The sequence below is a fragment of the Aptenodytes patagonicus genome, chromosome W (genome assembly GCF_965638725.1).
Source record: "Aptenodytes patagonicus chromosome W, bAptPat1.pri.cur, whole genome shotgun sequence".
Taxonomy (NCBI): domain Eukaryota; kingdom Metazoa; phylum Chordata; class Aves; order Sphenisciformes; family Spheniscidae; genus Aptenodytes; species Aptenodytes patagonicus.
Window position 1 is genome coordinate 25,818,555 of NC_134981.1, and position 141,615 is coordinate 25,960,169.

Here is a 141,615-nt window from a genome sequence, read left to right on the forward strand (position 1 = left end):
TATGTGCGTCTTGTTTTTTTTCCTCAGGGAAACAGACACCAATAACAGTATCAGCAACCCCAGTCCATCTCAACTACTTTTTCCTCACAAAGGATAGTTAGTCCCATCTTTTAATACCATCTAAAAGGGTGTCAAATAGGAGGATTCTCCTCAAAAAGAAACTCCAAAATAACAAAAATACTGTAACTAGAAGAGAAAGATAATAAGGAGTTTTACCTTTAAATACTTTACTAATGCATTAAATTTTGTATGATTGAATTATTTTTATTTATGTATCTTTAATAAAACTTATAAGCAATATTTGCCATAAGACTTCATGGGCCAAGGTATACATACTCAAAATCTTTAACTATGTTTACTATTTAATGATGTCAATATTTTTTATTCTGATGGGCACTTATTAAAAAAGAAATACCACAGAACTTTTCTAGCTTTTTCCCACAAGCTGAATACCCATTCTCCTTCTCCTTGTATGCTAATCAAAACTCTCTAACTAGCCTTTTTCCTACTGCTTTCTGCCTCTTCTTAAGGTTTTATCACCACCACAACATCTTTCACTGTCCTGGAGATTTGAAGCCCTGAAGCAATTTCTGGGCATATTAAAACAGAGAAGCAGAAAGCAAAGTAGTAACAAAATGTAATTGTAAAAAAAAAAAAAGTCAATTTCACGACAGTACAGTCTGATTTACTTTGCTTATATTTTAGTGGACTTCTGTGGCAGAACTGACAGTCCGCTTGGGTGCTGTGAGGAAGAGAAAATGCTTTGATTAAAAGCAATAAGTCACCATCCCTGGAAGTATTTAAAAGACGTGTAGATGCGGCACTTAGGGACATGGTTTAGTGGGCATGGTGGTGTTGGGTTGACAGTTGGACTCGATGATCTTAGAGGTCTTTTCCAACCTTAATGATTCTATGATTCTATGATTCTATGATTCTATGATCTGTCTGCACCCAGGCCACAGGAAAAAATACACTAGCAGTTTGCTTTGGTTCATTTTTTTAAAACTCCTTATTCAATAGCTATGGTTTTGTCATAAAAAATAAAATAAAATGAAATGGTTTTCACTAAAGAATGGCACGATAGATGGGAGATCTTCTTGTGGTTTAACCCCGCAGGCAGCTAAACACCAAACAACCATTTGTTCACTCCCCCCAACCCAGTGGGATGGGGGAGAGAATTGGGAAAAAAAAAAGAGTAAAATTCGTGGGTTGAGATAAAGACAGTTTAATAGGACAGAAAAGGAAAGGAAAATAATAATAATGATAAAAGAATATACAAAATAAGTGATGCACAATGCAATTGATCACCACCCGCCGACCGATGCCCAGCCAGTCACCGAGCAGCAGTTGCCACCCACTGGCTAACTCCCCCCAGTTTATATACTGAGCATGACATCATATGGTATGGAATATCCCTTTGGCCAGTTGGGGTCAGCTGTCCTGGCTGTGCCCCGTCCCAGCGTCTCGCTGGCAGGGCCTGAGAAACGGAAAAGTCCTTGACTAGTGTAAGCACTACTTAGCAACAACTAAAACATCAGTGTGTTATCAACATTATTCTCATCCTAAATCCAAAACACAGCCCTATACCAGCTACTAGGAAGAAAATTAACTCTATCCCAACTGAAACCAGGACAGATATTCAGGCAGGTTCCCTCATTAGAAAGCAATTGGTTTCTAGTTATCTTGACAGTAACTTCCATAGATAATTATCTGGAAAGGACTGCTGGTGCTAGGATGTCCTGGTTTCGGCAGGGATAGAGTTAATTTCCTTCCTAGTAGCTGGTACAATGCTGTGTTTTGGATTTAGGAGGAGAACAAAGTTGATAACGCACCGATGTTTTAGTTGTTGCTAGGTAATGCTTACACCAGCCAAGGACTTTTCAGCTTCCCATGCTCTACCGACTGAGAAGGCTGGAGGTGCACAAGAAGCTGGGAGGGGGGCACAGCCAAACTGACCAAAGGGACATTCCATACCATGTGACGTCATGCTCAGTACATAAACTGGGGAAAGCTGGCCTGGGGGGGCCGCTGCTCGGGGACTGGCTGGGCATCGGTCGGCGGGTGGTGAGCAATTGTACTGTGCATCACTTGCTTTGTGTATTATTATTATTATTATTATATTATTATTATTATTTTATTTCAATTATTAAACTGTTTTTTATCTCAACCCACGAGTTTTTCTCACTTGTGCTCTTCCAATTTTCTCCCCCATCCCACCGGGTGGGGGGGGAGTGAGCGAGCGGCTGCGTGGTGCTTAGTTGCCGACTGAGATTAAACCACGACAGTCCTTTTTGGCGCCCAACGTGGGGCTCGAAGGGTTTGAGATAATAACAGATTAACCGGAGTGTATTAAGGAACTTATATCTGTTAATAGTTGTGGGTCACAATGTTGGTTTCTCTGTTCTCGATATTGATTTGTATAATCTGCATCGTGCTCTTTTTCCTCCTGTACATGTTAAGGATTGGTGTTGGTTTTTGCAGTTTGCTGTGGTCTGCAGTGAATAGTGATGTCTCGCTTGTGAGGTTTGTTTTTAGAACATTGACCTTGACGTTAGCGTGGTATGTAAGTTTCACAATGAAGCCGTTACTGTACCACGGAGACCATTTCGTGGAGACAACTAGCAATTGCAGTGACTTTTCTGAGAGTTTTTTTACGGAGGAAATACAGAATGGCAGTGTCACTACCTTCTTCTATGATGTTCCCTCCTTCATTACAGTAACTTTTCAGTATCTTGAACAGCCTTGGGCAGTTAAGATACTTCTATTAATACTTCTTGGGAATATTGTTTCGGTTTTGTCTAAAGTTGGTAAGTAATTTAAGAATATCATCCAGAGATCTGCCCCAAGGCTGGATAGTTATGAGTGGCAGGGTGTGTGGGACAAGATGGGCAAGTACCTAGGCCAATGGGCACCCCCAGTGTTTTGGAACTTCACCCCTGAGCAAGTGCAGAATCCTGAAAAGTTAGTAGAATATTTGGACAAGGTATGCTGTCACCCTGGCAACTCCAGAGAGATGCAGATCATTGCAACGTGCTGGGGCCTGGCCCATGCCTACCGAGCCCTGTTCAACACCATTCAGTACCCTCAAAGGGAAGAGAAGGTCTCTGGCTCTGACAGTAAAACGACACGCACTGCGGCCAATCAGACCCGGGCAACACGCCCTGCGGCCACTCAGAACCCGGTGACACGCCGTGCAGCCACTCAGACCCCGGCGACAGGCCCTGCAGCCACTCCGACCCCAGCAATATGCACTACAGCTACTCAGACCCCAGTGACAGGCCCTGCGGCCACTCAGACCCCGGCGACATGCACTGCGGCCACTCCAACCCCGGCGACAGGCCCTGCGGCCACTCAGACCCCGGTGACAGGCACTGCGGCCACTCCAACCGCGGCGACAGGCCCTGCGGCCACTCAGACCCCAGCGACACGCCCTGTGGCTGAACCAAAGAACCAGCCTGTGCCGGTATCAGTCGCCCCTGTACACAAGAAGAAATTTTGTAAGCGGAAGTCGGCTCGTTTAGTAAGGGAGGAAGAAGCTTCTTCTAAAAGGGGACTGGAGGAAGAAGTGTACGAGACAGATGACCCTAGAGAAGGGCCATCACGAGAACGGGAGGAGGAGAGCCAGCCGCTGATCGGGGAGGAAGAAGAGGAAGAACTCATAAACGAGGCAGTGACCACCCGATCTCTATCCCTGAGTGAGCTGCAAGATATACGAAAAGATTTCAGCCGCCGTCCAGGCGAGCATATTGTCACCTGGCTGCTCCGATGCTGGGATAATGGGGCCAGTAGCCTGGAATTAGAGGGTAGGGAAGCCAAGCAGCTGGGATCCCTTTCTAGGGAAGGGGGCATTGACAAAGCAATTGGAAAAGGGACACGAGTCCTCAGCCTTTGGAGGCGACTCTTGTCAAGTGTGAAGGAAAGGTATCCCTTTAAGGAAGATGTCATATGTCGCCCAAGCAAGTGGACCACCATGGAGAAGGGTATCCAGTTTCTGAGGGAATTAGCTGTGCTGGAGGTGATTTATGACGACCTGAACAATGAACAACTATCCAAAGTTCCAGATGAAGTCAAGTGCACACGACCCATGTGGCGGAAGTTTCTAAGGAGCTCACCATCGTCATACGCCAATTCATTGGCAGTGATGACCTGGAAAGATGGAGAGGAACAAACAGTGGATGAATTGGCTAGTCAGCTCCGGCAATATGAGGAAAGTCATTCTTCCTCCCTCGTCTCGGCTGTGGAGAAACTGTCCGAAAAACTGTCCCGGGAGTTCCAGAAATTCAAGGAGGATAGGTCCTACTCCTCACCTGTACGGACCAGTATCTCGGCTATTAGAAGTAAGCGTTCTTTTGCTCAAGAGAGAGAATATAAAGGGTACACACCACGGGGCACCCTATGGTTTTATCTGCGTGACCATGGAGAGGACATGAGGAAGTGGGGTGGAAAACCTACTGCAGCCCTAGGGGCACGGGTACGTGAATTGCAAGGGAAAACAATCACAGAAAGAGGTTCTTCCAGGAAAATTGCTGCTCCAGTTTCCAGCGGGCAGTTCCCCAGACAGAGTAGAAGGGCTGATCTTACTCCTGATCTTAATGAAGAAACTTCGGACTCGTACGTACAAGAAATGAGAAACGAGTACTGTGATGAGGACTAGAGGGGCCCTGCCTCCAGCCAGGGGGAGGAAAGGGACAACCGGGTTTACGGGACTGTGTGGATTTGGTGGCCTGGCACATCAGACCCACAGAAGTATAAAGCTCTAGTAGACACCGCTGCACAGTGTACCCTAATGCCATCAAGCTATATAGGGGCAGAACCCATCTGTATTTCTGGGGTGACGGGGGGATCCCAACAGCTAACTGTATTGGAAGCCGAAGTGAGTCTAACTGGGAATGGGTGGCAGAAGCACCCCCTTGTGACTGGCCCAGAGGCTCCGTGCATCCTTGGCATAGACTACCTCAGGAGAGGGTATTTCAAGGACCCAAAAGGGTACCGGTGGGCATTTGGGATAGCTGCCTTAGAGATGGAGGAAATTAAACAGCTGTCCACCCTGCCCGATCCCTCGGAAGACCCCTCTGTAGTGGGGTTGCTGAAGGTCGAAGAACAGCATGTGCTGATCACTACCACAACGGTGCACTGGCGGCAATATCATAGAATCATAGAAACATAGAATCATTAAGGTTGGAAAAGACCTCTAAGATCATCGAGTCCAACCATCGACCCAACACCACCATGCCCACTAAACCATGTCCCTAAGCGCCTCATCTATTCGTCTTTTAAATACGTCCAGGGATGGTGACTCAACCACTTCCCTGGGCAGCCTGTTCCAATATTTAACCACTCTTTCAGTAAAGAAATTTTTCCTCATGTCCAATCTAAACCTCCCCTGGTGCAACTTGAGTCCATTTCCTCTCGTCCTATCGCTAGTTACTTGGGAGAAGAGACCAACACCCACCTCGCTACAACCTCCTTTCAGGTAGTTGTAGAGAGCGATGAGGTCTCCCCTCAGCCTCCTCTTCTCCAGGCTAAACAACCCCAGTTCCCTCAGCCGCTCCTCATAAGACTTGTTCTCCAGACCCCTCACCAGCCTCGTTGCCCTTCTCTGGACATGTTCCAGCACCTCAATGTCCTTCTTGTAGTGAGGGGCCCAAAACTGAACACAGTATTCGAGGTGCGGCCTCACCAGGGCCGAGTACAGGGGCACGATCACTTCCCTACTCCTGCTGGCCACACTATTTCTGATACAGGCCAGGATGCCATTGGCCTTCTTGGCCGCCTGGGCACACTGCCGGCTCATGTTCAGCCGGCTGTCGACCAGCACCCCCAGGTCCTTTTCCGACAGGCAGCTTTCCAGCCACTCTTCCCCAAGCCTGTAGCGCTGCATGGGGTTGTTGCGGCCGAAGTGCAGGACCCGGCACTTGGCCTTGTTGAATCTCATACAGTTGGCCTCGGCCCATCGATCCAGCCTGTCCAGGTCCCTCTGCAGAGCCTTCCTACCCTCGAGCAGATCAACACTCCCGCCCAACTTGGTGTCGTCTGCAAACTTACGGAGGGTGCACTCGATCCCCTCGTCCAGATCATTGATAAAGATATTGAACAAGACCGGCCCCAAAACTGAGCCCTGGGGAACACCGCTCGTGACCGGCCGCCAACTGGATTTAACTCCATTCACCACAACTCTCTGGGCCCGGCCATCCAGCCAGTTTTTGACCCAGCGCAGAGTACACCTGTCTAAGCCGTGAGCCGCCAGCTTCTTGAGGAGAATGCTGTGGGAGACGGTGTCAAAGGCCTTACTGAAGTCCAGGTAGACCACATCCACAGCCTTTCCCTCATCCACTAGGCGGGTCACCTGGTCATAGAAGGAGATCAGGTTGGTCAAGCAGGACCTGCCTCTCATGAACCCATGCTGGCTGGGCCTGATCCCCTGGTTGTCCCGCACATGCTTTGTGAGCGCCCTCAAGATGAACCGCTCCATAATCTTCCCCGGCACCGAGGTCAGGCTGATAGGCCTGTAGTTCCCCGGATCCTCCTTCTGGCCCTTCTTGTAGATGGGCGTCAGATTGGCAAGCCTCCAGTCATGCGGGACCTCCCCCGTTAACCAGGACTGCTGATAAATGATGGAGAGTGGCTTGGCAAGCTCCTCCGCCAGCTCCCTCAGCACTCTCGGGTGGATCCCATCCGGCCCCATAGACTTGTGAGCATCCAGGTGGCGTAGCAGGTCGTTGACTGCTTCCTCTTGGATTATGGGGGGTTCATCCTGCTCGCCGTCCCTGTCTTCCAGCTCAGGGGGCTGAATACCCTGAGGATAACTGGTCTGCCTGTTAAAGACTGAGGCAAAGAAGGCATTAAGTAGCTCAGCCTTTTCCTCATCCTCGGTGACAATGTTCCCCCCCCGCATCCAATAAAGGATGGAGATTCTCCTTGGCTCTCTTCTTGTCATTAATATATTTGTAAAAACATTTTTTGTTGTCTCTAACGACAGCGGCCAGATTGCATTCTAGCTGGGCTTTTGCCTTTCTCATTTCCTCTCTGCATGACCTAACGAGATCCCTGTACTCTTCTTGAGTTGCCTGCCCCTTCTTCCACAAGTGGTTAACTCTCCTTTTTTTCCTGAGTCCCAGGAAAAGCTCCCCGTTCAGCCATGCTGGTCGTCTTCCCCGCCCGTTCTTGTCACGGTACATGGGGACAGCCTGCTCCTGCGCCTTTAAGACTTCCTTCTTGAAGAACATCCAGCCTTCCTGGACCCCTTTGCCCTTCAGGACTGTCTCCCAAGGGACTCTCTCAACCAGCGTCCTGAACAGGCCAAAGTCTGCCCTCCGGAAGTCCATGGTTGCGGGTTTTGATGCCCCCCCTCCTTACTTCACCAAGAATCGAGAATTCTACCATTTCATGGTCGCTAAGCCCAAGACGGCCTCCGACCACCACATCTCCCACCAGTCCTTCTCTGTTTGTAAACAGCAGGTCAAGCGAGGCACCTCCCCTGGTAGGCTCACTTACCAGCTGTGTCAGGAAGTTGTCTTCCACACACTCCAGGAACCTCCTAGACTGCTTCCTCTCTGCCGTGTTGTATTTCCAGCAGACGTCCGGGAAGTTGAAGTCCCCCACGAGAACAAGGGCTAGCGATTGAGAGACTTCTGCCAGCCGCTTGTAGAACGCTTCATCTGCCCCTTCATCCTGGTTGGGTGGTCTATAACAGACTCCCACCATGATATCTGCCTTGTTGGCCTTCCCCCTCATCCTTACCCATAAACACTCGACCGTATCATCATCACAATCATTGAGCTCTAGACAATCGAAACACTCCCTAACATACAGGGCCACCCCACCGCCTCTCCTTCCTCGCCTGTCCCTTCTGAAGAGTTTATAGCCATCCATTGCAGCACTCCAATCATGGGAGTCACCCCACCATGTTTCTGTGATGGCGACTAAGTCATATCTATCCCGCTGCACAATGGCTTCCAGCTCCTCCTGCTTGCTGCCCATGCTGCGTGCATTGGTGTAGATGCACTTGAGCTGGGCTATCAATTTTGCCCCCAGCATTGGCATGCCACCCCTAGGCTCATCTCTAGTGGTTTTATCCCCTTCCCCCTTCGAACCTAGTTTAAAGCCCTCTCAATGAGCCCCACCAGTTCATGAGCAATGATCCTTTTCCCCCTGTGAGATAGCTGAACTCCATCTGTCGTCAGCAGGCCCAGTGCTGTGTAAACCTCCCCGTGATCAAAAAAGCCAAAATTCCTCCGATGGCACCAGCCCCTGAGCCACGTGTTGATCAGGTGTGTTTTCCTGTTCCTTTCAGTATCCTTCCCTGCCACTGTAGGGATTGAGGAAAACACTACCTGTGCTCCTGATCCTTCAACCAATTGCCCCAGTGCCCTGAAGTCCCTTTTGATCGCTTCTGGACTTCTCTCTGCATCCTCATCACTGCCAGCCTGTATAACCAACAGCGGGTAGTAATCAGAAGGCCATACCAGACCAGGGAGCTTCCTAGTAATGTCTCTGACCCAGGCCTCAGGGAGGCCCTCTGTTCCCCTCAGAAGGGAATCGCCTATGACAATTACCCTCCTTTTTTTCTTAGCAGAGGCAGTCATAATGCATGGGGCTGACTGCCTCACCCTAGGCAACCTCCTGGATGGACCTTCATCTACATCCTCATTTGCCTGGCCCTCAAGTTCCAGGGCCCCATATCTGTTGTGTAAAGGCAACCGGGAAGGTGAGGGAGGCCGGGCAGGGGTTCGCCTGGCACCCCGAGCAGGGACCTGTTTCCATTCCCCCCCCATCACTTAGGTCCCCTCTTTCTACCTGGTGGCAGGAGGGCAGGGGATCCTCTGCTTCTTGTGGAGCCTCCATCTGCTGCCTTTGCCTCAGGGATGGTATGGTGTGGCTCCACCAATCTATCTCCCTCTCACACTCCCTGATACTCCTTAACCTTTCCACTTCCTCCTTCAGCTCTGCCACCAGGCTGAGCAGATCATCCACCTGGTCACACCGCATACAGGTGGTGTCTCTGCTGCCCTCCAGTACAAGTGACAGGGTCAGGCACTCCCTGCAGCCAGAGACCTGGACAGCTGTATGCTTGTGTGAGGGCTCCGTCTGAGTTGCCACATTCCTTCTGGCGATGGCTTTCGGCCAAGTGGAAACCATAGCTGGGTCCTCTTCTGGGAGGGCGATGACTACTAGTTGAGTTGGCCTCTAGAGCCAGGAGGAGGACTGCGCCCTGCCCGCTCGCCTTCCCTGCGCGAGCTGTCGCGGAAACTGCCGCGCTACGGCCTGTTCACCACGCTCCGGGTCGCTCGCGCTCCCTGGGGGCTGCTCGTGTATGTGAGGGGGGTTTGGCCGCTGTCCCTCCTGTCCCCGCCCACGCTGAGTCAGAGCTGCCGCTCGTCAGGAGCTCCCTCCTCCGGCTCAGGGAGTGGGGGGGGCTGGGGCACCCTCTCACTCCCTGCGCTTTTGCCTTCGCGGTTTTTGCCGCGGTTTTGCCGCTTCAGGAAGGGTCCCCCGGTGCGATCCTCCGCTCCGGAGCCCTTCGCCTCGGTGGCTTCTTGTGGCTGTTGCTGTTGAGATAGGGTGTGGATGGTGAGAACATTAGAAATGGCTAGTGCAGGGGAAATTCCTTCTCAAGTTAGATGCTTTTTAGTTCAAAATTATCTGAAAATGACCTGGGTCTTGAGATCAGTCCTATATGCCATATCCCGTGTTGGCTGTTTGTATGGATCCTTTGTGTTGGAATTAGGAATCCAATTCAATGAACGTTGTCTCAAATAGGTGTAGCTTGGAAGAATAACCCTGGAGTCATCACAAAGGGGCATAGGCTCTTGTTCTTCCTTCAGAAATTGCTTATGGTGCTATAGGGTCCTGTTCATTGCCACTCTGCACTTCAAACTTCATAACCACTGGAGTACTGCCATTGCAGCATCCAGGGTCTTCCATGGCTTTTCTCTTGACAGGACTTCAGAAAATTTCACCTTCCAGAAAATACTCTTTGGCAAAGCCTTGACTCTCATGTTACTATAATTAGTCAGCTGATTAACGCATTCAAGTGTTTGTGGGTAAGTTTGAAATTAATTCTAACAGTGTTCACATAAATCTGTTGGGAAAACACAGCAGATGAAGGAAAAAACAGAGATAAATACATATAGATATCTTTTATGTTAAACTTTCTCTTGCTGTCTGCAATAAATTGGCATGTTTCTGGCAGGCATTACTGTCAACACAACTTAGGGAAAGAATATGGTAATCTTAGAATAATTGCAATTCAGAAGCAGGAAGGTGGATTAAAGTTGTAGTTGGCACAGTTTTAGTCTTGTAGCGTACCTGGTAGGTAAAACGCCAGGAGACTGGCATATAGGAGGGCACTGTATTGAAAAGGGTCCCAGAATTTGAAAAGAAAAGTGAATGTGTGGTTCATTGAAGGTGGGAGAATGAGTGGGAAGGTTGGGAGGCTCATGAGAATGCTGAGGGGTTTTGGTGAGGAGGGTCCCCTTGACAGCAGTGGGGCCGTGCAGGTGTCCTAGAGGCCAAGGGGAGGTCATACTGTCAGGGATGAGCAAGCCCTGACATTTCAGCACCGAAGTGATCCTCCGGCTGGCTGGAGGAAGCTCTGTAGTTGAGTTATGCAATTGTACTTTATGAGTTTTTTTTCTCTGCAGAGTTTTTGCTACTCACAACTGTTGGAAAGTAGACAAGGTGGAGCCTTGGGATCAGCTTGTAGGACAGTGTCTCTGGGTTTAAGGAATCCTGAGCGACTTCGGCGTTATGGATGCAGAGAGAGGGGCTGCTGCAGGGAAATGGATCCCTTACCAAGTTCATCCTTTTTTAAAGCAATTTGTTATGTTGGACTCTTTTACTCTCTTGGTTTCCTTTTGAAAGCTTCCACGTTGGCAGGAGGTAGGTAAGGAGAGCAGCAGTTGCCTCTGGAATTAAGCAGGGTGCCCCAACCCTAGGTGCTCTGCTTTTCTGCTTTAGTCTTTTGCAGCTTGTTGTGCTGAGCATTTTATTTTTAAGGGAGCTAATATACTCTCCCTATCTACAGGAAACAGAATTTAAAAAAAAACCCGAAGAATTTGGCAAGGAGCCAAACCCAGTGACTGAAGTAAGAAGTAGGGAACTTGGAGTAAGTTTAGTTACCAGGACATTGCATGACAGAGTGGGTCTGCGGTGGATTTTAAGGGGCTTGGAGACAAGTACATGACGTCTATTTCACAGTGCAAAGAAGTTTTGCTTTCTTAGATGAACATCCTCTTGCTGCAATTATGAGCGAAGCTGTTGATCTTGGGAGGGGATAAAGCTGCATGTAAATGAGAAGAGAGGAGTGTACCAGAGTGCTATGGAGGGCAGCAACTTTGTTGCTGTGACTTTTACAAGCCTTCAAAGGTAAGATTTAATGCTTTCCTTCCATTTGTTTGTTTTCTCTGTCAGTTTTTGGTACAGAAAACTTGCATTTTTTTTTCAGACCCAAGAGCTTTGCAAAGCTTGATCAAAGTGCTTTGGGTTGAGGTTTTTATGTGAGCAAGCTGATAGACTTCTGGGTGGAGTGAGCTGAGCTGTGCATGATTTCAAGCAGCAGCAGCTGTCCGGGGAAGCTGCTATTGTTTGAATTGTTTTGGTGGGAGCAGACTGCAGCTTGCATTTCTGTCTGTGAACTCTCTCTTCCTCAGCTGTTGATCAGTAACTTGAGCATTGCAACTAACTTACCCAAAGGAGCTGAATGCAAATTTTTACTGCCATTCTGGTGTCAGTTTAAAGAGTGTTTTAATGAAGACAGATGGAGGATATTGGATCATTGCTTTAAAATGTGGCAGATAACAGACTGAGTCTGTTTCCCAGCAATTATAGCTAATTGCATTGGCACATTTGAGTGTAGGGAGTGTTATGGAAATTAAGCATGCCAGCCACCATAACAGGGTTTGACTCTAGGTTTCCGCTGAATCAATAAGCTGAAAAGAGATTCCTCTATAAAGTCCTTTTTATTAATAGCGCTACAGCTCGAGCTGGGTGCCTCCGAAGAGGGACCTTGAACAAAGAAATCCCTGGGCAATTATACCCTTACAATCTAAATTCCCCACCCCTCATGCGACAGTTCAGACCAGTAGTAATATTAGGGTCTGGGGTCTTCCTGTTCTTCATTGAGTCCTTTCATTGTCTCTAGGTGGGCTGTTTCTTTTCTTATCTCTAAGGTTGCAGCTTTTGTTAATGTAGCTTCCTTATCTTCCGGCTTGAACCAGCTCTAGGGCCTTCTTTTGCTTGACTAGGTAAAAGTTCAGCATATCTAGGTGAAAGTTCACAGCTTGCGACCTAAGGCTTCAGCAAATGTAGCTACTAATGCTAAGCAAGTTATGCTAAACAAGTTCTATATAAGTAGTATACCAAATCGCACAACAGGGGTAGGAGCACTTTGGTCTGCGCACAGTTTCATGGGTTTCTGTATGTATAGCTTGGAACAGCACCACAAAATAGCTGAAGGGCTCACTCACCTCATCCAAGATACCTCTTCAGGTATTAAAAAAGCTGAGGAGGTTTCAGGGATACTTTCAAACTCCTTGCAGTGAGCTAGTAGATTTAAACCTGTCAACACTTCTTTTGTGAATCCTGATGGCAAGAGTGACCATTTATAGTTTCTTAAACTTATTTCAGGTTGAATTCAGGCAAATCCGATTTCAGCCCCGAAACAGTGTTATTTTGGGATTAAAACCACACATTTCAGTTGCCCATTCTGCAGCTCGCTTTCTATGTTTCCCACTTGCAAAGCAGGGAGTGGTACAACACATGCTACTCCCTGTTTTGCTTTTGAGGTGTTCAAACACAAGAGGATGTAAGGAGGGGTGGAGAAATAGAAATGCAAATGTATTTCAATGTTAAAGATGATTAGTACTAATTATTTCTAATGGCTGAAATTTTTGTGTTTGCTTTCGATAGGGGAAAGCAAATGCATCATACTCTTTGGAACCAAAATTTGAACAATTTGACTGAAACAGTTAATACATCAGAAGTTTAAAGGGGGCCCTTTGCAAACATGACTTTGTGTGGCACATTACAAGGTCAGTCCATGCCAGCTGTGCCAGGCCTTTACATTGCTCTTGCCAGAGCATTAACAAACATTGCACCAAATGTGATGTCCTTCTCTGTGATACCTAGGAGTGAATGCAACTCTCCTGTTTTAGCGCCTGACATTGTGCGCCCCCCTTAGCACATGTGCAACTAAGGCATGGAGAAAACAGGGAGTTTGGGGACCTAATTTATTTTAAACCCTTAATATTTTCCCAGTTGTGCCTCCAAATCCAGTTTAAAGTGATATGTGTTCAAAATCTGGGGACTTAGATTTAGTTCATCTTGTGGTATTTAACAGCATTACTCCATCAAGAGCACTAGGCAGCACAGGCAATCTTGAACCTTGTCTGTCACGATGTCCTGTGCTCGGGATCTACTTTCTCATATTGGTCGGATATTTAGTACTTTAGCATGAAAAAAAAAAAAGTTCTAAGACTTGTAGATATTACATCAGCTGAATATATATAAAAAAAATTAACTTATAAATCTTGCTTATGTGAAAAAACTGGCCTGACATGGAAAGTTGGTGAGTGAAGGCATGGCATGCTTTCTGAATTTTTACCTGGACAGGACTATTAAAGCTTTTTAGGGTGCATACATACCACACTATGTTTGGTGGCAAAACTGACTGGAGAAATCTTGTTCTCCTGCCTAATTCCCCTGGACTCTGGGTGCTTGTTTCTAGTATTACAGCACAATTCGCTGCCCCCTCAGATCTGCTAAAACCACTGCTTGGGCAGGAATTTCAGTCTGTACTGGACTATACCCCATGATCTGGATTAAAATAACCCTTCCAAAGATGATTGTATTTAACACGGATCATTTCACAGAGTCTGGGAACAAGCTGATGGGAGCAGAAGCACCAAATATTTTCTAATTCGTATTTATCGTAGAATCTGATGTATTGTGTAGCTACGTCCAGAGAAACGGGGCCAAGAAACTAGCCGTATTTTCCTTCCAGAACATCTGCTCTCCATTCATCAGAGTTGTGCCATGTCTTTTCTAATTTTTCTACTCATAGCTGCGGTGGTAGGAAGTGCCTCCCTCCACCTCTAGTTTGCAGTACACCACCTTTGCTCCCAGTTCGTGAGTTCCCCCTGGCGAGCCATGGTTTTGGATTAGGCTGTGGCCTCTGCAAATTCCACATGCCGTAGCTCATTGGAACCTGCCCCTTACGCAGGAGGAGCTTTGCAGTTGCATTCTCAAGCCAAATCTGGATTCTGGCTCTTGTCTCTCAGCCTTTAAATAAGGCTGAGCTTGGTTTGCGAGAAAGCATCCCCTCCCTATTCAAGACCTGTCAAAGTAGCTTCTCTCGCTGTGGATATTAAAGTGCTCAGAGCCCATGATTAAACTGTCAGTAGCCATAAAGCAGGTGGATTGTCTTTGCAGAAGTGTAAGCCATAGCTAGACAGTTTGTAGAGCACTGTAGCTACAAAAGCCTTCTATAGTGAGAAGGGGTAATTTACTCATAACTTATACCCCCAAATCCCCATAAATGAGGAACTGGGAATTTAAGCTTTAAATAATTTTTGCTATAGGCTCTGGAAACATGGGGAAGTAACACGTGTCCTGTTAAGCAGAGGAGTTGGACCTGCGTGATTAATAAAGGTCTCTCTCAAATACTGTGAGCCCCGGTTGATTACTGAACAGTGCAGGGTACCTGGAGTAAACAAACAGAAGTGTAAAACAACAAAATAATCGAGTAGAAAATGGAACAGCAAAAAAAGTCCAGAAGGGCTTACACAGACTGTGGAACGCAACTTGAGGAAATTTAAGCAATGCTTCACTTTGCATCTGAAAATAGCTGGTGCCAGGGAAAATGAAGGCAAACAGAATTTGCCTTTTTTCTGACTATAGAAAGTTTTCATGTGCTTTATGGGTTTTCAATTAATTCAGGAATAGGAGGCCGTGAAAGTGTCTTACCAAAAATTTGAGAAGTACTTCATGCCACACAAAAATGAAACATGAGAGACATCATTTTTTTCCAGAAAGCACAAAGGGAAATTAAAACCATAGCAGTGTATGTGAGTGATATGCGGCTGAAGACCCATCATTGCAATTTTGGAAGGGAAACTGAATCTCAGATTTAAAAAGTAGAGAGTTATGTAAAGAAAACTGAACAGGGACATGAATTTTGGTTACAAAAATACCCTGAGGGAGACTGTTGATAGATACAGGTGCAAAGATCTTGGACCTTGCAGGTAGGATTGAGAGTCCAAAATGCCCCAAGAAAAAGACCTGGGATTGAAAGGCAAGCAGAGCTAAGGTCAGCCAAGAGACCACATCTGGCTGTAGAAGTTGTGATAACTAACGCAAATGGGAGCAGTACATGGAGCACCATCAAAAGGGACAACTCCATCATCATTTTCTTAGGTTTGTTTTCACACTTGCAGCCGAAGGTCAATGAACTCTCAGACTGAAAACAGACACCTGGAAGTATGAAGGTGTACTGGCACAAACTGGGCTGTGAGCAGACAGGCACACAAAGAAGCTATAGCCAGCGTGATTGGTAAAGTTGCTAGGTAAAAGAGTATGAGGATTAGATGTGTGAGTCAATAACAAACCAGCAAAGAAAGAGATTTGTAATATTATGAAAATAAAGGGTACACTTTAGTGCAACAGGGGTGTGTCAAGCCCTTAATGTCATGATGTGTATGCCCATTGAATACTGACACATTCTCAAATGACATTATGGTTTGGGCAAGCCAGGGACTGAGTTTTGCATAGAGGATCAGGTCAGCTTGGGAAGGATTCATAACTCCTGGGCTTTACCTAAGTAAGCAGCTATGATAAATCTGTGTGCTGGAAATGACGTACCGGAGAGGTAATTGGTACAAACGGATATGGCAAAGTTATCACCCATGTCTGCCCTAAAAGACAAGGTTTTATGGGAATGGTGAGCCTGTAAGGATATTTGTGCTTCATCAAGCTGGCCATGATGGTAATTTAAATTTACTGCTGAGTGAAGATGTTCAATGAATGCAATCCTAATCAAACGCACTGAGAAGCTGATGGAATTAAAGATGCCCTCCATGCCAAAATAGTCTATTGTTGCAGTCTTGTTGTCATACTGCGGTCACGCCAGAAACCAATGATTAAAGAATCATAGTAATTAACAAAATCCATGTGTCAGAGCTGAAGGAAGTTTCAGGTTTTTGTTTGCGAGACGTGGATCTTAACTCTATTGTTTGTTTGATGTTATTACTGCTGAAAGAAGGCTTATAACCACCTTCTCTTCTCTGCTCCCCCACAAATATAAACGTCCTTTTTTTCCCTCTACTGAAATTATATGCCTTGTCAATTGAGTACACAGCTGGGAGAGGCTTGGTAGCTGCGAATAGTCTTTCTAAAACATTTGGCAAATACAGAAAAATTCATAGTTCAGCAGTATAGCCATATCAGATTATTAAAACCAGCCAACCTTTTGCATCCTTGTGCTGCCAGTGGAGAACCTCCATCATTTATTGGATGCGGGGGGGAACATTGTCACCGAGGATGAGGAAAAGGCTGAGGTACTTAATGCCTTCTTTACCTCAGTCTTTAACAGGCAGACCAGTTATCCTCAGGGTACTCGGCCCCCCGAGCTGGAAGACAGGGACGGTGAGGAGGATGAACCCCCCATAATCCAAGAGGAAGCAGTCAATGACCTGCTATACCACCTGGATGCTCACAAGTCTATGGGGCCAGATGGGATCCACCCGAGAGTGCCGAGGGAGCTGGTGGAGGTGCTCGCCAAGCCACTCTCCATCATTTATCAGCAGTCCTGGTTAACGAGGGAGGTCCCGCATGACTGGAGGCTTGCCAATGTGACGCCCATCTACAAGAAGGGCCGGAAGGAGGATCCAGGGAACTACAGGCCTATCAGGCTGACCTCGGTGCCGGGGAAGATTATGGAGCGGTTCATCTTGAGGGCGCTCACAAGGCATGAGGGGGACAACCAGGGGATCAGGCCCAGCCAGCACGAATTCACGAAAGGCAGGTCCTGCCTGACCAACCTGATCTCCTTCTATGACCAGGTGACCCGCCTAGTGGATGAGGGAAAGGCTGTGGATGTGGTCTACCTGGACTTCAGCAAGGCCTTTGACACCGTCTCCCACAGCATTCTCCTAGAGAAGCTGGCGGCTCACGGCTTAGACAGGTGTACTCTGCGCTGGGTCAAAAACTGGCTGGACGGCCGGGCCCAGAGAGTTGTGGTGAATGGAGTTCAATCCAGTTGGCGGCCGGTCACGAGCGGTGTTCCCCAGGGCTCAGTTTTGGGGCCGGTCTTGTTCAATATCTTTATCAATGAGGGGATTGAGTGCACCCTCAGTAAGTTTGCAGACGACACCAAGTTGGGCGGGAGTGTTGATCTGCTCGAGGGTAGGAAGGCTCTGCAGAGGGACCTGGACAGGCTGGATCGATGGGCCGAGGCCAACTGTATGAGATTCAACAAGGCCAAGTGCCGGGTCCTGCACTTCGGCCACAACAACCCCATGTAGCGCTACAGGCTTGGGGAAGAGTGGCTGGAAAGCTGCCCAGCAGAGAAGGACCTGGGGGTGTTGGTCGACAGCCAGCTGAATATGAGCCGGCAGTGTGCCCAGGCGGCCAAGAAGGCCAATAGCATCCTGGCCTGTATCAGAAATAGTGTGGCCAGCAGGAGTAGGGAAGTGATCGTGCCCCTGTACTTGGCACTGGTGAGGCCGCACCTCGAATACTGTGTTCAGTTTTGGGCCCCTCACTACAAGAAGGACGTCGAGGTGCTGGAACATGTCCAGAGAAGGGCAACGAGGCTGGTGAGGGGTCTGGAGACCAAGTCTTATGAGGAGCAGCTGAGGGAACTGGGGTTGTTTAGCCTGGAGAAGAGGAGGCTGAGGGGAGACCTCATCGCTCTCTACAACTACCTGAAAGGAGGTTGTAGCGAGGTGGGTGTTGGTCTCTTCTCCCAAGTAACTAGCGATAGGACGAGAGGAAATGGCCTCAAGTTGTGCCAGGGGAGGTTTAGATTGGACATGAGGAAAAATTTCTTTACTGAAAGAGTGGTTAAACATTGGAACAGGCTGCCCAGGGAAGTGGTTGAGTCACCATCCCTGGAGGTATTTAAAAGACGAGTAGATGAGGTGCTTAGGGACATGGTTTAGTGGGCATGGTGGTGTTGGGTTGACGGTTGGACTCGATGATCTTAGAGGTCTTTTCCAACCTCAATGATTCTATGATTCTATGATTTTATGACTGTGATTATCAGATCTGCGGCTCCTTGTGCTCTAGGAAATCTGAGGTCTTTACCTCTAGGTGTGTGGGTAGTGTGTCTTGCTTCTCCCACCAGTTTATGGGGAGCTCTCAGTCCTAGTTAGGAGGGGTTTGTAAGACGTAACAGTAATTCTAAAACATGAAAGAAATATGTTGAAAATGATAGACTAAGGTCAGTTAGGGATGGAAAGTAAGGTTGGTCAGCAGGGTTGAGAAAGCTTTAGATTGTGACTTTGAGTATTGTAATTTTAAGTGGTTTAGCTCCATGGACAGAGGAAATTTTGGGGAGAGGTGTTGCCAAAGCATTTGTTCTGGTGAGCAGAAACAGTTGGATCTACATGAGTGAATAGAAAAAGGATCTCTTTCAAGCACAGTGGGCACAGAGGGGTTCCCAAACACCGTGGTGAGCAGCAGGGAGCACCGTGCCGGGGCTGCTCTGTGCTCAGGGTGTACAGCACTTAGCTGGCTGGCTGTAGCTTACCTGCTGCTGTTTGCCTTATCTCAGGCTCATTGAATTGCAGCTGCTAAAAATAGCTCTGCTTTAGCATCTGGAATAGAGATCTGCACAGAAATGTTCGATCTATGCAATAATTGTAGAGTTTTCCTTAAAGTTTACCTTCATTTTCTGAAAAGACGTGAAGCCTAAGATTGCACTGGGCATGGTCCGGTAATGTTGTATCAAGATTGCATTTGGGCAGTGGCATAGGCTGTATTCACATTTGTGTGTTTCCAAAATACAATATATTATCTGCTATAATGTCTCCTAAGACACCCTTGCTCTGGCACAGATAGCATAGGATTTTAAATAAGTGGTGCTTTAAAATTAAACAGGAGGAGTTGTTATGTTTTTGTATGAGAGACTGTATGCATGTCTGCAAGTCACCATGGACTTGTTTTTGGTGTTCTTTATCCAGAATTTTAAATTTTTCTTTGTGAAACAGGAGTAGTGTCAAAGTGCAAAAACTTCCTTCTGTCACCTAGAAAACTTGTTCTAGATAGATCATGATTCCCTCAAACATCTCAGCTTGGCTCCACTGGCCAGTTAAGCAACTGATACAGCATTCCTGTTGATTCAGGCTCCTGGTCAGCCAGGCATGCCAGACTGTGCTGGCTTTTCCCATGCTCACAGATCTTCACAGGCTGTCAGCACCAACATGACCATTAAGTCCTTTAAATAAACTGTCAGATGCTTGGAACACTGAAAGTTTCATCACCGACAGATTTTGATGTGATTTTTTTAATGCTCAGTTCCTCTGCATATCAGGGTATATTCAGTGCCTTAAATGCATTTCTGGTGCCTGGCTTCTGGGCCAGGAAGTTTGCAGCCAGCAGGGGAGAAGTTTTACTCAGAGCTGTACAGGCTAGTCCACCCCAAACACAGAAGGTGACCAGCAGATGGACAACAGTGTGAGCCAGCACATGTTGAGCACAGGCAGATGTACAGGAAACCAGTGTTTCCCGCTGCTTCCTCCTCTTCAGGGAGGCTGGTCTTGCTCTGGGTAGTCACATAGTTCCTCTGTACCTAAGTACAAGCCCTGTGAGTGTATTTCTCCTTTTCATATAGGGCCAAGGTAGTAGGAATATCCTTTTCAGTCTCTCCTCCACCAGCCCCTTCTCTGTGCCATGTCAAGAGACGAACAGATCAAAATGTCCAAGGTAAGGTGGCCCACACTGATGCAGTGCAACTTGAAAACCTGAGATGGTTTTTCATTTAAAATATGCTATGTGATAAACTAGCTGTTGGCCATGGTGCTTAGGAGCTAGGTTCTCCCATTTTAAGAGCACAGAATTACATGTATGTATGTGCTGCATCATGTCATGCTGCGGGACTAGAAATCCCCATTGTGAATTACCTTCTCTTTTGTCTTGCAGAAATTCCATGGAGTTGGACTAAAATAAATTTTTGGGATGTCTCCAAAATAGATCCAAATAGATTAAAATTTGGAAAGAAGAAATTGAAAGGTGAGTGCGGTCTGGTAATGCCATTGTCACAGGTGACAACCTAAAAGGAATGTAAATACAGCACACGTGCGAGCCCTTGAGAGCATGCTTGGGAGCATGTCTTACACCTGCAGAGCAGGCGGAGGAAGACACGCTTTGTTTATTTTTCCTGCATTTCGTACTACCTTGGGGGAGTGCTGCCGACTGTGTGCCAGTGAACAGGAGGACATCTGCAACAGAACAGGCTGCAAAGTTTGTGCTCTGTCATGGCACATGACTGGCTTGGGGAAGCTTGGGTTTTGGTGTCCTTTCTACATGGATCTCTTGGGGGAGGGGGCGGAGGAGCAATGCATAGTGCCCTCTCTCAAGCAGTTTATAAAATATGCTAGAAGCAAGTTAGTGTGAAGGTCTGATGCAGTCTTTTGATGATGAAATGTGTTAATGGCAATGGGCCAGATATTCCTTTTAATGAGAGGTAGGAAGAAGAGCAAAGTACAGAGGTGCACCCTGAGAGCACCCCAAAAGCCGCTGAGGGGAACCCTAACTAACTCTGGAGTAGAAACCAGAGCCTACATAATTCCCTCCCTGTGAGCTCCACGTGTCACCCAAATAAATGGGTGTGGAGATAGGGAGCAGCCATTCTCTGCAGCACGATCCTCAACAGACTTTGCAGCAGAAATCCCTGCAGAGATGAATGCTTGGAAGAAGTTCAGCAGGAGGGCTACTAGTGTATCCTTAAAGTGGGTCAGCTTCCTGCAGCCTCTTAGGGTGCATCTTCATCAGTACCAGGGCTTTGTCTTACCACAATAGACATTGAGTATGAAAAATATATTTAGTTTTACATAATTTCCCATGAGGGAAATAACTGTGAATTGAAAAGCTTCTCAAAGTTTGTTTCAGAGCTGTATTTATTTTTATTATTTTACATCACTTCCTATCATTGTGTATCAATGTTATTAACAATGTGTGCAATTGTGTCAAGCTGTGGCATTACCAGCGTGTCTAGGAGATACTGTTTTCTAGTAAAGGATATGATATGTGCCAGCCAGTCACTATCAGACTAGTTTTTAAAATAAAAATAAATTACTATTTCAGCTGCTTTATTTGGTATGCTGATATTGGTCAAAATATTGTGAACTACTATTACAAAAACCAGGATACAAAGTGATATAAAATTCTAAACCAAATTTGGAAAAATAAAATTTTCAAAATTAAAGTTTTCCAAAATGAAGAAGAGACAGAATTTCCACTGCTATATATATATATATATATATTTGAAAAATGCATATTTTCATTCTGAAGTGGACTGAAAACAAAGATGAAAAGATGTAGATGCTTCTTGAGAAATAATCTGTTGCAAGGCATTTCTGAGACATGGTGAGTCCCCACCCCTTGCCCAGAGCCAAGGCAGGTGGGTGAGACATCACCGGGAGGAGGAAGTGAAGGACAAACCAGAACTAGTATTATTGCTGGAGACGAGGAAGAGGGAGACGAGGAAGAGAGAGACAAGGCAGCCTCTGTCCCTTCCTAGAAAGACCTAAAAGGGAATATTTTCTGATTTCAGGTTATCTGTCCCAAGAGTGCTATTTGACCACAAATGTAGTACATGCTGGGCAAAGCAGAGGCATCCTTTTGGAGCCCTCATTTCTTGTTTTCTCTCTCCTTATGGTGATAATATCAAATGCTGCTTTTAGAAAAGGGCAGGATCTAATATTGAACTTTATCTTCAAGTTAAAAATTTACTGGACCTGAGGCAGAAATAATTTCAGTTCACCCTCAAGATTTTTGATTTCAGACCTTGCATCTGCTATATGAAAATGGAGATATGTCAGTACATCTCCTAAGTGGGCCCTATGTTAGTGATGCCAGAAAAAAGTATCATTTTGCATTAATCACCTGGTCCAGGGACATATGAAATGTTTTACATGTGTTAGCAAATTCCAGTTGCCATGTAGTGTTTGTTTAGTGCTAACAGGAGTCTGAGCTCAGTACCAGGCACAAAAGACACAATCCATGACCACAAAAGTGTATTTCTTGCATTTCATTTCTTCAGGAAGAAGGAGGATTCTAGTTCTTTCGAGGCAAAAAGACATGATAAAGAAGATCTTTATTTAATAATGGAGGAACAGGCAGGAGGGAATAGGGCTAAACCCATTTATGGTGGTGTATCTGAATGGTCTTGCCTCAGTTCTTTTTAAATTAAAGCCCTCACACTCAGTACAAACTAGTCCTTTTCAGAGATGAAAATGCATGTGATTGCCAGCATAAATCATCTCCAGCCACAGCAGCCAGAGAGGCTCCGTAGAAGAGGGGGCATTTACACACTGAAAATGTGCAGTTTTATAACATGGAGCTGTTGAGAGCCCCTCCTTTGAGTCAATAATAAAAACCACTTTTGTCTGCCAGGCAGCTGGGCACGTGCCTGCTCCGAGCAGGGCTTGGCTGTAATCTTCACCTTTCCCATTTCCGTCCCACTTGGTTCTCACCACTCCTGCTGCAGCCAAGCTCGCTGCACCCTGTCAGACTCTGGCTGCATTTCAAGGCAGGGATGGGCTTTGTTTTCGTGCTGCACAGCAGCTGGCACACCGGCACCAGGCAGGTTACAGCATTAGATTGACACTCAGGTAATTAGGGTTCAGCTTTTGTCTATGTCCCAGACTGGCTGTGAAACGTAGATATTTAACCACTGTGAGCCTCAGGCCTGTCGAATAGCTCTTCCCTTCACCCACATATTCTCTGATCCATATTAAAATGTTGAGCTTGTTGGGTAAAGATCCCTGGCTTTGGTTTTGTGTCGAGTTCACTCAGTGCAGCTCTGATCCCAGCAAGGCACTGTTGTATTATGAATTTGAAATCCTATGTTATTGCTGCTATAAAAAATAAGCATGTTCTCTTTAACCCAATGGTAGGGACTCTGCCCCGGTACAGTATCTGCAAATCGAGAAACTTGTTGCATGGTTCCTTCATGATTGCAAAAAGGAGCAATTATTGCTTTAAGATGAAAGGAGATTTTGGCTAACAGCTTGTATAATAACCTTCCTAAGAGCAGCGATTTTAGTTGCCTAACACAGTATACAATGACTTGCCCTCTCCCATGGAGTTCTCTTTTAATGGACACTGTAATTCTCTTTTTTGGGGGGAGGATAGAGGTACCAATGTACCATGACAGATTTCAGTTACTTGTGCACACAGAGTAACAGTCCAGCAAAGACCAGAAATAAGGGCTAGGATTTCTCTGCCTGTGAAGAGATGGGCGATCTCCTGGGTGCTGGATGCGAGGTGGCACTTGTGTCATTGCTGAGAGGTGATACCAAAAGCTGGAACACACAATGACAATGAGGTGCCCAAAAGTAGGTTCAACAAAAGTAGGGTGGAGATGGGACACAGCGGAAGGAGGCACATCATGAGATATTTGAAACAAAAAATGTGCTGTGACTGGTGGACATCTTCTGAGACTGCTTATAGCCTGTTGTGGGGGAGACCTGAATTACTGCCGCCTGAAGGATAGTCTCAGGAAGGTTCGGATATGTGCCCTTGGGAACAGAATAACCATGTTACAGCTTTCACAACTTGGTATTGGTAAGGTTAATAGCTTTGCTAAGAGCCACTCTGCAAGGGAAGCTGAGGAGATGAGCCCAGCTGCTGGATGCCACTCTTTGTAGCTGGTCCAGAGCAATGTTTGTGCTCTTGAGGTCGCTTGTTTAAAGGGTGGAGTAGAGATGATTATTTTTACAGAGTTTATGTTGTCTCTGTTCTGTTGTCAGGCTTGGCACTTCCCTAATTAGGCTGTGTTCGTTTCATGCATGAGATATCAGGCCCTAGTTTGTATATGACTTGGCAAAATCAGGCAGATCTTAACCTCCTGTTTCTTGGAGCCACAAGACCTAATATCTACAAAACTTTTCCAACAGCCTGTTGAAAGCATTGCTCTTGGCACATGCTCCTTAGCATAAACCAGAAGCAAATTTCCAGGCTGTCTGACCAGATCTTGAATCTAACCTTTTGCAGGACTTTTCTGTGCAACAGTCCTAAATGGAGAAGGCTAGTGGGCTGGCCAGTTACATTTATAGCTGATTTTTGGCATGGGTTTAATTTTATTAAATACAGATGTTATTCTGTGGTTTAGCTCCTAAATCTGTCTGCTTGAGAAAACAGCCATTTTCCCAGTGACTTGGTCTCAGTGGTTAGACCAAGAACTGGGCACTAAGCCATATTTATATACACTGAGTTTCCACTGATGAATAATTTAAAATAGTTTTCAGTGGCAGTGAAATGATAACTTGGAGAACAAATCCCATTCCTTCTTTACAGTGATTTGTGACTGCAGTTTGCAGAAGCAGAAAGTTCAAGTTGCTTAGAGATATAAAAAAGTTTCAAGAAATGAAAAACTTCTCATCTGATAGCCCTTTAGGTTTCCCCTCCCTTTTTCCTCAATGCTTCCAGAATTAACAGGACATGATAAGACATGTGTGCTTGGATATACAGCCAAAATACCCTGAGCTGTGGTTTCCAGGCATAGCTGGGGTAATGCTTGACTTTCCCTACCTTTTCGTTTATTGCAATCATCCAAAAGACTTCATTTCTGTCCAAACAGTTCCATAAACAAATAAGAGTTGTCTGGTCTATCATAGAATCATAGAATCATAGAATAGTTTGGGTTGGAAGGGACCTCTAAAGGTCATCTAGTCCAACCCCCCTGCCATGGGCAGGGACATCTTCCACTAGATCAGGTTGCTCAGAGCCCCGTCCAGCCTGACCTTGAATGTTTCCAGGGAGGGGGCATCTACCACCTGTCTGGGCAACCTGTTCCAGTGCTTCACCACCCTCAGCGTAAAAAATTTCTTCCTTATGTCCAATCTAAATCTACCCTCTTTCAGTTTAAAGCCCTTCCCCCTTGTCCTGTCGCAACAGGCCCTGCTAAAAAGTCTGTCCCCATCTTTCTTATAAGCCCCCTTTAAGTACTGATAGGCTGCAATAAGGTCTCCCCAAAGCCTTCTCTTCTCCAGGCTGAACAACCCCATCTCTCTCAGCCTTTCTTCATAGGAGAGGTGTCCCATCCCCCTGATCATTTCTGTGGCCCTCTTCTGGACCCGCTCCAACAGGTCCGTGTCTTTCTTATGCTGAGGGCTCCAGAGCCGGATGCAGTACTCCAGGTGGGGTCTCACCAGAGCAGAGTAGAGGGGCAGAATCACCTCCCTTGACCTGCTGGCCACGCTTCTTCTGATGCAGCCCAGGATACGATTGGCCTTCTGGGCTGCGAGCGCACATTGCTGACTCATGTCCAGCTTTTCATCCACCAGTACCCCCAAGTCCTTCTCGGCAGGGCTGCTCTCAAGCCCTTCATCCCCCAGCCTGTATTGATACTGGGGGTTGCCCCGACCCAGGTGCAGGACCTTGCACTTGGCCTTGTTGAACCTCATGAGGTTCACACAGGCCCACTTCTCGAGCTTGTCCAGGTCCCTCTGAATAGCATCCCGTCCCTATGGCGTGTCGACCACACCACTCAGCTTGGTGTCATCCGCAAACTTGCTGAGGGTGCACTTGATCCCACTGTCTATGTCATTGATGAAGATATTAAACAGTACCGGTCCCAGTACGGACTCCTGCGGGACGCCACTCATCACCAGTCTCCATCTGGACATTGAGCCGTTGACCACTACCCTCTGGATGCGACCATCTAACCAATTCCTCACCCACCGGACAGTCCACCCATCAAATCCATACCTCTCCAGTTTAGAGAGAAGGATGTTGTGGGGGACCATGTCAAAGGCCTTATAGAGGTCCAGATAGACGACATCTGTAGCCCTTCCCGTGTCCACTGATGTAGTCCCTCCTTCATAGAAGGCCACTAGGTTAGTCAGGCAGGACTTGCCCTTGGTGAAGCCATGCTGGCTGTCTCGAATCACCTCCCTGTCCTCCATGTGCCTTAGCATAGCTTCCAGGAGGATCTGCTCCATGATCTTCCCAGGCACAGAGGTGAGGCTGACTGGCCTGTAGTTCCCTGGGTCTTCCTTTTTTCCCTTTTTAAAAATGGGGGTTATGTTTCCCCTTTTCCAGTCAGCGGGAACTTCACCGGACTGCCACGACTTCTCAAGTACGATGGATAGTGGCTTAGCAACTTCATAGTTGAGAACTGCTGGTTTAGGAGACACAGCAGTAGGGCCTCACTGTCCTCTTGGTAAAAATAAAACCACTGAGGCAGCGTTGCCCTGTGCATGTGGTCAGTGGTGGTTCTCCTTTCGTGTAGCCAGAGGAGAGAAAGTTCTGCTTGCTGATATTGTTGGATGAGGCACCCTTTGCAATTTGTTGTGGTTGTTCTTGCTTTAGCCAAAGGCTGTTATCCAGTAAGGAAAATTAAAATCTTGCCACTAGAAATTAGCCTCATATTTTGACCTTTAGGGACACTGCCTCTGAGAGGGCTGATGACTATCAAGAGCTTGGGTCTCCAGAAAGGGAAGAGTCCTGGTATCAGGATGGATATGCTATGGCAGGCCAGAGACTTTCCAGTCAGTTTTGAACCAGGCTCACGGCTATCTGGGGCCTTCAGAAATGCATTGTCCTAGAAAACCTGCCCTTAGGTACCATACAATCAGGCACAGGAGAGCAATGCCTTGAGTGAATTTCATTTGCTGTTTTGTTTCATCCCAGCCATCCCTAAGCTGTTTTCAGCTATTTGTGTCTCTCGCATAAAAGCCATTCCTCTTGGAGAGTGCACCTCTCACTGTGGTGAGAAGCCAGGCTCCTTTCCTCACTGGAGCAGGTACACACGTGGTTTCTTTCTAGGAGCATTTGAAATCCTTGAATTCAAATGCATGTGTCAAGTGTCTCTTCCCTGGCTGTACAGACCCTGGGGGGCAGGCTGAGAACGGGGGACAGCTCCTCACTCCCCTGGCAAGCCCTAGGAAGAGCAAAGGAGCTCGTGGTATATCCAGCTGCTCCCAGCAGCACTTGGCTTTCTGTTTCTGCGTGCAGTCCCCTCGAGGGCTGCCCTGCCTATGAAAAACAGAAAGTCATCGAGGACTTCAGAGCCTCTCAGAAACTACCGCATGACCCCGAGGCCCTTCCGTGTGCCCTATGTCTCATGTCCTGGCAAGGGAATAGATACCCGAAGGGCTCCAGCCCAGATTAGCAGTTCTGGATGTCTTCGTGCCTCTCCATCCATCATGCATTTCTGTAGCTCCTTCTGGCAAGGCAGCTGGGCAGACCTAATGGCTGTGAGCAGCATGGACAAGGTTGTCCCCTGCGAGTGTTCAGCCTTTCATTTCTGGGTCAATGCAGGTGTTTGGCTTGTTTGCGCGGCTCCATGTAAGCGCGCGGCGCGTGCAAACAGCTCTGCCTCTGCTCCGCCAGATCCCATTCCCAGAACCAGCACAGGCTCTGTAGCCTGGTAGGGTTTCAAGTGTTTTCATCTATTCCTATTTATGTTAAAGCCATTTATCTTTTCTGTGGCATTTATTCCGGGACTAGACTTGGAGCCCTTAGGGAGAGGATCAGAGTAGCACTTACTGAATGGGAGGAAACGTGTGAGTGTTGGGAAGTTGTGGTGGGTTGACCCTGGCTGGACGCCAGGTGCCCACCAAAGCCGCTCTATCACTCCCCTCCTCAGCTGGACATGGGAGAGAAAATATAACAAAAGGCTCATGGGTCGAGATAAGGGCAGGGAGAGATCATTCACCAATTACCGTCACGGGCAAAACAGACTCGACTTGGGGAAATTAGTTTAATTTATTACCAATCAAATCAGAGTAGGATAATGAGAAATAAAACCAGTGCACATGGACTGTGCTGCTATTGTGGGGCTTGGTCTCAACCCTGCACGTGTCACCCCAACAACTGTTACTGCTTTTTTGTATTGTGATAGTCCTTTAGCTTAGTATGGATCAGGCCACATCATGGCAGAATCTGCTCCATCTTACCAACAGCCCAAGTCCTGATGGCGCTTACAGTCTGGCTTCAGCAGCAGAGCGGAGTATCCTACTTTCTTAAGTGGTATTTGCTTTATGTGCCTACTTACTAGGAGTTTTCTTGCAGGTTAAAGGATGAAAAATGGATGAATGTCCAAGTGGGGGATATAATAAAACTAGAAAACAACAACTTTGTGACGGTGAGTACAGTTTCTCTCCATCCTGCTCACAGTTAGTCTCTGTAATTACTCTTATCACTCACAAGCAAATTAGTCAGTAGTGATGATAACTGCCTCAGAGACCTGCAGTGTTCAGAAACCACAAGTAGCATTGAAGTGCCATTGCCCTCTGACTGTGTGAACTCATGCGAAGTCTGTCTGTTCGTGTTCAGGCTGATCTACTGTTACTGTCGAGCAGCGAGCTGCACAGCCTGACATATATCGAGACAGCTGAACTGGACGGGTAAGTGAGCCTGGCCCTTGGGCGCAATCGCTGCTGCCAGTGCAAGGCCAAATCTTGTGTGGTGACCTTGGATGCTGCAAGCTTACCTGCAATAGCTTTTGTAGCAAGAGTTTCCTAATATGTAGACTAAACTTTGGGTAGGTATCTTGAAAATTATGTCTTCTGGTGGAGACTTTTTCCTCTTTCAGTGCAAATGTCATGTGAGGAGGGGACTTTTCCTTTTATTTTTAGTGACAGTTCTTCTAACACTGAGAGTTAGTTTGAAATGTGTTCCTGCAATATCCCAGGTCACTAGCAGAAACTTTCTTATCTCCCTTAGTCTTTTCTGTTAGCCAGTTTATCTGGGTGAGTTAATCACAATGAATAGCTCCAGTAATCTCCTTTGGACTGCCATACCATAATATTAATGCATGCACACTGCAAAGGCTTCCAAACGTTGCTCATTCCAGGGCACAGCTGGCCACAAGTCAGAGGGTTACAACTAATTTGTATTAATTGGAATAAACTGGAGCTGACCATCTTTATGACCCAATTTGCATTACCTTTTCTGCATTGCCCGAAACTAGCATCAGCTTGAAGGACTAAGCAAGACTAGAGAGAGATCAAGAAATCGTGTCTCTCCCAAGACCCTACAGACAGCCCTCTGGACTTTCCCTGTCTGATTTCTGCTGAAAGTGAGCTTGTAGTTCTTGTACATGCAAGTGCCAGGGAACACTTTTAGGAGGCCTTGAACAAATGTAGTGTTTCTTTGACATTGCATTTCAAACTCATCTCCCCAGCTAGCTAGCCCCAGGACTTCAGTACTCTTCAGGACCAGAATACCATGGGAGAAGATCCAGAGCTCTCCTATATGCTCAGATACCTCAGGGTTGAGTGTCGTATGAGTGGCAGTATAGACAGTGAGCTGCTCAGGGAGCTTAGATGCCTGGTCTTGCACTTTGTGGTGAAAGTGAGAAAACAGAGCCACCTCACCCTCTTTGGTACCATGATACCATGTCCAGAATTTCTCTGACCTGCCTGTCTTTGCAACTGAAAGAGACAACTACACCCTTTGGCCAGGTAAGAAAGGCCCATGATGGCATGGTCCATCAGATGTCTAAGGAAGAAGACTGTCCTCAAGAACAGAAGTGACTTTCAGGGAGAGATGGACTCATTCCTTTTTGTCTCATATAATTTGTTACAGTGAAACAAACCTCAAGGTGAAGCAGGCACTGACAGTCACTGCAGAGCTTGGAGTTCTTCAGAAACTGAGAGTTCAATGGTGAGTCTACATAGAAAATTCACTTTCCAAAGGATTTGCCCAAACACCAGAGTCCAGAGAGTGCCTAGGAGTCTTGCTTCCAGGCTGTCCTCTACTCACTGCTAGGACTCCTCTGAATGCAGTGGCAGGAAAACAGAATGGGCACATTGCAGTCTGTACAACAGATATCAACAGCATATGTAGAGAAAGAGTTCCCCCTTTGCTTGCAGGTCTCTCGGTGCCATGTAAGGCTATTACCTGAAACTCCATTGGTGGGAATTCTCCTTCTGGCTGCACACTTTTCTTTATTATCTGTCTGTACATGTTGAGACTGCCAACCTCGAACTTCAATACAAGAGTTTGTGTAATTGCACAGTGGAAACAATTTTCCCCAAACTTCACGCTTAGTTCTGATCTCAAAATATTTTCACAATGCACTTCTACATTGATGCAGCAACGCTGATGCATTGATTACATTTGGCTTCTGAGCGGCTGCACTTTCCAGACACTGTGCTGACCTGAGGACTAACTCTGCTCTGTGCACACAGGACAGGTGAATAGCTCCCAGCCTGAAGCCTTGCCCTGCCAGCATTTCTCTCCTCTCTCAATGCCTCAATAAAGACTGCATTCTAAGATATTTAAAGACCAGCAGTGCAGATGTGGTTAACAGGCAAGGTGTCCTTTCTTAGCACTGTTTTGTATATCAAATGTATAGCAGCACTGTCGTGGTTTCGGCAGGGGTAGAGTTAATTTCCTTCCTAGTAGCTGGTACAGTGCTGTGTTTTGGATTTAGGAGGAGAACAATGTTGATAACACACCGATGTTTTAGTTGTTGCTAGGTAGTGCTTACACTAGTCAAGGACTTTTCAGCTTCCCATGCTCTACCGACTGAGAAGGCTGGAGGTGCACAAGAAGCTGGGAGGGGGGCACAGCCAGGACAGCTGACCCAAACTGGCCAAAGGGATATTCCATACCATGTGACGTCATGCTCAGTACATAAACTGGGGGAAAGCTGGCCGGGGGGGCCGCTGCTCGGGGACTGGCTGGGCATCGGTTGGCAGGTGGTGAGCAATTGCACTGTGCAACACTTGCTTTGTGTATTAGTATTATTACATTATTATTGTTGTAGTTATTATTTTATTTCAATTATTAAACTGTTTTTATCTCAACCCACGAGTTTTTCTCACTTGTGCTCTTCCAATTCTCTCCCCCATCCCACTGTGGGGGGGGGAGGGAGGGAGGAGTGAGTGAGCGGCTGCGTGGTGCTCAGTTGCTGACTGAGATTAAAACACAACAGTCCTTTTTGGCACCCAATGTGGGGCATGAAGGGTTCAAGATAATAACAGATTAACCGGAGTGTATTAAGGAATTTATATCTGTTAATAGTTGTGGGTCACAATGTTGGTTTCTCTGTTCTCGATATTGATTTGTCTAATCTGCATGGTGCTCATTTTTTTGCTGTACATGTTAAAAATTAGTGTTGGTTTTTGCAGTTTGCTGTGGTCTGCAGTCATTAGTGATGTTCCACTTGGGAGGTTTATTTTTAAAACATTGACCTTGGGCTTAATTTGGTATCTGAATTTCACAATGAAGCCGTTACTGTACCACGGATACCATTTCGTGGAGACAACTAGCAATTACAGTAACTTGTCTGAGAGTTTTTTTACGGAGGAAATGCAGAATGGCAGTGTCACTACCTTCTTCTATGATGTTCCCTCCTTCATTACAGTAACTTTTCAGTATCTTGAACAGCCTTGGGTAGTTAAGATACTTCTATTAATACTTCTTGGGAATATTGTTTTGGTTTTGTCTAAGGTTAATAAGCAATTTAAGAATATCATCCAGAGATCTGCCCCAAGGCTGGATACTTACGAGTGGCAGGGTGTGTGGGACAAGATAGGCAAGTACCAAGGCCAATGGGCACCCCCAGTGTTTTGGAACTTCAGCCCTGAGCAAGTGCAGAATCCTGAAAAGTTAGTAGAATATTTGGACAAAGTATGCTGTCACCCTGGCAACTCCAGAGAGATGCAGATCATTGCAACGTGCTGGGGCCTGGCCCATGCCTACCGAGCCCTGTTCAACACCATTCAGTACCCTCAAAGGGAAGAGAAGGTCTCTGGATCTGACGGTAAAACGACACGCCCTGTGGCCACTCAGACCCGGGCAACACGCCCTGCGGCCACTCCAACCCCAGCGACACGCCGTGCAGCCACTCAGACCCCAGCAATATGCACTGCAGTTACTCATACGCCGGCAACAGGCCCTGCGGCCACTCCAACCCCGGCGACATGCACTGCAGCCACTCCAACCCCGGCGACAGGTCCTGCGGCCACTCAGACCCCGGTGACATGCACTGCAGCTACTCAGACTCCAGCAACAGGCCCTGCGGCCACTCAGACCCCGGCGACATGCACTGCGGCCACTCCAACCCCGGCGACATGCACTGCAGCCACTCCAACCCCGGCGACAGGTCCTGCGGCCACTCAGACCCCGGTGACATGCACTGCAGCTACTCAGACTCCAGCAACAGGCCCTGCGGCCACTCAGACTCCGGTGACATGCACTGCGGCCACTCAGACCCCAGCGACACGCCCTGTGGCTGAACCAAAGAACCAGCCTGTGCCGGTATCAGTCGCCCCTGTACACAAGAAGAAATTTTGGAAGCGGAAGTCGGCTCGTTTAGTAAGGGAGGAAGAAGCTTCTTCTAAAAGGGGACTGGAGGAAGAAGTGTACGAGACAGATGACCCTAGAGAAGGGCCATCACGAGAACGGGAGGAGGAGAGCCGGCCGCTGATCGGGGAGGAAGAAGAGGAAGAACTCATAAACGAGGCAGTGACCACCCAATCTCTATCCCTGAGTGAGCTGCGAGATATACGAAAAGATTTCAGCCGTCGTCCAGGCGAGCATGTTGTCACCTGGCTGCTCCGATGCTGGGATAATGGGGCCAGTAGCCTGGAATTAGAGGGTAGGGAAGCCAAGCAGCTGGGATCCCTTTCTAGGGAAGGGGGCATTGACAAAGTAATTGGAAAAGGGACACGAGTCCTCAGCCTTTGGAGGCGACTCTTGTCAGGCGTGAAGGGAAGGTATCCCTTCAAGGAAGATGTCATATGTCGCCCAAGCAAGTGGACCACCATGGAGAAGGGTATCCAGTTTCTGAGGGAATTAGCTGTGCTGGAGGTGATTTATGGTGACCTGAGCAATGAACAGCTATCCAAAGATCCAGACGAAGTCAAGTGCACACGACCCATGTGGCGGAAGTTTGTATGGAGCACACCATCATCATATGCCACCTAATTTGCAGTGATGACCTGGAAAGATGGAGAGGAACAAACGGTGGATGAATTGGCTGGTCAACTCCGGCAATATGAGGAAAGTCTCTCTTCCTCCCTCGTCTCGGCTGTGGAGAAACTGTCCGAAAAACTGTCCCGGGAGTTCCAGAAATTCAAAGAGGATAGGTCCTACTCCTCACCTGTACGGACCAGTATCTCGGCTATTAGGAGTCAGCGTTCTTTTGCTCGAGAGAGAGGGTATAAAGGGTACACACCACAGGGCACCCTATGGTTTTACCTGCGTGACCACGGAGAGGACATGAGGAAGTGGGATGGAAAACCTACCTCAGCCCTAGGGGCACGGGGACGCGAGTTGCAAGGGAAAACAATCACAGAAGGGGGTTCTTCCAGGAAAATTGCTGCTCCAGTTTCCAGCGGGCAGTTCCCCAGACAGAGTAGAAGGGCTGATCTTACTCCTGATCTTAATGAAGAAACTTCGGACTCGTACGTACAAGAAATGAGAAACGAGTACTGTGATGAGGACTAGAGGGGCCCTGCCTCCAGCCAGGGGGAGGAAAGGGACAACCGGGTTTACTGGACTGTGTGGATTCGGTGGCCAGGCACATCGGACCCGTAGGAGTATAAGGCTCTAGTGGACACCGGTGCACGGTGTACCCTAATGCCATCAAGCTATATAGGGGCAGAACCCATCTGTATTTCTGGGGTGACGGGGGGATCCCAACAGCTAACTGTATTGGAAGCCGAAGTAAGTCTAACTGGGAATGGGTGGCAGAAGCACCCCCTTGTGACTGGCCCAGAGGCTCCGTGCATCCTTGGCATAGACTACCTCAGGAGAGGGTATTTCAAGGACCCAAAAGGGTACCGGTGGGCTTTTGGTAGAGCTGCCTTGGAGACGGAGGAAATTAAACAGCTGTCCACCTTGCCTGGTCTCTCGGAGGACCCCTCTGTTGTGGGGTTGCTGAAGGTCGAAGACGAACAGGTGCCGATCGCTACCACCACAGTGCACCGGCGGCAATATCGCACCGAGACTCCCTGATTCCCATCCATGAGCTGATTCGTCGACTGGAGAGCCAAGGAGTGATCAGCAAGACTCGCTCACCCTTTAACAGTCCCATATGGCCAGTGCAGAAGTCTAATGGAGAGTGGAGACTAACAGTAGACTATCGTGGCCTAAATGAAGTCACGCCACCGCTGAGTGCTGCTGTGCCGGACATGCTAGAACTTCAATATGAACTGGAGTCAAAGGCAGCCAAGTGGTATGCCACAATTGATATTGCTAACACGTTCTTCTCAATCCCTTTGGCAGCAGAGTGCAGGCCACAGTTTGCTTTCACTTGGAGGGGCGTCCAGTACACCTGGAACCAACTGCCCCAGGGGTGGAAACACAGCCCCACCAGTTGCCATGGACTGATCCAGACTGCACTGGAATAGGGTGAGGCTCCGGAACACCTGCAATCCATTGATGACATCATCGTGTGGGGCAACACAGCAGGAGAAGTTTTTGAAAAAGGGAAGGAAATAGTCCAAATCCTGCTGAAGGCCGGTTTTGCCATAAAACAAAGTAAGGTCAAGGGACCTGCACAGGAGATCCAGTTTTTAGGAATAAAATGGCAAGATGGACGTCATCAGATCCCAATGGATGTGATCAACAAAATAACAGCCATGTCTCCACCAACTAGCAAAAAGGAAACACAAGCTTTCTTAGGCGTCGTGGGTTTTTGGAGAATGCACATTCCAAATTACAGTCTGATTGTAAACCCTCTCTATCAAGTGACCCGGAAGAAGAACGATTTCAAATGGGGCCCTGAGCAATGACAAGCTTTTGAACAAATTAAACGGGAGATAGTTCATGCAGTAGCCCTGGGGCCAGTCCGGGCAGGGCAAGATGTAAAAAATGTGCTCTACACCGCAGCCGGGGAGAATGGCCCTACCTGGAGCCTCTGGCAGAAAGCACCAGGGGAGACTCGAGGTCGACCCCTAGGGTTTTGGAGTCGGGGATACAGAGGATCCGAGGCCCGCTATACTCCAACTTAAAAAGGAGATATTGGCAGCATATGAAGGGGTTCGAGCTGCTTCAGAAGTGATCGGCACTGAAGCACAGCTCCTCCTGGCACCCCGACTGCCGGTGCTAGGCTGGATGTTCAGAGGGAGGGTCCCCTGTACACATCATGCAACTGATGCTACATGGAGTAAGTGGGTCACACTGATCACACAACGGGCTCGAATAGGAAACCCCAGTTGCCCAGGAATCCTGGAAGTGATCATGGATTGGCCAGAAGGCAAAGACTTTGGAATATCGCCAGAGGAGGAGGTGACGCGTGCTGAGGAGGCCCCAATGTATAATGAACTCCCAGAAAATGAGAAGCAATATGCCCTGTTCACTGATGGGTCCTGTCGTCTTGTGGGAAAGCATCGGAGGTGGAAAGCTGCTGTATGGAGTCCTATGTGACAAGTTGTAGAAACGGCTGAAGGAGAAGGTGAATCGAGCCAATTTGCAGAAGTAAAGGCCATCCAGCTGGCTTTAGGCATTGCTGACCGAGAAAAGTGGCCAGTGCTCTATCTGACTCATGGATGGTGGCAAATGCCCTGTGGGGGTGGTTGCAGCAATGGAAGTGGAGCAACTGGCAGCGCAGAGGCAAACCCATCTGGGCTGCTGCATTGTGGCAAGATATTGCTGCCCGGGTGGAGAACCTGGTTGTAAAAGTCCATCACGTACATGCTCACATACCCAAGAGTCGGGCCACTGAAGAACATCAAAACAACCAGCAGGTGGATCAGGCTGCTAAGATTGAATTGGCTCAGGTGGATCTGGACTGGCAACATAAGGGTGAATTATTTCTAGCTCGGTGGGCCCATGACACCTCAGGTCACCAAGGAAGAGATGCAACATACAGATGGGCTCGTGATCGAGGGGTGGACTTGACCATGGACACTATTGCGCAGGTTATCCATGAATGCGAAACATGCGCTGCAATCAAGCAAGCCAAGCGGTTAAAGCCCCTCTGGCATGGAGGACGATGGCCGGAATATAAATATGGGGAGGCCTGGCAGACTGATTATATCACACTCCCACAAACCCGCCAAGGCAAGCGCCATGTGCTTACAATGGTGGAGGCAACCACCGGATGGCTGGAAACATATCCCGTGCCCCATGCCACTGCCCGGAACACTATCCTGGGCCTTGAAAAGCAAGTCCTATGGCGACATGGCACCCCAGAAAGAATTGAGTCAGACAACGGGACTCGTTTCCAAAACAACCTCATAGACACCTGGGCCAAAGAGCACGGCATTGAGTGGGTGTATCACATCCCCTATCATGCACCAGCCTCCAGGAAAATTGAATGATACAATGAACTGTTAAAGACTACACTGAGAGCAATGGGTGGCGGGACATTCAAACATTGGGCTACACATTTAGCAAAGGTCACCTGGTTAGTCAACACGAGGGGATCTGCCAATCGAGCAGGCCCTGCCCAGTCAGAACTTTTACGTACTGTAGATGGGAATAAAGTCCCTGTAGTGCACGTAAAAAATATGTTGGGGAAAACAGTTTGGGTTATTCCTGCCTCGGGCAAAGGCAAACCCATCCGTGGGATTGCTTTTGCTAAAGGACCTGGGTGCGCTTGGTGGATAATGCGGAAGGATGGGGAAGTCCGATGTGTACCTCAAGGGGATTTGATTTTGGGTGAGAATAGCCAATGATCTGAATTATGTGATGTTAAGTGCTACATAATATTATATGCCATACTAGTGATATTACAATAAGAATCACCCAGATTAATGAAGAATGAACTTTGATGAAACCAAGCAAAGCACAGCGATGATGGAACCAGAACTGACTTCAACATGAAACAATCCAACACCACATACCATCTCCATCTTTCCTGCCCTGGAAGATAATTACGACAGATGGAGCCCAAAGTCATGGACTAAATGAACTCACCGAACATTTTAGAGGGACGGCCCACAGACTAAGGGAATGATATCTGTGTGTGTGTATACATATTTGTTAAAAGAAACCCAGGAAAAGGGGTGGTGATTAATGGAAATGTACTGGAAAATATGAGACTTGAGCACGACGTAGATGGTATAGAATAAGGGGTGGATATTGTCCTGGTTTCGGCAGGGATAGAGTTAATTTCCTTCCTAGTAGCTGGTACAATGCTGTGTTTTGGATTTAGGAGGAGAACAAAGTTGATAACGCACCGATGTTTTAGTTGTTGCTAGGTAATGCTTACACTAGCCAAGGACTTTTTAGTTTTCCATGCTCTACCGACTGAGAAGGCTGGAGGTGCACAAGAAGCTGGGAGGGGGGCACAGCCAAACTGACCAAAGGGACATTCCATGCCATGTGACGTCATGCTCAGTACATAAACTGGGGAAAGCTGGCCGGGGGGGCCGCTGCTCGGGGACTGGCTGGGCATCGGTCGGCGGGTGGTGAGCAATTGCACTGTGCATCACTTGCTTTGTGTATTAGTATTAGTATTATTATTACATTATTATTGTTATTATTATTTTATTTCAATTATTAAACTGTTTTTATCTCAACCCACGAGTTTTTCTCACTTCTACTCTTCCAATTCTCTCCCCCATCCCACCGTGGGGGAGGGGTGGAGGAGTGAGCGAGTGGCTGTGTGGTGCTCAGTTGCCGACTGAGGTTAAACCACAAGAAGCACATATACAGAAAGGAGCCAGACCTGCTGAAAACAGAATACTCCATGCTCACACATCATCTGTCTGCAGAGAGAGGATGGGGGAACAGACCAAGTGGTGTTAGTCATGCTTTACAGTGCCCTGCTGTCTTAGATATTAGGGCAGGATTATGGGAAGAGTCAGTATGGAAAGGGGTGGAGTGAGTGCTGCTGTCTTTGGAACTTCTCAAGGACTGCAGGCTCTCAGGAAATATTTTTGGAGAAAGAGGAAAAATAATTTTAAAAATCCTCTGAAATAGCTAGATGATTCCAGGACAAATGGTGGGTATGTGGCAGAGAATTAGCATAGCTGGGACTGTCTCTGGTAGAACCATCCAAAGGCATGGGCTTTTCTTTTGCTTTCTACATCGAGGTTTTATACAATAATGTGTGTGGTCTCAGCTGAGTGTCAGCTCAGTACATCAGGATTTCTCTGAAGTGATGGCTGAGGTTCTGAGTGTTTTAGGTCTTGAGAAATATGTTTTTGCAGGTGCAGTTAGATGCTTTATGTTAATAGTCAGAGTGGCATGCCTTAATTATTTTCTGAAGAGGCTGCAGTATCAATTTGTAAGCAAAATATTCATCTTAAATAATTTTTCAAGCATTTTCTGTGTAATGCTTATCTAAGGATCCTGCATTCTTGAAAGTGCATAATTAAAAAATGTTTCAAAATCTTTTGGAAAATTAAAACTTTTCTTATCAAATATTTATTTTTCCTTGAAATCTCTATTTTAGTTATGTTATAAATAAAAGTGGCCTCTTCGCAATACTTAAAATGAATAAAATGTTTCCCAGGATGATTTATATTTGGCAGAGTACTGGGAAGAGTGCCTAGAATCAGACCCAGCCATGCATTTCCCTAGCAAACCTCTGTAATAGTATTTAAATATTTATGTAACTCTTTATCTAATTACTTCTTAAGACAGGAAGAGAGGAAAGGGTTGAGCAGCTAATACAGGTACTCAGTGGAATGCTTAATGTGAGTTATGTTTGTTGACATCGCAATGGTTCAGATAAGGAAGATGCTTGCAAAACACTCAACTTCTTTATTTGATTTGGAGAAATGGGAGATCAGAAAGGAAACAATATTTTTCAGTTACCCACTACTTATCACATGTAGACTTTGCAGTATTTACCTCTTTCAGGTGAAATGCATTCAGATATCTTCTTGCTGTTAATGGGAGAAGGAGACAGGAGGCACAGTGCCTTGCTGAGATATCTTCAGCTGCAGAGTTATGGGGTCAGTGCAGGTATATTGGGTGAATCTCTAGAGCTTCTCACTTTTTTGTGATCGGTCTAATTTGGATGAATCTCTTCTCATCTCAAAATCAGCATATCAGTAACCCAGACCCATCTGCTTACTAGAAAGCAGATTTGGATGTTAACACACAAGGTACTCACACGAGCGTTGTCCCATAGATAGCATGAGGAGAGGCACAGTCTTCCTAGTGAGGGATCATGCCCTGGTTTTAGTTCACCAAAGTTTCATTGTGTTGTGTTTCAGATTGCACTGCAAGGCCTCTGTTTTCTTTGGGCTTTTCAAGGGTTGCAAGGGCTGTAATGAGACAGGTCTGGTTACTGTAGACTTTTAGAAATTATGGAGTACATGTCTAATTGTTCTTGGATTAACTAGATGATAAAACATAAGATCAGCATAGTTGTTAGCATGAGCTCTGATGTCATGTGTCACAGAATTTCCGAATCACTTCATCTTTCAAGTCTGATGATTTGTCTGTCCTAGAGTAGAGCTACTTTTCTATGAAAAGAACATCCATTCTTGATTTTAAAATTTGCAGTGGTGGAGACTACCACAATACTTAAAGTTGTACTTTTTTTCTGGACTTCTCTGGATTTTGCTTCCAGTCTCTTGCACTTGGTGTGTTTTGTCTGAGAACAGCTGGAAGAGCTGTATTCTCTGCAAATGTTATTCCTTATGTAGATATTTGCAGCCTGTGATCAAAATAACTGTAATGTTCCTGCTGATTAACTGAACAGACTGAACTCTTGGAATCCCTTTCAATGAGGTGTATTTGTATTTTCCAGTTCTTTCCAATACATCCACAGGGCTCTGCTTTGAATCTTCAGATGTCAGGTGCAAATGTTGATTTAAATAATCATTTTTATACCAAAGTATCTGTGTTTACAGTTTTGTGTGAGCACATTTTATTATAAGAAATAAATATAAAGCATGGAAATAGAAACAGACTCTCCAATCACTTACAGTGTCAGCTGCATAGCTGAAGGTAGCAGTAACTTTTTTCATGTGCCACTGGGACTTACTTAAGGTATAAACAAGATGAAATTAAAAAACAGTGAACAAAGACACCTCACTTAATTACTCTCTTGCAGCCTTCATGCTATAATTTTCTCGCTTGGGGTCCTGTAGTTTTAAAGAAAATCAAATAGGAATTATGTGAGGTCAGCACTTTTATCTAAAGTTATCCAGTGACATCCTACCACTATGAACTCGCTGTGGAAGGGTTAAAAGTATGTTGCTGGTTCAACATTTCTTCTTACCCACATAAAAGGCATGGAAACTACCAGTACAAAATTGCCATGTTCAAAGAATAGGATAAATCCAAATTCATTATGGTCCATTGGATTATGACATGAATATGGGGAAGGAGAAATATCCCAAAACATCAGTAAATATAGGATGCAGGATGACAATGACAGGGTCAGGAGTGGACTGCAGCTACAGTGTGAAATATTCCCTGTCTGGGGAACAGTTGAGAATGCAGTATTGACTGACATCTTTCTGGGCCACAAAAATTTCCACCATCTTTTTGTTTTTACCTTCCTTTTACAGGTGAAGTCAAATGTGAGGCACCAAATAACAAACTGGATAAGTTCACAGGAACTCTTACTCTTCGAGGAGAGAAGTATGCCCTGGACAATGAGAAGATGTTGCTGAGGGGCTGTACTATTAGGAACACAGAGTGGTGCTTTGGTCTTGTTATTTATGCTGGTAGGTAGAAAATTTGACATGTGAATTGCAGAGCACAGCAGCATTAGCACAGAAGTACATCACACCCAGTAAGCACAAAGGAACCAAGAATTTTCCTCTTCGGAAAATATGTTTCTACCAGATACAAGAACAAAAGCAAAACAATACGTGAGATCCCTTGGCTTAACTCTAGGCTAGAAATTGTGTTTATTACAGGGGATTTTAGTCTGAGATTTTTTATAGTGGTCTATAAGAGAAAACTGGGTTGCAAATGCTACATTACAACATCCAATTCCATCTTGATTAAGTGCTTTAGTAAGCACAAGTAGCCTTTTATTTCAGAAATGCATGCAGCAAAGTACATGAGAGAAGTCTTGAACAATCAATAAGAAACAATATAAGAAATAAATCTGTTTAAGAATTAAATCTGAATTAAATCTGCCTTTACTGGTCCACACTGGGCCAACTGGAGTCTTTCTATCCCCAAGCTTGTTCAAAATTTTTCACTCTTAAGTGTATTTGGTTAAAAATTCCACATCATTTCTATGTGATTTTAATCCATATTGGAATATCAGGGTCATCAATAATATTATTGTAGACTATTAGATCTATGCTTTTTATGAGCATAAACCTTCTATTGTTTCTATACTGCTGTATATTACGTGTGAGACGATGTATAATATATCACTAATAACGGAGCAGTATCAGGTATTCTATGAAAAGTAATTAAACCTGAAAGGGAGGATTGACTGTTGAGAGAGCAGGATCAAAATCCAGAATTAATGGCTTTATGTGACTCTCTCCATATAATCTAAGGCAAGTGACTTAACCTTTTTCTGCCTAAGTTTCCCACCGGCACTGTAAACTATATGTACCTGCCTTCAAGAAAGCTTTGATGCGTATTTATGCTGTAAAGCACAGTGGGGCCTCCGAGGGAATCAGCTTTGGAACTGCTAAGCTTTATTACTAAAATTCATGAGTGTGTTTCATCTCCAGGGCCAGACACCAAACTAATGCAGAACAGTGGAAAAACAACTTTTAAACGGACAAGCATTGATCAGCTCATGAATGTCCTTGTGTTGGTGGTAAGTCTGATTAATGTATCTTCATTTCTTCAGATGTATTCATCATTTCCAGATGCTTCACCTCTTTGTCCACACAAATGAGGGAATATCAGAAGTGACTAATGATAAAAAGAAAAATTATGTAGTAATTTATTAGCAGCCTGACTTCTGCAGCACCTCTGACAGCCCATCTTGCAAAGCAAGGCGATTACATTGACAGTGTTAAGGACCTTTCTTCTGAGCTTTTCATTTGCTGTGCTCTCCCTCGCTATGCATTTTTTGGTGAGAATCACTTTGAATTGAAAAAAATTGAAAAAAAAGGCAAATGCCTTTTTTCCTTAGTAATTTTGTCATTTTTTATTTAAATAAACATTAGCAGTTCTCCCTCTTCTTCCTGATTTCTTGGCATCTTTGGTGATATCTGCATAGGACTTGGTAATTGAGTTTGTTAATTTACATAATGCCAGCTTCTGATTTAACACATTAGGGTAAAATGTTAGACATAGTCTCATTAATACTTGGAAACTGGTGTTTTTAGCAGCTGGGAAATTTGAGAACACTAATCTTATATAGTAGGCACTCTCCTCAAATTAGAAAATGGATCTCATTTGAGGTTTAAGCTTGTCAGTGGTTTTAACACATGGCAAACACTTCCAGGCAGAGGTAGTGATTCTTTTACAGAAACTCTCCCAAGATTTTACTGCTTGAGTTCAAAGCCACTCAGGGAAGGGACTACTTTGGTTGTTACTGCCAGTCTGCGGAGACATGCATTCTGATACTGCCTTATTCAATGCTGCTTGAAGAAAAGCTATTTAGTTTCAGGCTTTTGTTTTCCTTTGGGCGCAAGTTTGTCATGCTTTTTCATGCATACTGCACTGACTTCAGTTTATGACACTGGGAAGGTCTGGCCACTCCTGTGGTCACCTCTTCCCAGCAGTGCCTGCTGTTCCCTCTTCTTCCCTCCTGCCCTTGCTCTCCAGCCCAACCTGACAGCCAGGCTGGGGCATGGATCCATCCCCAGGTGCTGGAGCGAGCCCTGGGGAAGACAGAGCTCGAGGCATCCAACAGCAGCCTGCCCATCACAGCAAGGCTGTCCTGAGCTCTCCCTGCCCTCCGTGACTTTATGCCTCCTCAGCACTGGGGCTTATAGCACAAACATCTCCAAGACTGCCCCACTCTCCAACCTTGCCACTTCATCCCAGCCCCTGTCCTCCTGCTTTTTTCTCAGAATCCCAAAAGCTCTTTAGGTGGGCCCAGGGATGGGAGATGTTAGTGGACAGAGCCAGTTGTGCCTCTGTGAGACTGAAATTGTACCAAAGCAGCAGAGGTTAACCCAACTCCCAGAGCTGTGAAGTAGTGTCCTGAACATCTGCATGTGCGTATTTGCTGTAAAGCAGTGCCACAGCACAGAAAGCCACTTCAGGGTCATCTTCAAGCCCTCTTGAGTCCTTGCTCCATGTACAGTAAGGACATGCCCTTGACTTTAGTAACCTTACACCAATCTCTGCCAAGTGAAAATCTTGCTTACCATCATCAGCTTGTTTTCCTCAGTGTTTTCTTCTCTCACACTTAAGGGGACAGCAAAAACAAGCAAGGTTTCGACCTCTTACATTCAGAATTTTGCAGGTATTTGAAAAAAATACATATCTTCTTAGGTGTTCTGCTATGTTATAGCTGGAAAGGAGAAGTGACTGTGGGGTAGGGCTATGGGGGATCCACAGGGCACAGAAACGGTGCAGAAAAAAAATGAATAGGGAACTCAGAATTTAGCGTTCGATTAAGGTTTGCCAAATCTTCTTTCAAAGTCAAGGGTCCCACCCAGAGCTTTCAGCCTGTTTGGCCTCTCTTCATGAATGTGAACAAGATGAATTTTACCTCCTGACTCTGTTTTAAAAAAACTGAGCAAGTTGCAGTTGATTGCATCAGCCTCTGCCTGGGTTCTTGGGCGCTGATGGAGCCAAGTGTGTGTTTTTCTCCTTTACACATTTTTAAGGCACCTAACATTTTGGTATCTAAGTAAAGCTCTGTCCTACCCTAAAACACCAGGCTCTTTGCACACTGAAGGGGATGTGGCATCAGGTCCTCCCAGCTCACTGGGTGGTTGAAGGTTCCAAAGCACGGTCATAAAAAGAGGCAGTATATTGCGCTCTTGAGTTTGGAAATACAAAGTAGCCACAGCTTGCTATAAATAGCTCATTTTAAGTGTAATGAAACTTGTTCCATGTTAACATTGGCAAAGCTATTTTGTGTTTAATTGTCCATAAAACTTCCAGGAACAAAGCAGTGTTTAAGCACAGGAAATAAGGACAGCAGAGTTGCTACCCTGGACTTCAGGAGAGCAAACTTTAAGCTATTCAGGGAGCTATTTAGCAGAGTACCCTGGGAATCTGCTTTTGAGGGCTTAGGGGTCCACGAGTGCTGGTCACTCTTTAAGAACCACCTTGTAGAAGCACAGGAGCAGGCAATCCCATTATGTCCTAAGTAAGTCAAGCAAGCGGGGCAGAAGACCATCTTTGCTGAATAGGGAACTCCTCATGGAGCTCAAGAGGAAAAAGAAATGGTATGATCTCTGGAAGCGAGGTCAGGCTTCGCAGGAAGATTACAGAGCTGTGGTTCGTATATGCAGGGAGAAGACACAAAAGGTCAAAGCTCAATTAGATTTGAAACTGGCCAGTGTTGTGTCAGATAACAAGAAGGGCTTTTTTAAGTATGTTAATAGCAAGAGATGGTCTAAAGAAAACATAGGACCGATACTTGCTGAAGATGGTCACCTGACTAATAGGGATGAAGAAAAAGTGGAGGCATTCAATGCGTTTTTTGCCTCAGTCTTTAATAATACTGATAGACCGGTCCTGCCCGGACATGCTGCCTGATCTCCTGAGTTGGAGGACCATGAGTGCAGGAACAGTGCCTTTCCATTTGTGGACACTGAAATTGTAAGGGACCAGCTGTATCAGCTGAATGTTCACAAGTCCATGGGGCCTGATGGGATTCATCCCAGAGTACTGAAGGAGCTAGCGGATGTTACAGCAGGACCCCTCTCAATCATCTACCAAAGGTCTTGGGAGTCTGGGGACGTCCCTGCTGACTGGAAGCTAGCCAACGTTATTCCAATCTACAAGAAGGGTGTGAGGGAAGACCCAGGGAACTACAGACCTGTTAGTCTAACCTCAGTACCTGGAAAAATTATGGAGAAGATCATACTGGGTGCTATTGAAAGGCATTTAAAGAATAATGCAATCATCAGGCACAGTCAACATGAGTTCACAAAGGGAAAGTCCTGTTTAACTCATTTGATATCCTTCTATGATAAGGTCACCCACCTAGTGGATGAAGGGAAGGCAGTGGATGTAGTTTTTCTGGATTTTAGTAAGGCTTTTGATACTGTCCCTCACAGCATCCTTCTGGACAAGTTGTCCAACTGTGAGATGAGCAGGTACACGGTGCCCTGGGTGAAGAACTGGCTGAAGGGCAGGGCTCAAAGGGTTACAGTGAATGGGGCTACATCTGGCTGGTGTCCGGTCACCAGCAGTGTTCCTCAGGGTTCAATTCTAGGGCTGGTTCTGTTCAATATTTTTATGAATGATCTGGATGCAGGAGTTGAATGCACCATTAGCAAGTTTGCTGAGGATACCAAACTGGGAGGTGCTGTTGACTCTCTTGAGGGACAAGAGGCCTTGCAGAGGGATCTGGATAGATTGGAGCATTGGGCAACCATTATGTGGTGGGTTAACCTTGGCTGGATGCCAGGTGCCCACCAAAGCCACTCTATCACTCCCCTCCTCAGCTGGACATGGGAGAGAAAATATAACAAAAGGCTCATGGGTCGAGATAAGGGCAGGGAGAGATCATTCACCAATTACTGTCACGGGCAAAACAGACTCGACTTGGGGAAATTAGTTTAATTTATTACCAATCAAATCAGAGTAGGATAATGAGAAATAAAACCAGATCTTAAAAACACCTTCCCCCCAGCCCTCCCTTCTTCCCGGGCTCAACTTCACTCCTGATTTTCTCTACCTCCTCCCCCCTGAGCGGTGCAGGGGGATGGGGAATGGGGGTTGCGGTCAGTTCATCACACATTGTTTCTGCCACTCCTTCCTCCTCAGGGGGAGGACTCCTCACACTCTTCCCCTGCTCCAGCGTGGGGTCCCTCCCACGGGAGACAGTCCTCCACGAACTTCTCCAACGTGAGTTCTTCCCACAGGCTGCAGTTCTTCACGAACTGTTCCAGCGTGGGTCCCTTCCATGGGGTGCAGTCCTTCAGGAACAGACTGCTCCAGCGTGTGTCCCCCACGGGGTCACAAATCCTGCCAGAAGACCTGCTCCAGCGCGGGCTTTCCACGGGGTCACAGCCTCCTTTGGGCGCATCCACCTGCTCCAGTGTGGGGTCCTCCATGGGCTGCAGGTGGATATCTGCTCCACCGTGGATCTCCATGGGCTGCAGGGGGACAGCCTGCTTCACCATGGTCTTCACCATGGGCTGCAGGGGAATCTCTGTTCCGGCACCTGGAGCACCTCCTTCCTCTCCTTCTTCACTGACCTTGGTGTCTGCAGAGTTGTTTCTCTCACATAGTCTCACTCCTCTCTTCCGGCTGCTGTTGCGCAGCGTTTTTTTTTCCCCTTCTTAAATATGTTATCACAGAGGCGCTACCACCATCTCTGCTTGGCTGGGCCTTGGCCAGCGGCAGGTCCATCTTGGAGCTGGCTGGCATTGGCTCTGTTGGACATAGGGGGAGCTTCTAGCAGCTTCTCACAGAAGCCACCCCTGTAGCCCCCCGCTACCAAAACCTTGCCATGCAAACCCAATACAGAAGTTCTGTTTTTAACAAATAGCTTTATATTTCGTCTGCTTTGATAATACTGGTTGCTCTCAAGAAAATTCCTGAAGGGGCACATAACACAATAGTTGAAGCCATGCTAGCCTGGACCTCTTGAGCTCTGCTTCTGTTTTCCTCTGGGACGCCAGACAAGTTTCTCTGATCTCTCTGTACATCGTTCTCCCCATTGTGAAAGAAGAGAAAAATGTGTCTGAGGAAAGCAGTAAAGGAGTAAGCACTTTGAGGGCCTTGAATGAAGACTCTGTGTTGGTCTGCATCACCCAATTGGGGCAGATGGTAGCTGATTTGAAAATGCCTGACACAGCTAGATGTGCCTGAAGAAAGGGAAAAGCACATTTACCTGTTAACATAGTAAAGAGGGCTTTAAATTAGTAATTAGAGAGCTTGATGAAAACAGCCCACAGACAGAGACAAAAAAAAGGAGATCTGAAAAAGGGCTTAAAAATTAGGGATGCTGTGTTATTTATAGGGTTATTGGAGGGAAAGGAGGAAGGACAGCAGTTCAATCCACTGAATAGCTTAAATGCTAATGCAAAAGTGAATAAACAGGAAGAACTAGATGTCTTAACACATCATTTAATAGGTATAATAGATATGTGCTGGGATAATTCACAGTCCAACAGGAAATGTTTGTCAAAAGTCACCTCCTCTTTACAAAAAATCCTACTCAGTCCTGCAGAGGATCTCTTGCAGGCCCTGCATGGGCAGGACCCAGGGAGGGAGTATGTTCATGGTGGGAAGCCCCATGAGCATGTGCAGGCCTATGATCTTTTTTTTTTTTTACATCCTTCTCTTGCAGAGCTGTGGTTATGATTACAACAGCCTGTACACAGTTGTTTCTCTGCACAGAAATTAATCTCTGGGGCCACTGTTAACGGCTTGGTCTTTTACATTTGTCTCAAAGTAAACCGCATGTTAGTGAACTTTGTGTAATCATGCGTATTGCACACAAGTTGAGCTGTTAGGGACGAGAGCATTGACATGCAAAATGTACATAAAGCAAAATGTACATAAAACAAGTGCAGTAGTAGACAAGAACTCCTGTGATATGGGAAAGTTCACATGGGCTGTCTTGCCCCATGTGTATTTCTGTTGCTAAATCATACATTGAATTTCCTACATGGATTGTGATATTCTACAAACTGACAATTTTTAACCTGTGGGGCAGTGAGGAATCATTCAAGGTACAGTGATAAGATAAAAGAGCTAGCTGGCTCTTCTGATTAATTTCTTTTACAACAGGCAAAGTCTGCAGAGAGAAGTAATATTTTTTACTTGACCAACAGAAATATCTATAAAAATGGACAGGCTTGTCTATTTTCTCCATCTATGTCTATTGGTTTAATAAAGGACATTACCTGTCCCCAGGTCATGCCTCATATATCCTTAAGTCATGATGATTACAACAGCACAAACTGAAGTCTGTTTTTACTGCTGGTCACAGAGGTTTAAAAACACTGCACCACATTCCTTACTAGCAAGCAATATTGTCTCCATTTCACAAGTGGAGTAATTTATTGGGCTTCCCACAATTAAATAGAAAAGCTACTACTGATGTAGGAAATAAATGTGTCTCCTGAAACAGCCCAGCACCTTTACTTACTGCAGTCCCCTTTTAGCAGCTTCTTGGTATTAAAACTCAAGTTGGTTGGATGTGAACTTTTCACCAAGTGATTCAAATCACTCCATAAAAGTATCCTTCCTCCTCTCATAGATTACCTCAGCAATACAAATATCAGCTTTACCAGCAATGTTTCTATGTTTGTACTTCAATTATTGTTTTTTAAAAAGGTTGATTACTGTTGTAATGTGATTGTTACTGGGTGGCCTTATACATAATGGCCCAACTTACTGATATTTCCTCTCTTATGACCATACTTGCAAGAGATGATTTTTAATTGTTCTGTTGTGCAGCCTGTTGATTCCATATCTTCACATTTTTATTAGGATGTTGGGGTTTTTTTAAGTCAAATATTTGAAGAAATCCATATCAACAGAACTGTTTTTATTATCATTTGTCCACGCATGATGACAAGCTAACTTCAGTTTCTCTTTCCCATGATCACCATTTCTACCTTTCAAATACTGGAATTATGTTAGCAGATTTTTAGTACGGTGGAGCTTCCCAGTTTTCAAAGCACTGTTAAAAATTAACTTTACTGGTGTCCTGGTTTCGGCAGGGATAGAGTTAATTTCCTTCCTAGTAGCTGGTACAGTGCTGTGTTTTGGATTTAGGATGAGAACAATGTTGATAACACACCGATGTTTTAGTTGCTGCTAGGTAGTGCTTACACTAGTCAAGGACTTTTCGGCTTCCCATGCTGTACCGACTGAGAAGGCTGGAGGTGCACAAGAAGCTGGGAGGGGGGCACAGCCAGGACAGCTGACCCAAACTGGCCAAAGGGATATTCCATACCATGTGACATCATGCTCAGCATATAAAGCTGGGGGAAGAAGAAGGAAGGGGGGGGACGTTCGGAGTTATGGCATTTGTCTTCCCAAGTAACCGTTATGCGTGATGGAGCCCTGCTTTCCTGGAGATGGCTGAACACCTGCCTGCCGATGGGAAGTAGTGAAGGAATTCCTTGTTTTGCTTTGCTTGCGTGCGTGGCTTTTGCTTTACCTATTAAACTGTCTTTATCTCAACCCACGAGTTTTCTCACTTTTACCCTTCCGATTCTCTCCCCCATCCCACTGTGAGGGGAGTGAGCGAGCAGCTGTGTGGTGCTTAGTTGCCGGCTGAGGTTAAACCACGACAACTGGTTAAGAGAATTTCTCAGCTAGTCCCTCTAAGCTTTCATCTTTAAATTACCTGGACCCACTGGATTGAAAATGCTTATTATTAGCAGATAGAGCCACATAGTGTTCCTCGTCACAGAAGATAATCTCTCTTTTCCATCTGCTACATCATATGGGATAGATACTTCCTTCTGCTTCCTTCCTCCTTCATTCATGGAGGACTGTCTGTTGAACGTCTGCCTTTTCCACACCTCTGTTTGAGTTTACTGTTTTCTTTTCTTGATATTTTATATGACTATTAGATATTCATAGTTCTATAATTCCTTGCAGTTTATATTAATTTCTATTAAGTTCCCTTCTTTTTATATTCTTTTCCAAATACTTGTATTGCTATGTTCTTATCTCCTTTTAATCAAAAAATGCTTTATGACCTATGTAATGTTTTTGTGCCTATTAAATGGTGTTCCTGAGCAAGTCCCAGTTTTCACTAAGGTGTCCCACTTTGAAATTCTTTTCCCAGTTGCTGTTCCCCTGGTTGCTTTAGGCTTCAGGAAATAGGCTTCTCTAAAGTCCAAGGATACACATCACTGGTTAGTGTTGCTTTCTGTTTGCTCAAAGGAAATGTAATCAGATTGTGATGGCAGGTACCAAGGCAACCATTAGTTCTGAGTCAGTGATTAACTCTCCTTTAACCATCAGAATGATATCCAGTGCTGAATTCCAACCTGCACAATGCTGGATTTTCTGTATTACAAATTAGCTTTAGTAATTTTTTTAGAAATGGTGAGGAAAACTATGATACATCCAGCAAATGGCCAGAAAAAATCCTCCAGGGGGTTTCTATTCCCAAGCATGCAACCAGATGGTTGAGGAGCAGCAGCTCAACTCACCTCTAATGAGATTTGATGTTCTGCAGCCAGCTGCCCATGAGGACCCTGGTTTAGGTGTCTACTTGGGACTTAAATCCCCAGCTGTTTGAGGTCTTGTGATTCCAAATTGCCAGACTCTGCACTGTGTAATTTTGTCCTTGAGGTAAAAGTGTCATGACTTTGCTGTTTTTCCTCCTTCACCCCTAGGAACCTTTCCCTGAGATTCAGGCTGTCCAACCCAATCTGATTAGGGTCTTCTGATTAACCTGTTGTCCCGATTTCGGCAGGGATAGAGTTAATTTCCTTTCTAGTAGCTGGTACAGTGTTTTGGATTTAGGATGAGAACAAAGTTGATAACGCACCGATGTTTTAGTTGTTGCTAGGTAATGCTTACACTAGCCAAGGACTTTTTAGTTTTCCATGCTCTACCGACTGAGAAGGCTGGAGGTGCACAAGAAGCTGGGAGGGGGCACAGCCAAACTGGCCAAAGGGACATTCCATACCATGTGACATCATGCTCAGTACATAAACTGGGGAAAGCTGGCCGGGGGGGCCGCTGCTCGGGGACTGGCTGGGCATCGGTCGGCGGGTGGTGAGCAATTGTACTGTGCATCACTTGTTTTGTGTATTATTATTATTATCATATTATTATTATTATTTTATTTCAATTATTAAACTGTTTTTATCTCAACCCACGACTTTTTCTCACTTGTGCTCTTCCAATTCTCTCCCCCATCCCACTGGGGGTGGGGGGGAGTGAGCGAGTGGCTGCGTGGTGCTTAGTTGCCGACTGAAATTAAACCACGACACTGTACATAATAAATTCATTGTTTCTAAAATGCAATATCTTTGGGGTTTTTTTGCAGATCTTTGCATTTTTAGCACTGATGTGTCTTATCCTAGCCATTGGCAATGGCATCTGGGAGTATGATAAAGGCTACTACTTTCAGGTCTATCTGCCCTGGGCAGAAGGTGTCAACTCTGCCTCCTACTCTGGCTTCCTCATGTTCTGGTCATATGTGATCATTCTAAACACGGTGGTGCCAATTTTGCTCTACGTCAGGTACGTGCCAGAACCTCCTTTCATGTTTCATCTTAGGAGAGTTTTAGCTTTTGCCTTAGCTGGGAGCAGCATTTTCCCTGGACACAAATGCAACCCCATTGTGGGTGATCGCACACAGCCAAGGCCAGCTCTCTATGCTGTTGCCATCTTGTGAAGACATCTAATAGCCCCTGCTTTCTTTGTGGGTCTTGACTAGTCAGAATAAGCCCCACATGGTTTTAAAAGGACGGAGGGCTAAAAACACATTGTCTTCTTCCATCGGACCCTTTCCTCTTCTCCCCAAGTCTATACTTTATTTGACAGGGCCTAAAATCACTTTGTTGGGTAACTCTATACCACAGTGATGCTTTTCTTCTTTCTGCTGCCTTCGGAGGTCTTTGTCAGGGTTAGAGCTGGGACAGCAGTGAGTCCTGGAAGAGGAGAGGATGATTTTGCAGTTAAAGTGGAGATGTAGGTATAGGATGCCATAGGAGTAAGACTGCCCACCAACCAATGTGAATGGCATATTCTTCAAGGTGGCTGTAGGGCTCATGTGAGAAGTGGATTGCCAGGTAAGTAGATGTAATCAGGTTGAGGATCCATAGTGCTCAGTGCCGTATGAGCAGGGTGAATGCCGTCACTTCCCAGAGAACGTAGTGCTATGTTGGTTATTGGAGATAGGCAAGCAGGGGTAAAGGGTAGTCAACGTGCCCATGATGCTTTCAAAACCTTGAGGTTGGGGTGTAGACTGACTAGGCCTGTATAGTTTATCATTGGACCTAACTCTTCAGGCAGCTTTGCTACTGACTGCAGAGTGAATCCTTGCTGTGTAATTCACAGAGATCGTTTGTGATGTCAAACTGCGAAGGACAGCTCATTGCTGGTGCTACTGGGAGGAGTGAATAGCTACGCTCGGAGTTAGGGGTTGGGAAGTTGCGCTCTGAGACTCTTTTCTTTTGGTAAATATGAGGAATTCATCCCGTTCCTGTCCAGTATGTCACACCAGCAGCAAAGTGGAAATTCATGTCATCTGCGAGCTGATACAGCTCCTTGGTTGTATTGAGTTACACAATGACTAGCTTGTTGTGAAGCTCTGGGTTGTTTCAGTCATGGCTGTACTCATCCCCCGGCACCGCAGCTCAGCCCAGTCCAGAGCCCTGCTGGAAACATTCCCCATCTGAGCACCACTCTCTAAACTGCACCAAATGAGACCCACTGCTGCTGCTGCCTCGCTTTTCAGTCTGGTGATGTGGCCTGCCTGGCGTGTACTACTGCCGCTCGTTCACAGCGGGATTAATGAGGGTTTGGGGGAGTCTGGGTGAGAATGATTTCTTGCTGTTTGTCTTAACTCATTGCCCAGCATAAGGATTTCTGTCACAAAGGGATGGCCTCAACAGAAGTAAATACAGACTGAAAGAAAGCATCAGGTTTTTCAGTGTTTCTTACATACTTCTGAAACTTTTCAAATATATTTATAAGACGTTGTTTTATAAATAAAGGAAAGGAATTTACTATAAACCTAACAGATCATTTCAGTGGTATTTGTTTCAGCATTGCTTATTACAGGCCATTTAAGGACAACCTGATGAGTATACCCTGTCATTACCTTCAAAGTTGTCTTCTAATTGCAATTGCTAATGGTAGTGCTGAAGATAAAGATCTTGTCCCTTAAACTAATGAATATTCCATCACCTTCTCTTTCTCTTTCACCAGTGTAGAGATTATACGCTTGGGTAACAGTTTCTACATTGACTGGGACTGTAAAATGTATTATCCGCTGAATGACACGCCGGCTCAGGCCCGTACCATTACACTCAATGAAGAGCTGGGGCAGATCAAGTACATCTTCTCAGACAAAACAGGAACTCTCACTCAGAACATCATGTGTTTCAGCAAGTGCTCCATCAATGGCAAATCCTACGGTATGTTATCTATTTGTCTTATTCTCCATGTTTTATTCTATTATATGCCTCTTGGTCCACGGAGACTAAATATGATATCCAGAAGAGAGTGTCTTGTAAGAAGCTGCAGTGATCAAGTGTAAAGCTGCCTGTCAAGGATGCCTGGACAGCCCTGATTACATCATTCCCATATCTTAATATCATTTTCCTGTCCCTTGTTTCCCCTTTTTGACACCCTTTAACCTCCCTTTTTCTGCCCCAGTATCCTCCCAACTAAAGAACTTCCACCTTATTACTTTTTCCTCATTGGTCCCAGTTTTACTACATCTGTACTCAAATTTTTTTTTTCTTATATCACTACCTAGGTGATCTCAGCCTTTTATGGTATTATTGATATGGTTACCCAGGTATTGCTAACCCTGAAAAACATAATACATAACTCACATAACTAACTCCCTCTTAAACCACTTGTGAAATCAGCCATCCCTCATGAGTGTTATCTGTAAATTTTGTCAGCTTGTCACAATGTTATCTCTCACATTCAGCAATTTCTCATGTCACGAGCAGCGGTTTTCCACATCCTGTTCAGGTAGCTTAACCTTTGGTTGGTACCTAGTCAATGGCCTGGTCATTTGTCTGCAGCCCTGACATACTTCACCTACCAGAAGAGAAAAAAGTTTGTAGGGAGTTGGAAAAAATGGGAAACAAAAGTTGTTAGCTCTGTTAGATCCTAACAGTCATTGACTTAAAAGGCTCATTCATTGTATGGCCCTGGGCAGTTTTCTTCATACTGCTCAAGAGGTGCTAACAATTCACAAACTAATTGATTAACATCATTAGATTCCCCCAGAGAAATCAGTCACAGCTTATTCATAGATTGATGCTTGTTTTGCCTGTGTCAGACCTGCTGATGGACTAGTGTGCCAGAAAGCTTGTCTTTTTTTCTCAGTGCTATCAGCTGGCCTAATAAAAGAAGTTATTTCTTCCTATAAATCTTGTTTTGTGTATATTTGGAGACCATCATATCTCAAACAGCGCTACTATGCTAGCCAACGTTAGTGCTGCTAAACAGTCTGAAAAATATTCAGTCTGTTCATTCATGTGTCCTGTAGTTGACTTTTCCAAAGTGAATGTCACCACGGAATATAGACATAGGATGTGGGTTCAAGAAATGAATGGGAAATATGCGGAAAGAAGGCAGACAGTCTATTGCTTATAGTTTTCTAAATGCTTAGCTTCTTCCCTGGAATATACTTCTTTGGATTTGCTGCTCAGGGGCATTTGGGAAAGCCATGCCAGAAAGGATGAATTAGTTCTGCTGCCAGGGAGGGTACTCTGGAGGCTTAGGCTTCCCATTGGGAAGGAAGCGTCTAAAAGCCTCTTGGTTACAGTTCCCAGGGGATCAACTGATGTGCAGTTCTCAGGAGAGATGGCTTCTGAGTTTCTTCTACACCCTCAGGGTTTTTGTGAAGGAGTACTAGTACCTAGAATTTACTTTAGTCACAGTTGATGTTTCTGGTGCAAATATAGATCTATCATTCATGTAATTCACTGTATTTCAGTCTTATTTCAATGAAGTGTTGAATCTGGCTGGGCTGGGCACAGTCCAGACCTTCCAAGTGAAATTTTTCTTCAGGCAGAAGAAGTTTCAATAGTGTTTCCTGGAGATGAGATGTCTTCCATTTCTGTGACCAGATCATCAGTTCAGGGAAAATGAATGGAGCAGCCTTGCTACCTAGACGTGCGAAGAATGGGCTTTGACAACTCCTTCTCTGTGGTTGTCCAGGGACTGTTGCAAACTCAATATGATCCAGGAGCTGGATTTTGTCTCACATTCCAAAGGGAAGGTACAAGAGAAGTCATCCCCTGAAAGCACCTTCGTTTCCTACCTAGCACTACATCCTTTCTGGGTTCAGCTTGAGCCAAGTCATCTTTGCCCAAATGCCAGTCATTTTTATGGTAACTGCTTTGTGTTTCAAGCATCTGTCAGTCTCTGGATTTTGTCATGGATTAACATAGGAACTGATAGATATGAATCATCAGTCTCCAATACCCATGTCAAGATATTTGTGGTTACTGAAACTTTTTAATTTGATACTAGCTTCAAAACACTTTAACCAATTTTTGTGGTAGAGAAGCTCAGAGGCTGCACTTATCTGGAGTTTGTGGCTATAACCTCAGTCTTTCTTGCTTGCAGGTGATGTGTATGATATGTCTGGGCAAAGGATAGAAATAAATGAGGTAAGTGCTCAAGTGCTAGCAAGATCTGTGATTTCTGTTAACCTGCCTGCATAGGTGCTAGTGGACACAACCCACTCAGGCGTAGCTCACGCTCTTGACCCTGACAACAGGTATGTGTTTTCGTGGATGTCAGAGGATTGCCAGAGTTGCATTCCCTTCCAGTAAGCCTGGTTTAAACCTGCAGGTCTGGTAGCCTGAGTGCCCACTGTTCCCTCAGCTTCACATGACATCCTAGTGCATGCACAGCTCCTCTTGAATACTTGTCCATTGATATTTGTTGGAAACTTGGACATTGGTGAATTTTATTATCCTTGGCAGTTAATTAAAGTTTTGGCTGGGAATCAGTGAGTTCAGTTCATATTGATAACAAGGTCACTGTCAAATTCCCCTAACGTCTGGACATCGGAAAGTGTGAAAATGGGTGACTTCTCCATTTCTATCTAGCCTCTGCTTGCTGGCACAAACCCACATGTCTTGGATTTCACTGCCTAAAATATCTGAAAACTGCATGCAGTAATCCAAGTAACAAATGGCAAGATGATGATGAAAATCCCACTCCTCATTCCAATGATTCATTTCCAGGCCATTTAAAACTTAAATTACCCACTGAAATTGGCTATTTGTACTGAGTGCTGTGCCTCCAGACTGCCCTCGCTCAGGCAGCAAAATGCAAAGGGCTGACTTGCTTGGGGATACATGCTGGTCTCCTGCCAACTGGCTGCCCAGCAGCTCCTCCTGCCCTTGATACTCGCCGGAGCAGAGTCTTGCAGGTCAAAAGGCTGCTGCTCACACATCCACGGTGTTGCAGTGCCTGGACCTTGTTGCACAGATTACTGGGGGGCGGGGGGTGGGGTGGGCCTGTGCTCTTACGTTAAGTGCTAAATGTCAGCTCGCACAGGTCAAAAGGATGACTCCCATCCTGGAAACTCTGAGCTCGTCAGGGATGGGGCGGGAGTTGGCATCATCCTGGGCAGGCTCGGCAGTGCATTCCTCCATGATGCATCATGCTTTGAGCTTCTGGCCATTTCTCCACTATGTTCCCCTCTGCTTGGGGCTCCTTGTTTTTAGACAAAATGGATAATGCCTGTGGAGTTGAACCTTTACATCGCTTGTCTGTCATCTTTTTCCTTTCTCGCTTTGGGAGAATAGGGTGGAGAACACAGCCTTTTGAATTGTTTAAATTAGGCTTCCACATTCCCCTGTCGCAAGCAGCCATTGAAATCAGGAGCATGATGCCTCCAAGCAGGCATGTGTTGAAGGCAGGCATTTCTTCGCTATAGAAATCCTTTGGTGGGGATCCTGTAGGAGCATTTGCTGTAGTACAGAAAGGCATCTTTAGCTAATCAGGTTCTCAGCCTGAGTGCTGCTCTGAAAGGCACCTCAAGTGCCTGTCCTCTCCTGTGATTCAGTAGCTTTCACAATCTCCCACTTACTTAGACTCATCAGTCTCTGTCATGAACAGCCCTGCAGGAGAGGGCCCTTTGAAATGTAAGGAAGAGAGGTGGGCTATGATGGGCAGACATTGGTGTACAGGCATGTGAGAGCTCCACAAATAATACTGAGCCATATTTTTGCAGAACACAGAGAAGGTTGATTTCTCATACAACCAGTTAGCTGACCCAAAGTTTGCCTTCTATGACCATAGCCTGGTTGAAGCTGTGAAGCTGAGTGATGTCCCAACGCATAGGTTCTTCTGGCTGCTCTCACTTTGTCACACAGTGATGCCAGAAGAGAAGAAGGAAGGTGAGGACTGTTGAAGGCACCAGACTGAGTGGTTATGTTCACCCTGCACCACAGTATGTCTTCTCTCCACAGAAGCTGTTATTGGTCCTTTTGCCCCTCCCTAGTGATTTTCTGTAGTATATGGCTACACATAAATCAGTGTCTTTGGAGATGCCACATGGGAAGAGAATGGACCAGGGCCTCCACTCCCCGTGTGTTCCTGTGGTGGAGTTGACGCTGCTGCAATCACCACATCTCTGGAGTGTGGAAATTGCAGGTGCCACAGCTTCCCTGAGGTGGCAGATGGCTTGCCCCACTCTTTCTCTACTGTGCACCAAGTCCCATAAAGCATAGAGCATATAGCACCTATCCACTGGAGACTCATTAGCTCCGCTCACCCAGTGTTCCTGCAGGTACTGGGTCGGTCTCCTGAAATCCCAAACAAGGTGAAAACTGTGCTTTAAAGGCTAGAACCATTAATTGACACATATAAGGTGAAAATAGTGATGAGAAAAACACATGCAGATGTAACTAGAAGGGGTTAAACCCAAGGAAGTTGCTCTCTTGGTGAGATCTGTTGGACTCCAAAGAGAGTGATAAAGGCCCCCAAAAGAGTCTAGGCGGCCTCTTGCACTGGCCTGGAGAATGGGGTGAATGGGACTTGATGGAGATGTGTGGACACAAGGTGCTTTTTAGTGCTGCACCTCTGCAGATAGACAGAAAAGCAAAGGGTTAACTGCTATATAATGTCTTTGATTTTGTATTTGTTTAGCCTCAGAAACAAGGCAGAAGCCACATTACATTTTTTCTTGCATGTCAGGTAACTTGGTGTATCAGGTGCAATCTCCTGATGAGGGATCCCTCGTCACTGCTGCCAGAAACTTTGGATTTGTGTTCCGGGCTCGCACACTGGAGACCATCACCATTGTGGAAATGGGAGAAACAAAAATCTACAAACTCCTGACTATTCTTGATTTCAACAATGTTCGCAAGTGAATGTCTGTTATTGGTATGTTCCCTTTGCTCCCTTCTTTCCTTCCTGACTTTTTAGGCTCTAAAGTTGGCCCTCATTCTGCTGTGATGCCTTTCCCTTTGCAATGCTTTCTGAATAACATTTAATTCTGAGCGCTTGAGATGGGCCGCCTTGACTTTTCAATTACACAGCAATAGTGCTAAATAAAAACTTAGGCAGGTTGGAGAACATTTTAACGTCTGGACCACAATGATGGAGCAGCCTCCTGAAGACACTAAGCTTTTTACATATCTTACCTCTTTCATGACAATGCAGGAAAGGCCTTCCTTCTAATCAGCTTCAAAATTGTCAGTGAAATCTGAGGAAGTGGGAAAGGAGAAAGCAAAGACAAGTAGAGAAGCCCACTTTCCCAAAAAGAAAATGGTGAAATAATTCAAAAAATCTTATGTAGCCTTTATTAACCCTCCAATGTCCTCAGATACTTCAGGAATTGGAATATCATAACTGTAGCAAGAGAGTGGTAGTACCTTTACTGGTAGGAGCAATAGGAGCAGCAGGACCAGTTCCCTAAGAACAAATTGTTCTTGACTTTTGAATGCAGATGTCCTACCTGAAGTGCTGCTTGCAGGAGCCACGTAGTCTAACAGAACTTCTGCTCAGACCAATGCAATCTGGGTACAGTTGCCTGTGCTGCTACCACTAAGGTAGAGAGTAGTTGCATTATCTTCTGTTCTAAGCAAAGCTAATCTTGATTCCTGGGAGTTTGCCAACACTTGGCCAAGTATTGGATGCCTCTAAAAACCTTTCTTTCTTTTGATGCAAGTGCTGTGAATCCCAAGTGCCTCAGTCTGGGATTTGTAGCATTTATCTTCCTCTTCCTTGTAGTGCGGAGTCCAGAAGGTGACTTGACTTTGTACTGCAAGGGGGCTGACACCATTCTTTATGAACTGCTTCATTCATCCTATGATTCTCTCAAAGAGGAGACCACAGAACACCTGAATGTAAGTGTTTCCTTCTGCACAACATCTCTGCATTTGATGGTTTCCTTTTCTCCACGTATGGAAATGTACTTTGTATTGAGACAAAAAACAGATTTCAGAAGCAGTACCCAAGCATTAATTTTTTAATTTTTTTTTTCATGGGGAATGGAGAGGGAAATTAATTTATAAAGCCTTAGGTCTTAAATCAGTTGCCTAAGCATGGGCACCAAGTGCCTTTTGAACTGCTCTAGGATATCCAGGACACCTGGACACAGATGGCAAATACAATGCAGGACATTCAGAAGACCTGTATTCCTCTGGAGTAGGAGCTGGAAGCCAGGCAGAATAGGTGAAACACCTGAAATGGCACTCTGCATCTGTGTTTTGGCAACTAAATTCCATCTAAAAGTCTGTTGTTACTGTACAACGCATACACCCAATGCATTCAAGCATGCCTTGGATTGGAATAACTCAGGTGATCAGTAAAGGACCACAGAGCTGTTTACCTTCTTGAATACAATTCAGATCTGCAGTGATTGCAATCCGAGAAGTCTCAGTCAGAAGAGACTGAGCAGGTGCTGGGACACACTCTCACTCACCTCCCCTTCTTCCAGATCATATAGGGGCATATTGACTGGGCAGCAAGGAAAATGCGTCACTCAACCTTGTGGCCTTTTATATTGTTGATGGTGTGCACTGGGAGGTGGTTACTCACCCAAGTGGATGTTTTGGCCAATATTTACTCCCCCTTGTGATGCCAGATCCTGCTGGTACAGTGCAGAGCACAAGGTAACAGAAAGTTTTGCCAGAGGGGTTGTGTAATAGCACAAACATCTCTGCTCACTGCCTGGGGGAGCCAGAGAAAGTTGCTGGCAAAGGAGAGGGCAGAACAGAGGGATATGGGCTGTGGATGTGGCCTGTTCCTGATGCACCTTTACTTCAAGCCTGGGGGAACACCTCAGTTTTCACAAAGGGATCTCTGTTATTCCATCAAACACCGAGATCCATACTGTCAATTATACATCTGCAGAAAGCACACTTACAAGGACTTGCTGGGATGTCATGACTGATTGTGCTCAGGCTGTGCATTTCAGCCAGCATTTGTACCCTAAAAAATGTTGAGGCCAGGTCCAGAATTCAAGGCTATGTTCAGTGTTTATTAAGATCTTACTATTAAAAAAAAAATTAAAAATTTTATTAAAATTTTATTAAATTTTTTAAAAAAATTTATATCTCACTATTAAAAAATTTCTTTACTGAAAGAGTGGTTAAACATTGGAACAGGCTGCCCAGGGAAGTGGTTGAGTCCCCATCCCTGGAGGCATTTAAAAGACGTGTAGATGCGTCACATAGGGACATGGTTTAGTGGGCATGGTGGTGTTGGGTTGACGGTTGGACTCGATGATCTTAGAGGTCTTTTCCAACCTTAATGATTCTATGATTCTATGATTCTATGATTCTATTCTGAACCTTATGTTGAGAAATATGAACCTGGGAAACAACTGCCTGGTTAACATAAAGCTTTAGAGCCAGAAAGTAGGAAAGCCCTTTTGAATTTGTTCTTTGTAAGGACCATGGATGGCAATGATAAAGTGATCTGGAACTAGTTTTTAAAAAGTACCTCAGGGTTTGTGATCTAAGGTGTGAATTTTTCACCTTTCCTCTGCAGACTTTAGGCAAGAAGCTTGTACAAATAGCCATTTGCTTTCTGAGGGTCCTTTGTAAGCCCAAGTGAGCAGACCATTCTTCTTTGACCTATTCTGCCTCACCACTGTCTTGCAGGGGTTTGCTGATGAAGGTTTGAGGACACTCGTGGTGGCCTATAAAAACTTGGACGAAGACTGCTTTCAGGACTGGATCAGGCGTCACCATGAAGCAAGCACTGCCTTGGAAGGACGGGAAGATAAATTGTCGGAGTTATATGAAGACATTGAAAAAGATCTAATGGTTGGTATTTCACAGAATTTGGGCCAAGCTCTGGGGGAGGCAGCGAAGATAGTGGTTTGTCAATAAACAGCTCAGTATGACTTCAGTAAACATTTCTCTGCAAACAGCTCAGTGGGTTGTGTGACGGAAGCGGTTAGGAATATGGCAGTCCTGGGTTTTCACTGGTAACTGGGATGTCAACCATCAGTGCAGGGGAATGGTTTTATTTTAACTCACATGGGTGTCATGTGAGCTTTCTCATGATGAAGTGACATATCAGAGCCTAAGGGAGATGACGTGGACACAAATATTTCATAGCTATCCTTTGTATGTGCAAATGGCTGATCTATTTATTTTCCTGTCTTTGAAATGGCAGGCAGTGAATAATCCCCAGGTGCCCCTCCATTTCAGAGAGAGTGTCTTCTTTGTTCTTGCAGCCCTGGGCAGGACTGGGAGATGATGTCCATGAACATGTTTGTGTCAATTTGAAATAGGGCTAAACTGTGATCTTCAAGTCATTCTTTTCTCCATGAGTGTTGTTACAGTTTTTTGAATGCCCTGGGGGTCTGCCTGTGTTTTAGAGCCATGAATAATGAATGAAAAGGACGTGTGGGATCTGAGGGGAAGCAATTCAGCTTTTGCACTCACAGCAGTGCTTTCCTGAAGTCTCAGAAATCCTGGGAGCTGCACTGTTGCTCCTTCCATTAGCTGTACGCTCAGGATGCCAGCAGGGCCTGGGAAGAAGTAAGTGTGAGCCTAGGAGCTGCTGACCTCTGAAAGTTGCATAGTCCATGGGGCAGAGCCTACTGCTCTTCTGGGTCTCAACAGAGTAGTGGAAAATGCTAATCATCCAGTCCAGAGAATACATAGTGCAAATGCTGTGTGGGTCGTGTTCAAAGCAGGAAAGATATGGAGGTTTAGGAGGGTAAGGAGCCAGCTGCTTTGCAACTAAGGGTTATGAAGCTCATGGCCTAAGTAGAGAAGAGGTCACAGGCTCACAGCAGGAAGAAGTGTGGCTCAGAAGAAAACACTGTTTACACCAGACCCTTCTCTGTACTCCAACTTTACTTCCAGAAGGTGCTGCAGGGAGGAACAGAGGGTGGGTGTAGGAAAGTCTGGCTTGTGACAGAGAATGGGTATGAGAGCCAGAGTCAGCAAGGAAGTAGAAGGGTCTTGTGGAGACGTAGAGGACTGCCAAGTATCATAGTCAGGTTGATGGGCGAGAGCAGAAGTCCCTGTGTGTAGCAGACTCCTGCTAGGGGTCCTTAGGGGGAGTAAGGATATAAGGACAACAAGGGGGAATAGGGATGGAACATGGCTATATTCAGAGCATAGTAGTAAAAATACTCTTTGTCATTGATTGACCTAAAAACTAAGGAAGAGCCACAGTCAGTGTCCTGGTTTCGGCAGGGATAGAGTTAATTTCCTTCCTAGTAGCTGGTATAGTGCTGTGTTTTGGATTTAGGAGGAGAACAAAGTTGATAACACACCGATGTTTTAGTTGTTGCTAGGTAGTGCTTACACTAGCCAAGGACTTTTCAGCTTCCCATGCTGTACCGACTGAGAAGGCTGGAGGTGCACAAGAAGCTGGGAGGGGGGCACAGCCAGGACAGCTGACCCCAACTGGCCAAAGGGATATTCCATACCATGTGACATCATGCTCAGCATATAAAGCTGGGGGAAGAAGAAGGAAGGGGGGGGACGTTCGGAGTTATGGCATTTGTCTTCCCAAGTAACCATTACGCATGATGGAGCCCTGCTTTCCTGGAGATGGCTGAACACCTGCCTGCCGATGGGAAGTAGTGAAGGAATTCCTTGTTTTGCTTTGCTTGCGTGCGTGGCTTTTGCTTTACCTATTAAACTGTCTTTATCTCAACCCACGAGTTTTCTCACTTTTACCCTTCCGATTCTCTCCCCCATCCCACTGTGGGGGGAGTGAGTGAGCGGCTGTGTGGTGCTTAGTTGCCGGCTGAGGTTAAACCACAACAGTCAGGAAGGCATCATGACTGTCCCTCCAGCTGCTCTTACACCAGGTCATGGACAGACAGGAAAAGGCCTGTCAACAATACTGTTGTGCTTTTCTGCAGCTCCAGAAAGACAATGGCTGTAGGGAATGCAAGCCCTTGTTCTCGGTTCCTGGGCACATTTGACATCAGTGTCCATCTTTGGGCTTCCAACTCAGACTCAGGCTGCCAAGGATGAGCAGGTACTCCCAGGAGGTGGCTTCGTATGCTACAAGCATTTAAGCTCTTGCTAGCTGGACCAGGGACTACTGCTGTAAAACGTGGATTGTGCAGTTTTGAGGACCCTATAGAGAAGTTCCCTAAGAGCTGTTGTCTGCATTAATAACACTCATAGCTGATGAATGATGAACATCCCAGGAAGCCAAAAGGGATCTTGGGCTTAAAGCCAACCTCTGAATTTAGTCTCCCAACAGCAGGAGGTATGTGGTAGCACATGCTGTCTAAACCTGAGCTAGCATCAAAAATTTCATGTCCCTCTGATGATAGGTTAAAGCCATCAAGTATCTCCAAAATGCAGAAAAAGCAATAAATTTAAAATAATGAAGGTTTTTGTCCTGAGCAGTCTGTGGTTTAGCTGTTTGGTGGTGTGGAGCAGGGGTGGGAACAGGCCTGTTGGAAGATGCTTAGCAGCCATATGGCAGCTGCATTACAATATGGCTGGGAGCAAGCTCCACGCTAGAGGATGCATATGGAGGTCTGGGGACACAGATCCACAGCTGTCTTTGTCCCTCAGTTAAAGCTCTATCTGCTGTGAAGGGGAAATGGAAGAACATAGAGCTGTAGGTCTGCAAACATGTTGGCAAAAAATTTCATGCATATTCATAATCCAGCTGAGACTGGGGGATTAGAGACTAGAACATTTGCAGAATCAGGGCTCTACTCTGTACAGTATATTTCATAGAATCATAGAATAGTTTGGGTTGGAAGGGACCTTTAAAGGTCATCTAGTGCAACCCCCCTGCCGTGGGCAGGGACATCTTCAACTAAATCAGGTTGCTCAGAGCCCCGTCCAACCTGACCTTGAATGTTTCCAGGGATGGGGCATCCACCACCTCTCTGGGCAAACTGTTCCAGTGTTTCACCACCCTCAGCGTAAAAAATTTCTTCCTTATATCTAGTCTATATCTGCCCCCCCTTTAGTTTAAAGCCATTCCCCCTTGTCCTGTCGCAACAGGCCCTGCTAAAAAGTCTGCCGCCATCTTTTTTATAAGCCCCCTTTAAGTACTGATAGGCTGCAATAAGGTCTCCCCAAAGCCTTCTCTTCTCTAGGCTGAACAACCCCAGCTCTCTCAGCCTTTCTTCATAGGAGAGGTGTCCCATCCCCCTGATCATTTTCGTGGCCCTCTTCTGGACCCGCTCCAACAGGTCCGTGTCTTTCTTATGCTGAGGGCTCCAGAGCCGGACGCAGTACTCCAGGTGGGGTCTCACCAGAGCAGAGTAGAGGGGCAGAATCACCTCCCTCGACCTGCTGGCCACGCTTCTTTTGATGCAGCCCAGGATACGATTGGCCTTCTGGGCTGTGAGCGCACGTTGCTGGCTCATGTCCAGCTTTTCATCCACCAGTACCCCCAAGTCCTTCTCGGCAGGGCTGCTCTCAAGCCCTTCATCCCCCAGCCTGTATTGATACTGGGGGTTGCCCCGACCCAGGTGCAGGACCTTGCACTTGGCCTTGTTGAACCTCATGAGGTTCACACAGGCCCACTTCTCGAGCTTGTCCAGGTCCCTCTGGATGGCATCCCGTCCCTCTGGCGTGTCGACCGCACCACTCAGCTTGGTGTCATCCGCAAACTTGCTGAGGGTGCACTCGGTCCCACTGTCTATGTTATTGATGAAGATATTAAACAGTACCGGTCCCAATACGGACCCCTGCGGGATGCCACTTGTCACCAATCTCCATCTGGACATTGAGCCATTGACCACTACCCTCTGGATGTGACCATCTAACCAATTCCTCACCCACCAGACAGTCCACCCATCGAATCCATACCTCTCCAGTTTAGAGAGAAGGATGTTGTGGGGGACCGTGTCAAAGGCCTTACAGAGGTCCAGATAGACGACATCTGTAGCCCTTCCCGTGTCCACTGATGTAGTCACTCCATCATAGAAGGCCACTAGGTTAGTCAGGCAGGACTTGCCCTTGGTGAAGCCATGCTGGCTGTCTCGAATCACCTCCCTGTCCTCCATGTGCCTTAGCATAGCTTCCAGGAGGATCTGCTCCATGATCTTCCCAGGCACAGAGGTGAGGCTGACTGGCCTGTAGTTCCCCGGGTCTTCCTTTTTTCCCTTTTTAAAAATGGGGGTTATGTTTCCCCTTTTCCAGTCAGCGGGAACTTCACCGGACTGCCACGACTTCTCAAGTACGATGGATAGTGGCTTAGCAACTTCATCCGCCAGTTCCTTCAGGACCCGCGGATGGATCTCATTGGGTCCCATGGACTTGTGCACCTTCAGGTGCCTTAGATGGTCTCGAACCTGATCTTCTCCCACAGTGGGCGGTTCTTCATTCTCCCAGTCCCCGCCTTTGCCTTCTGCGGCTTGGGCGGTGAGGCTCGGGCACTTGCCGGTGAAGACCGAGGCAAAAAAGTCGTTGAGTACCTCCGCCTTCTCCGTGTCCCGGGTAACCAGGTCTCCTGTTTCGTTCCGGAGAGGGCCCACATTTTCCCTCGTCTTCCTTTTATCCCCGACGTACCTATAGAATCTTTTCTTGTTGCCCTTGATGTCCGTGGCCAGATTTAATTCTATCAGGGCTTTAGCTTTCCTAACGTGATCCCTGGCTGCTCAGATAATGTCTCTGTATTCCTCCCAGGCTGCCTGTCCTTTCTTCCACCCTCTGTAGGCTTCCTTTTTGTGTTTGAGTTTGTCCAGGAGGTCCTTGTTCATCCACGCAGGCCTCCTGGCGTTTTTGCCTGACTTCCTCTTTGTTGGGATGCATCGCTCCTGAGCTTGAAGGAGGTGATCCTTGAATATTACCCAGCTTTCTTGGGCCCCTCTTCCCTCCAGGGCTTTGTCCCATGGCACTCTACCAAGCAGATCCCTGAAGAGGCCAAAGTCTGCTCTCCTGAAGTCCAGGGTAGTGAGCTTGCTGTGCGCCCTCCTCGGTGCCCTAAGGATCTTGAACTCCACCATTTCGTGGTCGCTGCAGCCCAAGCTGCCCTTGAGCTTCACATTCCCCACCAGCCCCTCCTCAGTGGTGAGAACAAGGTCCAGCATAGCACCTCTCCTCGTTGGCTCCTCTACCACTTGGAGAAGGAAGTTATCATCGACACATTCCAGGAACCTCTCGGGTTGCTTATGCCCTGCCGTGTTGTCCCTCCAACAGATGTCGGGGTGGTTGAAGTCCCCCATGAGGACCCGGGCTTGTGAGCGTGAGGCTGCTCCTATCTGTCTATAGAGGGCATCATCCGCTCGGTCTTCCTGGTCAGGTGGCCTGTAGCAGACCCCCACCGTAATGTCACCTGTCCCTGCCTTCCCTTTAATCCTGACCCATAAGCTCTTGGTTGGCTTCTCATCCATCCCCAGGCAGAGCTCCATGCACTCCAGCTGGTCATTGACATAGAGGGCGACGCCCCCTCCTCGTCTCCCCTGCCTGTCCTTCCTAAAGAGCCTGTATCCCTCCATCCCAACACTCCAATCATAGGAGCCATCCCACCACGTCTCCGTGATGCCAATAAGGTCGTAGCCCTGCAGGCGTGCACACGTCTCTAACGCCTCTTGTTTATTCCCCATGCTACGTGCGTTTGCATAGAGGCATTTAAGTTGGGCCCCCGAAGAAGCTGTCTTACTGGCTGGAGTTCCTTTGTGCTTCTCTTCAGGCGGTCTCCTGCTGACCTGTGATCCTTCTCCAGGCTCTGGGCATCTATTGCTGGCCCTGGCTTCAAACCGGTAGGAGTGGGATGGATTGAGGTTCCCCTCCCCCGGCACCTCTAGTTTAAAGCCCTCTTCACCAGCTTGGCAAGCCTATGACCGAAGATGCTCTTCCCCTCCTCTGACAGATGGACCCTGTCAGTCCCCAGTAGACCAGGTTTCTCAAAGCGAGTCCCATGGTCTAAGTAGCCGAACCCCTGGCTGTGGCACCAGTCCCGTAACCATTTGTTGACTCGCCAGATTCGACTGGCCCTTTCAAACCCCTTCCCTTTGACCGGCAGGATTGATGAGAAAACTACCTGTGCTCCCGAGTCCCTTACCGCCGCTCCCAGGGCTCTGTAGTCCTTCTTGATAGTCCTCAGACTGCTACAGCAAGGTAAAGGGGCTACAGCTTTGGATGTTTCTCTTCTCTCCCACTGGTGGGATGGTTCTGCTAAGACCCATGTTCTCATTCTTTCTCCTTTGAAAAACTGCACAGAGAACAAACTTACAGGGCTTTGCTTCATTGCCAGCTAGACAAAACTCCAGTTATCTGGAATTAAATCAAATAACTGTAGCTAGCGCCTATTCTTAATTCTTGTCCTGAGGCTGGAAGCAGTATGAAGGTAGCATCCTTTGCCTTTGGAGAGGTGACAATGAGGATCCCATAGCCCCTGTCGTATGCTGTGAAAACGTGTCACTTCAGTATAGTCAACTGTCCAGGTGAAGAAGGCTGGAAAAAATCTTGTCCTGCTTTCCAGGAACTTTAATGCTAAAGTATATGTTAGGTCTGTTTCAATTTGGTTCTGGCATTAATGATCCAGAATAGAAATGAAGAAAACATAGGCTTTTGGAGAAAGCATTAAGTTGGAAAGAACCGTGAATAGACTCCAATAAATTCTTTTGGAGACATAGTAACTTCACCGAAACAATGGTGTTTCAGGGAGGTCAAAAGTGTTTGCAAATAATTTCATCCAAGAAATGAGCAGAGAATTTTTGAGAAAAATGAAGCATTTCATTTTGTCATGTTCAGAATGTAATAGTTTTGCTTATGAAATATCAAAATACTTTTCAGAATTTTATGAACAAAATGTCTTGATAGTCTTCTTCAGAACTATGGTTTGGGGCTTTTCTGGGGGTGGGGGGAGGGAAAGTTAAATATCCTGAAAAAATTCTTTTGAATCAACATGAAATGTTTTTGTTGCTCCAAAAATGTTTGCTGTTTTATGTTGACTGAAGGGTGTTTTGAGCTTTTTTATTTTGGTAGAATTCTTTTTTTTCTGTGGCCTTGTAAAGCCCAATTTGGGGAGATTTGCTGCTACATCCATCAAGGTGATTCTCCTGGCTCTCTTAAACTGTTGACTCTGAAAGGCTCAGAGCTCTTTTGAGTGAGAAAGAGAGCTTTGTCATGTGTGTAAAAAGGCCACAGAGACGGTGGGTGAGTTTGGGGCTGCTAAGATGGATCATCTTCCTGGTTTATCTTTCCCAGAGACGGCAGTGAATATTGGTTACTCCTGCAACTTGCTGAATGAGGACATGGAAGATGTTTTCATTATTGAAGGCAGCACATCTGATGACGTACTTAATGAGCTCAGGTAAATGAGTGAAATATACAGCTTCATTGCTGTGCTCTGACGCTGGAATGGAGCAGTATTTTTATTTTATATTATTCCATCTTTTTTTTCATGTGGGTTTTACCTGGTGCAGTTCATTCAGGGACCCTAGATAAGGGCTAGCTGGCTCCCTGGAAGATCCAGCAACTAGACATAGTGTAGAAATCTCCTCTGAGGATAAACTCTGAAGCTTCTTGATCCAAGAAGTCAAATCTATATAAATGTATAAGACAGCAGAGTCAGGCCAGCAATATCAGCTGACATTTGACAAGCGATCTGGAGCCACAAATTGACTCCAGGCTTGAGCTATGCTGTTGCTCTACTGTTATTGCTCTTCATCCACATTGCTGTTCTTTGTCTGGATATGGTCCTTTTCTAGCATTATCTGGAAATCTGCCTTCCTCCATAGCCTCCTCAGTAGACACAAGTTCTTAGGTATAGGTGGAAAATGGGAAAGTTTTTCAGTCCTTTTCTGTTGAAGTAGGTGGTTGCCAGACAATATGCACAGAACACTGGGATGCCCTTTGGGATATTGTCCTTCATGACATTCAGATGATTTGTTTGACTTTAAATCAGCACAGGTTTAGCACAAACTTGTTAGAGTTTCAGAAGCATATGGATGATCTGCACAAATAGCAGCAGCTAAACCATGAATGTTGTTGTAGGGATACAGGGAAAATTGAACTAAACTAACAAAGGGAAGCATCATTTTTTTTATTTTCATAAAGCTGATTTAATAAAGCATATATATCTTTACAAGCTTTTAATTATTATTCTGGATTTTTTTAGGAATGCAAGGAAAAAGATGAAGCCAGACTCCTTTCTGGACAGTGACGAAATCAACATTCAGTTTGAAAAATCTTCCAAAAAACCAAAAATTCTACCTGACGAGCAAGCAAACGGGGTGTATGGTCTGGTTATCAATGGCCACAGCCTGGTAAGGAAGGTTCAGAGTCATGTTAGGACTGAGTTCTCTTAAGACTTTAACGTGATAGGGACATACTGGAAGTCTGAAAATGCTTAAAAAATTTAGACCTAGAGGACTGGATTTTTTTTTCCTAACTGAAGATTAGGTTCAGTGGTTATCTGAGATATCAAAGGTGATGGGCAAGGTTTCAGAAGACTGGAACAGGGAAGAGTTGGCCCTGATATTAGGCGAACAGGAGGGGTAGAGTAGCTGGATCAATTTTCATTTCCAGAAAGATACCAGAAAAATAATCAGGCAGTCTATGGATGCACCAAGAAGATAACATCAGACATGGGTTTCAAGTATGCCAAGAACATGTTCTACTAAATATATCTGATAACAGATAGGATATATGTCTTATAACTTGACTAATAAATTGTTTGATGCTCTCTCCAAGCAAACTGAAGTAATACGGTCTAGACGAAATTGTTATGTGACAGATGCAAGACTGCCTGGAAAATATGGCTCTTAAGGGCTCACTGTTGCTCTAAAACAAGTTAAGTGGCATCTGCAGGGGACTATCCCACATCTATTTGATATTCAGTGTTTTAATTAACTGCTTAAAAAGAGAGCAGATAACACCAGGCTGGGAGAAACTGCAGGCATGATGGAGTTCAAGATTAGATTTGAAAATAATTTTGACAAATTGGAGAAATACTTTGAAAACATGGAGAATGCAATTCAGTAAGAACAAATACCTCGTTCTCCACTTTCACACAATCAGCTACAGACATACAAAATCAGATATGTATGTAAGAGCATCATCTGTAAGACTTGTGAAGAAAGCCTCCTGCTTCATTTGGCATCAGTAAAGTCTTAGCTCAAATCATTCAACTTATTTGGGCCATTTTCTTTGAGAAAATGTAGACCATCTAGAGAGAGTACAAAGAAAACTGTAGGAGTGATCATGTATGATCTGGAAAGCATAGGGGAAAACAGAGAGAGTTAGGATTTCTGAGCCTAGAGAATACTGATCAGTCTTGGTAATACTCTTCAAATAATAACAGGTAAACAAAGTAATGGAATTAAACTGAGGCAAGGGAGTTTTGGGTTAATTGTCTTCCTGGTGAGAATAGTGAAGCACTGGAATTTTCCATCTTTGGAAATTTTTCAGAACAGGTTAGAGAAAAAAGCTGGTTTAGATACAGTTCAACCTGTCTGGGAGGAAGCCTTAGTCTAGATCAGGTTTATATGTCTATTGTATTTTGCTTTCCCAGATTGCAGGGGAAGCAAATAGGTAGACATGGAAAGAGCTGGGAGACGCTGCCTTTCAGAGACAAGATGCTTTTGTTTCCTGTGGTTGCTACCTCTCTTGATAGCAGTCCAGCAAATTTAACTCCCAGCTCTATACCAGTCCTGCAAATTACTATTCAAAAATCTCATCTTGCTCCATTTTTGGCTTGTGTGCCATGTATACGGACCCTGGACTAGAGGAGACACTTTCAAGCCGTGTCTACATTGTCAAGCGCCCTCTCTCCCTCTTTTACACTCACTCCCTCTTTAGCTCCAGGGCCTTAATTCCCTTTAGATCCCCACTGCAAAACAGACAAGAGCTCTATCAAGTTTTGTATATCTGCATGGGCAAATCCTCTGACATCCCAGTTGGCTGCGAGCCCCTGCCTGTTCCTACTCCATACCTTAAGTCTGCAGCACAGACCCTGAGTGCTGTGCTATAAAAGCACCACTGGCAGCTGTGACAAAGCTTTCTTTTTATTCCTGGAAAACTACACACTCACCCACACCCTGGCAAGGAGATATGTCCCACACAAAGAAATTCAAATCTGGGCTGTGTGGGAGTGGCCAGTCCACATAGCCCGCAGCAGAGTGGACACAGCCAGTCTCACCAAGGCCATGGCTTTCTCCTGGGTGTGGGCCACAAGGACAGTATGGACAAAACTATATGTGATTTATTTCTATGAACCTAGAGCTTGAACAATGGTAACGGTCCTGATACTGTCCCACTCAAACACAGCATCTGTTCAGTGCCTTATCCCTACGTGCAGATGGGTGGGATGGCAGCATTGGGTCTTGCGTAAACAAAGCGAAAGAACAGAAGCACAGCAGCATCTGTAATGGCATCATCATACAATTAGTTGATTTGTGTGCAATACCTTTAATAGAGCTACTATGTGATAATATTTTGCTAGTGGTGTGCAGCGAGGATGTTGTGGTTAAAGCCATCTCTAACTGCAGTGACCATCCGGTACTAAAACTAAACCATGAAAAGGTCTTTCTTGTTGAGCAAGCCTGCCTGCCACTGATGGGAGGGAAGCAGGGGTGCTGGTGACTCACAGCTCTCTGTTTTAAGAAGAAAGGATATCTGGCCTAAGGATTGTCTGCCTTACACAGAAAGGGTAGTGGGCCTGCTGTAATGGCTCTGAGGAGGAGAGTCGTGTAGATTCCTTCCATGAATGTCTACTGAGAAAAGACATCAAAGAACAGAGCCAAAAAGCACAATCTGAAAGAAATACGAAAAGCTAACACTGCTCCCTCCTCATGCAGAGTTGGAGGGGTGACCAGACATCCAATTATCTCTATGTTTCCCGAACAGAAATAACACGGCTGACTGATTTAAAAGGTCAGCACTCAGAGCAAAGTTGCGTTCTCTCTGTTTTTGTGTTTTGCTTTGTCATGCCCACCTGAGCTCAGCCTTTTCCATGTTTTTTTTTTTAATGAAGTACTCCCAAATTGAAATATCTTCTATTTATACCACAGATCTCTCAGAGCTTAAAAAATAAGCCAAGAGGGATGAGCAGAGACTCTCTCACCTGGAGATACACAAGGTTAGCTTAGGCCCAGCAGCAGCTTTGTTAAATTAGTGCTCCTGTTGTTTGACACTTCTGCTGCATTGTCAGGTTACATTAGCCAGAGCAGCTGTTGTGCAAGTGCAGCTGTGATGCATCCAAGGCCCAAGCTTGTAGGTGTTCTCTGCATGGCATTATGTTGTGCAGTGTGGATGCTCACTGCGACTGAATGGACGGATTCACTTGGGGTATCTTATACCTTCCTTCTGCCAAATGGAAGAACTATCTCAGTTCTCATTTTCTTCCTGCTGCGTCCTCTTTGTCAGGCCACAAGTTACTGCTAGTCTGACCTGAACACCCCCTTTGCCCCTTCTTCTCAGGCTTACGCACTGGAAGGGAATCTGGAGCTAGAGCTGGTGAGAACCACCTGCATGTGCAAAGTGGTGATCTGCTGCCGGGTGACTCCGCTGCAGAAGGCCCAGGTGGTGGAGCTGGTGAAGAAGTACAAGAAGGCTGTGACCCTGGCAATCAGAGATGGCGCCAACGATGTCAGTATGACCAAAAGTGAGTGATGGCTGACAGCCAGCATGCTCTAGCAAACTGACTCGCTGCCATGTTTGCTATCTGAGGTGGCCTAGCAGCAGGAATGCATATCTGAGTGGCTTCTGTACGACCCTCTTTGTGGCATCAAGTGGCTGTGTTCCAAGTTTCTGCAGGTTTCTACAGAGCACTGTCACTATAGACTACTCATGTCTCCTACCTTTGAGGACACACACGAGGGCTCTTTGCTGTGCTCCCACCACCTGGATCACAGGAAGCTAAGATTGCACTTATTACCTGTTTCTTTGTTTCTACCTTAGAATAGACAAAAGCCCACTGGGGCTGTGACACGTCCACCTGTGTGTCTGCATGGCCACCATCACAAGGGCAATACAAAGAACAAACAAGTTTGTTTTAGAGAGGGCCTGTCTGCAATGCAGAAAGAAAATCTTCATGCCTGTAAATAGTCCGTATAATGTTACATGAATTTTTTTAAACATTTCCATGTGGTAGGGCCATTTGTCAATTATCTCCCTTGTGTTATAAAACATGGGCTTCTAGGCTCCATTGTCCTTGAGCATCGTTTGATGCTGCGTTACCTCAATGAATTTATGAAAAAAATCCCTTAACTAGGTATAATTAAATTAAGATTATTCAGAAGGGCCTATTGCTAATCTTCCTTGTGTTAATTTGCAAGAATTGATTAACTGGAGCCTTTTAATTAAGAAAGAAAAGGCTAAGGAGGGAGCTTCAAGGGAGATAAGTCAGGCAGTCAGTAAAGAAAGGATAAGAAAAGCAAGTTAAAGTGTACATGATAATTAGAAACTACACCACCACCCCCCGGGAGGGTTGGGACTTTGGGATTTTATCAATTCACTGTTCCATGGAAACCTCTGAATCTAACCAACCTCCAGCCATCAAGATCATTCTCATTAGTTAAAGCTGTATAATTAGCTGTCACATTGTCGTGGTTTAACCTCAGTCGGCAACTGAGTACCACACAGCCGCTCGCTCACTCCCCCACGGTGGGATGGGGGAGAGAATTGGAAGAGCACAAGTGAGAAAAACTCGTGGGTTGAGATAAAAACAGTTTAATAATTGAAATAAATTAATAACAAAATAATAATAATGTAATAATAATATACAAAGCAAGTGATGCACAATGCAATTGCTCACCACCCGCCAACCGATGCCCAGCCAGTCCCCGAGCAGCGGGCCCCCCCGGCCAGCTTTCCCCAGTTTATGAGCATGACGTCACATGGTATGGAATGTTTCTTTGGCCAGTTTGGGTCAGCTGTCCTGGCTGTGCCCCCTCCCAGCTTCTTGTGCACCTCCAGCCTTCTCAGTCGGTACAGCATGGGAAGCTAAGTCCTTGACTAGTGTAAGCACTACTCAGCAACAACTAAAACATCAGTGTGTTATCAACATTGTTCTCATTCCAAATCCAAAACACAGCACTGTACCAGCTACTAGGAAGGAAATTAACTCTATCCCTGCCAAAACCAGGACACACATTAAACTTATGTCCATGTTTAATAAACCCAAGCTACTATTAAAAGAGACATGACTCTTCTAATTATTTGATTGAACTAATAAAGCCCAGAAAATATAAAAAGGCTACAGTCTGCTTTGTAGCACTATGTCTAAGAAATCTATAAGGGGTTTGAAGATTTTGCTTGTCTGGAGCAATGTTTTAAGGCTGCTGGAAGGACATGCATGCATGTAAATACAAGTCACATGTCAATAGAAATTAATTTTTTCATAACAGCAGCTGTTATGAACAACAACATTTATGCTGTTGGAAAACATTCAGAAAGAAAACATGAACTGTCTCTGAGGGTGTAATTCCATTCAAATAATACAAGCCCAGTTGTTGGAAATGTATCACCACAGCCAAAATCATAATGCTGCTGAAAGAATTAGTGTCCCAAAATATTTTTTTTCCATAAATAACTTTACATATGACTTTTTATGAAGGCTGGGAGGGAATTAACACAGTGTCCCAGTGCAGGGGACTCATTTAAAAAATGGGGTAATCAAAACTCTCATTGTAATTACATGATCAATAACCTTCTTGTTGCAGCTGCCCACATCGGGGTTGGTATCAGCGGCCAGGAGGGGATGCAGGTGGTCTTGTTGTTACTGTAAATCGGCAGATGAAGAACTCTCTAAGACTCAATTTGGAGTTTTAGAAAGCAGGCATTCTTTATTGCGGCGCCGGGTGCAAGGAGGAATTTCCACAAATCAAGCACACCTATGGCTAGATCACCATTACATTTATACACAAAAATTATAAGGTAGTACACTCCCAGTTACAATGATTGGTTAGTGATTTATATATAATTATAATATCAGTTATGTCATTCTCTTCTGTTAGTACGCTTGCACGGGGGAAGGGTCTTCACCTGGGCAAGGGTCTTCTTGACCTGTGGGTGTGTTTTTTAGTATTGTAATGAAGGCAGTTCACTTCAGGACACCTTAAAAGTAGGTTTTGTTGCCAAGTTGTCCAGCTAGATATCTACTTTGCCAGGTTGTCAAATAACTCATCCCATATACAATAGAACCTAGGTGCTCTGTTTATGGTCTAGAGAGTCCAGAGAATAGGGAATAGGGACTTCAAGCAACACAGCCTCAAATAATAAGTAACACAGCAACCTATACATAACGCTACCATAGGGGCTAACTTATTGGAATCAAAATGTTCTTATAGTTGATTATTTTACAACCTAAAGATTCAGTAAAACTTAAGATGAAGTTCAACATTGTCCAGTGACTTCTCCTTTGCACAGTTCCGTTACCTGCAGTGCCTGCTCTTAGTCCACAGCTGGTGGTCCTACATCCGCATGTGCAAGTTCCTCAAATATTTCTTCTATAAGAATTTTGCCTTCACATTAGTGCATTTCTGGTATGGCTTCTTCTCTGGCTTCTCAGCACAGGTAGGTCCAGCTTCTGTTTTCTCATGGTCACGTCTGTGGGGATGGGAATCTCACTAACGGACATTCCTGAGTTTGATTTTAATGAGCAAACACTGTACCACCTGGCATGACAAGGCACTTAAGCAGAAAACAACGGAGAAAGGAATGTGCAGCTGGAAGGAGAAAAACAAGATAAAGACCATGAGGGCATTTCGCATGATCAGAAAGAACGGGCCAATCTGCTAGAGCATAGATGCGCGTGAACACAAGGCTATAACCTATCTGCAAGCTGCAGGTAGCGCGTGTACACTTCTGCTTGCTATAAAAGATGCTAACAAAGAGCAATAAAGGTCTTTGGTTGCCGTGTCTGCCGGAGTCCGTGCCGCTTTTCACCCCCACAAATGGCGCCCAACGTGGGGCGAAAATGCTGGAACAGAGCACCGGTGGGGAGCCAGCTGAACGAGTCATAGCCAGCGGGAGACAGAGCAGTCTCAGGAAAGAGCTGGAGCCGGAACTTTGAATCATCGCCTCGTTGGAGCAGAGGTGAGCAGCTGGGAAACTTAAAATGGGATCACAACTAACTAAGGAGGAGGAATCTATACTATGTACTATTAAGAAGCTGTTAGAAAAGTGTGGAATTAAGTATGATGATTATACCCTCCGCCTATTGCTTTCATGGCTAAAACGAAAGGGAATTCCCCTTGATTCGGCTACTGCTTTTAACGGCGAGCAGGAGACCCGCTACGGGGCGCGGGACTTGCTCAGTTAATGGGGGAGGACCCTGTCAATATGCCACAACTGCAGGCACGGCTGGTGCCTGAAATTTTAAGACAGTCAGCAGACCTTGTGTTTCAAGCAATGATAAAGGTCCCTGATACAGGACGACTGGTAAAATCTTTTACTAGCATTAAGCAAGGGACCAGCGAACCTTATATGGATTTTATCGACAAGCTCCAAGAAGCTATTCAAAAACAAATACAAAATCCTGAAGCCAAAGAGGCATTGCTTATGAAATTGGCTATAGAGAATGCCAATGAGGACTGTAAAAGAGTCTTACAGACATTGTGAAATCCGACCATAATAGACATGCTTGACACGTGCAATCGTATGGGTTCAATTACACATAAGAATGAGGTTTTTGCAGCCTGTTTAGCCGCTGCCTTACGTCCCGGTAACAAAGCGTGTTTCCGCTGTGGAAACTCGGGGCATTTTAAACGGCAATGTCCTGAGAATCCTGTACAGAAGGGAGGATTGGAAGGAATTCAGCAGCCCCCTGGTATTTGCCCACGCTGCCGCAAGGGGAGGCACTATGTTAATCAATGCCGGTCGAAATACGATATCCGCGGTCGACCCTTGTCGGGAAACAGGAAGTCGAGCGCGAGGTGGGGGCGCGCACCGACACAAATGCCACCCCAAAATCCCCAACCCCAAAACCCCATGAGACCGCTGTCTCAGCAGGCCTGGGTCACTTCAAGGCCAGAACCATCGGCAGTGCCGGAGTGGATGTCTCCACAGCCACCAATCTCTCTATAAACGATCAGACTGTGCACAGGGTGCCCCTCAATGTGAGAGGCCCCCTTGGCCAGGGGCTGAGTGCCCTATTGGTGGGGAGGTCCAGTGCTACTATGCAGGGTTTGTTTGTGTTACCTGGGGTTATCGACTCTGATTATACGGGACAGCTGCAAGCGTTGCTATGGACCCCCTCTCCTCCAGTGTTTATTCCAGCTGGAAGTAGGATTGCACAGCTAGTTCCTTTTAAGAGTATGGTTCGTAATCGGGATCCTATTTCCCGGGGAGCTGGTGGATTTGGGTCCACAGGTGAACCAAATATTTTTTGGACTCAGCTTGTCCAAAGAACTCAGCCCACTTTGACCTGCACTCTAAAGAATAAAGGCAGTAAACCGGAACAACTGGTAGTGAAGGGAATGATAGATACAGGGGCAGACGTTACTATCATCAGTACTGCAAAGTGGCCTGGATCATGGGAAACCATCCCGGTCAACACGGGGCTAGTGGGAATCGGAGGCCTGTCGACGTCCAGGCAGAGTGCCAACTTAATACAGATTGTAAGCCCGGAAGGACAGGTTGCAACTATTCGACCTTTTGTGGTTCCTGCGCCGTTAAACCTGTGGGGACGAGATGTCTTGAGCACTTGGGGACTAGTGATTGGCACTGCTGATCCGCATCAACATTTTTAGCGGGGGTCACTGGCGCTCGGCCCACCGTTCGACTCACATGGCTCACCAATCAGCCAGTGTGGGTGGATCAGTGGCCCCTATCACAGGAAAAGGCCGACGCGTTGCGAGCATTAGTGGACGAACAAATGAGTCAAGGACACCTGGTTCCCACCACCAGCCCCTGGAACACCCCAGTGTTTGTTATAAAAAAGAAAAGTGGAAAATGGAGACTTCTACATGATTTACGGCAAGTAAATGCCGTGATTCAAGATATGGGGACATTGCAACCAGGTATGCCTTCACCGACATTGATACCTCGTCAATGGGACATTGTGATTATCGATTTGAAAGACTGCTTTTTCACGATTCCCTTAGCGCCGGAAGATGCTCCCAGATTTGCCTTCTCTCTCCCAGTTGTAAACCATCAAGGGCCTAGGCTGCGATATCATTGGACGGTGTTGCCCCAGGGCATGAAAAACAGTCCCACAATATGTCAAATGTATGTTGCGCGTGCGTTGTCGCCCATAAGAAACAAATATCCTGACTTAATTTGTTATCACTACATGGACGATATTTTAATTGCTGGACGAGACCCAAAGGAACTCGTCACAGTTATGAAAGATATGTTGCAGGGGTTAAAGACATACGGCTTGCAAATAGCTCCTGAAAAGGTGCAAGTGCAAGCCCCGTGGAAGTACTTGGGGTGGAAGATTTTAGAACATACGATACAGCCCCAACCCATAACCTTGCAATCTAACATTAAAACACTGAATGACTTGCAAAAACTAGTAGGGACTATCAATTGGGTACGCCCATTGCTGGGAATAGATAATGACATGTTAAAACCCCACTGTTCAAGTTGTTAAAGGGTAATCCTGAGTTGACATCTCCACGAGAATTAACGACAGAGGCCAAACAAGCGCTACAAAAAATATCACAGGCGCTTACCGAAAGGCAAGCACAACGCGTAATTGAAGGATTGGGAGTTAACTTGTATGTCCTAAATCAGTCCCGACAAGCAGTGGGCCTCTTAAGCCAATGGGACACCAAGGGTACCCAGGATCCCTTAGCCATCATTGAATGGGTATTCCTGCCGCATCAAGCACCAAAAACAATAGTGACAAGGGTGGAAATGTTTTCGATGCTTGTGCGAAAGGGACGCGCACGATGTTTGGAATTAACGGGCACAGATCTTAAAACAATTTATCTCCCACTGACTAAAGACCACCTTAATTGGTGTGAGGCTAATAGCCTAGAACTACAGATAGCGCTGGAAAATTTTAAGGGACAAATTCTAATTCACTATCCATCTCACAAATTATTCTCCCTTAATGAGGAAATTAGTATAATTCCTGAATCGTTGAGTAAGGAGGTACCTGTCGAAGGACCCACCTTATTCAGCGATGGATCAGGACGAACAGGTAAGGCAGTTATAGTGTGGTGTGAAAAAGGGGAATGGAAACATCAAGTTCACCATGTTGTAGGAAGTCCTCAGCTGGTGGAAATATACGCAGTAATTCAGGTCTTTCGCCAATGGGAGATGCCATTAAATTTGGTTACTGATTCTCAGTACGTTGCCAACGTTGTCAGGCGCTTGGAAAAGGCTTGGCTCAAAGAAGTTGATAACGAACCAGTGTTTTTAATGTTCAAACAGGTATGGGTCTTGTTGAATCGCCGCGTAAACCCGTATTACGTGCTCCACGTGAGGAGTCATACCTCTCTCCCAGGGTTTATATCAGAAGGGAATGCGCGAGCTGATCGTCTCGCTGCCCCCGTATGGACAATCCCTGTACCAGACGTTTCTACACAAGCCCGATTGTCGCACGAGTTTTTCCATCAATCTGCCCGAATGCTGCGTCGACAATTTGGGTTGACTTGGGACACGGCACGAAGTATTGTACAAATGTGTCCTGACTGTCAGCAATTAGTTCCCATACCCCAAACAGGGGTAAATCCCCGAGGAGAAAAGGCCCTACAGATTTGGCAATCCGATGTTACTCATATCGGAGAATTTGGCAAACAAAAATATGTGCATGTTTCCATCGATACGTTCTCCGGAGCTCTATGGGCGACCGCAGAGACCGGAGAAAAAAGCAAAGATATTTTACGGCACTGGAAAGGGGCCTTTGCTGCTCTAGGGGTTCCACACCAGATCAAAACGGACAATGGGCCCGGGTATGTAAGTGCAAAAACGCAGGCCTTTTTGGCACAATGGGGCATTCGACATATCACTGGTATCCCTTATTCCCCTCAGAGCCAGGGTATCGTTGAGCGGGCTCATCTCACTCTCAAGCAGCTACTACAAAAACAAAAAGGGGGAATGCTAGGGGAATCACCGCAAGCCCCCCTCCATAAAGCAATATATGTGTTAAATCATCTTACAATAAGGGAAGACAGGACAGCAGTTGGCAGCCCTAACACAGTAATAGCGAGACACTTTACATCTTGTAACTCGGCTTCTCCAGTAGGAGAAAGGGCTCGGGTGTGGGTCAAGTCATTGGAAAATAGCCAATGGGAAGGCCCTTATGATCTTATAACATGGGGGAGAGGATATGCTTGTGTTTCCACAGATCGTGGACCCCGGTGGATACCTGCCCGCTGCGTTCGACCGTATCTGGACAAGGAGCCCAAGGAGCCCACAGATGCATCAATGGTTTGAAGTAGATTACTGGGACTTACACAAAGTATCTCATTCGATATTTGGGGAACTACCTAGTGGGCCAGGCCGTGCCGGGGTATATAGGGGACCAAGTGGGTTGCCATTAGCTGTGTACTGGGAACACCAGGCGGCAGAGAACAGTCAACTGGATAATCGAGAGGTGACAGGAATTCCCTGCCTCCAGTGTCCCGGATCAACACATCACGCATGGACTTTGTGCAAATGTGATAATTGCAAAAAAAAAAAAAAAAACCTGGTATTGTCACTCTCAGTTCCGGGCGGGAAGGTGCACAAGGTGTAAAGGGAATACCACGGGGAACGCCAAACCACAGAATCTACAGCTAGTGTGTGGGAGATCACATTGTGTCCCCCAGCTGTGGACTGTGTGGGAAACGGACTGGGAAAGTACCAAAGGACAGTGTGACAAACGACTTGGGTGGAAACGGAACAAAAAGAGAACGTAAACCATGATGCCAGTATGGGGGGGGGTGTCTTGTGGCTAGTATCACTGTGTGCGGTTGCTGCGTTATGGGCACCCTCACAGCCAAAGGAAAATGTTTGGGTAACTCTGGCCAATCAGACAGGACAGGATTCCATCTGCCTGTCGATATCTTCCCCCGGTAACCCCTTTTCTACCTGCCTAGTGGGGCTTCCTTTAGATAATTGGGACTTGGGCCTGATTAGTCCTTTCAAGGAGGCCTGCGGGGGGGGACGACACGCCACCGACAATTGGGATGGATGCCTACCACATCTTAATCACTTGCCAATAGAACCTCAGGAACTCGAGCTATTAGGGTCCATAAAAATGGATTGGTGTTTGTGTTTCAATTATTCAGGGGCCAATGTTTCCTGAGCCTGGCCTGGCATTCCCTCTCATATTAAAGGTGGGCCGTGTTCGTTGGGAAGATTAACTCTACTAATGCCAAACACATCTATGATCCTAGACCACAGAAGGAGCACCCCTAAGACGCGCAGTAAGCGCAGAGCACATGCCTACACTTCACAATGTGATGATGCTGTCGACCTATGGAACCGGAACACTATAGCTGCGGTTGCAATCTTGGCTCCAGGTGTCGCAGCAGCAAAGAGTTTGGTCACATTAAATAAATTAGGATGTTGGCTAGCGAAACAATCAAATGCAACCTCTGAAGCACTAACGGGATTACTAATGGATGTAGATTCTATACGACATGCTACTTTGCAAAATAGAGCAGCGATAGATTTTTTGCTTTTAGCGCAAGGCCATGGGTGTGAAGAGTTGGAGGGAATGTGTTGTATGAACCTATCTGATCATTCGGAATCAATACACCGCAGCATTCAGATGTTGAAGGAAGGAGTACAGAAGCTAAGAGTGGAAGACCCCTGGGACTGGTTGGATAAATTATTCGGGAAATGGGGTCTAAGTGGCTGGTTAAAAGGACTAGCCAAGCTAGGAGGGCTATGCTTAGTAATGTTCCTTTGCATCCTGGTTTGTGTGCCGTGTCTGTTACAAGGTATGCGAAAAATGATTGAAAGATCTGTTTCAGCAGTGTTTCTAGTAAAACAAAAAGGGGGAGATGTGGGGATGGGAATCTCACTAACGGACATTCCTGAGTTTGATTTTAATGAGCAAACACTGTACCACCTGGCATGACAAGGCACTTAAGCAGAAAACAACGGAGAAAGGAATGTGCAGCTGGAAGGAGAAAAACAAGATAAAGACCATGAGGGCATTTCGCATGATCAGGAAGAACGGGCCAATCTGCTAGAGCATAGATGCGCGTGAACACAAGGCTATAACCTATCTGCAAGCTGCAGGTAGCGCGTGTACACTTCTGCTTGCTATAAAAGATGCTAACAAAGAGCAATAAAGGTCTTTGGTTGCCGTGTCTGCCGGAGTCCGTGCCGCTTTTCACCCCCACACACGTCTAGCATTTTCAAGCAAAGTATCTGGAAACATTTTAAAAGGAAATAAACTAAGCCACTGAAAGGCACAGAGGCCTGTCTTCTTCAGCTGTATGAGTATAAAGCAGATATTGCTTCCTTCATTGTACTGCTGGTAGAGGACAGATGCCTGAAGACATTTAGGTGCATTATGAAGTACATAGGTACCTCATGGGATTTTTTTGAAAGTGTTCAAACTGACTACAACCATCAAACAAGTTTGGTGAAGATCTGTGTAAGACCTATGCTTGCCTTATTAGCACATTTAAAACAATCAGTTTAACCCCAGGATGCCTGCGTGCTTAAGCAGCTTGCAAGAGGAGCAAATCTGCAGCGAAAGATCTGGTGTTAGTTTAAGACAAACCTATCTCCAACCCAACCCAGCACCGGGGAAGCGCAGATAGCGTGCAAATGTTAGCCCTGGGGCTGAGCGTGCAACCGTGCAGGCAGGGCGGTTGCCTTGAGCCCCTGCCTGCTCGCTACCAGCCGCGGAGCGCTGCTCCCACCTGGCGGCTGCCGCTGCGCCAGCCTCTCCTGCTCTGACTTTGGCCAACAGTGGATGCTTAGCAAACAGGACTAACATAAAGTGATCCTTCCCCCGTGTATTCCCCCAGCTTATGGTAATGACCAGTTTAGGGCTGCTGAGCTTGAGTCATCTTATACTTTTGGTCTCAGTAGCATCTCGAACCAAGATGTTCCAGCATTTAATTGTGTATACTTTTGAAGGGATGGAAAAGGCAGCCTTTTGCTAACTTCGTGCTGTTTTTTTCTCTTTAGACTGTCTATGATGAGTGGTTTATTACACTTTATAATTTGGTATATACCTCCCTCCCGGTGCTAGGAATGAGCCTCTTTGACCAGGTACTGTTTCTATCACCACTTGGATTTTTTTTTTTTTTAAATAGGGGTTTTATCTCTGGATGCTTTGAGCTGGTTCCATGAAGAAAAAGCAGCTGACTCTTTGGCTAGCTATTGTGATAGCCCCCAAAATAGTTTCCTGCCAGTGAGACCTGAGAGCACACAAAAAAAGGATGCACCAGGGAGGAGATTGTGTATTATCCTGATTTGGCCTGTGGGTTTCAGTGTGTGATGAGACTTTTGGGTTACGCTGTTGACTACAGTAAAAGCTGCCATTGCAACACACCCTTGAAGTAGTCACATCTTATTAGCTCTGTTCCTGAAGTCTGACAAGTGACTTTTTAATGACCACACAAAACAATGAATGAACTAGATCTCTGAAGCCAGGTTTTCCAGGTTCAGCCTTTCAAGTTGAAGTCTTCCTGCAGTAATCTCATATACACATTTCTACCTCATATGCTATTATTGTTTGGCAAGACATAGGAGCAATAAAGCTGCTCCTATATGCCTTTTACAAGTTAAATAAATAGGAACTTGCTACTCTGCAGTGGTTCACAGTGTTCAGCTCTGGACACTTAAGGCATCCAAGTCAGACAGCCTTGCCTGTGTGTGGACCCAGTGGAGGTATTTTTCTATCCCTTAGCTTCCAGGCAGCTCTTAGGAGAGCAGGGCGTGCAGTCCGCTTAAGATGAAATGTACCTTCTTTTTTTTTTTTTTTGCATTTGTCAGTTTTCTCATTAAATTCAACATGGAAAAGGCGTTTAGGTGACCTTAGGATGTGGCATGCTAGTCAGCACAACTGAGTGAATTGTTTGCTAAGCCTTTTCTCATGAAAATGCATGGCACAGGGACATGGCAACCCTAAGTGGTCTTGTGTGGTTGGTTGGGTAGGTGCCAGCAAATCTGACCATTTCCTCTCTGCTTTCAGGATGTGGATGATCGTTGGAGCATGCTGTTTCCTCAGCTATATGTGCCTGGCCAGCAAAATCTCTATTTTAACAAAATAATGTTTGTCAAGTGCATGTTGCAAGGGATCTACAGTTCCCTCATTCTCTTCTTCATCCCCTATGGGGCCATGTACAATACAATGAGAAGCGATGGGAAAGCCATTGCTGACTACCAGTCCTTTGCACTGATGGCCCAGACCTGCTTACTGATTGTGGTGTCTGTACAGGTAAGGCATTCCAGGTAATGATTTTAGGAATTAGTTATTGTTTTATGAAGGCAGCATCTAGAGGGCCACTTGGGTTCCTGATAGCATTGTGTTTGCTGCTGTATCTTGCATTCTTGCAAATATAAGTCTCGACACCAGATTACTCTCCTCAGTTCAACAGAACAAGAGATTTGTATCTTATGAAAGATCAGGGTCACAGGAATGCAGAGTCTTTGCCTTGGGAAGTTTACAGTCATAGCAGACAAAACAGTTAAGGCTGGGAGTAGAGAAGGACTCATTCCAGTTTTATGGGATGGGTTTGAAGCACAGGACTGTCTGTCTGCTATCAGGCAGTTATTTAGTGTCTCCATCATGGGGCTGTCTGTAGCCTGCCCCCATGCATGATGCAGATGCTAGAACTGCACTTGCTGGAAGAAGTAACTAAGACTTGGGTGGTACAAAATTCAAATGATACTGGCAGGATGAGAGAAATTTCTTAAAAGAAAAGCTAATCAATCACACTTCCATAGATAATAGTTTCTGCTGTCTGAGATCTTGTAGGCTCCTTCTCCTAACTTTCAATGCTAGACCACAGCTTGGGGTGGGGACATAAGCATGACTCATTTGATCTTAGTATCCTGTCTCCAGTACTGGCCACTGGTAAATGCTTGAGAAGAGGGCAACAATAGGGCAAACGTAGTAATGCTTGCCTTGAATGGTCTCCCAGCATCCTATGATCTGTGGCATGGTATTTCTTGGGACTTGAATGAGTAACGGTCTTGGGGGCAGGGGTACAAAGCAGAGGACAAGATCTGTAGCTGTGTTCAGCACAGATCTGCTAAATAATTAAGGCACTGACAACAGCTGTATTGCTCCATTCTTTCAGATTGGCTTGGACACCTCTTACTGGACAGTTCTGAACCAGTTCTTCATCTGGGGCAGCCTTTCTGTTTACTTTGCTATCACCTTCACAATGTATAGTGATGGTATGTACCTGATCTTCACAGCCTCTTTTCCATTTGTTGGTAAGCCCTGGGACAAATCTGGATTGCACTCAAAATCATAGAATCATAGAATCATAGAATCATTGAGGTTGGAAAAGACCTCTAAGATCATCGAGTCCAACCGTCAACCCAACACCACCATGTCCACTAAACCATGTCCCTAAGTGCCTCATCTACTCGTCTTTTAAATACCTCCAGGGATGGGGACTCCACCACTTCCCTGGGCAGCCTGTTCCAATGTTTCACCACTCTTTCAGTAAAGAAATTTTTCCTTACATCCAATCTAAACCTCCCCTGCCGCAACTTGAGGCCATTTCCTCTCGTCCTATCGCTTGTTACTTGGGAGAAGAGACCGACACCCACCTCGCTACAACCTCCTTTCAGGTAGTTGTAGAGAGCGATGAGGTCTCCCCTCAGCCTCCTTTTTTCCAGGCTGAACAACCCCAGTTCCCTCAGCCGCTCCTCATAAGACTTGTTCTCCAGACCCCTCACCAGCCTCGTTGCCCTTCTCTGGACACGCTCCAGCACCTCAACGTCCTTCTTGTAGTGAGGGGCCCAAAACTGAACACAGTATTCGAGGTGCGGCCTCACCAGGGCCGAGTACAGGGGCACGATCACTTCCCTACTCCTGCTGGCCACACTATTTCTGATACAGGCCAGGATGCCATTGGCCTTCTTGGCCGCCTGGGCACACTGCCGGCTCATGTTCAGCCGGCTGTCGACCAACACCCCCAGGTCCTTTTCTGCCAGGCAGCTTTCCAGCCACTCTTCCCCAAGCCTGTAGCGCTGCATGGGGTTGTTGTGGCCGAAGTGCAGGACCCGGCACTTGTCCTTGTTGAACCTCATACAGTTGGCCTGGGCCCATCCATCCAGCCTGTCCAGGTCCCTCTGCAGAGCCTTCCTACCCTCGAGCAGATCAACACTCCCGCCCAACTTGGTGTCGTCTGCAAACTTACTGAGGGTGCACTCAATCCCCTCATCCAGATCATCGATAAAGATATTAAACAAGACCGGCCCCAGTACTGAGCCCTGGGGAACACCGCTCGTGACCGGCCGCCAACTGGATTGAACTCCATTCACCACAACTCTCTGGGCCCGGCCATCCAGCCAGTTTTTGACCCAGCGCAGAGTACACCTGTCTAAGCCGTGAGCCGCCAGCTTCTCGAGGAGAATGCTGTGGGAGACAGTGTCAAAGGCCTTGCTGAAGTCCAGGTAGACCACATCCACAGCCTTTCCCTCATCCACTAGGCGGGTCACCTGGTCATAGAAGGAGATCAGGTTGGTCAAGCAGGACCTGCCTTTCATGAACCCGTGCTGGCTAGGCCTGATCCCCTGGTTGTCCCACTCATGCCTTGTGAGCGCCCTCAAGATGAGCCGCTCCATAATCTTCCCCGGCACCAAGGTCAGGCTGACAGGCCTGTAGTTCCCCGGATCCTCCTTCCGGCCCTTCTTGTGGATGGGCGTCACATTGGCAAGCCTCCAGTCTTCCGGGACCTCCCCCGTTAACCAGGACTGCTGATAAATGATGGAGAGTGGCTTGGCGAGCACCTCCGCCAGCTCCCTCAGCACTCTCGGGTGGATCCCATCCGGCCCCATAGACTTGTGAGTGTCCAGGTGGCATAGCAGGTCATTGACTGCTTCCTCCTGGATTACGGGGGGTTCATCCTGCTCGCCGTCCCTGTCTTCCAGCTCAGGGGGCCGAGTACCCTGAGGATAACTGGTCTGCCTGTTAAAGACTGAGGCAAAGAAGGCATTGAGTACCTCAGCCTTTTCCTCATCCTCAGTGACAATGTTCCCCCCCGCATCCAATAAGGGATGGAGATTCTCCTTGGCTCTCTTCTTGTCATTAATATATTTGTAAAAACTTTTTTTGTTGTCTTTAACGACAGTGGCCAGATTGCGTTCTAGCTGGGCTTTTGCCTTTCTCATTTCTTCTATTGCATCTCTAGAGGCAATATATAGAATATATTGATTGCCTTTTCTACAAGAAATGCCAGGGTATTTCTGAGGGCTGCTGGGAATGCTTATTTTGAATCCCATCCATCCAGATGAAAGTGTGCCATGTTCACTTGCTTGCATAAGGATGCACATTCACATGCAGCCACAGGAATGATCCTTTAAATAATCCTACTGAGCTGGCTGGAATGCTTTCTGCTGCTCTTTTATATTCTGTTTCCAGGTGTCCAATTCTTACAGATATCTAGGAGCATTTTTTTTTCAGAAGGATGCGTATTCTTTTGTAAATAAGTAAACGTGCTGGTATAGGAAAGCATAGAAGTACAACATCCAGTTAGACATGAGAAAAATGCCATGTGACTATGGTGAGCCTTCAGTCAGGTTAAATGGCAAATGCCCAAGAAAAAAAAGCCAGTGATGACCAGGTCTTTGGAATTACTCTACATAAGAGATTTCTGAACGCATGCAAAAAGTGAAGGATAACATAAAAATGAGTCTGTCTCCTGAGACTTTGACCAGGAGGAAGATGGAAGCTTAGCAAAGTAATTCAGATGTTTCTAATAGCTCTGTGCATCCATAGCCAATATTGATACAACATTGTTATGAGACTCTACTAAAACTTTTTGTTTCAAGTCTCAGGTCGGTGTATTAATCAGTGCCTTTATTTCTGGATTAATTGTTAAGCCAAGACTTGTTCTGCCCGTCTTCACTGCACTACCAAGGTGCTTGGCCATTTTAGAAATATCTGAGATACAGGTCAGCTGTCGCAACGTATTTTCCAAGCAGATGGTCACATCCACTGTAAGATGGCTTTTAGTATCAAAAGTGCTGAGTGAGAGAAGACAGAGTGTCTGTTCAGTTTCCAAAGACAGGTGGTAACTCACTTGCCAGGGATATCTCTATCTGCTGTTCTGTTGGTACTACGTAGCCATAATGCTGAGCACTGCTTAATAAGGTCTCAGTCTGAAATGATTTTTAAGGAAAGTGTTTCTAGTCTGGACTTAGACAACTTGTTTAATTTCAGTGGAGTTGTATTACAGCAGAATTTGGCCAACTGAAAAGAAAACATTCAGCAACTTTATTGCCAACAACAGCATCATTAAACCCTGTAATGAGGGTTTTGCAGACTGTTTGTTCTATCTATTCCCTCAGTTTTGGAGGAGCCAGAAGTGAGCACTTTGGTTTCAAAAATGTGGCAGCGTCATGCCAGCACATGGCAGCTGCTCTGCCAATATACCCATTAGGCCACGCTTTCCATGCAGACACCCAGAGCAACGCATGCTCCTCTCATAAAGGGCTATGATCCTATTGTCTGCTGGGCAGTCAGAGTCAGTACTCCATATGCTTCAGGAAATGGTGCTGGAAAGTAAGAAAATAGTATTCCTCCTTTTGCACTAGAGTCCTGGCAAAAGGTGAGAGGGCTGGACTGCTCCTGAAGGACGTCTCTTGAGCATTTATATCAATCTTTTGCAGTGATTTGACTTTTGTAAAGAGATAAGGCTCACTCTGACATCCTTGTCTCCCTGAGTTGTTGCTGCGGTTGAGTCTGGACATTGCATTTTTCTTTGCTCGTCTCAGACAGTGATATTGGTATCGCTGTCCTCTCTACAGCAAGTTGATTTCACTGTTGGAGATGGTGTCTAATTTATATTTTGGTCTGTTCGCCAAGTGCTTTGGAATCACAGAGGGTGAAAGGTTCAAGTGAATGATGGTGAGAGGTGCTGCTGTTATGGTTTTAATCATGCTTTTTTTTTTCAGGTACAGCTCGAAACACCTTCAGCCAAACAAACGTGTGGCTAGCAATCTTCCTCAGCATCACCCTCTGTGTGCTGCCTGTAGTTGGCTTTTGATTCCTGAAGGGTCAGTTAAAGCCAACTCCCAGCAATAAAGTAAGGAGATACCTTAGTAAACCATAAACCCTACTTACTACCACCTAAGCTTACCGTGGAGCCATATTGCAGGGACCTGGCATTCCTCAGAGTGTATGTCCCTGTAGGTGCAAGTGCTGCCATCCGTCTGTCTCCTAGTCTCTTGAGAAGGAGGACTGAATTTGGGTTTTGGCATAGTTCAAACCATCTGCAGCTGGGACCAAGGCTGAGATTATTTAGATGTGGATTAGATTGCACTGGAGCGAGGAAGCCGCACTATTTTTAGGTGCAGGGTTTAAGTGCTGTGGCTCAGTAGCAAAAGAGTGGCGTGTTTCAGTCCTCCCACCCTGCTGCCATACAGTTTTTAGCCTGGCAGACTGCAGCCCTTCACCCTCCACCCAGGTGTACGTGTTTGCTGGGGATTTTTTGACTTCAGAATTTACTTCATTTGTAGCCAATGGTTATATGCCCCCTCTGAAACCAGCTGCCCTCCCATCCCCAGGAATATGAAGATGAGGCCATTAGGGCAAGGAGAGGCTGGGAGAGATGGAGTGGGCAGAGAGCACACAGCTCACTACAGCCAATGCACCCCTTAACAAGATCGGCATAAATACAGCTCCTGGCTGCCTTTCAAACAAGAGCATCTGCTAAATGCTGCTGCCACCTGGTGCTTCCTTCCTCTTCCTGCACTGAGCTGCGAGACACTAGTGTCTCTGAGCAAAGTCCAAAGGGCATGCAACTCAATATCCCCAGTGACTGCCTTGATCATCCTTGGGATGTCTGTGAAGCTCCCCAGGTGCTCCAGGACTGTTGAAGAATGAGTGAAGGGGAATTCTCAGCCCTTGCAGAGGGGGTAGGTGGGTGCTAGAGAAGACTGCTAGGAAGGAAGGTCCTCAGCACACAGTTAGAGGCAGTTCAGATGTGTAAAAATGGGCTGAGTTTACCCTTCAGCTGAGCAGAAGTCCAACACATCTGTGGCCCAGAATCCCAGCCTCAGTGCTTGGGTTGAGCATCTCTCTCTAGTGCAAAATCACTTTACTTTTCTACCTCCTCTGGGAAGTGAATTGTCACAGGAGAGGAGTGTTTGCGTTTCCTGCTGTATGGAGATCCCCAGCTGGCAGTATGAGAGGAACTTAAATACAGACCTGAAGCTTAGAGAGGACAAGTACCTACAGCTGCCATTGTCCCAAGCAGGAAGGACAGGGGTTCGGCAGCTGGGGATTCTGCCGAGCATGGCACTCAGTACTGGCCTCCTGCCTTTGACAACCCCTTTCTGAAAAGATGCCTGTCCGCAGATGATCTTGGTGGCCACGTGGGAGCAGAGAGCCCACTACCTGCAAATAAAATACATTATTTCATTCCCTTCTGCCAAGGAATATGAGAATCTATTGATCACCATTCTCATCATAAAAAGCTTTTATATATCAGAGATCCCCTTTAGTAGTCTGTTTTCTAGATTAAGTAAGCCAATTTTTCAACGTTTCCTTATAGATCTTGTTTTCTGGACTTTTGACTATTGTTGAGATGGCTTTCACATTTTGGGTTATTTGACTGAAGTGCCTAAAAGAGCTGCAGTAATACCCCAACTGAGGCATCACAGAGCTGTGAGGAACAATACACTGAAATAATCCCCTCCCATGTCTTACAGATGACACTCCCATTAATGCCTTTTAGAATAAGATTTGCTTTTCCTTTTACCAGGCTGCCGCCCTGTGCTGCAAGTTCAGTTCCTGCTCTGCAACCCCTCCTGCCATCCTCCTGTTTTGTCAATCATTTTTGGCTTTGGACCCCTGCTTTTCTTTGCTCCTCTTCTACTGTGCTTGTGAATAATGATGCATTTCTCACTTTTTCCATCTTATTTTCTGATTTCAGGTCCTGCTCAAGATCAAAGAAGCCAAAAAGCGGCCACCTCCACCCTCACGCAAGAGACGCCTGCATTGGACCAACACCCACCGCTCCGGCTATGCCTTCTCCCATCAGCATGGCTTTGGAGCACTCATTATGTCTGGGAGAAACATGTGGCCAAAATCACCTTTTGCCACAACAGGAACATTTTCACCAAATAGTGACAAACATAAACACAAAGGACTATAAAAAAAAACCAAACCCAAAAACCAAACGAACAAAACAAACCAAAGTAAAGGGCTTTCAGAAAAGGAGGCTGTGCTCCCTGCAAAGCACTGAGCTAGTGGCTGCCCAGAGCTCTGCCCTCCGGGCTACCAAAGCAAAGACTTGGGCCTTTCCTTTCACCCATGTGCACCCTCTGACTTCAGCTTCTCTTCCAAAGATGTGTGCTGCTCCTGGGGAAGGCGGGCAGGGTGAATTAGAGCTGTTATATGGTATCCCAGAGGGCGTTCCTGGAACAAGAGAGAACATGCTGTGGGAGGCATCTCCGCTCCCTGAGATTGTTTATAACGCTTTTTTTTTTTTCTCTCCATTTAACTACATACCTCAGAGCAAAGAGAAGTCCAGGCTGAGGAAAAGGCTGAATTGGCAATGTCTTTCTCATTCACATGCCTTTGTTTCTGTTATGAATCCACTCTGGGCCATATTACTGGGGTGACAGTATTGACCCCAGGTGTGCCTTAGGTCCAGCCATACAACCCCCAAATCCCCAATCTTTGTAATATGTGTAATTTTGTAGCCAGGCACTTTAGAAGGCATGAGCTGGAAATAACCTCCTTCCAAACTAACAGTTAATCCAGTTTCTCAAAAGATGGCCAGTGCTCAAACACCACCCTCTTCCTGTATCTGCAGTCAGGAAGTGCTGCAAGCTCAGAGAAACCTCTAGTTGGTCAAGGGACAAGGACTTGACATTCATCAGCCTGCCCTGTTTTATCTGCGTTGCAGATCTGCTCTTGTTGTAAAAGATCATTGTCCTCAGAGCCATCTCAGGTTTTGTAGCTGGGCACCAGCCATTTCATTTAGACTTAAAATAAAAGAGCAAAAGCAGCTCAGGCTCCCATACAGATCAAGCCATAAAATCTAGCCCTGAGAAGCCCATGTCATGATTAAGGCTCATCTGAGCCACTAGCACCAGGCGACTTTCACACCATAACAGACTGAGGCAATATCTGTCTTCTGAGACACACGCACATCTGACTTGATGGAAATCACACAAGAAGTATCAGAGGCAAAGATGCTATTTCACTGCTAGCGCAGGGTGTCCTGCCCTTTACTCCACTGGTGCTGTTGCTCAGTGTAACGGATGAAGCATGACCTGATGGCTCCCTCACCCTCCCTGATGAGCAGGATGGTCAAGTTTCAGAGGAACTTAGTGAGGGCTCAGGGGCCTCTGCAGAGTTTCTCTGTGCTGGCTAATATTTTATTTGGGAACGGTTCATCTGTCAATCATGAGTTCCAGAGAGCTGAAAATCCTATCAGTCTGACTGCCAGCAGAGGGACCTAAGATGCATAGACACAGGCAAAGACATGGTGATCTTGAGGGACTGGGATTTGCTCACTGTTTTGTTACACCAGCTCCATAATCAGCAGGGTTACTGGGTGGAAGGCCAGCGTGGCAACATGAGAGTCTGTCTTGCCAGCACTGCTGAGCTGTCTAAATGGAGCTTTTTTTGTGCAGAGGACTAAGCAGCGTTGGCTGTTATATTTTTTTCGGCTCCTTTATACAAATTTAGACTCTTTCCTTGTTTTGAATTGGATTTTTTGCACTAACCATCTGGTATTTATTGGGAACTCTCTGCCTTGAGTCTCTGAGCTATCGGTGGAGGCAATGTATGATGGCAACAGGACAGCCATGTCCCCATTTCATCCGGTCTGCGTATAACACCTTGCTGCCTGTGGTCCCAGTTTTAGCAGTTACTGTATAAGATTGTTTAAGCTCTAATAGAAGGTTTCATCTCCCTGGGTTTAACTCAGCACAGAAAAAAACAGTCTGTTGCACCTGCTGTTTTGGGAGGCTCGTTACAAACTGTGGTATTAAATTTCAGCATAGCCAGTGCAAACTGGAGCTGGGACTGGATCCAGACTTCAGCAGCCAGGAGCTGCTTGCTAGGAAAGAAGCAAATTCTAATCCAGTGATCTCCCCTGCAAGGAGATACCTAAGTAAAGTGAGAGCCTGCACCCTGACTGAGGAAACCGCTGTGACAGTGCTTGTCACCTCCCTCTGATTTACCATTCACTTTGCAGAGACAATCATGGCTTTCTGATTAGGATTATGTCTTTCACAGTCAGCCTTCCTGGGGCTAGAGGAAAAAGGAGAATTTATGCAGGTAAACAGACATCCCCATGATATCCAGACTGGTCTGTGGACTGAGTCCTACCAAAGCTGTTCCTAGCATGTAATGCAGCAGAATATAATGCGAAGCAGCAGAGGCAGACCTTTTGCTGACAGAGCAAGGAAACGCTGAGACTGTGTCACTCTTCTCATATGGTTTACATGCAAAGCACTCACCTTCTGGCTGAAGGGGACTTGCAAATGCTGCATAGGACATGCAGGGGGTAATAGATCTGCTGGTGAACTTGCTCCAGATACAAATATTTCAGTGGTTTGACAAGATCAGCATTTGAAACATAGCAGCTGGCAGTGATGTCTGTCCTACATCACTCCTGATTTTGTAAAATTTTTTTTTTAAATAAAAAGAGAATATTGGGATGACTGATTTGTTGCCACTCTGCTAATTGATCAAAGGAGTTTATAACCAGATGTGTATGTTGTTCCTGGATCTCCTAAAGTGGGAGGATGGTCTGTGGGAGGATGGATCTGAGATGATAGTGCTTTTAATGTGGTATCCTGATTTGGGAAACAATCAGGAAAGTAAGGAAGCTGCAGCGGACAACTCTGAACAGCAAGCCCCTAGGAAAAGCCCAGCAGGTGGTTGTTATGTGATGGAGCTCGAATTCCCGAACTTCCTTTGGATCCTGTAAGGGATGTTTTAGAGGAAACGTTAAACATCCTGTAAGGGAGCTCTTGGTGTTCTCATCAGCCGTTTAATCCTGTACACTTGTCCGAGCTTCTGGTGTCAGCGGCCAAGTGTAGCAGTACATGCCAGACTTGATTGCGCTTTGTAGTAATATTTTCTCCAAGCTGCTATACTTGTAAGTAACGGCTCGTGGGACCGGGCTTCTGCCCCATCCTCTGCCATCCGCAGCTCTCTCCCTCGGACGCCCCGAGGCCCCAGCACCGCCCCGCTCGGCGGAGACGGAGGACGCCGACTCCCGGGCGGCCCCGGCGGGGGGGGCGGGCAGCGCCGAGGTCCCGCCCCTCCGCCCGGCTGTAAACAGCAGCGCGGCGCGGGCAGCCGGTAAGGGGTGGTGGTGGTCGCTTGCCGTTGCCTGTGGGGGGGCTCGTCCGTGGTCGGAGCGGGCAGCCCTACGGGGCGGTTGGTGGTGCTGGCAGCTGCCTGGGGGTGTTGGCATTTCTGGGGTGTGTGTGCACGGTGCTCTGCTTGGTCCTGTGGGGTCAGATCTTGTGTCATCTGTTGTGCAATGTTTGAGGATGATAATTTAGTCTTTTATGAAGCTCTTGTATTTGATAGATATATCAAAAATTAATCCCTGGGATATTTTTTTCTTTTTCTCATTATTCCATAAGGCAGAGGTTCATGGTTTAAACAGTGTGTTCTGCTGTAGTACCTAAATACTCACTGGCCCGTTGGGCAGCAGTTTCAGGATCAGGAATGATAATGCTTTGATGATAACCGGTGATGATATGGTTACTTCTCTTATACTGCAGCAGAGGAGGGCTTAGAGCATCTCCTCTCTCCCCTGAATCCAACAGGGCCACATGTAGCAACCTCTGCCACTAATAGTGAGGGGCACCTTGAGGTGCTTTTGGGTAGAGGCACCTTGAAGGTGTTTTACATGGCTAACTGCAACACCTGCATTCCTGCTAGGCTGCCTGGTGGCTCTCACTTTATCGGTGTGCATCCACACAACTCTCTTCCACTGACCTGTAGCCTGGAAGTCATTAGTCATGAGCAGCTCTTATGGAATGGGAGGGCAAAGGAGCACCACATGCTTGCCCTAGGTTCTCCAACTGGAGTGATCCTTAACAAGGTCTGTTGTAAGAAAGGAACTGTCTGAATAATGACCCATGCTAATTAGAAGCTGGGAACAAAAACAGGAGCATAAGGGACCTCTTGGATATGGGACCTTTGGGCAGAGGCGCTGTGTCCTATAACCCTGTCAGACCACTGATAAAACTTCATCCTGAAACCAGCCGTGCCAGCTGAAAAGCTTCCTGTTCTGATGGTTGATATTTTTTTCCCCTCTAATTTTCAACCTGAATGTGTTCACAGTGCATTTATTCTCTTGTCTTGCCAGCATTTTCCTTTTACTTCAGCAGTTTTGTTTGTCTCCTGTGATATATTTAGAGAGCAATCCTATCTACTCTCTGCCTACATTTGGCTAGGCTAAAAAAGCCGGGCTCTTAAGTTTCTTCTTGTTTGATAGGTTTTCTGTTTCCCCCAGGCCCTTTCTGCACCTGTTCATTTGAGTTTGTTTTTAAATGCAGGTGACCAGAATTTTTTGTCATCAGTGCCTGTACAATAGTACTGGTATTTCACTGCCTTGTCTAGACTACATTTGCTTTTCTTATGGCCTCATCATCTCTGCAATCCCTAATGCAGCTTTAGTGGTTATTTTTCTTAACTTTACTGTGAATATGCACAATCGTTAGCTAAATTGTGTTAGCTAAATAAATACTTCTCATCTCTCACTGTCTTATGCCTGATAACGTGGGGAGGAGCTGAAGTCATCATAGCATAAGTCTGTGCATGTTGATGCTTTAAACTGGTGTCTTGTCCTCAGGGGCAAGCTTTTTCCATGAGGGCTGGCAAGGGCTTTTTACTACATCTACTTATGTTTTGGCCGATGTAAATATGCTGGAGTGAGGGAGCTGTCATTCCTCCTAGCAAAGGCAAGTTCCCAGCCTCAGCTGCCTGTCTGGGAGCCTCCTCTAGCTCTGTTCCAGTGATAGGGGATTGGGTTGCTGAAGGGGTGGACATGGTGCAGGGCTCAGAAGAAGGACACAGAGCCCTACAGCCTGGGCTCGACCTGCGAGTGCTTCTGGCCGTAGCTGCAGCTGTGAAGGAACAACCTCTCTCCCGTCGCTCCCAGCTTGAAGGGAAGTGGTTTTCATACCCCCTGTCTCTTTCCCCAGCCTGCCTCTTGTGCTGTGTGAAGTTGGCTGTACTGAGCTGTCAGCTCCCTGCCTTTCCGCTGAGCCCTCTGCCAGACTCTTCAGCTATAAATGGATCTGGCCTTTTCCAACCCCCCCCTCCCGACACCAAGAGATGTTATGGGAAACTGGAGCTGGGCCAGGCTTCCTCTGAATTAGGAAAACATATGTTCCTACCACTGGCTTTTTATAGGTTCTCTGGAAGCATTGTGCCTGGCTTTGGGGGTAGCTGTCTGTGCTCTGGTGAGGGCTGTGCTGTTGAATTTTGCACTGCGAGAGTGGTTATTCCCAGACCTATAGGTGCTATCTCCAGTGGCTAGCCCCATGCATCACCCCACAAACAAAGTGCGTCTGATCCAAGAGTTGTGTCTCGAGGGAAGGCCAATGTTTTTGTTACTGACTGCATCCTGCTTTCACATCTGTATTAGGCACTTAATAAAAGAAGCCTGGCTTTTATACATAATGAACAACCCCATTTGTCTCCCTTAACTTTGGGATTTATGGCAGAGATCCTGGTATCTTTTCAGCCTTATTGCATTCCCCCTCTCCTTGAGAGGCAGGGAGGATCAGTATCTTCTTGTTCAGCAGGGAGCTGGGGCCTGAAGTATGCAGACCAAGGTGACTCAGGGAGTCAATAGCTGCCCTGAATTTTAAACTGAAGTCTTCCGTGTCATCTGGAGTAGAGTGCTACCCTCCATCAGCCCTGCAGGCATCCAGGCCATTCATTCCATGTAGAGTACAGGTCTGTATTTAGAAAACTAATTTGTACTCTCATGTTGAAAAATTGTAGTCTGAAAGTCTCCTAGTTCATGTGCTTCATAGAAGCTTCTGGGCCAGGTCCCAGTCTGGTGGCCTTTTGCTGGCAGCAGTAGGTTTGCATCCTTTGGGCTTAGACAGCAACACCTAGAACAGCTGCTTCAGAGGCTTCCTTACCTGCTGGCAATCGTCCCTCAAAAACATTCAGGCTGAGGATAAGGGAACATATGATATTCAAAAGGTGCAAGCCTGGTTTATGGTTGCCTGATATTCTGCCTGCCTGGTTTATGGTTGCCTGATATTCTGCCTGCAGTTCTACTTCTGGTTCAGTTTTTGCTGTGGCAGCAGATGCTGTCTGACGCTTTTTCCTGTGCAGGATGCCTGGCATCCCGAGTTTTCTCTACTCAGTGGCTTGGTTGTGTTGCATATTGGATGGCTTGGTGGAGCTGGTGACTGGGCAGTGTGCGATGGTCAATGTGCAAGAATACATCTGCTCTCTTTTTATGTGAGCTGGAGAATGGAATCCCAGACTGGGATATTACATAGGGGTTATGGTTTGCTGAAACCTCTTTCTGTCTTTCTGCTGGAATTGCAGGCAATACTTTTCATGAAACAGATGAGGGATAGATGAAGTACCTCCTTCACTCTTCCCCACACCATCAAGCTGCTGTGTGGCAAGGGTACTTTTGAGCTCTGGGAATAAATGAAATTAAGATATTGTGTGTAGCTGTAGCTGCCTGATGCTCTTTCCTGTGGTTAGCTCTGTTGAAGCTGGGCCAGGCATCAGATCCTGCTGGTTTGCCAGCTCAACTTGGAGTGCTTCAGGGTAAACTTGGCTGGGAGGAGTTTTTCTGCTTGCTGTATCCCTCCCAGATGTTCAGGGAGGCTGGTTACCCCAATTCTGCTTGGCCTTATGCAACCTGCCTTCTGCTGAACACTTAATTCCCAGTTCTTCACCAAAGCCCTGGACACATAGCAGGGTGTTTTCTGAGGTTTGTTTGGTATAGGTCTCTGTTCCTCTGATTCTGGAACGTGAAGCCTGGTTGGGGTTTTGCTTGTGATAGCTACTGCTCATCTGAAGCCCACAGTTTCTCCCCCTCTTCCGGTTCTCGTGTGTGCTTGCCTGGACTGGGAATGTTGGTTTCTATAACTCACGTCTGTTGTGCCTGGGGTGGGTATTTGCTGAGCATCTTTGTAGCCCTTAAGCCTTGCCCTGGACTCTGCACTTCCAACTGAGTCCTCAGTGGAGCTGGGGATGGGAGTGTGTCCCCTCCTCAGGACCACTCCTATCTGAACAGTCTCGCCTGTGGGCAGCTCTTGGTCTATCATTACAAATGTTCTGCTGACACCAGTATCTGTTTGGCACAAGCTATAAAGGCTGTTGTTGGAGACGCTGCCTTAGGATGCTTTCAACCTCTCTGCTAGTTCAGTTGCTTTGAGACTTCAGAGTTTTCTGCTTAAGAAACTGTATATGCAGTACAGTGGTGGTGTCTCTCGGGCGACTCGTTAGTGTCCTTCACAAGAACTTCTTGTTGGCTGGTTTCACGATGGCTGGTTCAAACTGCACCAGGATCCTTCACGAGTGCCAGGGCAAGACACTGGTTCAGATGGCAGTGTGTAAGCACAAATTTGATGTGCTGCTAATCTCATTCCAGCGCTGGGATGTGGAGTGTGGCCATCCTACTGCTGTAATGGTTGTGCTACATATACACAGCATTGAGACTGTGCCTGGCAAAGCCTATGGGCAGATGTCTGTGATGGGGTGAAGGGTTGGGAGGTTTCTTTTGAGACTGTAATTGGATGTTGAAGGGAAAGCAGGAAGAAGGGGAAGTGCCTGTGCACCTGAATCCATTGTCAACAGAATAACCCTAGCTGTATTAAAAGTTTTGAGGACAGTCTGGCCTCCCGGTACAGGTGTCTACTTGTGCATGGCCCTGTGTCAGCACAAGTTCAGATGCAGTGCACAGGCATTAGAGCTCCACAGCTCCTTGCATCAGGCTGCGGTGGGATATCCCACTGAGACAGAGCATCCCTGGTTACTGTGCTTAGAGTACTCCTTGTCAAACACCAGGCTTTGCAATGTATCAAAGCTCTGGTACCTGCAGTGCCTGGGTCCCTCAGGGACCTGTGTGGAACACATACTCTGCAACACATCTAGCTATGGTTTGGAAGAGGAAGTGAAGAATATAGTTTTCTGATGATTCTAAGTTAATCAGGGTAGTTGGTTTGAAAACTGCCTGAAGAATTACAGGAATTCCCACGGCATTCTCCTGGAGAAACTGACTGCTCATGGCTTGGACGGGTATACTCTTCGCTGGGTAAAAAACTGGCTGGATGGCCGGGCCCAGAGAGTTGTGGTGAATGGAGTTACATCCAGTTGGCGGCCGGTCACAAGTGGTGTTCCCCAGGGCTCAGTACTGGGGCCAGTTCTGTTCAATATCTTTATCAATGATCTGGATGAGGGGATTGAGTGCACCCTCAGTAAGTTTGCAGACGACACCAAGTTGGGCGGGAGTGTTGATCTGCTCGAGGGTAGAAAGGCTCTGCAGAGGGATCTAGACAGGCTGGATCGATGTGCGGAGGCCAATTGTATGAGATTCAGCAAGGCCAAGTGCCGGGTCCTGCACTTGGGCCACAACAACCCCATGCAGCGCTACAGGCTTGGGGAAGAGTGGCTGGAAAGCTGCCTGTCGGAAAAGGACCTGGGGGTGTTGGTTGACAGCCGGCTGAATGTGAGCTGGCAGTGTGCCCAGGTGGCCCAGAAGGCCAATGGCATCCTGGCCTGTATCAGAAATAGTGTGGCCAGCAGGAGTAGGGAAGTGATTATCCCTTTGTACTCGGCACTGGTGAGGCCGCACCTCGAATACTGTGTTCAGTTTTGGGCCCCTCACTACAAGAAAGACATTGAGGTGCTGGAGTGTGTCCAGAGAAGGGCAACGAAGCTGGTGAGGGGTCTGGAGACCAAGTCTTATGAGGAGCGGCTGAGGGAACTGGGACTGTTTAGTCTGGAGAAAAGGAGGCTGAGGGGAGACCTCATCGCTCTCTACAACTACCTGAAAGGAGGTTGTAGCGAGGTGGGTGTCGGTCTCTTTTCCCAAGTACCAAGTGATAGGACGAGAGGAAATGGCCTCAAGTTGCACCAGGGGAGGTGTGCTGGTTTTGGCTGGGATAGAGTTAATTTTCTTCATAGTAGGTAGTATGGGGCTATGCTTTGGATTTGTGCTGAAAACAGTGATGATAACACAGGGATGTTTTCGTTATTGCTGAGCAGTGCTTACACAGAGTCAAGGCCTTTTCTGCTTCTCACACCGCCCCACCAGTGAGTAGGCTGGGGGTACACAAGAAGCTGGGACAGCTGACCCCAACTGGCCAAAGGGATATTCTATACCATATGATGTCATGCTCAGCATATAAAGCTGGGGGAAGAAGAAGGAAGGGGGGAACATTTGGAGTGATGGCATTTTGTCTTCCCAAGTCACCGTTACGCGTGATGGAGCCCTGCTTTCCTGGAGATGGCTGAACACCTGCCTGCCAATGGGAAGTAGTGAATGAATTCCTTGTTTTGCTTTGCTTGCACATGCAGCTTTTGCTTTACCTATTAAACTGTCTTTATCTCAACCCATGAGTTTTCTCACGTGTACCCTTCTGATTCTCTCCCCCATCCCGTTGTGGGGGGATCAAGCGAGCGGCTGTGTGGTGCTTAGTTGCCAGCTGGGGTTAAACCACGACAGGAGGTTTAGATTGGATATTAGAAAAAATTTCTTCACCAAAAGGTTTGTCAGGCATTGGAACAGGTTGCCCAGGGAAGTGGTTGAGTGACCATCCCTGGAGGTATTTAAAAGACATGTAGATGTGGTGCTTAGGGACATGGTTTAGTGGTGGACTTGGCAGTGCTATGATAATGGTTAGACTTGATGATCTTAAGGGTCTTTTCCAACCTAAATGATTCTATGAATATCTTGCAAAACTATTAGCATGATAAAACAGCAAATGGGATTCCATGCTGATAAATGCCACAACTTTATGCATGTAATGGTGATTTGTGAACAGTTTCTCACTGCCCACAAGAAGCCTTTGGAGTCACTGTCGATAGTTATCTGAGAACGCCAGCTCAATGTTCAGCTGTAGCCAAAAAGGCAGACCTCATACTGGAAATAAAGAATAAATCAAAAAATGCTGGTATATATTCTTGTATACTTAGGTATACAGTGATGTTGTGCCTGCATATTGAGTACCACATACAGTCTAGTCACTCTCTCTCAAAAAGAGTGGCATAGACCTGGATATGATACAGAAAAGGGCAATGTGGATGATTAAGGGACTGGAATAGCTTCTGTAGGAAGAGATTAAACAAGGACTTCCCCTGGGAAAAGTAGATGATAGTAGGAAAGAGTAAAGGCCTATAAAATAGTGTACAGTGGGGAGAAGTTGAGTAAGAAATGAGCATTTGCTATTTCTCACAGCACAGAAGCAGCACATCCAGCAAAATTATTTATTATGCAGGAGGTTAAGGAAGTCCTTTTTCAACACAGTTGATTTGCAGAACATGCTGCTATGAGATGTCATGAAGGCTGAAAATATACACAGATTCCAAAAGGAACCAGACACCTCAATGGTAGAGATGTGTTTCAGTGGCTATTATACATGATGGTCAGTATGCAACCTCCAGCTCTAGAAGTTCCTTGACTGCTGATTGTTGCAAGCTGGAAGAGTATGGCTTTAGGAGAGATCACTCTGCACTCTGTGATATGTATATGCCAGTGCCAAAATGTCAAGGATAGGGCACTAGACCAGAAGAATTCTTGGTGTGACCCAGTATGGTGGTTCTTCTTACCAGAACGTGCTGAAACAGTGGGGTGAAAATGAACTGAATTGTTTTTGAGCACTTCTGGTCTAATGGCTCTCATGTGGGAGTTATGCACAGGTCACCACAGATTTTCCTATCTCTTTTATTAGCAAATCTGAAAGCACTTGCAGGAGAAAGACTGGTACAGGCATAGCTCACCAGCTCAGTGTGCCAGACACTGTTGTGGTTGTTGCAGAGAGTATGCCAGCTCAATCACTACTGCCCAGCCAGCCAGGTGAGATGTCTGGCATTAGCTGTCTGGTCCTATTGATGTAAATTTGCAGGAGGCTGCCATTGATTAATGTGCAATTATTTTGTCCAGTGCTTTGTTAACTATTCAAGGTCGGGGAGGTTCGAAGTAAATACTTGGCATGGCATCTAATCTCAAGGGAACATCCTGGACAAACAGGGCATCCTGGCTTGTATAAATCAGGCTGTTAGGAAATAACTTGTTTTATCAGCAAAACCACAGGAATTTGGCTGTGACAGCTGAAGTGTGAAACTAAAGGTGAAGGAGACTTAATTCCAACAGGGGGAGATCACGACCACCGACTCACGGCCCACCGACTCAAGAAACCCTCCGACCCAAAAGAAGAGAAAGACTGAGCATGCGGACTAATTAGCATAAGAAGCGAGAGAATCATTTAACCAATAGGAGATAGAATATAAATAGTGTGAAGTTTTGATAATCGGAGAGCTAGTCTTTTGCGGGCTACCACCTAGCTCCCTACTTTGCGCAAACTAGAATAAAAGAAATGGAAATACCTCGCCTTGGTGTGTAAATTGGCGTTGCGCACTGGGTAACAAGCCCGTGTTCGGGACAACAGTTTTTGATGACCCAGATGGGACAGCCGCAGTGCCTTGCCCAGATTGACTGACTGTTCCGAGCAACAGGGTTTGGTCAAACGAACTCCAGTGCACACTGACCTGTTGATCGGGGACTTCGGACAACCAGCGACTCAACGGCACAATGCTATACAGAGGTATTTCTCTAACAAAAGGGGGGTGACCGGGAACTTGTGAGAAGTAGTTGGGTTTAGGTTTTATTGAAGCTCTGCATAGGTCGCATCACGGAGATACGCAGCAGTAGCATATAATTGTTTCTACGCTTTGGTAGACGCACGTCTTGGTTAAACTATTGCTCATGTTAGGCTTAACTGTGTGCATTGGGATAGTGTATGAAACATTGGATTAGATGTTAAAATGGGTTCCTCTACTTCAAAGGAAGTTCCCCGTTGTTCCCTTCTTGGGTGCATCCTAAAATTTGGAGGAGATCTGATGACGAAAGAAAAGATGAAAAGATATTGTAATCAATGGTGGCCACAATATGATTTAGAAGATGGGGAAAAATGGCCAGAAAATGGAACCTTACAATGTAATACAATTCTTCAATTAATGTTATTTTGTGGAAGAAATGAGAAATGGGATGAAATACCATATGTGGATGCATTTTTTGTTTTAAGAAATAATTGGGATCTGAGAAAGAAATGTGGGTTAATAGATTCCAAGCATCAAAGTGGGGATCTACTCAGTACAGAAGGATAAAAAAAGGAAAAATTAAAAACCCTGTTGTGTACCGGCTAGGGCTGATGATACTGAAGAGAATGTACAGCTGTTAGTAGCTCCGCCTGAGAAACCTGAGGATTCAGACTCAGATGATGAAGGGAACTCAAAGGGTAGCCCGATTTCCGGAAGGACTAGGGGAAAAAATAAATCAAATAAGCCGGTATTACAGGCTCCCTTAAGGCAAGCCGTGGGGCCTGCAGGGGAACTGGTATATGTACATGTGCCATTTACTACTTCTGATCTATTGAATTGGAAGCAGAGCATTGGATCTTATCGCAGCAATCCAGATGGAATGTACAGTATGATTAAAACTGTAATGATGACACACAATCCCAACTGGGGAGATATCCAAGCCTTGTTAGAATATTTGTTTATGTATGAGGAAAGACGGGCAGTGCTGGAAAAGGTGAGGGAAGGACTGAGTGGAAAAATTGAAGGTTTGAATCAAAAGATTGGGGGGGCACCGAATCCTGATGATTTTCTCCCTAAAGAGGATCCAGGATGGGATCCAAATAGGAGTGCAGGGTTAGAGAGAGTAAAAATATATCAGATGTTGATTTTGTATGGGATTCAGAAAGGAATTGAGAAGCCGAAGAATTTGACAAAATTATATGAGGTAAAACAAGGAGAAAAGGAAGCCCCATCAGCCTTCTATGAAAGGCTGTGTGAAGTGGCCTGCAAATGGACTGATCTAAACCCAGAGGATGAAGGCAATAGGATGCTGTTTAATATGCTTTTTATTGCTCAATCAGCGCCAGATATTAGAAGGAAACTTCAAAAGGTAGAAGGGGCCGATGGAATGATGATTTCGCAGTTAATATGTCAATTACTTGTAAGGTATATAATAATAGGGAGGAAGTAGAAGAGAAAGAGAAGAGAAGCCGAGCGAGATTACAAGCCTCTCTAATAGCACTGACTAATGGTTTGGGGAGAGGAAGAGGTTCGAATGTTAGGCAAGGAGGAGGATTTAGGGGCCAAGGCCAAGGAAGGGGAGGTACAGATACTACCCTACGTACAACGCAATGTGCATACGGTAGGCAGGAAGACCATTGGAAAAGAGAATGCCCACTGCTCTCTAAAAAGCAGAAGGAAGAAACTAGAGAAACTGTAGGGGTAATGACAGAAATTGGATTTGATTGAAGGGGACTGGAGGCATCTATTAAAGTTTCCCCAACCGATCCTCTGGTTCCAGTGAAGCTGGGGAACGAGACAATAACTTTTTAATTGACACCAGGGCTACTTATTCAGTGATAACTAGTTGTAAAGGGCCTTTGAGTAAAACCAAGGTAGATGTTGTTGGTGCAACAGGGAAGAGAACTCTCAGACCTTTTTTACAACCAATGGAACTTCTAATTGGAAATACTAAACTGACGCATGAATTTCTCTATATGCCAGAGTGCCCCCTACCTTTGCTTGGACGAAATTTGCTTTGCAAATTAAATGCACAACTAACCTTCTCTGAGAATTCTGTTCAGTTACATATTCCTCCAGAAAATGCTTGGAAAGCTCAGATTTGTCTATTAATGGAGAAAATGACGACAGAAGAAGCAGACATCCCAGGAGAAGTTTCAGATGCTGTGATCCCATTGGTTTGGGCCTCAAAGGTGTCGGGATGGGCTAAGAATGCAATTCCGGTAAAAATTGAACTGAAACCCAGAGCCACGCCAGTAAGAAAAAGACAATACCCTATTAAATTGGAAGCCCGGAAAGGACTGGAACCTTTAATAAATTCTTTCCTGGAACATGGGTTGTTATGAGAATGCCAATCAGATTTTAATACTGAAAGGAAGGAAACTACTTGCAGAATTGCTGTGCCCACCTCAAAGAAAGTTACGAGGATTTTTAGGAATGGCAGGGTGGTGCCGATTGTGGATCCCTGATAATTTTTAATCTTACCCATAAAGAAGCCCCATTCGCAGGAATATCGGTTAGTACAAGATTTGCGGGAGGTCAATGTGAGGACTGTGGATGTGCACCCTGTAGTCCCTAACCCATATACCTTACTTGTGTCGAGTCTCGATACTAATGCCTATTTTACAGTGCTAGATTTAAAGGACGCCTTCTTTTGTATACCCGTGGACGAGCTGAGCCAAACCATATTTGCCTTCGAGTGGGAAAACCCAACCACAGGAAGAAAGATGCAATTGCGCTGGACAGTCCTTCCACAAGGATTCAAGAACAGCCCTATGATCTTTGGTAATATTTTGGCAAAAGAACTGGAACAGTGGCATCGTGAGTATGAGACTGTGACAATGCTACAATATGTAGATGATATATTGATTGGTTCCGACACACTTGAGGAATGTTTGAAAGCAACTATAAGTCTACTTAATTTTTTGGGTTTGGCTGGATATCGAGTGTCAAGAAAAAAAGGCCCAAATTGGAAGGGAAAAGGTCCAGTATATGGGGTTTGAAGTAATGAAGGGAGAAAGAGAGCCGAGTGCTGAAAGGAAGTAAGCTATTTGCAGAATTGCTGTGCCCACCTCAAAGAAACAGTTACAAGGATTTTTAGGAATGGCAGGGTGGTGCCGATTGTGGATCCCTAATTTTGGTCTAATTGCTAAGCCTTTATATGATGCTACGAAAGGACCGGAGACAGTGCTGGAATGGACTCCAGAATGCTGAAAGGCATTCAATGAGATCAAAAGAAAACTAATGGAAACTCCCGCTTTAGGACTTCCTAACTTACAAAAGCCATTCCAACTGTATGTACATGAAAGACAACAAGTGGCTTTAGGAGTACTCACTCAGAAATAAGGGAGTTGGAAAAGACCAGTGGGGTATTTTTCTAAACAACTGGATGAAGTAAGTAAGGGCTGGCCTGCCTGCCTGAGAGCGGTGGCTGCAACTGACCGTGACACTGATTGAGGAATCTCGAAAGTTAATGTTGGGCCAACCCATCACTGTATATGTACCTCACGCTGTAACTTCCCTCTTAGAGAATAAGGGACATCACTGGATATCTCCAAGCCGCTTGGCCAAATACCAAGCTGTGTTACTAGAACAGGATGATGTAATTCTCTCTCTCACCTCTACCCTCAACCCTGCTACTCTACTCCCAGTCTCCGAGTCAGGGGAATTACAACACGATTGCTTAGTGACTATTGAGCAGGTGTATTCCAGTAGACCAGATCTAAAAGATAATCCCCTGTGTGAAGCAGATATAGAGCTCTTCACAGACGGAAGTAGTTACATGTTAAATGGAAAGCAGAAAGCAGGATACACAGCGGTAACAAACATGCAAGTACTAGAGAGCAGGCCGTTACCGAATAACACCTCTGCTCAGAAAGCTGAGCTGATTGCCTTGACTCGTGCTCTGGAACTTAGTGATGGAAAGAGAGTTAACATCTATACGGACTCTAAGTACGCATTTGGAGTGGTACATGCACATGGAGCAATTTGGAAAGAAAGAGGACTGTTAAATTCGCAGGGAACCCCTGTGAAATATGGAACTGAAATAATGAAATTGCTGCAGGCAGTCCTCAAACCAAAGGAAGTTGCAATAATACACTGCAAAGCTCATCAAAAGGGAAACACAAAGATTATAAGAGGAAACCAAAGGGCTGATCAGATAGCCAAGGAGGCTGCATTAAAGGACCCAATTTTGGAAGGGGCCTTAATCCCAGGGCCCCATGTAGAACTCTTGCCGCCAAGATACACTGAAAAGGAAAATCAACTGGCAGAACAACTAGACTGAACTAAAGTTGAAAAAGGGTGGTGGATAACACCACAGAAACAATTGTTAATTCCTGAAAAGATGATGGAAAATTTGTTTAAAAGATTACATCTGGAAATACATGCTGGAGCTGATGCGTTGATATTAATGGCAAAAAGGAATTTTTTTGGACCAAGAATGCAAGTCTATGCTGACATAGTGGTAAAGAAGTGTATGACCTGTTGTGCCAACAACCCGAAAGTAGATAAGAAAATCACAGGACTAATAGGTGGAAATGTTAAAAGAGGAATAACTCCAGGGGAACACTGGCAAATAGATTTTTCAGAATTGATTAGATGTAATCAATGCAGGTATCTGTTGGTATTAGTAGATACCTTTTCTGGTTGGCCAGAGGCTTTCCCCTGCCGTACCAACAAAGTAAGAGAAGTTATTAGGATTTTACTGAAAGAAATAATCCCTAGATTTGGGGTTCCAAAAGGGACCTCCTCTGACAACGGACCTCATTTTATTGCAGAAATAGTACAGGGAGTATCAAAATACTTGCAAATTAAGTGGGAATTACATACCCCTTGGAGACCCCAGTCTAGTGGCAAGGTAGAAAGAATGAATCAAACTATTAAAAGACAAATTTCCAAATTGTGCCAAGAGACCCATTTAAAATGGGTAAAAGTATTACCTTTAGCCCTTATGAGAATTTGAATAACCCCTAGGGTAAGAGAAGGAGTTAGTCCCTTCGAAATAGTATATGGGAAAGCGTATCCTTCCAATCTCTTAACAGGCAAAGGGGATCAGATGCATATAAAAGGACAGGCAGATATAAAAGAATATTTAATTTCTCTCACACAGACCTTGTCGTCCTTGCATAGATATCTTAACCAAAGAGCTCCTCTTCCTTTTGATACACCAGTTCACCCTTTCCAGCCTGGAGATGTAGTTTACATCCGGACGTGGAAAGACGAACCATTACAGGAGAAGTGGAAGGGTCCATATGTTGTATTGTTAAGGACATATACTGCTGTAAAGGTGGAAGGAATTAACTCTTGGATACATTATACTCAGGTAAAGAAGGTACTGCCAGAGAAGTGGGATCTTGAAGAACTTGGGCCTTTAAGGATAAAACTCTCCTGAGTCTCATGAACTGTTCTTAGTATATTGAAGAATCTTATGCTGAGTTAGATTGTATTCAGGGTATCATTTTGTTAGGAGGAATATTGATAGTTTGTAGTGTGTGACTTTTAGTGTATTTGTGCTCTTATACTGACTCTTTTGAGCCTAGAATTGGAAACCCAAAAGAAAGTCATATTCCTCTGCTGCTTATTGATGCCAGTAATGACCGATGACACCAATTTAGTGTTAAAACTGATTCAATCATTTGGGAGAATCCATAATTCTAGTAGTATAACGGCATGTCTTCCCCCACCAAAGTCAGCAGAGAATCCTTTAGACTGGGAGATTTTAACAATAAAGTTAAATGAAACCTTTGCATCCATGGTAAAACAAAAGGGCATACTTTTTATGCGCTATAACAATACAAAGATTGTTGGACAAGGTTATTGGTCACCAAGACGGATGGGAAACTGTAATAGAGAAAATCAGGATACTCGAACCTTAACAATAGGAGTGTCAGAAGGTTGTGAAAAGTTCCCATGGGGAACTACCTTACCTACCATCTGGAAAGAAGTAGTAGAAGGAAAATGGACACACATGCAACCTACTTCGTGGTGTTTTGTGTGGAAAGGAAAGCCTGCAATGAATGAACCTGAAAGAGTAACAATTTTCTCTAATTTAACTGAGGTAAGGCAGGAGAACGAAAATGTACATCCACAATGGAATTGTTCTCAGATATTTGATTGCAACTCAATGGAAAAGTTGGTACAAGTCATAGCTCCGATAGCTAGGGCTCTAAGATTAGGGTGTATCTGTAGGAATTTTTCCAGTGGAATGAATGACACCTGGATGGGAATGACTATCGGAATAAAAAATTCTATTGTGAATGTGATTCCCTACCTACTATGGGCCACCTTGTTTGGGTAAGTGAAGATGTTACCTAGACGTCCAGATTACCTTTGACAGGTAACACAAAAAGGTGGACTCTGGGAATGCTGACTCTCTGTCCTTTATGGAGGCAAAGTCCTCTAGATGTTAAATGGTGGGAAGAACAAAACATAATGATGTAGATCCCTGGAGACATCCATCCACTGGGACAGTAGTCGGTTGGGTATTGGAGTCAATCTTTTCCCCCCAGATAAATTCTTTAAAAAATCGTATGTGGCTATATAATTTGACTGGGCAAGTGGAAGTCCTGGCAAATGCCACCCGAACTGGGTTAGCCCAGCTGAATACTCAGCTACAGGCCATATCAAGGATGGCATTACATAATAGGTTAGCCTTAGATTTGATGTTACTAAAAGAACATGGAGTATGTGGATATTTAAAGCTGGGAAATGAAGAATGTTGCATCCATATTCCCAATGTAACGATCTAAATTAAGTTGGTTGCCAAAGCTAGCAGGGAATTACAGGATTCAATTGCTGAGGGGTGGCTAAACAAGTTACTGCATGGATTTGGATTCTCCCTTACGGGGTGGTTAGCAAGTTTGCTTCAGACTATAATTGTATTAATTGTAATTCTGATCATTATTTGCATTGTTTTAAGTTGTATCAAGAGGTTAATTGTACAATCAACAGTGGGGACTTATGTGATGGTAGCAAAGAAACAGAGTGAAGCTTACGAGTCCTGTCAGAAAAACGAGTCTCGTAGCCTCAAAGGGGGGAAATTATGTCAGTTTGCAGGAGGCTGCCATTGATTAATGTGCAATTATTTTGTCCAGTGCTTTGTTAACTATTCAAGGTCGGGGAGGTTCGAAGTAAATACTTGGCATGGCATCTAATCTCAAGGGAACATCCTGGACAAACAGGGCATCCTGGCTTGTATAAATCAGGCTGTTAGGAAATAACTTGTTTTATCAGCAAAACCACAGGAATTTGGCTGTGACAGCTGAAGTGTGAAACTAAAGGTGAAGGAGACTTAATTCCAACAGGGGGAGATCACGACCACCGACTCACGGCCCACCGACTCAAGAAACCCTCCGACCCAAAAGAAGAGAAAGACTGAGCATGCGGACTAATTAGCATAAGAAGCGAGAGAATCATTTAACCAATAGGAGATAGAATATAAATAGTGTGAAGTTTTGATAATCGGAGAGCTAGTCTTTTGCGGGCTACCACCTAGCTCCCTACTTTGCGCAAACTAGAATAAAAGAAATGGAAATACCTCGCCTTGGTGTGTAAATTGGCGTTGCGCACTGGGTAACGAGCCCACGTTCAGGACAACACTATCTTTGCTCCCCCTTGGCTTCTGATTAGGATCTGGTTTATGTCCTGATGGAACAAAATCTGGATTCTTAGAGCCTCTTCTTCATATAACTGTGGGTGTTCTTGTTATCCATCCAAATGTCTCATCCTACGGAGAGGGGAAAGAGTAGGCTATTGTGAATTCTATTGTGAATTCCTTGATCTTTTCCTATGTTGCAATTTCCTTCACAGTCTAAATAGTAAAATGTCTCCAGTCTCCCTCCACTGAGAACTGGGAAAGGATGGAACTGCACTGCCTTGAAAAGTCTATTTGCTGCTGGTGGAGTGCCTTAGATGCTCGTTTTAGGAGCAATAGCAGGAGCCACTGTTATTTGCTGCTTGCCCCATTGAAAACTTACCAAACTAATGAGTTTTTTCGTGGAAGCTGGCTGAGGCTGTAGCAAAAGCAACCAGACAGTAATGGGCATGTGATTTTTGTCTGCCATTCAGCTTGCTGCAGGGGGATTCTGAACTGCTTAAGCCTGAGCCTGGTATCACAGCAGGACTGAGATTTTGGGAACACTGATCTTGGAATCCAGTCATAATTTTTCCTCTGCCTCGTTCCTGTAATGAGCTGAACCCAAATCTATATACTCACAAGCTCTAATGTTTGTGCCTCTTTCAATGGGCCAGATAAAGAGTTTTAAAGCCCCTGTAGTGCTGCCCAGTTCCCTGCTCCCCACAGAGTAAAAAGAGTCTCCTGGCAGCCTCAAGCTGTTTTTAAATGAGACAAATGTCTGGGGTGCCTGTCTGCTAGAGGCTCCAGCCTGTACACCGAGTCCCTTTTTAGCATGCTTCTCTGCACGGTTATATCTGGCTCCAGTTCCTTGCACTGGGAACGTGACCTCATCGTTGTTTTGGTGTTTCCAGTGATTCAGCCTGGTCTGGGGCAGGGAGGAGTCGTTCCTGGTACAGGCTGATGGAGTGTTTCTGCGTTGCTAGAATTCCAGAGCGGTGCAGCCCCAGCCATTCCAGTGCCTTGACGGCTGGCGCTGAGGCTCACCTGGTGCATCGCATTCCTGCCTGGCAGATGACCTGGATGCAGCTGGTAGAGGGACCAAACCTCCTGCTTTTGGGGATAATGGGGATCCCTGTCTTTGCAGCATACCTGCCTTGGTGAGGGTGAAGAAAGCTGAGTGCAGCAGCTTGTATGCCTGGGAAAGCCACAAGGAGTCTTTGCTTTATGGGTGGAAAATCAGTCTTGCAGAATTCTCATTACTGTTTACAGACTGCCAGCATCCCATAATGAAGTTAACTTTACAACATCTGTAGCAACTTGATAAGTGTTATGATCCTTATTTCACTGATGGGGAAACTGAGACACTGAACAGGGAGGTGGTCTGCTTGAGGTTTTATGCAGCTAGAGCTGGAAAAGTCAACTCCCATGAAGTGGTGCTGACTGTGCCCGTCCTCTCCTGTAATGGCTGGATTCCTCCAGTGAATGATGAACGTGGGCAGTGGGTCAGACTGAGGTGGAGCAGTGCTTGTAGGGAAGAACAGCTTCCAATGTGAGACGAGGCCAGGCTGTACAGATTGCTAAATCACATTTTCTGTGGGTATCACTTTCCTCCATCTTTCCAGGTGTGGTCAGAAAGCACAGGGGAGAGCTTGTAGACAGGGTTCCCCAGCCAAGGTCAATGCTCGTGCTCCTGGCAGGCTGTGGATGCTGCAGGGCTGTCACTTGTGCCTTGGCAGAATTGCTGTTGCCGCACATGCAGTGAGCCTTATTGCAGCCTTGATCTAAAACACACTGTCCTGGTTTCGGCAGGGATAGAGTTAATTTCCTTCTTAGTAGCTGGTATAGTGCTGTGTTTTGGATTTAGGATGAGAACAAAGTTGATAACACACCAATGTTTTAGTTCTTGCTAGGTAGTGCTTACACTAGTCAAGGACTTTTCAGCTTCCCATGCTCTGCTGGCTGGGAGGGGGGGCACAGCCAGGACAGCTGACCCCAACTGGCCAAAGGGATATTCCATACCATGTGACGTCATGCTCAGCATATAAAGTTGGGGGAAGAAGAAGGAAGGGGGGGGACGTTCAGAGTGATGGCGTTTGTCTTCCCAAGTAACTGTTACATGTGATGGAGCTCTGCTTTCCTGGAGATGGCTGAACACCTGCCTGCCAATGGGAAGTAGTGAATGAATTCCTTGTTTTGCTTTGCTTGCGTGCGTGGCTTTTGCTTTACCTATTAAACTGTCTTTATCTCAACCCACGAGTTCACTCACTTTTACCCTTCTGATTCTCTCCCCCATCCCACTGGGGGGAGTGAGCGAGCGGCTGTGTGGTGCTTAGTTGCCAGCTGAGGTTAAACCACAATACACACTCACTCTCAACTGCCTTGTTTGAGCCTGGGTTGTTGTGAATGGTTTTTAAACCCTTTGGGATCATCTGGTGGTTAGCCATTCCCTGGCTGAGACCAATTTGGCTGCAGAAGCAGATTGGTTGAAGACATGGCTTCAGTGTTGTCTTGCTTACTAGTGAACCAGCCTGTCAGTGTAGAGTCGCTTCACCCCAGGAGAGACCTGTCCCAATTTGTCACTATGCAGGAATAAGTCATGAAGGCTCATCGTGTTTGGAGAAGCAGCCTCCTGTGTGGAGCCCTCTTGCCCATATTGATGAATACTTGGAGATGAAGTTGTGACCGTATTTTGTCTCAGACAGTGTCCTGGTTTTGGCAGGGATAGAGTTAATTTCCTTAAGGAAAAGGAAACAGGGTGAGGCTCCAGAACACCTGCAATCCATTGATGACATCATCGTGTGGGGCAACACAGCAGGAGAAGTTTTTGAAAAAGGGAAGAAAATAGTCCAAATCCTGCTGAAGGCTGGTTTTGCCATAAAGCAAAGTAAGGTCAAGGGACCTGCACAGGAGATCCAGTTTTTAGGAATAAAATGGCAAGATGGACGTCGTCAGATCCCAATGGATATGACCAATAAAATAACAGCCATGTCTCCACCAACTAGCAAAAAGGAAACACAAGCTTTCTTAAGCGTCATGGGGTTTTGGAGAATGCATATTCCAAATTACAGTCTGATTGTAAACCCTCTCTATCAAGTGACCCGGAAGAAGAACGATTTCAAATGGGGCCCTGAGCAACGACAAGCTTTTGAACAAATTAAAGAGGAGATAGTTCATGCAGTAGCCCTGGGGCCAGTCCGGGCAGGACAAGATGTAAAAAATGTGCTCTACACCGCAGCCGGGGAGAATGGCCCTACCTGGATCCTCTGGAGAAAGCACCAGGGGAGACTTGAGGTCGACCCCTAGGGTTTTGGAGTCGGGGATACAGAGGATCCGAGGCCCGCTATACTCCAACTGAAAAAGAGAAATTGGCAGCATATGAAGGGGTTCGAGCTGCTTCAGAAGTGATCGGCACTGAAGCACAGCTCCTCCTGGCACCCCAACTGCCGGTGCTAGGCTAGATGTTCAGAGGGAGGGTCCCCTGTACACATCATGCAACTGATGCTACGTGGAGTGTGGGGGTTAAAGCGGCACGGACTCTGGCAGGCACGGCAACCAAAGATCTTTATTGCTTTTTGTTAGCATCTTTTATAGCAAGCAGAAGTGTACACGTGCTACCTGCAGCTTGCAGATAGGTTATAGCCTTGTGTTCATGCGCATCTATGCTCTAGCAGATTGGCCCGTTCTTCCTGATCATGCGAAATGCCCTCATGGTCTTTATCTTGTTTTTCTCCTTCCAGCTGCACATTCCTTTCTCCGTTATTTTGTGCTTATGTGCCTTGTCATGCCAGGTGGTACAGTGTTTGCTCATTAAAATCAAACTCAGGAATGTCCGTTAGTGAGATTCCCATCCCCACAGTGGAGGAAGTGGGTCGCACTAATCACACAACGGGCTCGAATAGGAAACCCCAGTCGCCCAGGAATCCTGGAAGTGATCATGGATTGGCCAGAGGGCAAAGAATTTGGAATATCGCCAGAAGAGGAGGTGACGCGTGCTGAGGAGGCCCCAATGTATAATGAACTCCCAGAAAATGAGAAGCAATATGCCCTGTTCACTGATGGGTCCTGTCGTCTTGTGGGAAAGCATCGGAGGTGGAAAGCTGCTGCATGGAGTCCTATGCGACAAGTTGTAGAAACTGCTGAAGGAGAAGGTGAATCGAGCCAATTTGCAGAAGTAAAGGCCATCCAGCTGGCTTTAGACATTGCTAACCGAGAAAAGTGGCCAGTGCTCTCTCTCTGTACTGACTCATGGATGGTGGCAGATGCCCTGTGGGGGTGGTTGCAGCAATGGAAGCAGAGCAACTGGCAGCGCAGAGGCAAACCCATCTGGGCTGCTGCATTGTGGCAAGATATTGCTGCCCGGGTGGAGAACCTGGTTGTAAAAGTCTGTCACGTAGATGCTCACGTACCCAAGAGTCGGGCCACTGAAGAATATCAAAACAACCAGCAGGTGGATCAGGCTGCTTAGATTGAAGTGGCTCAGGTGGATCTGGACTGGCAACATAAGGGTGAGTTAGTTATAGCTCAGTGGGCCCATGACACCTCAGGTCACCAAGGAAGAGATGCAACATATAGATGGGCTCGTGATCGAGGGGTGGACTTGACCATGGACACTATTGCACAGGTTATCCATGAATGCGAAACATGCGCTGCGATCAAGCAAGCCAAGGGGTTAAAGCCTCTCTGGTATGGAGAACGATGGCTGAAATATAAATATGGGGAGGCCTGGCAGATTGATTATATCACACTCCCACAAACCCGCCAAGGCAAGCGCCACGTGCTTACAATGGTGGAGGCAACCACCGGATGGCTGGAAACATATCCCGTGCCCCATGCCACTGCCCGGAACACTATCCTGGGCCTTGAAAAGCAAGTCCTATGGCGACATGGCACCCCAGAAAGAATTGAGTCAGACAACGGGACTCATTTCCGAAACAACCTCATAGACACCTGGGCCAAAGAGCATGGCACTGAGTGGGTATATCACATCCCCTATCATGCACCAGCCTCTGGGAAAATTGAACGATACAATGGACTGTTAAAGACTACGCTGAGAGCAATGCGTGGCGGGACATTCAAACATTGGGACACACATTTAGCAAAGGCCACCTGGTTAGTCAACACTCGGGGATCTGCCAATCAAGCAGGCCCTGCCCAGTCAGAACTTTTACGTACTGTAGATGGGAATAAAGTCCCTGTAGTGCACGTAAAAAATATGTTGGGGAAAACAGTTTGGGTTATTCCTGCCTCGGGCAAAGGCAAACCCATCCGTGGGATTGCTTTTGCTCAAGGACCTGGGTGCGCTTGGTGGATAATGCGGAAGGATGGGGAAGTCCGATGTGTACCTCAAGGGGATTTGATTTTGGGTGAGAATAGCCAATGATCTGAATTATGTGATGTTAAGTACTAATTATAGTTATAATAGTTATACTAATAATACACAGATACACTAATAATATTATATGCCATACTAATGTTATTACAATAAGAATCACCCAGACCAATGAAGAATAACTTCAGTGAAACCAAGCAAAGCACAGTGATGATGGTACCAGAACTGACTTCAACATGAAACAATCCAACACCACATACCATCTCCTTTTTTCCTGCCCTGGAAGATTATTATGACAGATGGAGCCCGAAGTCATGGACTAAATGAACTCACCGAACGTTTCAGAGGGATGGCCCACAGACTAAGGGAATGATATCTGTGTGTGTGTGTGTGTATATATATATTCAAAAAAAGGGGTTGGTGATTATGCAAATGTACTGGAAAATATGAGACTTGAGCATGACGCAGATGGTATAGAATAAGGGGTGGATATTGTCCTGGTTTCGGCAGGGATAGAGTTAATTTCCTTTCTAGTAGCTGGTACAATGCTGTGTTTTGGATTTAGGAGGAGAACAAAGTTGATAAGGCACCGATGTTTTAGTTGTTGCTAGGTAATGCTTACACTAGCCAAGGACTTTTTAGTTTTCCATGCTCTGCTGACTGAGAAGGCTGGAGGTGCACAAGAAGCTGGGAGGGGGCACAGCCAGGACAGCTGACCCAAACTGCCCAAAGAAACATTCCATACCATGTGACATCATGCTCAGTACATAAACTGGGGAAAGCTGGCCGGGGGGGCCGCTGCTCGGGGACTGGCTGGGCATTGGTCGGCGGGTGGTGAGCAATTGTACTGTGCATCACTTGCTTTGTGTATTATTTTTATTATCATCATATTATTATTATCATTTTATTTCAATTATTAAACTGTTTTTATCTCAACCCACGAGTTTTTCTCACTTGTGCTCTTCCAATTCTCTCCCCCATCCCTCCGGGGGTCGGGGGGAGTGAGCGAGCGGCTGCGTGGTGCTTAGTTGCCGACTGAGGTTAAACCACGACAGCTCTGGGGAGCTGCACCTGGCATGAGATTTACTGTTGTTACATTGGGAAGCTTTCCTTTTTTCTTGTGCAATGGTAGCCTAATGTCAGGAGAGTTATCTCATCCCAAGGTCTGCTGGGCTGGGCTGTGGTGGAGAATCTCTGCACCATGGAAGGGGAAAGCATAAAGTACCTTCCTCATTGCAGGCACCTGCAGCCCAGGGAAGGCAGGTAAACACCATACAGCCGTTTGCTCACTCCCCCCCCCCCCGCCCAGTGGGATGGGGGAGAGAATCGGGGGAAGAAAAAGTATCATTCATGGGTTGAGATAAAGACAGTTTAATAGGACAGAAAAGGAAGGGAAAATAATAATAATAATAATAATAATGATAAAAGAATATACAAAATAAGTGATGCACAATGCAATTGCTCACCACCCACCGACCGATGCAGCGGTCACCCCTCCCCCGGCCAATTCCCCCCAGTTTATATACTGAGCATGACGTCATATGGTATGGAATATCCCTTTAGCTAGTTTGGGTCAGCTGTCCTGGCTGTGTCCCCCTCCCAGCTTCTTGTGCACCTCCAGCCTTCTCAGTCGGTAGAGCATGGGAAGCTGAAAAGTCCTTGACTAGTGTAAGCACTACTTAGCAACAACTAAAACATCAGTGTGTTATCAACTTTGTTCTCACCCTAAATCCAAAACACAGCACTATACCAGCTACTAGGAAGAAAATTAACTCTATCCCAGCAGAAACCAGAACAAGCATGTGCAGGAAGAGGGAGTTTTAACACCAATAACCTGTCCTTTCCCAGCTGTGTGGAGGGGTAGTGGCTGTACCAGGAGTTTGCTGGAGAGAGGAGACAATAGATAATACAACCTGGCTGCTGTCATTAACAGATAGAATTTCAGGATGGCTTAATGCCTGGCTGGCTTCACTCCTCTTGTAGGTATCACCAGGACATAGACCTGTTACTTTGTGCTCCCTGTGCTTTCCTCGAAGCTAGGTTTTTAACAGCACTCACTGATGCAATCGGCCTATGTCAACTGTTTTCAACCTTTTTCTTTTGAGGCTAGGCAATATTTTTTCAAAGGAGGTCCCCCCCACCCTCTACAGAACAGACATCAGTTGCTACAGAACTACATGAACTCCCTGTTCTTTGTCACCAGTTGTACCCAGAGGTCGCTGGTGTAAGCTCTATGCCTGTCTGGCACCGGGCTTACTGAAAATAGACTATGCCTGCTGTGGTATACATCCTGAAACAGCTCCTCAGCCTCTTGCTGAGGTCTTTCAGTGCTAGTTTAATGGGCAGTAGCTGAAACCTGCAAAACCCCTCTACTGCTGGTTCCAGCTGTGGGGACAATGAAGGCAAAGCCCCCAAATCCTTTGACACATTGCTGCTTTGCTGAGCTAGTCCCTAATTCCCCATCTTCCTTATTTGGTGTAAATCCAGTTGCAATACAGTTTGTAAGTTATCCTGAAATGGGAGGGAAAGAAGAATCCTAGCAGGAGGTGCCCAAGACAAGTGAACTAGAGAGAGAGAGGGTAAGTCCCAGTGACTGTGGAGCCCCTGTGCACGGGGAGAGGGCCTGGACTATGGGGGTGGGCTGCTGCACCATGAGCTGGTCACACACACGGATGGAGCAATGCTCTGATCAGCCTTTCTCCCAGGTGTGATGGGCTGCTGTAGCACTGTGCACCAGAGAAGGTGTGGAGCTGGGGGGCAGGGGATGGAAAATTGCATAGGTCTGCGTTACTACTAGCAGATGCTGTGTATGGAGCTGTAGGAGCTGCTAGAGAGTGTGGAGTTGGAGGGGGTCTCCCCTCACTAGCAGTCACTTCACCCCACAGCTTCCCCTCACAGGCAGCTGCCCTTCCACCCCCCTGCCTGAGCAGGCAGGCTGTGGAGTCAGCCCACACAGCCCCATCACGCTTGCTTCTTTCTGAGCTTGCTGTAAATGGCTCTCTGTAACACGAACTGCATTTCTGCCACAGTCCTCTCCAGAGTGCATCTGTATTTACACTGAGGCTTTAATTAGCAATCTGGCCCTTGCATAGCCAGCAGCCCTTGCTTTTCTCTCCTGCCCACATGCTCTGTGAGTGAGACAAGCACCCTGGCACCACTGTGCCTGAGGAGAGGCAGGTGACTGGCAGCAGGAGGAATCCCTGAGCCAGCTCCCATCTGGAAGGAGTGCCTTGTCATGTTGCCTCTTGCCTGCTATCCTGCAGCAACGGGGGAGCTGCCTGCAGAGATTCCCTGTAGCACGGCTCGCTGATCCCTGAGCCAACACAGGGACAAGCTGGTTTTGCTTTGGATTATCGTTGGCTCTACATGCTATATTCTTCCTGCTGCTCTCATGCTGTTGCTGCTGCACCCAGCTTCCAGCTGCAGCAAGCTGAGCCCACGACCTGGGGAGATTGTATCTGGCAAGGTAGGAGCTGATCCCTTCCATTTGTTCTGCTAAAAGTAATGTGGCCAGTCCTGTCCCCACCTGGAGATATGCTTCAATTAGTAGTGTATATGTGGTTTTATTCTGCATTGTTCTGTAGCTCCGATGAACAGTCAGTGTGTTGCTCAGGCTGTAGCCTCTATTACATGGAAGGAAAATGCATATATCCATTTTCTTTTTACTTACACACTGGAAAATCAAACTCTGGCTCCCTTTCTACTCCAGTATGGTGTGCTGGTGCTCCAGAGCGTCTTCTCTGTTCTCGTGCAGCATCCTGTGCGTGTTCTACAGGTCATGTCACCTGCTTCTCCAGGTGACATGAAAGTAGAGAGCAGTCTGAACATGTCTTGGGAGAGAGAAAGGCGGAGAGTGAATAAACCCACGGAAGTGAAAAATCGAGGAAGTTCAATAGGCACGGAAATGGCTTGAGAGAAATTATTTTTACTCCAGAAAATTAGACAGGGGAAGAGCCTCCTTTCCCTGGATAGTCTCAAAAGGGTATCTTTTTTTTCCCTTCGGTCCCTTAGGGCAAGCTGTTTTGATATGGAAAGGCCTGAGGCTGCTGTTGTCCCTAGGGGTGGAGGGGAGTCAGTCTTGTTAGTTTGGTGCCTTCTTTCCAGCGAACCTCACTGGCATTTAATGCTTTGCCTTCCCCCACCACTGCACACCTTTACTGGGGCTGTATAGAATCATAGAATAGTTTGGGTTGGAAGGGACCTTTAAAGGTCATCTAGTCCAACCCCCCTGCAATGAGCAGGGACGTCTTCAACTAGATCAGGTCGCTCAGAGCCCCATCCAGCCTGACCTTGAATGTTTCCAGGGAGGGGGCATCTACCACCTGTCTGGGCAACCTGTTCCAGTGCTTCACCACCCTCAGCGTAAAAAATTTCTTCCTTATGTCCAATCTAAATCTACCCTCTTTCAGTTTAAAACCGTTACCCCTTGTCCTATCGCAACAGGCCCTGGTAAAAAGTCTGTCCTCATCTTTCTTATAAGCCCCCTTTAAGTACTGATAGGCTGCAATAAGGTCTCCCCAAAGCCTTCTCTTCTCCAGGCTGAACAACCCCAACTCTCTCAGCCTTTCTTCATAGGAGAGGTGTCCCATCCCCCTGATCATTTTTGTGGCCCTCCTCTGGACCTGCTCCAACAGGTCCGTGTCTTTCTTATGCTGAGGGCTCCAGAGCTGGATGCAGTACTCCAGGTGGGGTCTCACCAGAGCAGAGTAGAGGGGCAGAATCACCTCCCTCGACCTGCTGGCCACGCTTCTTTTGATGCAGCCCAGGATACGATTGGCCTTCTGGGCTGCGAGCGCACATTGCTGGCTCATGTCCAGCTTTTCATCCACCAGTACCCCCAAGTCCTTCTTGGCAGGGCTGCTCTCAATCCCTTCATCCCCTAGCCTGTATTGATACTGGGGGTTGCCCCGACCCAGGTGCAGGACCTTGCACTTGGCCTTGTTGAACCTCATGAAGTTCACACAGGCCCACTTCTCGAGCTTGTCCAGGTCCCTCTGAATAGCATCCCATCCCTCTGGTGTGTCGGCCACACCACTCAGCTTGGTGTCAGCTTGGTATAGGGAAAAGAGGTAATGACCAAGAAGCCCTACCCCTGCTGGATTTCCCTGTAGTAGCCAAGGACAGAAAAAATAGGAGGGCAGAAGCATTTTCTTCTGACCTAGCTGGTGTTTAGACACAACTGTACCCTTTTTAGTCCACAGCAGCTGGGGTGTGCCTGCCCCTGCATATACACAGCCATCCATCTTCCTCAAGCTTGTTGTACCTGGACTTCCCTCCTATGTGGAGGAGAGTCTCCTAAACAGGACAGACAAAGATATCTAGCCTTCTGCAGGCAACGGTTTCCTTCTGAGGACTAACCCAAACAACAAACCATGTTTTAGGGCACCCCCTATATTCCTAGTTCCTAAGCTTTGAGGAGGAAAGAGGGTCCTCTAGCTTTCCTTCCTTAGCATATCCTGCTCTGCTGCCAGTGGGTGTATAAATAGTGCCCACAGTATACTATTTTGGTGACGAGCTCTTCCCAGGATTCATCCGAAGAGTTATGTGAGCAAATGTTAAAAATAACACCAAGCCCTGCCCAAATGCTGGTGGTGTTTCAGCCAAAGTGTTGGGAATCTTCCATAGAGAGCAGCCTTGGCCCTTGGATGGGGGCAGCAGGACGGGGTCCAGCAGGGCTCTCCGTGTTTTTCTGTTCTTGCTGCCCTGCTGACTGCAGAGGACACTAACCTTCAGGTTCAGCAGATCTGCTGGTTACCAAGAGGATGTGAGACTTCTACTTTGAATTAGGTTATTTGCTACTGAGCTTTCCCTGTGTGTTCTGAATATTATCTCTAGGTCTAATGAGAGGTACAGGAAATGCCAGGAGGGGTTAACCTGAGCTTTAATCTAGCCCACTGCCGGTGGCCACATCTAGCTGCTTCTTTAAAAAGTCCTGGGCTGTAGCAATGACATATGTAGGGATTCTGGCCCTATGTTAGGTTTATCCTGAGGACTGGTAGCTGGAGATTGGTTTAACTGTGGAAGGCATATTAAATCTATATGTTGAATTAACAGCTATAGCTCTGGACATTCTTGCTATCCATATAAACACAAAAGTAATTCAAAAATTCTGCCCTTTTCATGGTGCAGTCAGTGCCTATAACTGAAAACTGGACCACACTGCAGAGACTGCTGGGATACTGGGGAGCCATGCTTCTTGGGCTATGTAGTCAGTCAGGATGCACCTTCCCACTGAGGAGCTGGAAGCTGCAGTTTGTTTCCCTCAGGCTGGGTTTTGCCTGTTGGTGGTCAAGTCCCATGCTAGGTATGTAATTCAGCTGCTCTCATGCTGCTGGACCATTAGCCTCTCTCCTGTTTTCCAGCTGTGTGAGCCAGAGCAGCAGACCCCACTGAGTCCTTGTGTTCAGTGTTTGGAGCCCAGAGCTCACAGAAATGCTTCTTGGAGGGCTTATGCTCAAAGCAGCCCCATCTGAAGACAGAGATGCTCCCTCTTGCAGATAGATGATGTGGCTCCACTCTTGCTTGGTCTAATATGGGATGTAGAATTTACCCCCTGTGGGAGTGCAGCCCCCATTGCTGTTACATGGCTTAATACTTGGAGCCTTGCACACAGAAGAAGATGAAAAGAGCTGAGATGTCTCCTGGTTGCAAGCTTGGGGACAGTGCTTGGGCTTACCTTTTTGCTCTCAGTTGAAGGCAGCAGTGTCATGGACAGGGGAGACCACACTTTTTCAGATGCTGGGGTTCAGAACTACAGCATTAAACCCCCTCTATAGCTCCTTTGCCTCCACATTTGCATCCCCAGATACATCTGTGCTAGTTTCTGGCTTTGTAGAGGAAGGGCCAGATGCTTCTGTAATCTCTGAGTACTTTACTTTCTGAAGGGATGGATTTATTTTAAGCTGATATGGAAAGTTGCTGTGAAAGCAGCAGGCGTGCAAAAGTTTGTAAAAAGGTCACAAGTGCTGTTCGGCGCTCCATGCTTCACCTCCTCTGATACATGATTACTAATTCTGGCAGATGTTCCCAGGGATGGAGAGCAGGTCCTGTTAGAACATTGTGACCGAGAGTTTTCTCCAGCCATTGCACTGAGAATGAGTGAGAGCAGAGAAGACACTCGTGTGCTGGCTTTGACTGTCGTATCTAGCATGCTCATCCCTTGCTAGCCCTCCTCCCCATCTTGCCATTTAGCTGGGCTTCTCTTTTCTGTGCTGTGTGTTGAAAGGCATGTGCTGGGTTTGTGCACAGGCTGGAGTGCTTTCTTAAGTGTGTATTGAAAGCACAGACTTCAGAATTGTCTGGAGATGGAAATACGTCACGGAGATGAAAAGCATGTTTTTGTTTTTCCAGAAACATGCTCTGGGCAATCAGTCCTTCATCAGGGGCTTCCTGCTCCTCTATTCCTCTGCTCCTTCCTGCTCCTCCTGCTCTTCCTGCTCCTCCTGCTCCTCTTCCATGTCCAGCCAACAAAGGAGGTCTCTGAGTCATCATCGTTGCTGTTTATTATTAGGCCTGAGCCAAGGCTCTGTGTATCATCATACATTACAGAGCTCCTGAAGGCTCTTTCAGGGCTCTTTCCACCCTGGTATGCTCTTGTTCCCCTGACTGGAATGTGTCTCGGGTGCATGGGGACACATGACCTTGTTTGTCGTCTTTAAGCACCTCTTTGCTGGACGTTTCTCAGTAGTCTTCTGTGAGGTGCCAGAGCCCCACACCATGGTTTCCAGCAGTTCTTGAAGTGCTGAGATGTCTCCACAAGGAACCCTGTAGAGCAATGTGCTCCAGCTCTTTCATCTGCTTCACATGAGATTGAGCCCTGTTTCAGTCTGTACAACACAATCTAAGCTTGATGTGTTTGTCAGGCATCTCCTGTGACCTGCTTTGCCTTCATGGCCTGCCTTGTTGCTGGTGCCAGGTCATGGGCTTTGCTTCTACCAGCTTTTGTTTTCTATTTTGAAGAACATGGCAGGATTTCCTCCCACGCACAGATTCCCTTTATCCCTATAGCATTTCCTTCACTGTGGGTCTTTCTCCAACCTGAGCAAAATTTTTGCACACAGTGGACAGGTACGAACTTCCCATTTCTGGCTCTGTGTGCCTGTCTGCATATGGTATTGCTGCCTGTTGGTTGAACATGTCTGTAGAGGAGGTAGACCTTGCACAATTGGCCACAGATGCTGCAGATTAGACTCTTTGTGCCAATTAAGCATACATCTATAAGCACATACAGCCAAACAGTTGTTTAATCATGGGCTGACCTGACATGGAGACCTCGAGTACAGCTGACTGATGATCCAGTGCAGCCTGCTGTATTAGATGGAAAGAGGTTATAATAACCAAAGAGAAAGTTAGGAGGGTTCTCAGCTGTGGTCAAGGATCATCTTCAGCAAGACTGAATTCATGAGAAAAAGTCTCTTCATTGTGGTGGATGAAAGGAGGATGAATCCACTGGCTGAAAGCTGGTACTAAGCATATTCCACTTGGGGAAAAAAAAAAAAACAAACCTTGAGTATATTTTTAACAGCCAGGTGGATTAGCTACTGGATCAACTGGAATGGGATGCTTTTCCACTCTCAGTCTTCACCTGTAGGTTTGCTGTGTCTTTCCAGGAGCGTGTTTCTGTTTCTCCAGGTATACTGCCTCACAGAATAAACTGCTCTAGGTTTTTAATCCTGCATTAGAGGCTTCCTGCTCCTCTGAGTCAAACAGAAATCATACGAGAATAATACCTCCAGAAGCCATATAATTACATCTCCCTGACCCAGGCATAGTGGACTCAGGCTATGCCATTCCTTGTGTTTCTTCATTTCATTTCTCTCTAGAAGCTCCCAGTGATTGGGACATTATCTGCTGCATCCCACATCTTAGCAGTCCAGTCCCTTCCCTCTATCAGTATCTCCTGATGCCATGGCACACTGGGTTGGCCAAGACCCTAAGATGGGCATTTCTTCGGTGGCAAACCCAGAAAAAGAAATTATTTCCAATTTCTGACACTAAGGGCCTGTGAAAACTAACAGGAATGCATGCCTCTAAATAAAGGAAAGAACTTTACTTATTTATCATGCAAAATATTAAGAAAACCAGTCTTATCTCCTGACTGCTGTGCTTTTTTGGTAGAATAATGAATGGCTGGTTTTATCTGTTATACCTGATATCTAACCTAAACTTCCCTGGCTGCCCCTCAGGCAGCCTATTCCTGTTGTCAGGCATGTGGAGAACAACTTATTCACTTGCTCTTGGCAGCAGCCTTTTATACATTTCAGAACTGCTTTCATGTACCCCCTAGTTTTCTACAGACAACTAACCAGCTTGCTTTGCAATTTACTCCTTTCTGGTTTTCCTTGCTCTCTTTGAACTCTCACCAATTTGTCCATATAGGAGGCTGAGGCATGTGCCAGTGTTGGGTAGAGAGGAAGGTGTCCTGGTTTCGGCAGGGATAGAGTTAATTTCCTTTCTAGTAGCTGGTACAATGCTGTGTTTTGGATTTAGGAGGAGAACAAAGTTGATAAGGCACCGATGTTTTAGTTGTTGCTAGGTAATGCTTACACTAGCCAAGGACTTTTTAGTTTTCCATGCTCTACTGACTGAGAAGGCTGCAGGTGCACAAGAAGCTAGGAGGGGGGCACAGCCAAACTGGCCAAAGGAACATTCCATACCATGTGATGTCATGCTCAGTACATAAACTGGGGAAAGCTGGCCTGGGGGGCCGCTGCTCGGGGACTGGCTGGGCATCGGTCGGCGGGTGGTGAGCAATTGTACTGTGCATCACTTGCTTTGTGTATTATTATTATTATCATAATATTATTATTTTTATTTTATTTCAATTATTAAACTGTTTTTATCTCAACCCACGAGTTTTTCTCACTTGTGCTCTTCCAATTCTCTCCCCCATCCCACCGGGGGGTGGGGGAGTGAGCGAGCGGCTGCGTGGTGCTCAGTTGCCGACTGAGGTTAAACCATGACAGAAGGATTACTCCACGTCTTGCATATGACATGCCTATTCATACACCCCTACATACTGTTCGTCTGCTTCAAAGCAAAATGCCACTATTACTCAAGTTCAGCCTGTGATCTATGGTAACCACAGATCCCTTCTGAATGAGCAGGTCATGCATGATGATTATGGGTGGGGATGTGCAATCTGTGCTGTGTGAGGTGTCATGGTAATGATTATAATTTATGTCAATTTGCTGTTTATGTACAGACCTTATCCCTTCAGCTAACAGTATCAGTACTACAGATGGTACAGATGACGAGTAAAAGACAACCGCTCCATCTGAGAGCCAGCAGGTTAAATGCACAAGAGGTGGATGGGGTCTCCAGGATTTAGTTACAAGCCTACATTACGGAGGCTTTTTAGCAGAAATTTTCAATGGTTCTCCCTTAACTGTCCTGTTTCCTCTCCCCTTTGCAGCTTTTCTAAGTGCCTACTGGGATGTGGGTGCTCAGGAGCACAGGCAGTCTCTTGGGTGGCACTGGAGTCCTATGCCTGCCAATCTTGTGCTGTAGGATTGCTGCTAGTGGGTGGTTTTTGAGTGTACCTTCAATAGTCTCTTTAAATCAGAGAGTGCTTTGCAGAAGCACAAGCTATCTAGGGATTGCTTTATTTGCCACTAAAACATAGCCAGCTGGGGCAGATAACACTGCAGAGCAGCACTACATGTCCAGTTTGTGTGGTAAATGGAGAAACTTAGGAAAAAAAGCAGTATAAACAACCATAATTAATATCACGTGTCTCTAATAAATCAGCTGGTGGTTATGTGCTCCCTGGGTTTTGTTGCAAAGGTGGGAGTGTTTGAGAAATGGGAGGTCTGCTGGGAACACTTTGTGGTGAGTTGACAGATCTCACTGCTTGACTTTTGCTGTTGCTCTGAGCAGTGATGGCACAGAAATGCTTCGGCATGCACAGAGGGAGGTGAGTGTGGGTTTTCTGCGTGAAATCCAGAGCAGCTTTCATACTTGCTGTTGCCTTGGAAAACTGGAATATTTATGACTCAGTACTGAATCAGGAGGGCGGGAGGCTTTTTTCCATTCTTGGATGTGACCTCTCTTGTGTCCAACAGTGATGTTTTTCTTCTTCTCTGCTTGCCCCTTTCCTGCTGCATCCCTTCCATTGCAGTCTCTGTGAGCTGAGGCTTGTTTGCAGTGCAGTCACCCTCACTTTGAGTCAGCCAGGCGATGCCCCTGGAGTGGGAAGGGAATGTCACTTTGGTATACATCATGAGAACCATAAGCAGTCACTTTCATTGAGCAGTGCTTGCTGCATACACAGCAATCTGTGGTTGTACTTAGTGTGTAGACAGTGAACCATTTCAGGGCTGCAGATTCAGCTCAGCCCTGCAGCTTTTCAGCTGCTTAGTTGGAAATATGTTTTTTTTTTATTTGAGGTCAGAATACAAACCGGTGAATACAGCAGAACTGCGGCTGCCAAGTTCACCAGCTTCAATATAGTATGTAATGTGGCAATTTAAGGCTTTCCTCATGGCAGAGGGGAACTATTAAGTTATGGTGAAAATGTACTAATGGTTTAGGTAAATTGTGCTGTAGAGTAAGCATTGATCCCATTTTGAAAACTAATTTTAATATGAGTGAAGCCAGTAACACCTTAATATCTGTTGTTGCCATGGGCTGCTCAGAGCAATTGATTGCCAGATTAGAAGGCATATCTTTTCTGTAATAATACCCTTTCTGCTCCTTTTGCCAAGGCTTTGATTGGTAAAAGAGTTTATATTCCCACTCAGTGTATCATCAACGTTTGAGTGAGTGCTTGAAGAAACAGGATTGCTATTACAGCTGAGCTCCTGCTTCAGACACTCTGAAATCTCAGGCTGCATCAGTTATATCCCGGCTTTGCTTTAATTCAAGGTTTTCTGTACAGCTTTATGAGCTTTGTTTATCAGATTGAAACTGAGACTTAGGTATGATTCAGGAGCTGCTCTGTTGTTTCTGTCCTGATTTCCCTCTGCCTAAATGTGTTCAACTATTTCTTTGTGCTCCTGCTTGGGGAGTACTAAGCATTAAGGCTAAAAGATGGGCACTGGGGTTCTAAGGATAGGTTCTCCCTTTCCCACAGACTTCCAAGTGGTTCACATCTCCTTGTTGCCCCAGTCTCATGCATGTAAAATGTTGATAGCAGCACTTTCCTAGAAAAACAGTATGAACATACTGGAATCCTGGGCTGGAAAGGACTGGAGACAGACAGCTGGTTGTGGGCTGGGTTTGGTTTTCCCATAGACGTCTCAGTATTGTAGAGGTATGTGAAACTCAGCCCAGCCCTGTGGGGAGCCTTGCCAGAACTAGACCTATCTGGTTGTTGTGACTTTTTATGGAGCTTGTAAGACCTCTGTTCCTGGGCAGTGAGGCATCAGCCACTAGCAATAGGAAGGATTCGACCTTAATACAGGAAGATGGAAATCAAGATAGTGATTGGGGTGAAGGATCCACCTTGCCCAGTATTATTTTTCCAAAAGTGGTTGCAGGTGGTCAGCTAGGGAAGAGTGGGAGTAGGGCAAGCAGATATCATATCTTAATAATTTCTTTTTCCAGGGGATTCACTAAGTCTATTATATTTTAACTGTTTAGTAACCTGAAATGGATCTCTCAAGTGCTTGTCCTGCCTCCTCTTGAACCCATGTGGACTTCTTCCATCCATAATACCCTTTGAGAAGTAAGGAACAGCAAACAGACTAGAGGAAGATAACAGGAATGGTGAAAGAGGAACTACTGGTCTGAAGGGAAGTTGTTAGTAGAGAGTAGCCTCGAAATGGAAGCTATTCAATACGTCAAATAATGCTCTGAGCATTAAAAAGTAAGATTTTGCTAATGATGTTATTCAGCAGGAAGAGCTTGGATGTCCTTAAGGAATAATACAAATGGGAATTGGATAGTTCAAAATTGCATGGTTGTGTGCATGAGAAATAAGAAAAAAGTACAGCTCCAGCTGGGAGCTCATTGGGGAAAATGAGAGAGATGGGGGAAAACCCAGGGTCTATCAGTGACATGCAGGATAACTGTGAGCAGCTAGTATGATGCAGCCATGAAAAAGATAAATGTCATCCAATGTGACATGTTGGACAAAATATTTGTAGCAGAGATGGGGAAATTTTAGTGTATTAAGGCATGGTAAGATCTTGCTTCGAAGATTGTGTATGTTTCCAGTCACTCTCTGAAGGCTGTATGCAAACTGTGTCAGGTCCAGAGAAAGGATACTGGTATGATCAAAGAAATGGAGAGCCTACCTAATGTGAAGTGATTAAAGAACTCAGATTATATAACTTTAAACACAGACTGGATAAACGTTGATGTTAAAGCTCATTTTTGGAACACGAGTGAATAGGGGTGAGCTGTGCATGGATAATTATAATAATAATAAATAAGCTGGAAATTTAGAGAATGTTCTTAAACATCAGAGGAATGAATTTGAGGAATTAATTTTGTTAGAAAAAGATTAGCAAACAACAAGAAATGTCCATTTTTTTGAAAACAAACAAACAAACAAAAAACCAGCAACAACTTTCTCTTTTCAAGTCATTTTCTTATTCTGGAGGTGACTCCTGTCTTGGGTTGCTAGCCCTGAAGAAATCAGTACTGCTGTTCTGGGCAGTGGGCAGGGCTCGCTGGGGAAGGATCATCATGGGGGGCTGGTGAATCCTGCTGTTGTGAACGTGTCTGTGACTGGCATAACCCCACAGACTCCTGTGCCTCTGTCCTCAGATCCTCTCGGAAGACAGGCTCAGTAGGGATTGATTAGTGACCCCCTGGGGAAATGTGAGGACTGAGGGCAGGCATTGCCACTACGCTAATGTGTGCTTTTCTCAATCTGCTTGGATTTTTGACCCCTCATTCAAAAACTCCCATATTTGTTCCCACCTTACACTAAATAGGAAAGTTGTCAAGTGCATATTGGTAATGATCAGCCTGTATTGATCTCTGTGTGTGTTTTAGGGAGGGATGTTGTTTGACCTTGAGGGGCAGGGCTTGCAGGGATGGGGAATGATTTTTTTTCCCCCCTCTTTTCCTTTCTGAGGATTTTTATAAAGTTTTCAACACCTCCTGCTTTCCTGATGGCCTCAGTGTTCTGGTCCCCCTTGCTCCAGTCGAGCAGGACCATGCCATTAGTTCAGCTCTGACCAACATCCCTCTCTGGCATTCCTGAAGCGGCCTCAGCCATAATGGATGGGGTTGCCATGTCTTGGGGATTCAGATTTCTGCCACAAGCAATCAGTGAGCGAGTTGGAAAGGCACTGAGCTGCTCCCACCTTGCTCCTGAGTGGTCCAGCATATGGGAAAGAGTGTTGATGTCTCTCCCTCCTGTGGCCATGCTACAAACAGGGTCATGATGAACCAGAAGCTATAGCCAGTTCTTGCTATTTCACCCACAGATATCAAGGCACGGATTGTCCGCTGTGGCGATGAGCTTGCTGTTGCTCATACCACTTTCTATTTTCTTGAGAGGCATGGATGCACTGAAGGTAATGAGGACTAGATCAAAATATCCATCTGTCGTGGTTTAACCTCAGTCGGCAACTGAGCACCACACAGCCGCTCGCTCACTCCCCCCCCACCCCCGGTGGGATGGGGAGAGAATCGGAAGAGTAAAAGTGAGAAAACTCGTGGGTTGAGATAAAAACAGTTTAATAATTGAAATAAAATAAAATCATCATCATAATAATAGTAATAATAAGAAGAATAATATACAAAGCAAGTGATGCACAATGCAATTGCTCACCACCTGCCGACCGATGCCCAGCCAGTCCCCAAGCAGCGGCCCCCCTGGCCAGCTTTCACCTAGTTTATGTACTAAGCATGATGTCACATGGTATGGAATATCCCTTTGGCCAGTTTGGGCCAGCTGTCCTGGCTGTGCCCCCTCCCAGCTTCTTGTGCACCTCCAGCCTTCTCAGTCGGTAGAGCATGGGAAACTGAAAAGTCCTTGGCTAGTGTAAGCATTACCTAGCAACAACTAAAACATCGGTGTGTTATCAACATTGTTCTCATCCTAAATCCAAAACACAGCACTATACCAGCTACTAGGAAGAAAATTAACTCTATCCCAACCGAAACCGGGACAGTATCCACCCCTTATTCTAGACCATCTACGTCATGCCCAGGTCCCCCACTTCCCAATGCATTTCCATTAATCAACACCCCTTTTCCTGTTTTTTGATATATATACACACAGAGATATCATTCCCTTAGTCTATGGGCCGTCCCTCTAAAATGTTCGTTGAGTTCATTTAGTCCATGACTTTGGGCTCCATCTGTCGTAATAATCTTTCAGGGCAGGAAAAAAGGAGATGGTATGTGGTGTTGGATTGTTTCATGTTGAAGTCAGTTCTGGTACCATCATCACTGTGCTTTGCTCGGTTTCATCAAAGTTCATTCTTCATTAATCTGGGTGATTCTTATTGCAATATCATTAGTATGGCATATAATATTATGTAGCACTTAACATCACATAATTCAGATCATTGGCTATTCTCACCCAAAATCAAATCCCCTTGAGGTACACATCGGACTTCCCCATCCTCCCGCATTATCCACCAAGGGCACCCAGGTCCTTGAGCAAAAGCAATCCCATGTGGCTCCAAAGAAGAAAGGCTAAAAACTCCTCAATGGTTCCCTTCCCTTCGTCTGCTGGGAACATGGCTCTGCTGAGCATCTTCAAATCTCTGTCTTGGGAGCTAAAGGCAGGTGGTTCTCATGGACTAGGGGAGTACAACGCCCTGGAAGGGAGACAATCCTCCAAGCTGCACAGACCCTAAATGCTAATGCCATGTCCTCCCTTACACGATATGAGAGGTTTGCACAAAACCTCAAAAGGCTTTAGAAATACAAGAACAAGACGCTTGCACTGATCTGGGTCTGAAATAAGCACAGCAGGGCTTTGTCCTAAGGAGTGGTAGACCAGGAAACAAACCGCACAGACACTGGTCTCCCATCGCCATGCAGGTTCTTCTGCTGCTCCCCTCATGTCCCAAAAAGCAGCCTTTCTTTTTACTTCTCCATTCTGCCTAGTTTGGCTCCTTACCGTCTGTTTGGGCTCTAACATCTCTTTGTCCGTGGCCACTGGCAGAGCTACCTGAGAAGCTGGCATCTGCCTCCATCAGCAGGGAGAGAGAGGCTTGCTCACCTGCCCCATGCCCACTGGGGACAGTCTCACTGGAGCCTGAGTCTTTGGTGGAACACAAAGCCTGGCTGTCCCCAAAAGCGTGATTCAAACAGAAGCCCTCGCAGCTCCGGTTCAGGCTGTGGACAAAGGGCATGGGTGGAAGACTCTGGCTGCGGTGAGCTCTTTCTTCAAGGAAGGTTGGGCAATCCCGCTGTGTCTCAGGGATAGGGGAGAACTCCAAGGAGGAATCACCACTGGACTGGAGTGGTGGGGAGGTGCTGTTCTTTTTCCTGCCTTTAGCCAGTTCAGCAAAAGATGTCACTCGCTTCGGAGGGGAACTCTGGATGGGTATTGCTGGACTTTCACTCAGCTTGACCGGACAGCTCACCATGCGCTCCAAAGAGCCCAGCCTGCTGCTAGGACTCCTGTCCAGGTTCTGATCATAGCTCCTGGAGCGCTGCCGGCTTGTGTTGAGGTTAGGTGGTGACACATTCACATAGACCTGACCCTCAATCATGTTCTGGGTGGCTTCTCCCTTTGCCTCCTCTTCACTGCACTCCACATCATTGCTTTCTTCTTGTCTCAGGTCAGGCCTTCTAAACAGATAGTATTCAGTGGGCTGGGCTGGGCTACCTTTGGTATGGTCTTCCGAGCAGCTAGTTATGGAAGATCCTGCTGGGCTGGGGGATGACTGGGAAGACAAGTCACATGTGACTAACTTATAATAATTCTGAGTAGCCACAACAAGCCGTGCTTGGCTCTGGAAGCAGGCAGTGAGATCTGAGCTCTCTGAAGTGCAAGGCTCACAGTGGAGGTGGTAGGAGTTACAGTTAGCATCAAGGACAGGTGAGGAGGAGTGTTGACACCCACACACCTTCCCCGAACCCTCTGGGTGATGTGACTCATAAGACATCTTGGATTCTGTGGGTGATGAATGCAAATCCAGGTAAAAAGCTCCTGTGTCTGAGTGGCTGCAGAAGGAAGAGTCACAGGACAGGTTGGCTGAATTCAGGTTAGATTGAGAATGGCCATTCATTTTGTTGTAGAGAGCACTGAAGTTCACCAGCACCCCATCGGAGCTGTTGCAGGAAGAGTCACTTATGTAGCCCATCTGTTGGTCAATCACTTCAGGCTGACTTGATGAACTGTAGCAGCAACAGTGTTGGAGCTCTGAGCTGTAACAGCTACATGTCTGTCTGTGCAGGGCATCCTGATTCCTCAGCGATTCACCCGTGTTCTGGTTCCACTCCTGGTCGCCACCATCAAAAGAGAAGCTGGAGGAGCTGCCACAATGGCAGCTGCATTCATCCAGCTCCATGCGTTCTGAGGCCTGGTGGTACTGGTTCGCATTGTTCCTCTTCTGGACGTTGTCACTACTGATTTTGTCCTCTTGCCCGTCTACCACACTGGACCGGCTGGCCATGTTCCAGGATTTCACAATGTGGTTGGAGTCATGGAGGTGGAAAGGGGGCAAGGCCAGCTCATGCAGATGAAAGGGAGGTTTGCCAGCCACAACGGAGTTGTGAAGGTGGAAAGATTTTTGACCCAAGTCATCCCCAAAGATGCTGAGATCTTCACCCTCATTCAGCAGGAAAGGGTTGTGTTGCTTACTGACTCTATGGACAATCAAGTCCCTCGCTTTGCCTTCTTTGTTGTCTGAGGCCTCTGCTGAGGTTTCGGAGGCCTGGAGAAAGCTGCTGTACACCAAGGAGTCAGTTTGTGAAAGGTCTCTGTCCGGAAGGGCAGAGGTCTGTGTAATGCCTAGCTCTGGCTGGCAGAAGGGGTTGGTCCTTTTGCTCATGGAGCAGCACTGTCTATCAGGGACCTGGCAATGCACCAGGGGAACGTGATGGACAATCAGCGTCTCGCCAGTCAGTTTGAGTGAACTATCCATGGTGAGGAATGCTCTTCAGGACATCAGTGAAGCTGGTGCTACCCATGGACAGGTAGGGGTGCGCATGAGAGGCTGGGAGGACACTTCTCATGGGGGAATTCAGATACCTAGAGAGAGACAAAAACACAAAGGAAGTCACCTCTCAGGAAAGGCAGTGACTATTTAAAGCATCCTTGGTTTGACTGAAGACTTCATGACCTAAACTTGTCAGCACAAGTACCTGAGCACAAGGTCCCGAGTTCTCCTTCTTCAGGGAAAGCGCCACAATGTAAGACAAACATGTCCCCCCTCCCTGCAGACTCCTGGGACAACACTTGTGCTTCCAACTGACCCCTCTCAAACTTATCTGGAGTAACTGATTTCACTCAAGTGGCTGGCCAAAGGGCTGTACAGGCTTTGGGCCAAATGAAGACCTCACTGCTGATGGCACTGTATGCTCACAGGAAAACATGCAGACAGCACAGGGTCTGAAATGAAGTGCTGCACTCTGATGAGAGCAGTCCATCTTCTCGCGCTGGATTCAATATCTTTGCCTGCCTTTAGGTACCCTGAACTTTCCTTTAAGAACCAAACACTTAACTGCACTACCAGACCTTGCAACATTGGAGAGACACAAGTCCAGGCAGAGACTGGAAAGCAGGAAAAGACTGGAACAGGAATGCAGCAACAACCATTCTTCTCCAAAATGCAGGAGTCCCCATGAGGCCCTGAGCTCTTTTAATGGTGCCAGGGGAGCAAACCAAAGTATGCAACTACTTATGCACACAAGGGCCTCTCGTGAAAAGGAGCGGATGACTTCAGTGAGGCCATGGGGAGCTACTGCTGATGGATAAATAGGTCCCATACAGCACATTGCCTTCTGCTAACCTTTTGCTGATGATTAAGCCTCAGCTCAGGCTGGTTCCTCTTGTGGTCCTGGGTGCCTGGTTCGCAGTTCCCTGACACTCTGCCCCATTATCTATAGCACTTACCTGCTTACCTTATTACCTGCTGCACTTCACAACAGTACCACTGCCACAGCCCACAGTCCCAGGAGCCGTACAGGCAGGGCACTGTTGTGGTTTAACCTCAGTCGGCAACTGAGTACCACACAGCTGCTCGCTCACTCCTCCCTCCCCCACGGTGGGATGGGGGAGAGAATTGGAAGAGCACAAGTGAGAAAAACTCATGGGTTGAGATAAAAACAGTTTAATAATTTAAATAAAATTATAATAACAATAACAATGTAATAATAATAATAATAATAATAATAATAAAAATAATAAAAATACACAAAGCAAGTGATGCACAGTACAATTGCTCACCACCTGCCGACCGATGCCCAGCCAGTCCCCGAGCAGCGGCCTCCCCGGCCAGCTTTCCCCAGTTTATGTACTGAGCATGACGTCACATGGTATGGAATGTTTCTTTGGCCAGTTTGGCTGTGCCCCCTCCCAGCTTCTTGTGCACCTCCAGCCTTCTCAGTCGGTAGAGCATGGGAAACTAAAAAGTCCTTGGCTAGTGTAAGCATTACCTAGCAACAACTAAAACATCGGTGCGTTATCAACTTTGTTCTCCTCCTAAATCCAAAACACAGCACTGTACCAGCTACTAGGAAGGAAATTAACTCTATCCCTGCCAAAACCAGGACAATATCCACCCCTTATTCTATACCATCTACGTCACGCTCAAGTCTCATATTTTCCAGTACATTTCCATTAATCACCACCCCTTTTCCTGGGTTTCTTTTAATATATATATACACACACAGAGATATCATTCCCTTAGTCTATGGGCCGTCCCGCTAAAATGTTCGGTGAGTTCATTTAGTCCATGACTTAGGGCTCCATCTGTCGTAATAATCTTCCAGGTCAGGAAAAAAGGAGATGGTATGTGGTGTTGGATTGTTTCATGTTGAAGTCAGTTCGGGTACCATCATCACTGTGCTTTGCTTGGTTTCATGTAAGTTCATTCTTCATTAATCTGGGTGATTCTTATTGCAATATCACTAGTATGGCATATAATATTATGTAGCACTTAACATCACATAATTCAGATCATTGGCTATTCTCACCCAAAATCAAATCCCCTTGAGGTACACATCGGACTTCCCCATCCTTCCGCATTATCCACCAAGCGCACCCAGGTCCTTGAGCAAAAGCAATCCCACGGATGGGTTTGCCTTTGCCCGAGGCAGGAATAACCCAAACTGTTTTCCCCAACATATTTTTTATGTGCACTACAGGGACTTTATTCCCATCTACAGTACGTAAAAGTTCTGACTGGGCAGGGCCTGCTTGATTGGCAGATCCCCTCGTGTTGACTAACCAGGTGACCTTTGCTAAATGCGTATCCCAATGTTTGAATGTCCCACCACCCATTGCTCTCAGTGTAGTCTTTAACAGTCCATTGTATCGTTCAATTTTCCCAGAGGCTGGTGCATGATAGGGGATGTGATACACCCACTCAATGCCGTGCTCTTTGGCCCAGGTGTCTATGAGGTTGTTTCGGAAATGAGTCCCGTTGTCTGACTCAATTCTTTCTGGGGTGCCATGTCGCCATAGGACTTGCTTTTCAAGGCCCAGGATAGTGTTCCGGGCAGTGGCATGGGGCACGGGATATGTTTCCAGCCATCCGGTGGTTGCCTCCACCATTGTAAGCACGTGGCGCTTGCCTTGGCGGGTTTGTGGGAGTGTGATACAATCAATCTGCCAGGCCTCCCCATATTTATATTTCAACCATCGTCCTCCATGCCAGAGGGGCTTTAACCCCTTGGCTTGCTTGATTGCAGCGCATGTTTCGCATTCATGGATAACCTGCGCAATAGTGTCCATGGTCAAGTCCACCCCTCGATCACGAGCCCATCTATATGTTGCATCTCTTCCTTGGTGACCTGAGGTGTCATGGGCCCACTGAGCTATAACTAACTCACCCTTATGTTGCCAGTCCAGATCCACCTGAGCCACTTCAATCTAAGCAGCCTGATCCACCTGCTGGTTGTTTTGATGTTCTTCAGTGGCCCGACTCTTGGGTACGTGAGCATCTATGTGACGGACTTTTACAACCAGGTTCTCCACCCGGGCAGCAATATCTTGCCACAATGCGGCAGCCCAGATGGGTTTGCCTCTGCGCTGCCAGTTGCTCTGCTTCCATTGCTGCAACCACCCCCACAGGGCATTTGCCACCATCCATGACTCAGTACAGAGAGAGCGCACTGGCCGCTTTTTGTCGGTCAGCAATGTCTAAAGCCAGCTGGATGGCCTTTATTTCTGCAAATTGGCTCGATTCACCTTCTCCTTCAGCAGTTTCTACAACTTGTCGCATAGGACTCCATACAGCAGCTTTCCACCTCCGATGCTTTCCCACAAGACGACAGGACCCATCAGTGTGAACAGGGCATATTGCTTCTCATTTTCTGGGAGTTCATTATACATTGGGGCCTCCTCAGCATGTGTCATCTCCTCCTCTGGCAATATTCCAAAATCTTGCCCTCTGGCCAATCCATGATCACTTCCAGGATTCCTGGGCGACTGGGGTTTCCTATTCGAGCCCGTTGTGTGATCAGTGCGACCCACTTACTCCACGTAGCATCAGTTGCATGATGTGTACAGGGGACCCTCCCTCTGAACATCCAGCCTAGCACCGGCAGTTGGGGTGCCAGGAGGAGCTGTGCTTCAGTGCCGATCACTTCCGAAGCAGCTCGAACCCCTTCATATGCTGCCAATTTCTCTTTTTCAGTTGGAGTACAGCGGGCCTCGGATCCTCTGTATCCCCGACTCCAAAACCCTAGGGGTCGACCTCGAGTCTCCCCTGGTGCTTTCTGCCAGAGGCTCCAGGTAGGGCCATTCTCCCCGGCTGCGGTGTAGAGCACATTTTTTACATCTTGCCCTGCCCGGACTGGCCCCAGGGCTACTGCATGAACTATCTCCTCTTTAATTTGTTCAAAAGCTTGTCGTTGCTCAGGGCCCCATTTGAAATCGTTCTTCTTCCGGGTCACTTGATAGAGAGGGTTTACAATCAGACTGTAATTTGGAATGTGCATTCTTCAAAACCCCACGACGCCTAAGAAAGCTTGTGTTTCCTTTTTGCTGGTTGGTGGAGACATGGCTGTTATTTTGTTGATCACGTCCATTGGGATCTGACGACGTCCATCTTGCCATTTTATTCCTAAAAACTGGATCTCCTGTGCAGGTCCCTTGACCTTACTTTGTTTTATGGCAAAACCGGCCTTCAGCAGGATTTGGACTATTTCCTTCCCTTTCTCAAAAACTTCTCCTGCTGTGTTGCCCCACACGATGATGTCATCAATGGATTGCAGGTGTTCCGGAGCCTCACCCTGTTCTAGTGCAGTCTGGATTAGTCCATGGCAAATGGTAGGGCTGTGTTTCCACCCCTGGGGCAGTTGGTTCCAGGTGTACTGGACGCCCCTCCAAGTGAAAGCAAACTGTGGCCTGCACTCTGCTGCCAAAGGGATTGAGAAGAACGCATTAGCAATATCAACTGTGGCATACCACTTGGCTGCCTTTGATTCCAATTCGTATTGAAGTTCTAGCATGTCCGGCACAGCAGCACTCAGCGGTGGCGTGACTTCATTTAGGCCACGATAGTCTACTGTCAGTCTCCATTCTCCATTAGACTTTCGCACTGGCCATATGGGACTGTTAAAGGGTGAGCGAGTCTTGCTGATCACTCCTTGGCTCTCCAGTCGACGAATCAGCTCATGGATGGGAATCACGGAGTCTCGGTGTGATATTGCCGCTGGTGCACCGTGGTGGTAGCGATCGGCACCTGTTGGTCTTCGACCTTCAGCAACCCCACAACAGAGGGGTCCTCCGAGAGACCAGGCAAGGTGGACAGCTGTTTAATTTCCTCCATCTCCAAGGCAGCTATACCAAAAGCCCACCGGTACCCTTTTGGGTCCTTGAAATACCCTCTCCTGAGGTAGTCTATGCCAAGGATGCACGGAGCCTCTGGGCCAGTCACAATGGGGTGCTTCTGCCACCCATTCCCAGTTAGACTCACTTCGGCTTCCAATACAGTTAGCTGTTGGGAACCCCCCGTCACCCCAGAAATACAGATGGGTTCTGCCCCTATATAGCTTGATGGCATTAGGGTACACTGTGCACTGGTGTCCACTAGAGCCTTATACTCCTGTGGGTCCGATGTGCCAGGCCACCGAATCCACACAGTCCAGTAAACCCGGTTGTCCCTTTCCTCCCCCTGGCTGGAGGCAGGGCCCCTCTAATCCTCATCACAGTATTCGTTTCTCTTTTCTTGTAAATACGAGTCCGAAGTTTCTTCATTAAGATCAGAAGTCAGATCAGCCCTTCTACTCTGTCTGGGGAACTGCCCGCTGGAAACTGGAGCAGCAATTGTCCTGGAAGAACCCCTTTCTGTGATTGTTTTCCCTTGCAACTCACGTCCCCGTGCCCCTAGGGCTGCAGTAGGTTTTCCATCCCACTTCCTCATGTCCTCTCCGTGGTCACGCAGGTAAAACCATAGGGTGCCCTGTGGTGTGTACCCTTTATACCTTCTCTCTCGAGCAAAAGAATGCTGACTCCTAATAGCCGGGATACTGGTCCGTACAGGTGAGGAGTAGGACCTATCCTCTTTGAATTTCTGGAACTCCCGGGAGAGTTTCTCCACAGCTGAGATGAAGGAAGATGAGAGACTTTCTTCGTATTGCCGGAGTTGACCAGCCAATTCATCCACCGTTTGTTCCTCTCCATCTTTCCAGGTTATCACTGCCAATGAATTGGCATATGACGATGGTGAGCTCCTTATAAACTTCCGCCACATGGGTCGCATGCACTTGACTTCGTCTGGATCTTTGGATAGCTGTTCATTGCTCACGTCACCATAAATTACCTCCAGCACAGCTAATTCTCTCAGGAACTGGATACCCTTCTCCATGGTGATCCACTTGCTTGGGCGACATATGACATCTTCCTTGAAGGGATACCTTTCCTTCACGCTTGACAAGAGTCGCCTCCAAAGGCTGAGGACTCGTGTCCCTTTTCCAATCGCTTCGTCAATGCCCCCTTCCCTAGAAAGGGATCCCAGCTGCTTGGCTTCCCTACCCTCTAATTCCAGGCTACTGGCCCCATTATCCCAGCATCGGAGCAGCCAGGTGACAATATGCTCGCCTGGACGACGGCTGAAATCTTTTTGTATATCTCGCAGCTCACTCAGGGATAGAGATCGGGTGGTCACTGCCTCATTTATGAGTTCTTCCTCTTCTTCCTCCCCAATCAGTGGCCGGCTCTCCTCCTCCTGTTCTCGTGATGGCCCTTCTCTAGGGTCATCTGTCTCGTATACTTCTTCCTCCAGTTCCCTTTTAGAAGAAGCTTCTTCCTCCCTTACTAAACGAGCCGACTTCTGCTTCCAAGATTCCTTCCTGTGTACAGGGGCGACTGATACCGGCACAGGTTGGCTTTTTGGTTCAGCCACAGGGCGTGTTGCTGGGGCCTGAGTGGCCGCAGGGCCTGTCGCCGGGGTCTGAGTGGCTGCAGGGCCTGTTGCCGGGGTCTGAGTGGCCGCAGTGCTTGTTGCTGGGGTCGGAGTTGCCGCAGGGCCTGTTGCCAGAGTCTGAGTGGCTGCAGTGCCTGTCACCAGGGTCGGAGTGGCCGCAGGGCCTGTCGCCGGGGTTGGAGTGGCCGCAGGGACTGTCGTTTTACCGTCAGATCCAGAGACCTTCTCTTCCCTTTGAGGGTACTGAATGGTGTTGAACAGGGCTCGGTAGGCATGGGCCAGGCCCCAGCACGTTGCAGTGATCTGCATCTCTCTGGAGTTGCCAGGGTGACAGCATACTTTGTCCAAATGTTCTACTAACTTTTCCGGATTCTGCACTTGCTCAGGGGTGAAGTTCCAAAACACTGGGGGTGCCCATTGGCCTAGGTGCTTGCCCATCTTATCCCACACACCCTGCCACTCGTAAGTATCCAGCCTTGGGGCAGATCTCTGGATGATATTCTTAAATTGCTTACTAACTTTAGAGAAAACCGAAACAATATTCCCAAGAAGTACCAATAGAAGTATCTTAACTGCCCAAGGATGTTCAAGATACTGAAAAGTTACTGTAATGAAGGAGGGAACATCATAGAAGAAGGTAGTGACACTGCCATTCTGTATTTCCTCCATAAAAAAACCTCTCAGAGGAAGGGCTATAATTGCTAATTGTCTCCACGAAGTGGTACCCGAAGTGCAGTAATGGCTTCAGTACAAAGCTCAAATACCAGATTAAGCTCCAGGCCAGTGTTTTAATAGCAAACCTCCCAGGCAAAACATCACTAATCACTGCAGAGCACAGCAAACTGCAAAAACGAACACTTCTCTTCAACATGTACAGCAAAAAAAAGAGCATGATGCAGATCAGATAAACTAATATCAACAAGAGATGAATCAATATTGTGACCCGCAACTGTTAACAGATATAAATTCCTTAATGCGCTCTGGTTAATCTGTTATTATCTCAAACCCTTCATGCCCCACGTTGGGCGCCAAAATGGACTGTTGTGGTTTAACCTCAGTCGGCAACTGAGCACCACACAGCCGCTCGCTCACTCCCTCCCACCCCAGTGGGATGGGGGAGAGAATCAGAAGTGAAAAAGTGAGAAAACTCATGGGTTGAGATAAAAACAGTTTAATAATTGAAATAAAATAAAATAGTAATAATAATAAGAAGAATATACAAAGCAAGTGATGCACAATGCAATTGCTCA

General features: G+C 46.3%; 1 protein-coding gene and 1 pseudogene across 1 annotated transcript; one reads left to right on the forward strand and one right to left on the reverse strand.

Annotated features, from left to right (window-relative positions):
- The first annotated feature begins 28,258 nt into the window (after nt 1–28,258).
- LOC143172199 (phospholipid-transporting ATPase ID-like) lies at nt 28,259–93,902 on the forward strand. The gene is given in 25 exon segments (XM_076361443.1): nt 28,259–28,312; nt 28,504–28,574; nt 29,758–29,835; nt 30,363–30,367; nt 40,605–40,763; nt 41,739–41,827; nt 51,122–51,318; nt 53,011–53,219; nt 55,396–55,439; nt 57,017–57,182; nt 57,982–58,170; nt 59,020–59,135; nt 60,897–61,061; nt 63,128–63,146; nt 63,478–63,483; nt 68,397–68,502; nt 69,310–69,457; nt 72,612–72,795; nt 74,855–74,906; nt 75,527–75,707; nt 83,223–83,306; nt 84,232–84,477; nt 85,343–85,442; nt 89,175–89,305; nt 91,157–93,902. Coding segments are annotated over 24 exon segments (2,760 nt in total). The 3' UTR covers nt 89,267–89,305; nt 91,157–93,902.
- A 38,021-nt stretch (nt 93,903–131,923) lies between these two features.
- LOC143172200 (AP-4 complex accessory subunit RUSC2 pseudogene) lies at nt 131,924–134,018 on the reverse strand (annotated as a pseudogene).
- Nucleotides 134,019–141,615: the final 7,597 nt, after the last annotated feature.